General features: G+C 38.9%; 2 protein-coding genes and 1 long non-coding RNA gene across 3 annotated transcripts in view; 1 reads left to right on the top strand and 2 right to left on the bottom strand.

Annotated features, from left to right (window-relative positions):
* Positions 1-895, top strand: part of LOC127493157 (uncharacterized) — a 2,743-nt gene extending 1,848 nt beyond the window's left edge. The window contains exon 2 of the long non-coding RNA XR_007923201.3: positions 1-895. This exon is cut by the window's left edge and continues 125 nt beyond it. This is a non-coding gene — a long non-coding RNA (uncharacterized LOC127493157).
* Positions 896-14,240: 13,345 nt separating this feature from the next.
* On the bottom strand, positions 14,241-104,399 carry LOC138849860 (amine sulfotransferase-like). Its single transcript, XM_070074918.2, has 10 exons — positions 104,240-104,399; positions 96,534-96,667; positions 75,325-75,475; positions 53,785-53,883; positions 39,384-39,488; positions 37,064-37,272; positions 26,983-27,109; positions 26,018-26,112; positions 17,694-17,880; positions 14,241-14,498 (listed from the first exon to the last, which is right to left on the bottom strand). The coding sequence occupies exons 1-10, from the start codon at positions 104,397-104,399 to the stop codon at positions 14,353-14,355; spliced, it is 1,413 nt and encodes a 470-aa protein (XP_069931019.2). The 3' UTR covers positions 14,241-14,352.
* Positions 104,400-109,058: 4,659 nt separating this feature from the next.
* On the bottom strand, positions 109,059-137,225 carry LOC100338493 (amine sulfotransferase-like). Its single transcript, XM_089333754.1, has 6 exons — positions 137,078-137,225; positions 127,570-127,778; positions 123,384-123,510; positions 122,419-122,513; positions 112,473-112,659; positions 109,059-109,246 (listed from the first exon to the last, which is right to left on the bottom strand). The coding sequence occupies exons 1-6, from the start codon at positions 137,217-137,219 to the stop codon at positions 109,101-109,103; spliced, it is 906 nt and encodes a 301-aa protein (XP_089189880.1). The 5' UTR covers positions 137,220-137,225; the 3' UTR covers positions 109,059-109,100.
* Between the last annotated feature and the right edge of the window lie 6,954 nt (positions 137,226-144,179).

Raw genomic sequence — 144,179 nt, forward strand, 5'->3', positions numbered from 1 at the left:
GATACCTTCTCCTGTCCTACTAATTAGCCATGTTACAGATGAATTTGACAGTAATTGGATAAAATGTAACTACTCACACAGGGAGTAAAAAATATAAATAAGTGTACACTGAACACCTCCCACCCTGCATTTGAATATTTCATCTGAAGTAAATGTTACCTGTTGTAAAGTTAATATTACTATGTAAAATGAAAAATTGTGGTGACAAAGTGTCCAGACTACGGTAAAACAATGTAATTCTTCCATCACTGAATTCAATATTACCCATTCTGTTTTTGTATTATGTTCTAACTCTACTCCTATTACTGATAGGAATGCTTGGACAGCTAATGCTTGGTTTGCTTTACAAAAAAATTATAAATCAAAATACTCCACAAATAGTTAGGATTCCACAAACCTGCAAAAATGTAACAATTACAGATAATAGGAGGCTACTACTATTATGGCTAAATGGTTACCCTCAGTGTTCCATCCACAGGAAAATTTGTTGTTTTATCAAAGGAAATGTTGCAAATATTTAATGAAACCCAAATCACTAATTTTAGAGTAATACAAAATGTTAGCACATTTGTTAATTGGACTGTGTGCACCTTACTATATATTCTAACTCAAAGGAAAAAAGCTCAATGACAAATAAGCCTCTGCTGCTGCTCTTCCATCCTGGGGGAACACACAGTCATGCTGAATGATGAACGTGCCCGTGGTGATTACTGATGATGTTTGGTTCTCAGTATGGATACTTTTCCGGTGCTGTGTGAAGATTGCCTAGTGGTAAATTCCCGGGTTGAGTCCCTACTCTTGGGGACTCCCCCCCACCCCCGTTCTTTCTCCTTCTCTCTCTCTCTGCCCTGCTTCTTAAAATTTGCTACTTAAATAAACTACTTGTTTCTTTATACTACAAGGCTTGCAGAGTATTTCTTGTGGATCGAACTTAAAGTAACTAAGTCTTTGCACAGCAGACAGCTAAGAAATAATTTGCTGTCACACTAGGTCAGGCCAAAGCTAGGAGGCCAGGAGTCACTCTGGTTCTCTGACATGGGCAGCAGGGTTCTAAGATGTGTGCCCTCATCTGCCACTCGCAGTATCTCCATTAGCTGGATGGTGGATCAGTTGTGGAGAAAATAGGACTAAACACAACAGTCTAATAGGGAACATGGACAACCCAAGTTTGCAACACAACATCTTAATTGTTGTGTCAAATGCCTGCCCCATGCAGGATGCTAGTTTAATAAAAGATATAATCACAAATGTGCGTGGTTAGTTCACTCCTCTCAGAAGTTCAGGATAGATCATGAAAATGTGAAAGTGGGGTATAAGAGCCAACAGAACTCTTACTGCTTCCATCAGCAGATATGATTGGCACATTTATGAGATGAAAGCATTTAACAATAAAGGACATCAATTTTGTAGCATACACTGTGCCAATTATTTCAAAAAATAAAATAAATCTTTTTTTAAAAAATCTACAAGATAAGGCTTAAGTGCTGAAACTTAACTGAAAAGTGATCACTGTTAAATATAAGAGTGGGAATAAGAGAGGGAAGAGATGTGCAATTCGGGACATGCTCAAGCTGACTTACCTCAAACGGTAGAGTTAGAAACATACCAGGGGATTCCAATTCAATCCCATCAAAGTGGCATGTACCAATGCCATCTCACTAGTTCCAGTGATCAATTTCTGTTCACAATTGATCGTAATGATAGGACTAAGAACCAAAGGGATCACATAAACAAGAATAGTGTCTGCAAATACTAGCTGATAGAATAAAAAAGAGAGAACGATCCAACATGGGAAGCAGAACCATAGGATGGCAGATGTCCTAAACAGCACTCTGGCCTCAGAATCAGCCCTTAAGTCATGCAGATCCAGCTGAAAAGCCCATGAGAGTATTTCAGGCATGGAAAGCCAAGACACTCGGGGGGGGGGGGAACCTAAATGAAAGATCTCCGCGAGTGAGATCCCAGTGGAAAGAATGGGTCATCAAAGAAGGAGGTACCTTTCTCTGAAGGGAGGAGAGAACTTCCACTTTGATCATGGCCTTGTCTAAATATGATCAGAGTCGGTGAACTCAGGGGGCTTCCATAGCCTTGGCAGCTCATGACAAGAGCCTAGGGTGATTACTGATGCCAGAAACAAGAGTGTCAATTTGTTAAGTTAACCACAGGAGTCACTGTGCACTTACTCCTCATGTAGGATCTCTGTCCTTAGTGTGCTGTATATTGTGATTTAATGCTATAACTAGTACTCAAACAGTATTTTTCGCTTTATGTTTCTGTGTGGGAGCAAACTATTGAAATCTTTACTTAATGTATGCTAAACTGATCTTCTGTATATAAAGAGAATCGAAAATGAATCTTGATATGAATGGAAAGGGGGAAGGGAGTAGGAAAGGGGAGGGTTGCAGGTGGGAGGGACGTTATGGGGGGGAAGCCATTGTAATCCATAAGCTGTACTTTGGAAATTTATATTCATTAAATAAAAGTTAAAAAAATCATCAAGATAAGGTTTTAGATATTTTCACTATAACAACATGTAAATGTTTAAAGAGAGAGATATATTTAACCTGATTAGACATTGCATAACAAAACATGTATTGAAGCATCACATGGTACTCAATAAATATGTTAATATGTCTGTGAAATTGGTTTTAGAAAAAATAAAATTTGAGGCCGGCACTGCAGCACAGTGGATTAATCCTCCACCTGTAGCACCAGCATTCCACATGGGCACCAGTTCTAGTCCCAGCTGCCCCTCTTCAGATCCAGTTCTCTGGCCTGAGAAAGCAGTAGAAGATGGCCCAAGCCCTGGGGCCCTGCACCTACATGGGAGATCCAGAATAACTCCTGGCTCCTGGCTTCGGATCAGTGAAGCTCAGGCCATTGAACCAACTGGGGAATGAACCAGTGTATGAAAGACCTCTCTCTCGCTCGCTCTCGCTCTTTCTCTCTGCATCTCCTTCTCTCCCTGTGTAACTCTGAGTTTCAAATAAATAAATAAATATTTTTATAAAATGAAATAAATAAATGTAGAGTTGAAGTATTCCTGAATTTTTCTTCTATAACATTTTTATTTATTTGAGAGGCAGATACAACTCCCTAAACGTCCACAAGAGGGGGCCAAAGCTAGGAGACAAATGTCAATCCCCTCATAGAAGGCAGTAAATGATTTATTTCAGGCATCAAATCATTTGCTGTCAAATGTGACACAGGTGTCTCAACATGTTTTAACCCCAAGTAAAGCAACCACTACCTTCTCAGTAACTCTTATACCACATGGAAATATTTTGATCCAAACTGTTTAAGATGGTTAAGGAAAACAAAGGAACACACCTTGTAAAATGTTCCCTATACCTAGGCCTTTGATCATCCAATTCTTTTTAGGGAAAAAATGGCTTCCATGTTCCACAATATTAGAAAGATTTTAAAAGTTGCTAGTGAAGCAGGCAGCTGGGTGAGGAGTTGAGCTGGTGGTTAGAATACATGTTATTTTTCAGGCCTGACCACATAGTATTATGTAGGCTTTACCTGGAAGGCCTCACAGAAAACTGCCCTTCCCACCTCACACGTGGTTCACAATCCAAGCGCTGTCACGTTTAAGGTCTCTAAATATTAGTGCTGCTGTCATGTACCTTGATTTTTCTGGCTGCCCATGCACTTCATATATTTACATTGCTATCTCAGGTGGTTCACTGCTGGGTTTCTTTATCTGAGGAATTTTGCAAAGACTTTCAGGAATCTTCTTATCCCACCCTGATTATGTACTCACTACTTTTCCATCCAACCCACCAACTCCACACCCCAACCCTCTCCCCTTCCACACATACACACTTCCTGGGGCCACTAGGTCCATAAAACAAAACAGCCTTTGTTGGAAAACTCCCTGGTCAACAAAAGGAACCCATGACCCCCACATCTATGATACCCATATTTGTGCGGATGCACCTGAACGTCCTCTGGAGGACCATTTGGGAAAAGGAACAGGAAAAGTCACTGCTTTCTCTTATTGCACTATCAGTAAATTATTAAAGGCTTAACTCATTTTTGGCTTTCCTTTAATGGCCTGATATCCGGCAGCTCATCTATCCAGCTCAGCTGAGCTGCTGACAACAAATTATTAGGAAATAAATGGGAGAAAAAGGAAAATTGAGAGCCTCATGCTGTGGTGTGTCTGGTTAAGGCACTGCCTGCAGCACTGCCATTCCATGCGGTGGCCAGTTTGAGTTGCACCTAACCCACTTCCAATCCAGCTCCCTGCTAGTGTGCCTGGTAAAGCAGTAGAGGAGGGTCCAAGTCCTTGAGCCCCTGTGTGGGGAGCAACTCGGACTAGACTAAGTTACTGGAATTATGACTTATTCTATGCATCTGCTTTCCCACAATATGGCACTGAGAAGGGAAACAGCTTCTACACAGCTGCCTCCAGTTCAACCAATAAACTGTAGGACTTGCTCCTGATTGGAGGAGAGCAGCGTACTCAGCGTGTGGGTAGCAGAGTTGGGATTGGCGGAGGAGGACTATAAAGGAGGAGAGAGACGGCATGCACCAGGAACATCTAAGGGGAACACCTGTGCAGTCCCCGAGAGAGCCGGCCGGCGGTGTGCCGCTCCCCTGCAGAAGTGGGGAATGTGGCAGGGGGAACCGCCCTTCCACGGAGGTGGAAGGGACGGTAGCCAACCCGGGAAGGACCAGCAGCCAACCCGGGAAGGACCAGTAGCCAACCCGGGAAGAACCAGCAGCAAACCCGGGGAGGGCCGAGCAGACGAAAGAACAGCGCAGGGTCCTGTGTCGTTCCTCCACGAAGACGGGGAGCGACACCCCTGCACCCACATGTGAGACTTGGAAGAGGCTTTTCCAGATGGAGGATCTCTCTCTCTCTCTCTCTCTCTCTAGCTCTGCCTTTCAAAATAAATAAATAAAATTGTTGTATAAAATGAAAAATCGAAAGGTTTGTTCTAGATAAGGAATAAAATGATTTTTATTGTCCTGTTGATTCTAAGTCCATTGAAACTGATAGCTTAAATAAAACATATTTTAACTATGTTTTATCAAGATGATAAATTATTATCTGAGATTAAACTAATTCAAGCGCTGCTCTGAATTACCTTTATTAATTTATTAAGTAAACTAATAAATCAGTAACAAATAATCATAGATTAAAAGCCAAATTTTATACCATTAACTGAATAATTAAGATGCAAAGGGAGAAGTCAAACTGTTATAATGTTCTGAATGGGATGCTGTACTGTATAATACAGATACTATTTTAATAGATCTTATGCCATACAACCTTAACATAATTTATAATAATACAGATTAACTTTTGAGTGAAAATTTTAATTTCCAAAGCTTAAATAATCAAGATAACTACTCTGAAAGTCATCAGATACTTACTTGCCATTGCAAAAAGCATATACTCCTGCCCAAAAGTTGAATAGAAGGACTTAAGTCACACATTGCAGACTCGGATTTGAGGATAACTGTGTTGATCACAGGGTTATATTCTAAAATGTAGGAGCTCACAGAGAAATTCAAATGCTTAACTCCTAAATAGACAAGAATTCACTGTGTATAAAGCAGGTATTGCTGGGGCCAGTGCTGTGGCACAGTAGGTTAATCGTCCACCTGCGGTGCTGGCATCCCATATGGGCGCTGGGTCTAGTCCTGACTGATCCTCTTTCAATCCAACTCTCTACTGTGGCTTGGGAAAGCAGTAGAAGATGACCCAAGTGCTTGGATCCCTGCACCCACGTAGAAGACTGGGAAGAAGTTCCTGGCACCTTGCTTGGGATCCGCACAGTTCTGACCATAGCTGCTATTTGGGGAGTAAACCAATGGAAGGAAGACCTTTCTCTCTGATGATCCTCTCACTGTCTGTAACTCTAACTCTCAAATAAATAAATGAAAAATCTTTAAAAAAAATAAGGTATTGTTAATCTTACAGACACAAACACATGCACACACATACACACACACACTTTATTGATAGAGAAGAAAAACTTGAACCTGAATTTAACCTAGCTGTTAGGATGGTTTCACACAAGAGTCAAGTCCCTTTGTTCAATTCCCAGCTCTGACTCCTGACTCAAGCTTTCTGCCTATGAGACCCTGGAAGCTGCAGTGATGGCTCCAGTAATTCAGCTCCTGGAAACCACCTGAGAGAACTGGATTGTATTCCGGGCTCCTGACATTGATCTGCTCAAGAAGGCCCATATTAAGTTCCAGGCTCCTGGCTTGGCCCTGACCACGAAGCATTTGGGACATTTACGAATGGATAAGAAGACATCTCTCTATGTCTTTATCTCTTTCTCTCTCTGCCTTTCCAACGGGTTTTAAAAAATCACGAACTGCTAGGGGTGGGAGGGTGTGTAAGGAAGGGAGAACCACCATAATCCAAAAGTTGTACTTACAAAATTTATATTTATTAAATAAAAACTTCATATAAATAAATAAATAATAAATTAACAAATAAACAAACCACAAAAATCAGGAACTAAACATTAAAATTGAAGATTATTTTATGACTATTGTGGCACCATGAAATATAAGAATATACGTCCATTTGTGCAATAATGACTTAAGTTTTATTAAGGCTAAAAAACCTTCAAGGGAGAGGAAATAATATGTGGTGACCAAATAAAAGAACAAATCACTACTGTGAAAGAGATCGAGGGTTACAAGCACAAAGTTTACACCAAAAAATAATAGAGCACACTGAGAGTTTTCAAGATGGCAGAAGAGGGAGGTAACTTGCTGCTCTAGTATAGCAGAACATAGTTTTTTTTAAAAAGTGGAGAGAGAGCAAACTCAAGGAAGAGTTAGGGAGAAAACGGCAGAGGAAACTCCACACAAATTACAGGGATACTGTGGGCCTATGTGGAAGGTGTGGATGCCCACAACTCAGGATCCAGCAGCTGAGAGCCTCAGCACCAGCTTTGGAGGGAGGTGAGACCAGACTGCAGCAGCTCAAGCCACTGGTGATAAAGCTGCAGGAAGAACCTCACAGGAGTCTGGCCTGGAGCCCTGTGGGGGACAGTGTACCCGCCAACCTAGAGGAATAAAGGGGAGGGCACATTTCTTGCTCTCCAACCACCCGGCACCAGCTTACTGCAACCAACCAAGAGAGGGCTGGCACAACTTTGGACATACAAACCAGCAGGGCCAGCTCATTCTGGCATGCCTAGCAAAAAGCTGAGAGGAGATGCATGAGTCTGGCTGGGAGATTTGAAGAGGGCTGAGAGCTCAAGACTGTGGGAACCTTGCATGCAGGGACTGAAAATACTGTAGCTGAGTGGGAGGACACAGGGTGAATTCTTCATTTCTAATATTTCATTCTCACTTCTCTTTAATATCTCAATTTCTTAGGAGCACTTTTCATTTAGATCTTGAATTTGCTTCTGATTGTTTCCAAGTAATATGACGATTAATTTTCTGAATTCTGTTTCTGGCACGTCCTCGATCTCTACATCTTCACTTTCTGTTATTGAAGAGTTGTGTTCCTTTGTGGGGATCATAGTGTCTTCCTTATTCTTATTGAGGATTTTCCCTTTTTCAGCATTGGTGCATATTTTTGTCTGTAGAGATTCTCTCCTAACGTTTCTCTCTGTTATGAGCTGCTGTGTTTATGCATTGCAAGTGGAAGCACAGAGTGCCATCTACTAGAGCCCTGCTCACTTCTCAATTGTGGTGGAAGTGGGTATTAGCTTCAGGGCACGTAGCCCCGCCTACCGGGAGCCGGCTTGCCTCTCAAGGGTTGATGGAAGGGGCTCAAGTTTTCCTTATTCGGGACCTCTCCTTGTTCTGTGGCTTGTGTGGTGGAGAAGACATTCTTCTGAAATGTTTGGACCTCGTTCCTGAGTGGCAGGTGTGATGAGATGGCCCCAGCCATCGATGGCCTTGTGCTCCGGAGGCTAAAGCTCCTGACCCCGCTTCTGTTAGAAAAAGTTAACAGACAAGATGGCTTCTCTTGGCCAGCTGCAGGTCCAGGTTGGGGGTGGGGGGAAGGGTGGAGGACGGAGATGGGCCAGGCAGTGCCTGACTGTTTGCTTTTCTATACCTTCTCTTTATTTATCCTGTGTGGCTCTTCATAAGCAGTTCACCACTCTCCCCGTCCTGCTGTTACTGGCTGCTCTGTGGACTCACTGTTCCCTGACTAACCTGGTCTCTGGGGCTGGTGCCAGCCACTCTGATCTGCACCTCCGCCACGCCTCCGCCACACTTCTGCTGCTTCCTTTCTTGTTTTCTCTTTCACTGTGGACCTGCACAGTCTGTGTTGGCCTCCTGGGTTTCCAACATGATTTTCCCAATGCTCTATCTCCTTATCCAATATAATACCTTTTAATTCATCCAAGAACATTTCAGCCATGACAGAAATATTTTTCCTAAAGCATTATAAATTTATCTTTTATATTTCAGTCAACAAGACATTTTGTCTTAATTTTTATAAAGTATCTAATTTAGGTTAATTTTTTGTGGTTTTTGTTTATGTCCATCCCTGCTGTTGTGGTTCTAATTTTAATTTGATTGCTCATTGCTGGTATATTAAAATATGACTGAATGGTTTCTATTCACAATATGCAGCATGCAGTATTTCCAAATTCATTTATTAGCTTTAGGAGATTTTTAATACCTTGGGATTATCTACACAGATGATCATGTTATTTGCAATCATGGTTGGTTTTGTTTTTACTTTTTAATCCTTTTTTTTTTTATCTCTCCCTGTGTTACTGCATTGTTGACACTTTTCCATTACCATGATGAATAGAAGTGTTGAGAATGGATTTAAATCTCTAATTGTTATTCCAATAATAACTCATGGATTGGATATTTATTTCATGCACCAGTGGTGGTCAGCACTACATGGACTCTCTTGGTTTTCCTTCAGAACCTTTTTTAAAAGCAATGGATTAGACTAGCAAATTATTTAATTGAGTTGGAAAGCATTGTGATTTTATCATAGGCTGCAATAAAACTATTATTTTTTAACCTGGTGTTTTAAAATAACAAAAATTTATTGTATCACAGTTCTGAAGGCTGGAATTCAAAAATAGACACATCAGGATCCATGCCTCTGAAATCTGTAGGAGAGAAACTGCCTCTTGCAGGTTCTTATGTTTGTTGGCAAAATTCAATATTCTCTGGTTTCTCGGCATCACTCAAGACTCAGTCCCTATCACCACAAGGCCAACTTCTTCCTTTGTCTCTTTCCTTCATTTATTAGCACATCAGTATCATAGTGACAAGGATCCACCCAACTTCAGTAGGATTATATCTTAACTAATTACATCTTCAATGATACTATTTTCAAGTAATGCCACATGGTGAGATACTGGAGGTTAGGACTTCAATATGTGCTTCTGAGGGACAAAATTCAAACATTAAAAGCCTACTTTCTCATTCACAAAATGCATATTTTTCCAGTACAAAAAATATTCAGTTCATCGAAGCATCTCTAACAGTCTTAACTCACTACAGCAGCACCTATAAAAACCAACAACAACAACAACAACAACAACACCTTGGCTGGCGCTGCAGCTCAATAGGCTAATCCTCCGCCAGCGGTGCCAAAACACTGGGTTCTAGTCCCCGTTAGGGCGCCGGATTCTGTCACGGTTGCTCCTCTTCCAGGCCAGCTCTCTGCTGTGGCCCGGGAGGGCAGTGGAGGATGGCCCAAGTGGTTGGGGCCTGCACCATCATAGGAGACCAGGAGAAGCACATGGCTCCTGGCTTCAGATCAGCACAGTGCGCTGGCCACAGCTCCCTGGCCGCAGTGTCCATTGGGAGGTGACCAACGGAAAAAGGAAGGCTTTTCTCTCTGTCTCTCTATCTCTCTCTCACTGTCCACTCTGCCTGTCAAAAAAAAAAAAAAAAAGAAAAGAAAAGAAAAAAAAAAAACCTCATCCACATGTAGTCAAACTAAGAAGTCCCAAATAATGTCTAAAATCACCTAAACCACATATAAATGAAACTCTAGGTGTGGTACAATTTTTTCATCTCTTCACCTGAGAAATCTGAAAAAACAAATTATCTGCTTTTAAAATCCAGTAGCGGGATAAGCATAGGATAAAAATTCTCATTCCAAAGTGCAAAAATTTGAAATAAAAAAGAGATACGTTAGTCTAAAACTAGTTTTAAAGCTCAGCAGAAGACATTCCATTAGGTGACAAGGCCTGAAAACAATTTTCTGTAACATGATCTTTCTGTTCTCTAGGGCCCTAACCCTATCCACCTTAGCCCTGGGTAATGACTCTGCCATCCTGTCCTGTGTGGGTTGATGCCTTAACTGCAAGGCCTAAAGGAAAGGAAGTTTCCTTGCCTCTTCTAGCTTCTGGTGTTTACTAGAAACCTTTGGTGCTACTTGGCTTTCAGATGAATCCTTTCAGTCTCTGTCTCTGTCAACATATGGCCATCCTTTCCTTGTCTCTTCCCTCTTACGAAGGATACTAGTTTTAATGAATTCAGTGCCTACCCTACTCCAGTGTGACTGTATATAGATCTAATTAAATCCAAACAATACTATTTCCAAGCATGAATTCTAATGTATTGATGTTTGAAGACTTCAATAAATTTGGTGGGGGGGTGAGGCGGAGTTCAAGCCATAACACGCACAGTAAATTCTTTTGTGCTGTCTACCTTGTCCTCCTAAGGATGCCACAGGGTTCTATTTGTGTTTGTACTTCAGGTATGTTCTGATTTTACCATAGGTTAACTCTCTTTGGAAGCCAAGTGACCTAACTTATACCATTAAGTTCCTTTCCCAAAAATCTCAACTGAGTTCAACACCGCCTGGGCTCTGTTTATTGCTTAAGCAATTTGGGTGTAGCATATGCCTGCCATCATACTTGAGCAAAGCCACTCTCCAGAGATACGTGAGAGAAGGATATATTTAACAGGTTCTTGAATTGACTTAAGTCAGGCAGGTGAACCGTATTCTAGGTCCGTTTGTGTAAGTCCTTGTAAAACCTAGTTTTAGCAAAGAACTGACACATCAGTTTAGCAAGAACCTTCCACACTCAATATCTTATCAGTTTTGATTATCTCCTTGGATTTCTCCTCTTTGATCATCTCCCAGGTGATGTTGATCACACTGATGAATTTTCAGCAAAAACTTTATTAAATCATTTTAGCAAGAATATCTCTACCCTTGATATGTTCTTGGAAGTTTTCCATCCACTGACCCTTGAAACCTGGTTATAAATTCCCAGATATTCATGATATATTCTTGAGTTTAGCCCAATCTCTTTCTGCAATGAAAAGCCCCATTGCAGTGATTACTATACCTATTAATAGTATCCTAAATTGAGTCTTCTTTACCATGCTTTAACAAGTGTTCTGAAATAATAAATTCTAGAACAGTATTTTTCACATAAAGAACAAACGTGATACAACACAAGCCACAAAACATAAGAGAAGAAAGTTGAAAATGATATAAGTCTTTGGCAGCTTTATGTTTCTTGGTTAGATCTTCATGAGTCCAAGACAATTCCTTTTCTGCTATTACATGAATCTTTTAATTAACCCTACTTTTCACATAAACTGGTTAAAAATAGATTGCTTTGTTTGCAACCAAGGATTTGACTTAGATATGCATAAAAAGAATTGGAAAATTGAAAAAAGAGGTGCAATTCATATTCTCCACACATATTTAAGTGGATGTTCTAGATATGTAATAAAATAAGAAAGTTGCACGGACTTGGAAAAATATGATACAGGTGAAACGAGAAATGAAGTGAAAGTTAAGATTATCACCAAAAATTTAGGTAAGTAAATAGGCATCCTGAAGTTTCCTAGAAATGAAATTACAAATCATAGGACATGCTGGCATTTAAGATTATTGATTCTGTTCCAAAATTGCTGGATAGAAAATTTAAAATGATTTCTATTTCCAAGAAGATGCAAGACAATATTTATTTCACTCTACTCTCTTTAACATTGGACATTCCTCAGTCAAAAGTGGGAATTCAAGTTTGTCCATTCAATAAGTCCAAATGTTTTTATGTTTCTGGGCTTACAAATTGTCTTCATGTTTAGGAATTGTTTCATGTTTCTGAATTGTAAAGAAGTACTATAAAAGCACAGAGAAATGCCAAAATCATATGTATGCAGTCAGATGACTACTCCCAAAATGACTATCCCAGTGATCACTGCGATTATTAAACACACACACACACACACACACACACACAGAGAACAGAACATTACTAACACCCCAAGAACTGTCTCACTTAGCAGTCCAATTACTACATCATTCCCTCTAGGTAACCACTCTTCTAATTTCTCAACTCATACATTAGTCTCCCCTGTTTGTCAATCTGTGTAACAAACTAAGCAATAAGTGTCTGGCTTCATTTCACCAAATGTTACGTTTCTGAGATTTATACATGTTTTCCATGCAGTTGTAATTCATGCATCCTTACTGCTATTTAGCACTTCATCATATAAAATCTCACAATTTACTTATTTACGTTAATATATATGGAAATCACATGTTTTTCCCATTGATGGAAATGGTGCTATCGTTCAATGTTTATAATGTTAAGTTTAGTAAAATTTCCCTTTAATTTTCTTCCACTGCTATTATGCTTCAAAAGTGTTTGCGCATGTGGAAATAATAAATTCACCTATATTTTCTAGCTATTTAAAATGATGCCACTTTATTTAGCTATTAAATTAATATGAAATTAGTTTAATGAGTGACATTATGGATAGAACTTTTTAGATGGCTAAATGATTAAACCAGTAGATAATTAAGCCCTTTTTCAGTTCTTTGATTTTGGTACAAACTTTAAATTTGTTTAATTATTAAAATATTTTAAATTATTAATTATTATTAAGTTACTAAAGATGTATATGTACATGTGATGTTATTAATAAGAGGTATATATGCGCCATGGCTCAATAGGCTAATCTCCACCTGCGGCGCCGTCACACCGGGTTCTAATCCCGGTCGGGGAACCGGATTCTGTCCTGGTTGCCCCTCTTCCAGGCCAGCTCTCTGCTGTGGCCCAGGAGTGCAGTGGAGGATGGCCCAAGCGCTTGGGCCCTGCACCCCTTGGGAGACCAGGAGAAGCACCTGGCTTCTGCCTTAGGATCAGCGCAGTGCGCCGGCCACAGCGCGCCGGCCGCAGCAGCCATTGGAGGGTGAACCAATGGCGAAAGGAAGACCTTTTTCTCTGTTTCTCTCTCTCACTGTCCACGCTGCCTGTCAAAAAAAAAAAATAATAATAAAGAGGTATATATGTACATATTATATCTCTAATCTACTGACTATACTTTTCATCATTAACATTTTTGTTTTGTTTTTTATTTTTTTAACTTTTTTTAATAAATGCAAATTTACAAAGTACAGTTTATGGATTAAAATGGCTTTTTCCCCCACATAAATTCCCTCCCATCTCCCGCTCCCTCTCCCATTCCATTCACATCAAGATTCATTTTCAATTACCTTTATATACAAAAGAACAATTTAGTATAAATTAAGTAAAGATTTCAACAGTTTACACCTACATAGAACATAAAGTGTAAAATACTGTTTGAGTACTAGTTATAGCATTAATTCACATTGAGCAACACATTAAGAACAGAGATCCTACATGAGGGATAAGTGCACAGTGACTCCTGTTGTTGACTTAACAAACTGACCGCCTTGTTTAAGGTGTCAGCAATCTTCCCAGGCCCTAGAAGTCTATGGAAGCATTCTGAGTTCGCCAACTCTGATCTTATTTAAATGAGGTCATAGTCAAAGGGGAAGTTCTCTTCTCCCTTCAGAGAAAGTTACCACCTTCTTTGATGGTCTGTTCTTTCCATTGAGATATCACTTGCAGAGATCTTTCATTTAGGTTTTTTATTTTTTATTTTTATTTTTTTTGCCAAAGTCTTGGCTTTCCATGCCAGAAAATACTGTCATGGGATCTTCAGCCAGATACTAATGCCTTAAGGGCTAATTCTGAGGCCAGAGTGCTGTTTAGGGCATCTGCCATTCTATGAGTCTGCTGTGTATCCCACTTCCCAAGTCCATATTTATTTTGAAATCAGATAATGAAAATTTAATTATAAGACTAAAAGGAGTTCTAATGCTGTATTGACCCTAAATTTAATGTAGAAAAAGAAAAAATACAAAACAAAAGCTCTGTGCAGATTTTTGGAATTCAGATTTTATGATTTCTCTCATTCCCAATATCATGCAGAGTGATAATACTATTTAATTTAATTTTTGAAATTTGAAAGTATTCATCAGACATTACAACTAAGCAGTTAATTATTTTATTTATTAATAATGTTGTATAATTAACAATTGAATTATAGTCACAAGTAAATATCTTATATTAAAATATGAACTTTGGCTAAGATTTTATGTGACTATTTTGCACTGTGATTAGAATTCGCCTCATCATTTAGATCCCAGATGAACTTCAAGGGAAAATCTTTCATCTCCTCCTGGAATATCCTGTCAAATCTCTCACTCTGCTCTACAGTCATGTGGTGTTTCCAGTCTCCAACAGCACCTGTATGAGCAACACATGAATAACACACAAGTGAGGAGGCAGTATTGAGAGGGCAAAAGCTACCCAATCCCATTATAATCATTTCTCTGTGCCACACTAAATACTCTCTAGTGGTATGACATATTACCTCCCATTAGGCAAAGAAGAGTTACAAAAGGACCCTAGGAATACCGTAACTGTAAATATGAGGGCTCTTCAAAATGTTTGTGGAAAACACATATTATTTAAAAACTATACGTGGAGCTAATTTTTTTTACACAAAATGAACTTATTTTGCAATTCTGTTTCTCATTTTTGAAGTTTCTTCATAGGTTTATAGTCCATTACCCTGTGAGTTAGAGTTTTACTAACTGCTGTCATTGAGTCATAACCATTTGTTAGGAAAAAAAGACCTGGAAAGTTATGAATATTTGGGATTTTTAATTAGAATTTTATTAATTTATTTTAGAAGCCCAAAGACAAAAAAACAGAGACAACAATACAGGGAAAGAGATAGCTCCTTCTCACTGGTAAACTCCACAAATGCTCACAATGGCTGGAACTGAGAATTCAAACGAGTCACCCACATGTGCAGCAAAAGCTGAAATTACTTCAGCCATCACCAGGGCCTCCCAGCCCTTCCATTAACAGTAAGCTGGGATTGAGGGCCTGAACTATGAATTTACCCAGGGGTCTCTGATTTGGGACATGGGGGTCCTAACCACTAGGACAAAACCTTCTCCTAAAGTAAAAGAATAATATATTTTACCATATGGTAGGCATCGTACCACACATATCATTTTTATCACATCGTGTAATTCTTAACAGCCCTACAAGGTAAGTATTTCTTCACTTGTTAATTACAAAATGAGCTGCAAAGGTTTTCAGCTAGTGATGTTAAGGTCACATTGGGTGCCAGAGCTGCTATTGCTAAGTTTTATTGGACAGAAGTTTGAAATTATCCTTATGCTATTTTTAAAATTATAACTAATTGTTGGGGCCAGTGCATAGCACAGCAGATTAAAGCCATGATGCAGCATTGGCAACCCATATAGGCACCATTTTGAGTCCCAGAGGCTCCAATTCTTGCTTTTTTATAGCTTTTATTTAATGAATGCAAATTTCATAACACAACTCTAGAAATATAGTGGTTCTTCCCCCTAAACCCACCTCCCACCCCTACTCCTGTCCTACCTCCTACTCCTTTTCCTATCCCATTCTTTATTAGGATTCATTTTTAATTAACTTCATATACAGAAGACCAACTCTATACTAAGTAAAGATTTCAACAGTTTGCACCCGCCCCACCACACACACACACAACATATAAAGTACTGCTTGAGAACAAGTTTTGCAGTGAATTCTCATAGTACAACTCATTAGGGACAGAGGTTCTACTTGAGTAGTAAGTGCACAGTGACTCCTGTTGTTAATGTAACAATTAACACTCTTATTTATGATGTCAGTGATCACATGAGGCTCTTGCCAGGAGCTTCCAAGGCTATGGAAGTCTTTTGTGACGACAAACTCTGTCAGTGTTTAGACAAGGCCATAAGTAAAGTGGAAATTCTCTCTTCCCTTCAGAGAAAAGTACATCCTTCTTTGATGGCCCCTTCTTTCCACTGGGGTCTCACTCACAGAGATCCTTCGTGTAGAATATTTTTTTTGCCACAACGTGTTGGCTTTCCATGCCTGCATTACTCTCATAGGCTTTTCAGCCACATCTGAATGAGGCTCCCTGTTAATGCACCTGGGAAAGCAATGGAGGATGGTCCAAGTGCTTGGGCCCTTGCACCCACATGGGAGATCCAGAAGAAGCTCCTGGCTCCTGGCTTTGGATCAGCTCAGCTCCAACAATTACAGACATTTGGGGAGTGAAACAGTGGATGGGAGACCTCTCTCTGTGTGTCTCTACCTCTCTCTGTAACTTTGTCTTTCAAATAAATAAAATAAATCATAAAAATACTAACTGTTCACACCTTCAGCAGTCAAATTTTCTGTATAACATTATTGGAATTAGGATCAGATATCAAACTATTATATATAGGAGAATTGTATTCTATGTGATTTAATTGAAGTATAAGGAAAAGTGATAATAAATGGCACAAAAATAATAATATTAAAGCAACACTATCTAGGTGAATGTCAGTAGATATTTACATAAATTTTTATAAATCAATATCCATTATCATAATGGTGTGTTATAAATAAACTGCAGTGTAAAATATAGAAGTTCAAATAAATTTTAAGGATGGTATACATTAAAACAACTAAATTTAAGTAGAAAAATTTTGAGTGGAAAAATATATTAATTTTTAAAACATTTGGCACATAATCAGAACACAATAAAAATTTACTGCATTTTTGAATACCTTAATTTATAGTAGAAGGGGCTAATAAGATATCACTGTGCTTTCTGTGAAGAAGAAATCTCATACAAGAAGAAATAATAACTCAAATTTTCTCCCCCACAAGAACAATACAAAGATATACTAAGTAGATTTCCTAGGAAAAAAAATTAAAGACATTGCAGTATAAAATATCCACAACTTTCAGATAGGACTTAACAAATTTTAAAAAGAAAAAACATGCTTTCCAGAAGGAAGGAATATGGCACTTTCTTCTTTATATTTATTTTATTGCTTTTTTTTTGGAAGCACATAGAAATATATATATAGAGAGAGACACAGATATAAAGAGGTCTTCTATATGCTGATTCATTTCTCAAATTCCTGCAACACTGGCTGGGCCAGGATTAAGTCAGGAGGCTGGAATTCTATCTGGTCTCCTGTGTGGGTGGTAGGGACGCAAGTTCTGGAGCCATCACTTGCTACCTCCCAGAGTGTGTATTAACAGGGAGCTGGAACTGGAAGCACAGCCAGGACTCAAAGCCAGGCACTGCAGTATCAGGTGCAAGTATCCCATGCAGTATCAGATGCAGGAATCCCATGCAGCATCAAGACTTCTAGGCCAAACACTTGCCCCAGAATGTAGTGTTTATTAAGAAAGTTCAGTGATGTTATTAGGTACAAAAACATTGTTAGAGTCCCTAGGAACTCTTCCCAGCAATTTTCAGCTGTAATATTTGATAAGCAGTAGGTCCCTAACCACAGTACAATATGAAAACATATGCTGGAAGCACTGATGATTCTTTCTTAGGTGCCAAGGACTCATGAGAACTAGATAATTTTGGTAGTATAAATCACTTAATGTCACCTTTGCGCAAGAAAGCTCCCTCATTATTTCGTGTGCCAAATTCATTTTTTAGAATACTATTATAATTTGCTTGTGGAATAAACTTCATGTTTTCAAATGTAGCCTGCCTCACAATGGCATCCACCTCCTCTTCACTCAGGTCCTTCTCAAGAAAACTGCTGATTTTCAGTATTGAACTTCTGAGATCCTGAAAGAGTCATAAATGTGAGAAGTTACTAAGTTTATGAACAATGAAGGGGTTATAGCCCAATATGCAGGATGGTCATGTAAATGATAAATAAATTAAGAGAGAAATAGAAGGAAACTACTTCAACATAAAAAAAAACCCTAATGTACAGAATGCCTATATCTTACATCATATCCAATGGAGACAGACTGGAAGATTTTCACCTAAGATGTGGAAAAAGTCCAATTTCTTCACTTCTATTTTTCATAAAATTAGGAATACTAGCCAAAGCAATTAGGCAGCAAAAAGAAACAAAGGCCTCCAAATGGAAAAGAAAAGAGTAAAAAATATCTCTGCTATAGATGACATGATCTTATATGTAGAAAATCCAAATGATACCATATCACACACATACACATCCCAAAACATGTGTTAGAATAAAAAATAAATTTATCAAAGTTTCTGGATACAAAATCAGCTCAAAAACTGGATGAATTGCTATCAACCATCAATGATCAATCCTAAGAAATGATTAAGAAAACAATTACATTGAAAATAACACCCAAAAGTTTAAAATTAGAATAAACTTCACCAGGCAGTTGAAAGACTTGTATATTCAAAACAAAAAAAGGAAAAAAAAAAAAACAACCAAAAAAGCTGAAAGAAAGGAAAGTCTACACATATAAGTGGACAATATTCCATGTTCCTGAACAGAAGATAATAATTCTAATACTACCTAAAGTTATCCATAGAATCAATGCAATCTCCATCAAAATTCCAATGATTATCTTTGTAGAAACAAAAATCCATCTTAAAATTCATATGGAGGTGCTGGCACAGTGGCATAGAAGGCTAAGCCTCCACTTGATTGCCAGTGTCCCGTATGGGTGTCAGTTCGAGTCCTGGATGCTCCACTGTGGTTCCAGCTCCCTGATGATCGGCACCTGGAAAAGTAGCAGAGATGGCCCAGGCCCTTGGGATCCTCCACCCACATGGGAGACCCGGAGGAGGCTGCTGGCTGCTGGCTGCTGGCTCCTGGCTCCTGGCTTCGGCTTAACCCAGTCCCAGCATTGGAGAATGAATCAGTAGATGGAGACTCTCTCTCTCTCTCTCTCTCTCTCTCTCTCTCCCCCCCTTCCATCTCTCTCTGTACCTCTGCCTTCCAAATATAAATAAATAAATCTTTTAAAAAATTCATATGGGGCAGGCACTATGTGGTATAGTGAGCCAAACCTCTGCCTGCAGAGCCAGCATCCCATGTGGGCACCGGTTCTAGTCCCAGCTGCTCCTCTTCTGATGCAGCTCTCTGTGGCCTAGGAAAGCAGTAGAATATGGCCCAAGTGCTTGGACCCCTGCATCCACATGGGAAACCTGAAGAGGCTCCTAAATCCTCACTTCTGATGAACCCAGATCTGGCCATTGCAACCATGGAATTAACCAGCAGATGGAAGACCTTTTTCTCTGTCCTTCTATCTGTAACTCTATCTCTCAAATAAATACATAAATAAAATCTTTTTTAAAAAATTCTTATGGGGGCCAGCACTTGGCATAGCAGGTTAACACCCTATCCTGAAGCACCAGCATCCCATATGGGCACCATTTCGAGACCTGGCTGCTCCTTTTCCAATCCAACTCTCTGCTGAGGCCTAGGAAAGCAGTAGAAAATGGCCAAGTCCTGGGGCCCCTGTACCCCAATGCAAGACCCAGAGGAAGCTCCTGTGTGGTGGAATGAGGTGAAAAGGTCATATCAAGATGGTCACTAAGGTGAAAAGTTCATGCCAAGATGGCCGCTGAGGTGAAAAGTTCATGCCAAGATGGCCGCTGAGGTGAAAAGGTCATGCCAAGATGGCCACTGACAACAGAAACTGCCTTGCAACAGGCCATGATTGGATGGCTTCGGAAACCACATGACAACAGAGGAAACCACATGACAACAGAGCCTGACTGATGGCAGGCAGTGATTGGATGGTTTCAGAAACTGCTTGCAACAAGATCCTGACTCGCAACAGGCTGTGATTGGATGGCTTTGGAAACTGACTGGAAACAGGCTGTGATTGGTTGGGGCATAGACGGCCCCTTGACTGGATTGGCTGGTCTTGGCTATATAAGCTGTTGTAGCAACTGAAATAAACAAGTCTGCGGGCTACTCGCCTCAGGCCTGCTTTCACCCGACTCCCGGGGTCTGTGTGGTGACTCCGTGCCTCTTGCCCCCACCACGCTCCTCCTCTCAGAAAGGAATCCACTGCAACATTGTGGAGAAATCAATTGCAACATCTGGCGCGCCAATGTGACTGAGAGAGAGACAGCGTGTCGGACTCGGCGAGGTCCCCCCTGGATTTCAGCAAGAAGGCCCCTCAGTGTTTTGTGTGCTGTTCAGTTCTGTGAGGATGAGCACAGAACCCCCTCTTATGCCCCTTTCTTTGTCCTTGTCCTCAGTCTAACTGACCCCAGGTTAGGCACACACCGCCCAGAAGTGTATGTCGCTTCTCAGCTCCTCCTTTTACTTTCGGTTAGCCCGGCGAATTCACATAAGGGACTGATCATCCCAGAATTCGGAACCAAGTCATCTTCCCTCAATTGAGAGAAGTGACGCTCCAGAGACACCATGTGGGCATAGAGAAGTGATGCTCCAGAGACACCATGTGGGCATATGGTCTTTACCTAACGAATCAAGGAAGTCCCCCACTAAGCACAGGACATACTTACAATCTGATACACCACTATCTGTTTGTCTAACATAGGGAAACCTCCTGCAAAATGCCATCAACAGCTGAGGTGCTAGGAATTTGCTTTGCTATGGCAGCAGTGCTGTGTGTTTCTTTCCTTTGGCTAGAGTTGGCGTGCTGTGCTGCTCTTAAACACTCAGACATGGGAAAGATACCCCCCTCAGAATCCCACACAGATTACCAAACATAGTGAATCTGTGAGCGATCAGAGCCTGTTACTCCAAGCGTCTGTCTCACAACCACAGTTGATGACTTAGAGAGAGGGAGCTCTGACAGTGAAAATGACAATGTAGCATACAAGGTAGTAAACAAGGTAGCAATACCTAGTCAGCCACCCCCCAGATACCCGTGGGATGAACTAAGAGGACCTCTAGACAATAACTCATGTGAGGTCATCCCATCTGCACCCAGTGAGGATCCCCACATTTGTGGCAGTACTTGGACACCCCAAGCTCTTAGGGCAGCCACTAGACCCCATCCCACCTGCACATTTGCTGTTATTGTAGGAGTGGATGCAGAATTCAGGCCCTGGATTCCAACGCCCATAAAAGATCTTACTATGCTAAAAAAGGCTTCTCAAGAGTCAGGTCCTGACTCTCCCTACTTTGAACAAGTGCTTACACCATGGGCAGCGAACCTTCAAACTCATTTTGACTGGGTTGCACAAAAGCATGTTTGTCGAGACCACAGTTTTTACAGTGGAAAGCCTCCTATCAGGAAGAGGCTGAAACTGTGGCAAGAAATAATGCTGCCTATGGAATAGCAGTAACCTTTGATATGCTTACAAGCTGTGGCACCTACATATATCCTCAAGAACAGGCCCGCATTGGAGTAGTTGCCTATTTTGATCAGGTCAGAGATTTGGCAATTAAATCCTTAAAAAATATAAATCCTCCTGATTATAGTCAGCTCTTTAGAAATCTAGTTCAAGGCCCAGGTGAATGGTTCCCCGATTTCCTTGCCAGAGTCTTGGAGGCAGTAGAGAAAAGATTACTGCCTGGCCCCGATCAAGACAATTTGGTCAAATAATTAGCTTGGGAAGGTGCTACCAAAGAGGCAAAAGCAGCAATCACCCCCAGTCCATAATGAAGACATTTCTAAATGGATAGTAGCCACAAAGGAGGTAAACCCTGCCGATAGACCGATACAGGTCCTAACTGCAGCCATTAACAAATTGAACACAAAGAAGTCTAATGACCTGAATAAACAGAAACACAATATGCAATAGTACTTTACAAGGAAGAGAGATTAAATTTAATTATGGAGGTTAGAACAATTTTCATGAGGAAGAAATAATTCTTTCAATTTTAGAAAAGATAAACAGCTCTGAAAAATATGGAATTCCTTTCTGAGTGTAAAAGTAGTCTCAAATTGCAAAAATTTTAAATCCCTTTCATATATAGTGAAATTTTAACTTCAGTTCTTGGTACTTGATAGATTTGCAAGAAACAGAACTGGCTGGCAGATGGGGGCAGAGAATTAAGGGCCATGCCAACTTTGATGAGTTCTTTATTTTTTTAAGATTTATTTATTTATTTGAAAGTCAGAACTACAGAGAGAGGAAGAAACAGAAATAGAGAGATCTTCCATCTGCCTGTTCACTCCCCAAATGACTGCAATGGCCAGGGTCGGCCCAGGCTGAAGCCAGGAGCCAGGAGTTCACCTGGGTCTCTCACATGGGAGCAAGGGCCCATGCACTTAGGCAATTCTTGGCCTCTTTGCCAAGAACATTAGCAGAAAGCTGAATTGGAAGTGGAGCAGCCAGGACTCAAACTGGCACCCTCATGGGATCCCGGCACTGCAGAAGGTGTCTTAATCCACTATGCCACAGGGCCAGCCCCCTTGCTGAGATCCTCCCCCCCCACAAAAAAAAAAAAAAACATAAAAATATAGCTTAGTGAAAGTTACAAATTGAACATTCATGAACTCATTCACATCAAGCAACTGAACAACACAAGTATTCTAGAATCCTACAAGACACCTCTTTCCTAATTTCAAACTTTATTCTTTCCCCAAAAGACAACCACTTTTCATCTTATAGTAATAACATCTCAGCTTACTTACAATTTAATCATCTAATAGAAATATCTGAACACCATAACTGACTCCAGTCCTATTACATACATAGACACCTGAGACAAAGTAGTGGAAAATAACTCTGCATAGTCAATATGGTCCTCAGTACATCATCTCCAAATCAGTGGGACTGTTCAAAATACCCTGAGATATACTGCTATGCATTTCGGCATCCTGATGATATTGTAATTGGGGTAGGGAATAGACAATTTTGAGTAAAATCATCAAGAAATTTCCAAGAGAAAATTAAGAATATTTTTAGAAAGAACTTTTAGAGCTAGAACACTTGAGCTAACCAATATCCGTCTTCCCCAGACAGTTGAAAGAGATCCTGATCTTATTATATGGTTAAAAAAAGTCTTTTTTTTTTCTACTAAGCTGGAAAACATTTATATCAAAAATATATAAACAATTGGCTATGATGTAGAAGGACAGACAAAAGTCAGATCTGGTGACAGATTGTAGAACAGAGAAATATTACAGAGGTTTTGCATAGTCTACTCTGGTCTCCATTCAAATGTTTGTTAAAAATCTACTGACCTACTATGTTTCAACACTTTTTGTGAGCACATTCCCATTAATTCAAGTATAAAAATAGGGAAGGAATCAGATTTTGTTATGAGACAATAACTGTGGTTGAACAATAAATAATAAAGAGAAACAAGGAAAGATTGAAGGCAGGTAGAGCAAAATGAGGAAAGTTGATCTAAAAACTAACTACAAGTTCTGAATGACCTGGACTGCAGCAAATGCCACATGGACTGAGACAAGGTTCTGTCTTCCACAAGGGATACAGAGCCAGAATTCACATGACCCATTAATTGAGTAAGTGAAGGTTTAAGAGCAATGGAATAAATTAAGTATGTCATCTCATTTCTGATTAATGCCACGTGAATTCTTGTGCAATTATTAGGAAGACAAGCATCTAGGGCTAAATTACACTTTGATCAGGATTTTTGGAAGTTTGACTATTAGATATAGAAGCTTTAGGAAGTGCCTTCTTAGCGCAGTAGGCAGTGCGTCAGTCTCATAATCTGAAGGTCCTGAATAGATATAGAAGCTAAACATGAAGGATACAATTATAATATAGGTGTTCCTCGGTTGGTGCTATATACTTCAAAATTCACCAATTTATGCACCAATATGTTGCAATCTGCTGTAACCTACTTTGTACACATGTTACAACACAAAATTCAGTGGATATTTTAAACTCTCATTTTTAGTTGATTTCTTTGATATCGTAAAGATTTTTAATGTATCTTAAAGAACTTTGTTGACATATCTGCTTGACCACTGTCATCACACACTTTATATTGTTTCTCTCTGACTGTTCATTTTCTGTTTCTTTTTAGTGCTCATCCCTCTCTAACCAAACTTCCCTGTTAGTCTTATTTCCTTTTTGCTCATTCCTTCCTCTCTCTCCCACTTCCCTCCTTTCAGGCTTTCTTCTTGGCTTTTATCCCCTTGGTTTTAATCCCCTGCTGCATCCCTCCCCTGTCTATTTTTTCTACATTCATTGTATCTCTTATATTCATACAAGTTAGTGTCACTAATTTCCTCAGCCCAGACCACTTTTCGGAGATTTTTTATTTGCATTTTATATTTATTTCTCGGTATATCCATTTCAGCACATGTAAGACACCTTAAACTTCATATGTCAAAACCAATATCATAAGCAATCTTCTTCCTTTAAACTGATTCTGTTTCAGTGTTCCCTAAACACCTCCATGAATATCACTAACTACATAGGTATGTAAACTAGAGATATAGGAAACATCCTAGACAGCTGTCACTATTTCATTTCATAGCTCCTTTCCAGTTTATACCCCAAATATGTATTAAAATTCTACATTCTCTCCATTCCCAGATATCACTATAATGCAAGGTACCATTGGCATTCAACGGATTAATACACTCATCTCTAATTGTGCTTCTCGACTTTTATTCACTATTTTCACTTTTCAACCCACCAAGGGAAATGATATTCCAGAAACACTGATTCTATCTCATTATCTTCTTATAACTAATAGTCTAATTGCTACTTTTAGGATTCAAGATATCACCATCGGTAGCATACTCTATAGACCTTGCCCAGTCTGGCAGTTACAACTCATCTATCTGGGTCTTTCGTCACTTGCTCCTTAATCCTCAAGTCCTTCTTCAGTTCTTAAAGGTGCTGTATACTTTATCATCTAAAGAATTGGCACCTTCTTTTTCATTAATTTATAGTTCTTTTTCACCTGTTTTTTATTAGTTTTATTCACTATCTGTCTGCTCCCATGTTACTTAATGATAACTATCACCTTTATATAGATAGATATCTTTAGTAAATACACATGTTGAGACTGTCTGGACTTTTCCTTAATAGCCATACTTATCACGTTTTCAATTATATGTAATGGCTCACTGAGTATCTGTGTTCCTCCTTATTGGATTATGGCCTCTTTTCATCATAATTTTGCATATTCCACAGTTATCACTCATTAGTTTCTGAATTAATGAATAAATAGATTGTGAATTTCTGAATCATCATACCAATTAGAGATCCATAAGATCCCAAACTGTGTTCTGTTCATTTGCACATCTTCTTCAGACAATATTGTTGGTTGCCTCCATGTAACCATTCTGTGATTTCACATAAAAACTACATTTCAAAATTATCTTTGGGGGCCAGCACTGTGGTGCAGTGGGTTAAAGCCCTGGCCTGAAGTGCCAGCATCCCATATGGTCACTTGTTCTAGTCTCAGCTGCTTCTCTTCCGATACAGCTCTCTGCTATGGCCTTGGAAAGCAGTGGAGGATGGCCTGAGTCCTTGAGCCCCTGCTCCCACGTGGGAGACCCAGAGAAAACTCCTGGCTCCTGGCTTCGGAATGGTACAGCTCCGGCCATTGGAGTCATCTGGGGAGTGAACCAGCAGATGGAAGACCTCTCTCTGTATCTCTACCTCTCTCTGTAACTCTTTCAAAAAAATAAAATAAATCTTTAAAAAAAATTATCTTTAAAGATACAAAGAACTTGCATCACAGGGCACAGACTCACCTTTGGAAATATTAATCGTATGTTAATAGCAGCTTCTTACTTCCGTGTTTCATGTTGCCCCTTTTTTAAGAATAGTTGTCCTAAATTTAGCATTTATTGCTAAAGGCAGCTACATGAGAAGGAACCACAAAAGATGGCTGTGTAGTGACAAAAATGACCTTGAGAAGACTGGTAACACAAGCACAGATGGAATTAGAAACATAAAATGAAGCCTGAGAAAGTGTGGTTAGATATCAAGAGATGTGGGAGAATGTGATTTGCTGAAACCAACAGAGGAAAGTGTTTAGTAAATATTTTTCTTAGCTCTCTCATCTTACCTTCTTCATATCTTCATACATCATGAACAGAATATTGAAGTCATTTTTGTGTTCATACCAGCCTCTGATGTGATCAAACCATAGGCTTCCCACCACTGTGAGGAAAATTAAATAAAGTCACATTGTTGTCTTCATTTTCAGGAAATTATTCTTTTGCTTCTGTTTTGGAATGTTCAGAAACAAGTAAATCTCCCATCACTGGACATCTATATCACACTTTTTAAATACTTAGTACTCTCAGGAACATTAAATTATTTCCATAAAAACCTGTCTCAGAAAAACTACTCTGTGTGTAGAAAGTGTCACTGCAAAAATACATCATCATCTGAGCCTGAAGATTTCTTTATGGTAAGTCACTTCATTTTCCTACCTACACCACCTGAAAATTCTATTTCTGTATTACTTAACATCTTGCATAGAGATATCTAAGATCTCTATTCTTCTATTCTCTAAGATCTTGCATGACAACATTCACTCCCTCTCATGGGCCAGAACCTAAATTTAATCAACTAAATGACTGACAGCCATATCCACAATTCACAAAACTTTTGCATCAATCCTCCTAAGTAGTGAAATGAAAAAGCCCACAGTGGTCATGTAAGACCTACCACAGGCTCACAATAGCTCATAAAGTCTCTCATCAGCTAGTCTGGAATATTTAACTCTAGGTATGGATTTAGCGAGTTTGCTTTGTTAGAACATTTGGGAATCTCTCATATATGGTCAAAATACCTCCTAAAAATATGCCTTTGCAACCTTGACAATCCCTACAGGGTCCTGGCCAGGACAAAGAGCAATGAAGTGGAAGACTAAATTGCTGTACAATTGTAACCACTTCCCTGAACTCCATTGTCTGTCATTGCCCTTCCCCTTTTCTCTGTAGTATGTTCCCTAAGGCCAAGAACTTGGCTAAATGGCAGCATTTTCTCATCAGTATATGGCTTAATAAATAAATTCATAGTTACCTTTTCCATCTAGAAACTTTTCCATGAAATTTTCTAAGGTATTTGAAGCTTCTAATCTAACCATCAAATTTGAAAAATGGAAAAATGAAATTAAAACATCCTTAGGATTTCTGTAGACATAAATAATCTGCAGAGAAAATTATGAAATAATTTTATCAGTTTTTGCATCTCTTTACAGAGTTTATAACAGCTGTGCAATCTTTCATTACATGAATTCTTTAATTCTTCTCATTCTGTCTATCCATCATAGAAGTTTAGGTTGTATTCAAATTTTTGTTATAACAAAGAGTATTAGAAAATTTTTATTCATGTGTGCAAACATATAGGATACATTTCTAAAAGTGATATTGATGATTGGTAGAGTTTATAAATATAGAACCTGTATTAATTAACTTCTATAAGCATTATATTTGATGTTCAGCCAAGCTAGCATTGGAAATAAGAAAGACAAACAACTACTTATGAGGCTGGAGCAAATACCTATTTACAAAGAAAAACAATGAATTTTTTATCTCACATCATATACAAAAAATAGTTCCAAATGGACCTATTTAAATATGGAATAAAATTTTGACATCTAAATCAAGAAAGGGTTTCTGTGTTTGGAATAAGGAAGGATTTATTTAACACAATCCTTTTTTAAATAAAAACTGACCAGTTTTGCTCCATTAAAGTTATGAGTGTTGATAATTACAATACAATGTAAAGTGATGAAAAATCACAAAATATGAGAGAAGCAACACTTGCCAATTTCTGCTTAATATCCAGGGTATGTATAAAGCAAAGGAATAAGAAAGAAATCATGATTAATACAACATGAGCAAAAGATACATTCACTTCACAGAATAAAAACTAGGTATGGCCATAAACATATCAAGAAGTACTTCATATTACTGATTATTAATATGCAAATTAATATCAGTTTAGGGACATTTTTATAAGTACTAGAATGAAAAATTAAAAGTCTGTTGTGAAAAGTTTCTGGAGAAATATTATTAGGAGAAAAATAAGAACTCATCCATTAACAGGGTATACCTGCTTGCTTAGGAAAATATAACACTATCTTATCAAGTTTATTATTATTGTATTTGTGGCTTTCTAATTCTTTTTTTTTTTTTTTTGACATGCAGAGTGGACAGTGAGAGAGAGAGAGAGAGAGAGAAAGGTCTTCCTATGCCGTTGGTTCACCCTCCAATGGCCACCGCGGCTGGCACACAGCACTGATCCGATGGCAGGAGCCAGGTACTTATCCTGGTCTCCCATGGGGTGCATGGCCCAAGGACTTGGGCCATCCTCCGCTGCACTCCTGGGCCACAGCAGAGAGTTGGCCTGGAAGAGGGGCAACCGGGACAGAATCCGACGCCCTTACCGGGACTAGAACCCGGAGTGCTGGCGCCGCAAAGCGGAGGAATAGCCTAGTGAACCGCGGCGCTGGCTGTGGCTTTGTAATTCTAATCCTGGAAATAGGCCACTTGGAAATTGATACAGATGTGTGAGAGTACCTAGTGAAGATTGTTCATCGAAGAACTTATTAAAACACCAAAACATTGGAATAGTCCAGTTATTAAACAAAGGAAATATAAAGCCAGCCTTGATATAATTATTTAACAAAGTTTGTGAAATTAGATGACAGTAAATATAGTACTGAAAAAAAAAAACAAAAGCAAATGGCAAATTCCATCATGAAGAATCATGTGACAATATAAATATAAGTTTAGATAAAATTTAAAGCCAAGGGATTTAACAAAACAACATATAATTTGCTCAACAAAAAAGTAATCTCCAAATATTGAAAAAGTTAAACAGAAAAAATTCTATCAAGTGTAAAACATTTTGACTTAGCAACAATCATGGTGGCAGACTAATATATATTTATTTTTTGACATAAATAAAAAAAGAACAAAATTAATTTAATTTTAAAACTTTGCTTGATGTGTTAATGCCTGACACAGAAAAAAGTACATTATTTTCTTAGGTTTGTTGGATATACTGAAACAATAAAAATGTAATTGTTGGTAAAACTCTATAAAAAATTCCAAAAATTCAATCTTTACCCAATACCACCATTACCCAATGATAGCACAATAAGACTAATAATCATAACTTTAAAATATCTTTGAACATTATATACTCAGAAGTAAAAAAAAATCTAAAAATATCTGACACCTATTAGAAGAGTAAAACTGAAATAAATTACTCAGATAGTCAAAATTATTTTCCATATCTATATTAAAAACAGCATCCATTATTTGAAATACTAACATTTTGGAAACAAATATGAGAAATAGACTATTTGGGCCGGTGCCGTGGCTCACTTGGTTAATCCTCTGCCTCCGGCACCGGCATCCCAGATGGGCGAGGGTTGTAGTCCTGGTTGCTCCTCTTCCAGTCCAGCTCTCTGCTGCAGTCCGGGAAGGCAGTGGAGGATGGCCCAAGTGTTTGGGCCCCTGCACCCGCATGGGAGACCAGGAGGAAGCTCCTGGCTCCTGGCTTTAGATCGCCGTAGCTGCGGCCATAGTGGCCATTTGGGGAGTGAACCAATGGAAGGAAGACCTTTCTCTCTGTCTCTCGCTCTCTCTCTCACTGTCTAACTATATCTGTCAAAAAATTTTAAAAAAGATATAGACTATTTAATTAAAGAAGATAGAAACATATGTGTAAACAAAATAGGAAATAAATAAAATAAAAATTTTTAAAGAAGAAAATATTTTTTTAACTTTTATTTAATGAATATAAATTTCCAAAGTACGGCTTATGGATTACAATGGCTTCCCCCCCATATCGTCTCTCCCACCCGCATCCCTCCCCTTTAACACTCCCTCTCCCCTTCCATTCACATCAAGATTCATTTTCAATTCTCTTTATATACAGAAGATCAGTTTAGCATACATTAAGTAAAGATTTCAACAGTTTGCTACCACACAAACATAAAGTGAAAAATAATAGATGATTTTTTAAATGGTGATGAAATCAGATCAGACCTATTGTCATGTTTAATCCCAGTGAGAGTCAAGTTGGGAATTGATAATTTCTTCTTCTTCTTTTTTTTTTTTTACAGAAGATCAGTTTAGTATACATTAAGTAAAGATTTCAACAGTTTGCACCCCCATAGAAACACAAAGCGAAATATACTATTTGAGTACTCATTATAGCATTAAATCTCAATGTACAGCACATTAAGGACAGAGATCCTACATGAGGAGTAAGTGCACCATGACTCCTGTTGTTGACATTACAAATTGACACTCCTGTTTATGGCATCACTAATCTCCCTATGCACCAGTCATGAGTTTCCAAGTCTATGGAAGCCTTTTGAGTTCACCGACTCTTATCTTGTTTAGACAAGGTCATATTCAAAGTGGAGGTTCTCTCCTCCCTTCAGAGAAAGGTACCTCCTTCTTTGAAGACCTGTTCTTTCCACTGGGATCTCACTCACAGAGATCTTTCATTTAGGGTGTTTTGTTTTGTTTTGTTTTGTTTTGTTTTGTTTTGTTTTTGCCACAGTGTCTTGGCTTTCCAGGCCTGAAATACTCTCATGGGATTTTCAGCCAGATCGGAATGGCTTTAGGGCTGATTCTGAGGCCAGAGTGCTGTTTAGGACATCCACCATTCTATGAGTCTGCTGAGTATCTCGCTTCCCATGTTGGATCACTCTCCCCTTTATTTAATCTATCAGTTGGTATTAGCAGGTACTAGACTTGTTTATGTGCTTCCTTTGACTCTTAGTCCTTTCATTATGATCAATTGTGAACTGAAATTGATCACTTGGACTGGTGAGATGGCATTGGTACATGCCACCTTGATAGTATTAAATTGGAGTCCCCTGGTATGTTTCTAACTCTACCATTTGGGGCAAGTCAGCTCGAGCATGTCCCAAATTGTACATCTCTTCCCTCTCTTATTCCTACTCTTACGTTTAACAGGGATCACATTTCAGTTAAATTTCAACACTTAAGAATAACTGTGTATTAATTACAGAATTAAACCAGTCATATTAAGTAGAACAGACAAAAAAACTACTAAGAGGGAAAATGTATTAAGTTGTTCATTAACAGTCAGGGCTATGCTGATCAAGTCACCGTTTCCCATAGTGTCTATTTCACTTCAACAAGTTTCCTTTTTGGTGTTCAGTCAGTTGTCACCGATCAGGGAGAACATATGGTATTTGTCCCTTTGGGACTGGCTTATTTCACTCAGCATGATGTGTTCCAGATTCCTCCATTTTGTTGCAAATGACTGGATTTCATTGTTTCTTACTGCGGTATAGTATTCTGAAGAATACATATCCCATAATTTCTTTATCCAGTCTACCGTTGATGGGCATTTAGGTTGGTTCCAGGTCTTAGCTATTGTGAATTGAGCTGCAATAAACATTAGGGTGCAGACCGCTTTTTTGTTTGTCAATTTAAATTCCTTTGGGTAAATTCCAAGGAGTGGGATGGCTGGGTTGAACGGTAGGGTTATCTTCAGGTTTCTGAGGAATCTCCAGACTGACTTCCATAGTGGCTTGACCAGTTTGCATTCCCACCAACAGTGGGTTAGTGTCCCCTTTTCCCCACATCCTCGCCAGCATCTGTTGTTGGTAGATTTCTGCATGTGAGCCATTCTAACCGGGGTGAGCTGAAACCTCATTGTGGTTTTGATTTGCATTTCCCTGATTGCTAATGACCTTGAACATGTTTTCATGTGCCTGTTGGCCATTTGGATTTCCTCTTTTGAAAAATGTCTATTGAGGTCCTTGGCCCATCTCTTAAGTGGGTTGTTTGTTTTGTTTTTGTGGAGTTTCTTGATCTCTTTGTAGATTCTGGTTATTAACCCTTTATCTGTTGCATAGTTTGCAAATATTATTTCCCATTCTGTCGGTTGTCTCTTCACTCTTTACTCTATGTTGAGTGAATTTTTGTGTAAGGTGAAAGGTAGGGGTCTTGCTTCATGCTTCTGCACGTGGAAATAAAATTTTTCCAGCTCCATTTATTGAATAGACTGTCCTTACTCCAGGGATTGGTTTTAGATCCTTGATCAAATATAAGTTGGCTGTAGATGTTTGGATTGATTTCTGGTGTTTCAATGCTGTTCCATTGGTCTATCCATCTGTTTCTGTACCAGTAACATGCTGTTTTGATTACAACTGCTCTGTAGTATGTCTTGAAATCTGGTATTGTGATGCCTCTGGCTTTGTTTTTGTTGTACAAGATTGCTTTAGCTATTCGAGGTCTCTTGTGCCTCCATATAAATTTCAGCACCATTTTTTCCAGATCTGAGAAGAAGGTCTTCTGTATCTTGATTGGAATTGCATTGAATCTATAAATTGCTTGTGGGAGAATGGACATTTTGATGATGTTGATTCTTCCGATCCATGAGCATGGAAGATTTTTCCATTTCTTGATATCCTCTTCTATTTCTTTCTTTAAGGTTTTGTAATTCTCATCGTAATCGTAGAGATCTTTAACGTCCTTGGTTAAGTTTATTCCAAGGTATTTGATTGTTTTTGTAGCTATTGTGAATGGGATTGATCTTAGATGTTCTTCCTCAGCCATGGCATTGCCTGTGTATACAAAGGCTCTTGATTTTTGTGCATTGATTTTATACCCTGCTACTTTGCCAAACTCTTCTATGTGTTCCAATAGTCTCTTAGTAGAGTTCTTTGGATCCCTTAAATAAAGAATCATGTCATCTGCAAAGAGGGATAGTTTGAGTTCTTCCTTCCCAATTTGTATCCCTTTAATTTCTTTTTCTTGCCTAATAGCTCTGGCTAGAACCTCCAGAACTATATTGAATAGCAGTGGTGAGAGTGGGCATCCCTGTCTGGTACCAGATCTCAGTGGAAATGCTTCCAACTTTTCCCCATTCAATAGGATGTTGGCTGTGGGTTTTTCATAGATTGCTTTGATTGTATTGAGGAATGTTCCTTCCAAACCCAGTTGGCTTAGAGTTTTCATCATGAAAGGGTGTTGTATTTTATCAAATGCTTTCTCAGCATCTATTGAGATAATCATATGTTTTTTCTTCTGCAGTCTGTTAATGTGGTGTATCACATTGATTGTCTTGCGCACATTAAACCATCCCTGCATACCAGGGATAAATCCCACTTGATCTGGGTGGATGATCTTTCTGATGTGTTGTTGCATTCTATTGGCGAGAATTTTATTGAGGATTTTTGCATCTATGTTCATCAGGGATATTGGTCTGTAATTCTCTTTCAGTGCTGCATCTTTTTCTGGCTTAGGAATTAAGGTGATGCTGGCTTCATAGAAAGAATTTGGGAGGATTCCCTCTTCTTCGATTGTTCTGAATAGTTTGAGAAGAATTGGAGTTAGTTCTTCTTTAAATGTCTGGTAGAATTCAGCAGTGAATCCATCTGGTCCATGGCTTTTCTTTGTTGGGAGGGCCTTTATTACTGTTTCAATTTCTGTCTCAGTTATGGGTCTGTTTAAGTTTTCGATGTCTTCCTGGTTCAATTTAGGTAGGTTGCATGTGTCCAGGAATCTATCCATTTCTGATGGGTTTCCCTGTTTGCTGGCATACAAGTCCTTGTGGTAATTTCTGATGATTCTTTTTATTTTGTGGTGTCTGTTGTTACGTTTCTTTTTTCATCTCTGATTTTATTGATTTGGGTCTTTTCTCTTCTTTTTTTAGTTAGTTGGGCCAATGGGGTGTCAATTTTGTTTATTTTTTCAAAAAACCAGCTCCTCCTTTGGCTGATTTTTTGGAATGTTTTTCTTGATTCAATCCTGTTGATTTCTTCTCTGATTTTAATTATTTCTCTTCTCCTACTAGATTTGGGTCTGGTTTGCTGTAGGTTTTCTAGATCCTTGAGGTGAATTCAAAGCTCATCTATTTGGTGCCTTTCCAATTTCTTGATGTAGGCACCTATTGATATAAACTTTCCTCGTAACACTGCTTTTGCTGCGTCCCATAAGTTTTGGTATGTTGTGCTGTTATCCTCATTTACTTCCAGAAAATTGTTCATTTCTCTTTTAATTTATTCTATGACCCATTGTTCATTCAGGAGCATGTTGTTCAATCTCCATGTGTTTGCGTATACTCTAGGGATTCCTGAGTTGCTAATTTCCAACTTCATTCCTCTGTGGTGTGAGAAGCTGCATGGTATGATTCTAATTCTTTTGAATTTGCTGAGACTTGCTTTATGGCCTAGTATGTGGTCAATCCTAGAGAAGGTTCCATGTACTGCTGAGAAGAATGTAAAATCTTTAGCTGTAGGATTGAAAGTTCTGTATATATCTGTTAGATCCATTTGGGCTATAGTGTAGTTTAAATCTACTTTATCCTTGTTGATCTTCTGTCCTATTGATCTGTCTATTTCTGAGAGTGGAGTATTGAAGTCCCCCAGTACTATTGTATTGGGGTCTAAGTCTGCCTTTAAGTCCGTTAACAAATCTTTTAGATAAACTGGTGCCCTGTAGTTAGGTGCATATACATTGATAATTGTTATATCTTCCTGTTGAATTGATCCCTTAATCATTATATAGTGCCCGTCTTTCTCTCTTAACAGTTTTTGTGGTAAAATTTATGTTCTCCGATATTAAGATGGCTACACCCGCTCTTTTTTCATTTCTGTTGGCATGGTATATCTTTTTCCAGCCTTTCACTTTCAGTCTGTATGGATCTTTGTTGGAAAGATGTGTTTCTTGTAAGCAGCAAATAGATGGGTTTTGTTCCTTAACCCAATCAGCCAATCGGTGTTTTTTAACTGGACAGTTCAGGCCATTAACGTTCAATGTGACTAATGAAAAGTGGTAACTTTGCCCTGCCATTTGCCAAAGATAAGTTCTAATATATGCTTTGAATTCCCTGTGATCTTTTGCTGTGAGGTTTCCTTCCTTTATCTTCTTTCATATTGATGACCGTGTTTCTGTGTTTCTGTGTGTAACACATCTTTAAGCATCTGTTGCAGGGCTGGACGAGTGGCAACAGATTCTTTCAATTTCTGTTTGCTATGAAAAGTCTTTATTTCACCTTCATTCACAAATGAAAGCTTAGCAGGATATAATATTCTGGGCTGGCAGTTGTTCTCTCTTAGTACCTGGGCTATATCTCGCCATTCCCTCCTAGCTTGTAGAGTTTCTGATGAGAAGTCAGCTGTGAGTCTGATTGGAGATCCTCTGAGAGTAATCTGACGTTTCTCTCTTGCACATTTTAGGATCTTTTCTTTATGCTTCACTGTGGTGAGTTTAATTACAACGTGTCGTGGTGAGGATCTCTTTTGGTCGTGTTTATTAGGGGTTCTGTGAGCTTCCTGTACTAGGATGTCTCTGTCCTTCTCCAAACCTGGGAAATTTTCTGCTAATATCTCACTAAAAAGGCCTTCTAATCCTTTCTCCCTCTCCATGCCTTCAGGAACTCCTAGAACCCGAATGTTGGGTTTTTTAATAGTATCCTGAAGATTCCTGACAATATGTTTTAGATTTCTAATTTCCTCTTCTTTTCTTTGGTCTGACTGTATCCTTTCCTGTTCTCTGTCTTCTAAGTCTGATATTCTCTCTTCTGCTTCACCCATTCTGTTTGTAAGGCTCTCTAATGTGTTTTTCATTTGATGTATTGAATTCTTCACTTCAGTCACTATCACAGTTTCCTGTTGTACTAGTTGTTTCGTTTCATTTTGATTCCTCCTTAATATTTCATTTTCACGAGAGAGATTTTCTATCTTGTCCATTAAGGATTTCTGTAGTTCAAGAATTTGTTTTTGAGAACTTCTTAATGTTCTTATCAATTTTTTGAGATCTGCTTCTTGCATTTCTTCGATCTCATCATCTTCATAATCTTGAATTGGGGTGTCTTTTTCATTTGAGGGCGTCATGGTGACTTCCTTGTTTTTATTACCTTGGTTTTTGCGTTTGTTATTTGGCATATTGGAGATATTTGGTTTCTTCACTGTGGTGCTTTTTCTTGTTATACTATGACTCTAGATTTAGTGGACTATCTGTTTTTGATGGAACCTTAGAGGCTTGAGATGGGTGTTGCCTGAGAGCTCTGTTTGGTGTGCCAAAGGTGACACTCACTGGTTAGGCATGGTAAATCTCTCTCTCTCTCTCTCTCTCTCTCTCTCTCTTTCTTTTTTTGATTCAAAAGGGAAGTAATTCAGCACAGCTGAATGAAGTTGGAGGTAGTTAGCAGGCAAATGATATACCCACAGGAGCCAGAGATGGGATGCTCCTTCCCAAGGACCACACAGGGAATCTGTTCGGCCCTCAGAATGGGATCAAATTGTCCTTCAGTCTCCCACTGGGTTGCCAAAGTTTAGGAATTGTAGCGTCTCTGGAGAGTACTCACGTGAATTCCGTGAGTTCTCTCCCCCACCGTCTCTTTTTTCACAGTCTCAGTTCAGTAGCACCACAAATTTACTAGGTCCTAATCTCCTGTTAATTCGCCCTGCCTAGAGTCAGGTTTTTCTGCTAGGCTCAGGGCCGGTGCAGACCTGAGGTTGCTCTGCTTATGACGCATGTCCAAGATGGCGCCTGCTCTTTGTCTTGCTCGCCCTTGAGAGGTGTGCGGAGAGAGAGAAACCCGTGTCCGTACCAGTCACCTTTTTTTTTCTCTCTCTCTCTCTCTTCCAGTTAGCCTGGTGAACTTCCCCCCGCCCGGGGGTCGTTCCCTCTAGTCTCCTCTTTCCGCTTGCCTGCCGATGTCTCGTGCTATTGAGGTTCGGCTCACCTCGCGTTCCAGCGCTGGTGTGTTGAGTCTGCCGCTGGTGTCCCGAACTGTGGGCTCCCACACTCTCCACGCAGGTCCGCTGTGAATCACGCATTCCGGAAGAGTTTCTTCTGGTGTTTCCTCCCCTACTCTTCCTTGAACCTGCAGTATCTCCACTTTTATTAAACTATCTCTCCCCGGACTATCAATGGGCTCCCTTCCTATTCCGCCATCTTGCCTCCTCCTAAAGAAGAAAATATTAAGAGATGTTTCCTAAAACAAATCTATTTCCTTGGTGCAAGAAAACTGGGAAGTTATTATTTAATAATCACAACATTTGAAAGAATATGAGTGAGTGGGGCTGGAGAACAATTCTTAGGGAAGGTGTGCTGCCAGTGCAAAAAGTGCATAAGATATTTCTGTGACTTACTTTAGCTTTGTTGTTCTTGAGACTTTTGGGTGCTAAATAATATGGAAGGTGGGAAGAAAAGAGGCGAGGGGATGGTCTGTTCTCAATGTCCACTTTGCGAATATTGTATTCCAAGAAGGGCACTCTATCAAGCGTGTCCCACTTCTCAGTTCTGTTTCGGTGGCCCTCAAAATAAATCAAGCTTAGTATCTGCTGAGTCCAGATAGTACCTATAAACACAGATAATCTTGTTTTCATACCTAATATAGCTTTGAATAATAACTGTGAATAGTAATGGTCAAACCACGTATAACAAACTTGTTTCAGGTGTTCTGACATTATTACACAATAAATACGAAAACAAATTCTATAGAAAATCTTAACTCCAACTTTACCTTTTAGTCTGTAAACCACAAATAAATTCAATGCAGTTTCTCCAGGTTCCACCCACCATTCACTGCTAAGGTAGGGATCATGTTGACAAAGAAAAAAAAAAAAAGCACCCTTTCAAGAATGGGCATGTAGACTAGTGGTTTAGGTTCATCCCACATTGGGGTTTATAGGTTTGATCCCAAGCTCTGGTTCCTGACTTTAGCTTCCTGCTAGTGTATACACTGAGAAGAAGCAGTGGCTCAAGTAACTGGATTCCTACCACCCATATGGAAGACCATCACTCCTTCCTCCTGGGGTCTTCATTAACAGGACACTGGGGCCAAGAGGCAGAGCCAGGAATCAAACCCATATGCACTAATGTAGAAATTTCTAATTGCTCACCCTGGATTCTGATTTTAAATGGTATTTATTGGGGTTTGAGGTAAGTTCTATTAGCCAGGTGAAGGATGTTCCATTTTCTCCCTATTTTGTTATAGTTTCTGCATTTATTGACATGATAAAATGCACTTTCTCCTTTTCTCTTGGTATATGTTATAATGTTTTAAGTAGAAAGCATTTAGCCTAGCAGTAATACATCCTTGCCCCACCTCAGATTCCTTGAGTTAGATCTAATGTAGATCCTGGTAGGCAGTGACGTGACTCAAGTAATTGGTATTCTGCCACTCGTATGGGAGACTTGGCTGGACTTTATATCTATGAAGTTGGATTCCTCATTCAAGATATTTGAGGAGGTAGCCAGAGGATGAAATACCACTCTCTCTCTCCCTCCCTCTGTCTCTCTCTGTCTCTCTCTCTCTCTCCCCCTCTTCCCCTCCTTTCCTCCCTCTTCCTCTCCCTCTCCCTAATACATAAATAAAATTATCCTTTAAAGTTCTTAACATATATTGATTTCTGCAAAAAATCCCTGTTAATCATGGTATATATTTCCTTAACTTGATGGAATTGATTTTTTTTTTATATTTGGTTAAGGATTTTTGCATCTGTGATTGTGAATGTTCCAAAAGAATGTGATGTACCAAAAGTCTTGTAAATGCTACTGCCTAAGTGATTTATCTACAAGATAGATTTAATACAATTTATAGTCAATCCCAGAGACAGCAAAGCCACCTTAGGATGGGATAGGCACTGATGTGTGGCTTTCCAAAATCTTGGTCAGGATAAAGAGAACTGGAAGGACATTTTTTGTTACTGAGATGCTTGACCTTAAACCAAGAAAACTGAAATGACAGCAATATCTATGGAAGAAAATGAAGAAACCATTTCATTTGTTACTGAACCATCCAACGGACAATTTTCACAGGATGGAGGAATCCAGAGGCAAGGCAAATAGTTACTAATTTGGAAAAAAGATATTAAGGTCAAGAAACTCAAAGCAGAGTGTGAAAGGAAGGGCTAGAGCATTTTTGTAAAAATTAGGAAGAGGTTTTTTCATTATTATTATTGCATTGACTTAGACACCAGAAAGTCTAAGAAGCTTAAACAACTCTTTACATCATTGTTTCAATGGCAAAATTATCCTATGTTCTAAAAAGGACAATTTAAAAATAATATTTTGGAAAACATAAATTTACATGCACTTATTTTAGCTGAAAATGATTTTGTAAGAAAATACAAAGCAATTACAGTACTTAAAATCATCTTAGGAACAAAATCCATCTGGGTTTTTTAATTTATATTTCCCTCATTTTCTTCCTGATCAAACAAGTCAGCATTTAACAAGTACCTGTTCTTACCTCAATATTTGAGTTCTTCTTATTTACTATCAGATAGTACAATGTTTACACTGAAAATGCCTTATACCATAGGGATTTGAGCTTTTTAACTTCTTTTCTGACTAAATTGTAGTGGCTTCTGTTACTGTTGATATCCAGAAAAAGGCTTATTGATACACATTTTTTACGAAGCCTAAATGAAAACTGATCCCAGATGGTTTGCTCGTTAAACTTACCAGATTTGGGATATGTGACTACGAAGACATCATCATCTCTGAATTCAAAATCATCTAACTTTTCCAGTACTTTCATATCAACAAGTGTACGTACAAAATTATAGCCTTTGAAGTTCAATAAATATTTATGTGAATTGTCCATAACTTTTCACCTACAAGTAAAAAACACATAAATATCTCTTCAATTGCTTAAATTACTGAAACTTAGTGAGTGCTGCAATGTGCCACGCATCAATTAAATGTCTTATATAAACCAACTCACATAACACAACAAGCATGTTATATATTCATTATTTAAACCACAGTAATCGAATACTGCTGTTGTTATCATTATTTTAAAGAAGAGGAAACTAAGACACTAAGAGGTTAAATTGCTTTTCCTAAAACTTCATGAGGGAACATGATTGTGATTTCAAAGATACAGATGAGGGCAGTAAGGCACAGTGAAGTCAATCCTATTACTCAAGTTTGTCCAGCTATTACAAGTAGAATGAGAATGATTTGATACCAGAAAATTTGGCCAAAGGACCCATGCTTTTAATACACAATTTCTGGTTATTTTATCTCTTTTTTCTGATATTTCCCTTGGAAAGAATAGGAAATTCTGGGGCCGGCGCTGGGATGCAGAGGGTTAACACCCTGGCCTGAAGCACAGGCATCCCTTATGGGAGCCTTTTCGAGACCCAGCTGCTCCGCTTCCAATCCAGCTCTCTTCTATGGCCTGGGAAAGCAGAAGATGGCCCAAGTCCTTGGCCCTTGCACCTGCGTGGGAGACCCAGAAGAAACTCCTGGCTCCTGGCTTTGGATCAGCGCAGCTCCAGTGCTTGCAGCAAGTTGGGGAGTGAACCATCAGACAAAAGACCTCTCTCTCTCTCTGCCTCTCCATCTCTCTCTGTGTAACTCTGCCTTACAAATAAATAAATAAATCTTTATAAAAAAGAATAGGAAATTCTTTGATGAATACATTTTATTAATTTAAGGAATATATTTTGTTTCTGGCTTAGTTTTGCTTGTTTGTTTTCCCTAGAGTGTAAATAACCAGTGACCCAGGAAGAAATTTCTGCCTGTGGAATCTGATACAGTGTTTTAAATGAATCATTGAGAATACTCTGCAGGAGTAGAAACCTGGGAAATATGGATCCTCTATAGTTGCAGAATGCTGTGTGGTAATTGTAATTTCCAGCAGAAATCAGAAATCTAGCAAAGGAAAATAATAAAATTAAAAATAAACAGTCTAAGAACAAATATTTTAAAACTTTTGGCTAGTCAAACATTGCTATTAGCTCTGCATGAGACTGAGAGTTATTTTGACATTGATATCACAATTTCTTTTTTTTAAGGATTTATTTTCTTTATTTGAAAGACAGAGTTACAGAGAGAGGTATGTATGATTATTTTCAAAACCATACATACATAGCTTGTATACTTTGCTAGATATAACATATTTTAAAAGAAATTATATATAAGGTTATGCAATACATTCATTCATCAACAAAGAAGAAACATCTGACATTTCAGCCACTGTTGTGTTAGTCTAACTACCAATTATTAAAATACAGAATAAAAATAAAAATTAAAAATTAAATTAAAATTAAAATACAGAATAATACATGATAATATGAAAATAGAAACAATATGGACTATTCCTCACAGAATAGTAGATTTCTATAGGATGAAGATCCAACAAGATGGTGCTATTATAGTATATGCTCTTCCAAATTGGCTCAGTCACTTACATGACTCCAGCTAACTGGTTACTTTGTTCATAGGGTATGATTATTTGTACATAGTAGATAGTAGAATGACAAGGACACCATCTCTTCATTAAATTCTGTTGACTTCTGAAAAGTATAAATTTCCTCTGGCACATTCTTCCTATAATGCATTTATGAGTTAAGTATTCCAGAAACATGGAAAGTGCATGGCAGCTGTTCAGACTGTTCTCCACATTGATAACAGGTGCCTTACTGGCCACACAGATGTTAACAATTTTGCAATTTTCTCTTTGTCAAGGTTATCACCATCACAATTTCCCAGGACAACTTAGAACTCAGCTTTTGGATTGTGGTGATAAATGTTTTGCATTGTATAACATGAACAAATGGAGAAGTCCATGAGTAGAAACTTTAATTGAAGGAAAACACAAAGATGAAGCATGGCTCATTATCACAATCTTCCTCATAGCCCACAATGCCACTCACACACTCTCCAGAAAACCAGCACAGATTCTAGAGACCCTGGATGCATGCAATAGAGGAAGGAATGCCAGACAGTCCACATCATTCTGAATGAATCATTCATAGCTTTTAAATATGGAAGAAATTGTTGTATAAATAGAAACAGCATCTGTATCTCCCTCTCATTCTTACATTGAGGTCCCAAAGAAAACAGGAAAAATCAAAAATTTGGGAGAAAAAGGTAAATGCACCTGTTATGCAGAAAAGAGGCAGAGATTTTAAAGAGACCCTCCGTCTCTCCTTTTCCTACTCACTGTTGTAGATCAGCTGAGGAAGCAAAATCACCACTGATAGCATATCAGGGATGAGAGGAACTGAGGTGTTGCTGCGAAATAAATATTCCCTACAGAGTTCGTTTTGGCCAATGAGTACTGTTCTAGAAAACAAACCAGTAGCTCAGCTTGGATTAGTTGAGTAAGATTTTGTTGACATTAGGGAAAGCATATCAGATTATTCTAGAAATATCATAGGAGTCAAACCATTTGGAAATATTAAAGAAGACTGCCCTACTAATTTCAATAATTGTGAAACAGTCAAGGAGTATTGAAAACTATAGTAATGACATCCGTGGGCATGAGTTACAGGGAGTTGCATCCTTTAGATATATGTAAGGAGCCTGATTTCCATTCTCAGATCTTTGTTGACACCTACCTCTCTTTTGTTTTTCTCTTAATCTCCTCTGGTTTGTTTTTTCTATTGAAAAGCTGGCTGTGGTTGTGGAAGTTTCCAGAAATCTTATCAATCCTGTTAGTATATAAATTAATTTTCCAGAATCCAGAATTGTCTTTTTTAAAAAAGCTTTATTCATTTATTTGAGAGACAGAGTTACAGACACAAAGAGAGAGGTCTTCCATTCACTGGTTCACTCTCCAGATGGCTGCTAAGGCCAGAGTTGGGCCAATCCGAAGCCAGGAGACAGGAGCTTCCTCAGGGCCTTCCACATTGGTGCAGGAGCCCAAGCACTTGGGCCAATATCCACTGATTTCCCAGGTCATTAGCAGAGAGCTGAATTGGAGACACAAAGCAGCACCCATATGGGATGCCAGCGCCACAATGAGGCTTAGCCTACTATACCATAGCACCGACCCCCAGAATTGACCTAAGTGATGCCCTTTCAGTATACTCAGTTTTTAAAGGCAATTATTACAAATGATTTGTGTGCCTTTTTGTGTTTTAATAACCGATATCTGCCTCAGGCCTGCCCTAACATCTCTTACTGGCTATTCACCTATTTGTTAGTCTGCTGTTTTCCACATAAACTGATCTTTGATAATAATTCCCAGGTTTTCACTAAATATAGAATTTGATCGTAGGGAAGATTTTAATCTTTTCGATATGAAAATATTTACTGATATGGGAATAGAATTTAATCTAAGGATAATTTATGCTTATAAATATTGAGCCTGTCTCATTTCTCACAAGGCCTGTAAATTAAGACAATACTAGTAAAACAATCCACTTTGTGTGGTTGGCACAGCTGTGAAGACCAATTGGGGAAGACTGCTTGCTAACACAAACAGCTCAGGCACAAAGTTCTGATTTTATAACAAATTGTACGAAATCTGTAAATTAAATTGAACTGGATGGTTTAGCATTTTTTGAGGTACTTGGGATCATTTCTCTGCTTTCTTGATCTTGGTCTCAGCGTCTCTCTCTCTCTGTCTCTCCCTCTTGCTCTCTCTCACTAGCTCTCTCATTCTCTTGCTATCACTCACACTCTTGCTCTCTCACTTTCTCTCCCTTCCTCCCTCCCTCCCTCTGCTTTCACTGCCCTCCTTTCTCTTTCTTTTGTCATTATCAACTATGAGACTTCTAAAGCAGTCAGTGATAACACTCCCCACCCCTGAGTGATTAAGACAACACCCCAAAGCCATTGTTGTAGATTTCTCCTTTGAATGCTAAACAATGACAGTTGTATTTAACCACTGAGAGGAATCAAGATAAATGGCTGATTGCAGCCATGGCTCAAGAAAAGTACAAGAATGGGAGTAGGCAGAGGCAGGGGAAGCTGCTCAGCATGCTACAGAAACATACAGGACAGGCCCCATCACAAAGAATTATCCAGCCTCAGATGCCCAGTGGTGGCCCTTTTGAGAAGCCCTGCTCTATGGCAGACAGTTATGTAAACATACTCGCATTGGGAAAGACAGAAAGACATCCTGCTCTTTTCATTTAGGCGAATAATACTACTTCCTAAATGTTTGACCCAATTCTAATCTGAATCTATTTATTTTAATCTTTAATTATAATATTTCAAATGTTTCAAAAACATGCAATTACTAAAAGGCAATAAAATACATTTCCCATTATAGATCCCCTGCACCTACTAGATTTCGCCTTGCAGATGGCCTGTGCACATACATATGGACAGCATCCCCCAACCCTGGGATTCTTTCTCGAAGAAGTGGCCACAGTACTACCTGGGATGAGGCCAGGAGACACCAGCAAATGACACAGAAGGAAGAGTCACAAGTGGTCCCCTTTCACCCTGCAGTAACCACAAGTGAAAACCCTCTGGGTAAGATTTCATTGTAAATCTCCCTAGCTTCCCACTTGGTTAATGATAGTGTACTTTTTTCTTAAAGCAACTTTGTCCCACCACTGGTTCCCATATGCAAAAGCTTCTTTCATCATCGTGAAAACCTTGTGATGCTCATTTTAAGAAAAGTTAAAAACAAGATTAGACAGGCAAAGTGACTGCATAAGATCATACAACAAACAAGGTACAGAAGGTATCTGCTGGTTCACTACCCAAATGCCTGAACAGCTGGGCTGGGCCAAGACAAAGCTAGGAGCCTATAACTAAATTGGGGCCTCAAACATGATCACAGGGACCCATCCCCTGATCCATCACCTACAACCACCAGCAGGAAGCTGGAAGCAGAGTGGAGCTGGGACCAGGCACTCCAATATGGAATGTGTCATTAAGGCTGTCACAGAACTTTAGAAGCAAACTAATTCTGGAAAATCCCCGCTCTCCTGCGTAGGGGATTAAACAGTATCTAAAAGGCCCTTAGCACAGAATTAGGAGGTGACAGATCCAGGGAAGCCAACCAAGGTGGGTGGCACAGACCGTGGCTCCCAGAGGGTCTTATCTCCACACAAATGTCTCCCAGCAGTGGCTGTGCCTGCTTTCTCTAGCTGCACACCATCCTGGGCACACTGGCAGGAGCACAAGGCCCTCAGCCAGTCCTGTGGGGACACTTCACATCACGCCTGTATGTCAATGGCAGGGAGCCCAGAAGGATGCTGGGGCTCCACGACATTTCCAAAGGAGTTGACATTGGGGCCTAATGTGAATGTACACCAATATTTGTAAAGCAAGGTCCTCAGGACTCTGGGTAAATGTAATCATATTCAGGCTAATAAGTCCAGTCTCATAGAGTGTGGAAGCTAACAAAGAATTAAGGTGAGAGTTCATAGCTGACCTCAGAGTGTGCGTCCCCAGAGATCAAGAAGGAAATGAAGACACAAAGTACTCCACTGAATCGGCTGCCCCATTTTTCATAAGGAACATTTGACTTAATGAAAAATAGCCAGGTCTTACTGACAATAATAGCTACTCTTTATTTCCTTTCTGTAATCAGAAAACTGCACACACTTGTTTCTTGTTCCTCCCGGTAACCCTGCAAGGCGGGAGCTATCATTTGCATCTTACAAGTGAGGAGCATGAGGCTCAGGAAGGTCATGTACTTAGCCTAGATCACACAGCTAGTGTTACTCAGGATTCCAACCTGGGTCTGCTTTTTCCACCATGACATCCTCCTGTCCACACTGTTCTGGGACACTAGGGTGGAAAAAGAAATACATACTTGGTTTTCATGCCCAGTTCCTTGCACAGAGCCCCTGAGATCTTTCTGATTCTCTGGGTGCCACAAGTGAGAGGAACACTTTTAGGTGTATTTCATCTTAATACCCACTTTCCTGACACAAGAGCTTCTAGGAATCCTGTGTATTCTGTGTGGAGTGTCTTTTTGTACGCTAATGAGATGACTGGTGGTTGGGGACTTTCAGAACAGGGACTGGTTACCAGAAACACCAAGACATGATTAGAGGATGAAACTTTCAGTCCCACCTGATAGGATGTGGAGACTGAGTTAACTGTCAGTGGTTCAATCGATCATGTCTATGTTGACCTCCAACAAGACCCTGGACAGCACAACCTGGAGCCATTATAGGCTGGTGAGCACACCCACATGCTGGGTGTGAGGAATTCTCACTCTATGGAGACAGAAACTCCTGCACTCAGGACCCTTCCAGACTTTGCCATGTGCACCCCTGGCTGGTCATTTGTATCCTTTCTATTTTCCCCTAAAATAAAAAGTTGAGTGTCCCAAAAAAAGTTAAGAGAGCAGATTGGAATATCTTCTTGAACCTGATAAACTAGGGTCTTTTTGCTTTCTACTTGTTAAACTTCTTATTCCCACTGGTGAGGATGTGGGGAAAAAGGTAGCTTAATCTACCTTTGGTGGGAATACAAACTGATAAAGTCACTGTCAAAGACAGTTTGAAGATAACTCAGAAATCTGAGTCTACTCCTACCATACGACCCAGCCACCCCACTCCTCAGAGTTTACCCAAAGGAAATGAAATCAACAAATAAAAGGGTCATCTGCACCTCCATGTTTATTGCAGCTCAATTCATAGTAGCCAAGATACGGAATCAACCTAAATGCCCATCAACATGAGAATGGATAAAGAAACTATGGGATATGTACTCAATGGAATACTACACAGCAGTTTAAAAAAACTACAAAACCTGGTCATTTACAGCTAAATGAATGAATCTGGAAAATATCACACTTAGTGAAACAAGCCAGAACCAAAGGACAAATACCATATGTTCTCCCTGACCTGTGAGAACTAACAGATCACCTTAAAGGAGACCTGTAGAAGTGAAACTGACACTATGAGAAGCAATTACTTGTCTTGACTGTGGAGGAACAGTTTATTATTTCATTTTATTTATTTATTATTCTTTTTTTCTCTACGTAACACCATTGGTTGAACTCCTTACTTAACATAGAATTAAGCATAGATGCATTAAGTCATTTGAAAATAGATTCCAGTTAAAAATAAGAGTGGGAAAGAGAGAGGGAGGAGCTGTACAGATCAGCACACTTTCCCACAGACTTATCCCTAAGGGTGAAGCTAAAAACTTGCCATGGGACTCCAAATACCATTTAACTGTGTGCACTAATCCGATCTTACGTGATAGAGTGACCATATTAAGTATGGAATTCATCATATAGATAGGACCATAAGTCAAAGGGATCACATAAAGAAGACCAAGCACCTGGTAGTAACAATAGATAGAATTACAAAGGAGAGAAAGTTCCAACATGGGAAGCAGTCCACACAGCCGACGGAGTTTGTGAACTCAAAGGGCTTCTATACCCTTGGCAGCTCATGACAAGAGCCTTGGGTGATCACTGACATCATAAATAAGAGTGTCAGTTGTTAAATCAACAACAGGAGTCCTTGTGCACTTACTCCCAATGTTGGACCTCTGTCATTTATGAAGTGTACTATGAGAATTAACAGTCAAACTTTTCTTCAAACTGTACTTTATATCATGTGTCTGTAGGGGTGCAAATAGTTGGAATCTCTACTTAGTATAGAGTTGGTCTTCTGTATATAAAGTCAATTAAAAACGAATCTTAATGGAAAATGGAATGGGAGAAGGAGTGGGAGGTGGGATGGGAGTGGGGCTGAGAAGGCAGGAATGGGGGGAAGAAACACTATATCTCTAAAAGCTGTACATATGAAATTTGTATTCATTACAAAAAAACCTTAAAAGTAAAATAAAGTAAAATTTAAAAAATAAACTTCTTATTCCATGAAGTATTATGCCTTTTTACTGTAATGTAAATTTAAAATGTGTTTTATTGAAAACTAAAAGAAAGAAAAAAAGGGATAGGAAGGAAAGTGGGAGGGACAGAGAGAGAGGAAGGGAATATTGTTATATTCTTGGAACTGTATTTACAGAGCACACTGAATCCGTTAAAAACTAATTTTAAAATTTTTGCATCCATGTTTATCAAGGATATATGTCTATAGATTCTTCATATGTCATATTTTTGTTTTGGTATTGGAGTCATTATTGTCTTGTAAAAGCTCTGGAAGGTTACATCCTGTTCAATATTTTGGTATAGTTTGAAAAGTATTGGAGTTAGCTCCTCTTTAACTGTATTGTAGAATTCAGTGTAAAGCCATTAGGTCCTGTACTTTTCCTTGATTGAAGACCTCTAAATACTGCTTCAATCTCACTGCATGTTTCAGGTATGTTTAGATTTTCTAAATCTTCTTGATTAAATCTTCATAGATTATATGTATCTAGGAACTTATCCATCCCTTTGAGGCTCTTGAAGCTTGTTAGCATATAGTTTTTCATAGTAGTTTCTTATGAACCTTTTTATTTCAGTGCTGTTGGTTGTAAAGTTTTCTTTTTCCATCTCTAATTTTATTCATATAAGTTGTTTTCTCTTTTTAGTCTTTATAAGTCTGGCTAAAGTTTCATCTATTCTGTTTATCTTACCAAAAAATTCAAATTCATGCTTCGTTTATCTTTTGTAGTTATTTTTTCAGTCTACCTTTCAAATAAATATATCTTAGAACAATTTTCATGAGTAGGAAATACTTCCTTCTAAGAGAAACAGAAATTTTCTGTAAGACTACTGAATCATTTTCTGAATATAAGCATAAGTTCTAAGTTACAGAAACGTGAAATCCAGCCTATATTTAATGAAAATCAAATTTCATTGTGCTCATAAGAAATGGAGCAGTATGGATCGATTGGGGAAAGAGAATAAAGAGCCTTGAAAAGACTGCAAAGTGGCTTTATTTTTACTCTTGTAGATGACGGGAGAAGAGACTGAATGTGATGAGGTAAGTAAAATAACAATACCTTAGTTCTGAAATTATTTCTACCAATATGAACACATAATTTCATGTTAAATTTTATGTAACTAATATTTTTATAACCAAAACTAATACATGGCAGAACAATAGGTGATAAGACATTGAGGACCAGGATAGTGGTTGAGTAAGACATTCTGGTGAACACCTTCCCACAGAAATACCAATTTGAGAAGTTAGTAACACATCAAGTCACATTTACTAGAGAAATGAATATCAGGTAAGAAACCATTTGGAATAAGAATAAGAAAAGTCACATGGAAGGTAACAGAAATTAAAGAGTTTCCAGCATCACTCCTTCCCTAACTCCAAGGAAAGTGATGTGGAGAAAGACATCTCAGGTTTGGAACAGGGAGAGCTAACTGAATCCCAGTGCCCAGCCCACAGTCAGAAACTTCAGTCAGACTGAGTTCCCTGCCCCTTTCCCCAAGGTCCATACATTTATATTATTTAGAGTCTTCATAGCAAGACTGCTTATATTACCCCTCCCTCACCTGCAAGAAGAAAGCTAAACTGCCAACATGTAGAATGGCCAGATGAGGGTGGTTATGACTATACTATAAAGTATAGAGCCAAGAATGCTGAGCCGAGACACACCATTTGATAATGCACATAGGCTTCTACCGCCAGGGCAGTGTTAGCAGATTTAGCCCCTAGACTTGCCCAGCAAAAGGCAAAGACCTACACTCAGGAGGGAAAAACTCACTTTGGTGTATGTCACTGAAGTGGGCCTTGTGGTCACTTCATACTGAATAATACATCAACTGAAGGTTAGAGACAGACTTGAGGAGATATCATAGAACTGAATCAATAAAAATATATCAAAAGTGGACCTAGGATAAGCCTCAGCTTAAAATATTATCTAGTCCTGAAAGAGCAGAAGCATTTATACTTGGAGAAAATAGACCGTTGAGAATTTCTAGAAGGGTAACCACAAGTAAAGTCATACTACTGGCCGGCGCTGCAGCTCACTAGGCTAATCCTCCACCTTGTGGTGCCAGCACACCGGGTTCTAGTCCCAGTCGGGGCGCCGGATTTTGTCCCGGTTGCCCCTTTTCCAGGCCAGCTCTCTGTTGTGGCCAGGGAGTGCAGTGGAGGATGGCCCAAGTGCTTGGGCCCTGCACCCCATGGGAGACCAGGATAAGTACCTGGCTCCTGCCATCGGATCAGTGCAATGCGCAGGCTATAGCGCACCGGCTGCGCCGGCCATTGGAGGGTGAACCAACAGCAAAAGGAAGACCTTTCTATCTCTTTCTCTCTCACTGTCCACTCTGCCTGTCAAAAAAAAAAGTCATACTACTATAATTAATCCTTCAGTGTGAAGATGATGTTGTTCACCAACATATACCAAGATCTTCAGTGGAACCGTGATCTCACCTAAAGACCAAATTAAGGTGCTAGAAACCAATCATCTAAGAACTAAACTTTTCAAATACTCAGAAAAATAAAATATAGAAAAAAACTATATATGTTCCTCTTAAAAAACTAAAAATATAATTAGGTATGGTCCAGAAATTTTACTTCTGGGTATATATCCAATGGAAATAAAATCTGCCTGTTGGAAGACAAATCAGAACTTCTATGTTTACTATAGCACTAATCACAAGAGTCAGGAAAAGGAAACAAACTAAGTTCTACTCACTAAGTTCCAGTATAAAGAAAATGTTGTGCATACACACAATGGAATATTTCTTAATCATAAAAAGATGATACCCTATGATTTGCAATAACATACATGAATTTGGAGGCATTATATTAAGTGAAATAAAGAAAACACTAACAGAGAAGTATTAAACGATCTGATTCGAAGGTGAGGCATACAAGCATGCATGAGTTTATTCACTGAAGGCTTCAGCTATTTATAACATACAAAGGGAAAGATTATAGGAAGAGAAGAATTAAATCTCTCACTATATCAGATTTGATATGTTACTAGGTTCCCATTATTCTTCTTAAAAATATTTAGTTAGTTTCATCTACTTGAACTATTGAACAACAGAAAAACAGGGAGAGAGAGAGAGAGAGAGAGAGAGAGATTGCCCCACTTGCCCATGCCCCAAATGCTCTCATCATCCAGGGAATGAGTCAGGCTAAAGCCAGGAGCCCAGAATTCCATCTGGGTCTCCCAAACTTGAGCCATCATCTGCTGCGTCCCAGGATGCCAGTAGCAGGAAGCTGAATCAGAAGTGGAAGTGCTGGGACTCAAACCTGCATTCATATATGCGATATGGACTTCCCAAGCAACAGTTTACCCACTCTGCCACAATGTCCACTCTTCATTGTTCTTAAGACTACTGAAAACCTGGGAAGACTTTTGTTACATTTTAAAATAAAACACACAGGCATTCATAATTTCAGCATGAATCTCAAAAAACTCAACAAGTGTTCTAGAATCCCACCAGAGTCAACCCTTTTCTAATCATAAATTTTTGCCCTCCCCCTAAAAAATAACCAATATTTTCATTTTGTGTTAAGGATGCCCTTGCATTGTTTATAGTGTAAATGACTAAGTGTGAATAGTTAAACACCGAAGTTACCACTAACTCCATTCTGACTCTATCCTGGTGGATACTTGAGACAGGAAACCTCAAAATGTTTCTGCTCAAGTCACTGTAGTCATCAGAATACCACCTCCAAGTCACTGGTAAATGTGCAAATCCTCTAAGATAAACGGCTTCGCTTTGGGTGCCCTGATGAGATTATCATAGGAGAAGAAGGAAGAGGAAGTATTGGCTAAATTTACTGAGAAATTCCCAGGGAGAAGCAGCAGAAGAGGGAAGAACCTTCCATTTACTCCAAGTTGGATGACTACCCGATTACTTGAGAAAATTTGAAGCATTTTTTAGAAAGAGTTAAAAGCCAAAACACTTGAGCTAGTCAAGTTCTGTATCTCATACTCAGTTGAAATAAGATTCTCACCCTGTTATATGGTAAACTGTATTTTACAAAGCTTATAATACGCCTCAATCAAAAATATATGAACAGTCTATGTAGCAGAAGATTGGAGAAGAGCAGTATCTGCTGCTGGCATATTGAAGATGGAACACAAATGTTTAAGCATAGTTGCATGGTTTACAGTGTAATCTCTTTGCTCAAATTTTAAGTAAAATCTGTGTACAAATGTGTGTGTGTGTGAGCACATTCTTATAAAAGAATTCAAGTATAAAATACGGTGAGGTTAGTTTGCATTTTTGAGACAACAACTGTGGTTGAAGGATGGAGATTAAATAGAAATAAAGTTGAACTGGAGGAAGGGAGTTGAAGTAGGAAAGTGCCATAGGAACTAAGCAAGATATGTGGGTGACTTGGTATACAGGAAAGGTAACATGCAATGAGACTAGATTGCATCTTCCAAAAGAGATTCGGAGAATTAATGTGACCCACTGATTATCTGATTAGTTGAAAGCTGTGAGTGAAGCAGAAAATTAACAGTGGAAGCAGGTTTCTGATTTGACCATTTGGATTATGCCACCTCTCAAAGGTACTATATTTTGTGGGCAGAGTGATAAATTCTACTTTTGACATGATTTGTTTGAAATTCTACTAGATATAAAAGTCAAAATATAGAAGAGAATTGTAGTTGTTGACACACATGCTTGTCCTCTTTGTTACCACACACTCCATATTTTGTTTTACCACTCTAATTGCTACGTTTTTTTTATTGGACAGAGAGAGACAGAGAGAAAGGTCTTCCTTTTTGCCGTTGGTTCACCCTCCAATGGCCGCGCGGCCGGCGCATCGCACTGATCCAAAGCCTGGAGCCAGGTGCTTCTTCTGGTCTCCCATGTGGGTGCAGGACCCAAGCACTTGGGCCATCCTCCACTGCACTCCTGGGCCACAGCAGAGAGCTGGCCTGGAAGAAGGGCAGCCAGGACAGAATCCGGCGCCCCGACCGGGACTAGAACCCAGTGTGCCGGCGCAGCAAGGCAGAGGATTAGCCTGTTGAGCCATGGCACCAGCTTCTAATTGCTACTTTTCTATTTTCTTGGCAGGCTCATCCTTCTCTCACAAACTTCCATGTGAAGGTCTCTCAGTAATTGTTCTTGTTCCCCTTTTCTCCTCTCTCCTTCCTTCCCTACTCTGTTTCTCTTCTTCCTTTCTTTCTTCCAATTACTCCTACTTTGCCTCCCACCAATCCTTCCCCCTCTCTATTTCATCTACATTAATTTCTGTTATATTCTATACAATGACTAAGTCCAATTTATTACCTTTAATATATTCATCACATAAATTTTGAGCTTTTGATTTTTATTTTCTATTTATTTCCCATTCTGTTCATTATGCTAATTCTAATTCACTTTAACATCACATTTCAAAACCAAGATCTGCTTCTTCTAACACGATCCTGCTAAAAGGTTCCCTAAATATTTATTTTATTCATTTATACACTGTCTGATTAGGTATGCAAACCAAAAACTTAGCAAGCATCCTAGGTACCATTCTCTTTTTAGAATTTTTATATAAACAGTCCCTTAACTTTTTATATCCTAAATGCTATCATTCTCTTCATTCCAAATGAAACCATTTTAGTCCAAGGTACTGTTGATATATTCAGTGGATTAATAAATTCATTTGATTGTCCTGACTGAGTGTATTCATTTTTCAAACCAATATTGGGAATCGCACTCATAATAATAACTTAATCTATTGTTATCCTTATGACTCTTAAAGGACTGTTTTCTATTTTTAAAATTAAAGAAGTGAATATCACTAACATAATCTAGAGATCATGTATGCTCTGGCTCCTACACACCTCTCTATTTCTTGGTCTTTCATCACAGTTTCCTTCCTCTTTTAAATTCTCATTCAGTTCTTAAAGTTGTCATATGATTTATTGTGTCTGAGAATTTACATATTCTCTTCTTAGATTATAATTCTAATTCACCTCTTTTCTTTTTGTTAAATCATATTATTAGCTCTCTGTTCTCATGTGACTTCTTCCAAATATGACACCATCACAATTGAATATGTCAGATACTCTTACTACATAGATGTGCTGACATTGTACTAGTGTTTTCATTAATGAACACATTTATCACAGTTTTGAATGCTGTATACTAGCTCAGTAAATGCTTTCCTTCCTCATTAGATTATGGGCTCTATGAATAAGGATACAATTATCTTTTCCTCACAATCCAGTGACTTTTACATACTATCATTCGCTGATTTCTAAATAAATGAATAGAGTATGTATTAAAGAATCAGCATATCAATCAGACAGTATAAAACAATGAACTCTAACTCACCTGTAGCAATTATCAACCATATATTAGTAGTGGCTTCTTGCCGCAGTCCTCTTTCTTGCACTTTGTTAATTATGACTACTCTAACAGTTACCTCCAGTGCTACATTTAATTAAATAGAAGGGATCACAAAAAATCATTACACATGAGGAGAAGTAAGCCCTTAGCAAGAGCAGTAATGATGGGACTACCAAAAAATCTGAAGCCTGAATTTGAGCACTGAAGAAATCTGTCCCAGGATCGGAGTTTGAAGATTCCTGTAGGGTAAATCCCTTCATTTTCCTACTTCTCCAGGTGGAAACACACATCTCTATTTCTTCTCTTATTCTCTAAGCTCTCAAATTTCATTATTCATTATCTACCAAGGAGTAGAACCTAAATATAATCTTCTAAATGAGTGAATATCTGATTCCACACTCCACTAGCCCCCTGCATCAATCAATACTCATCAGTAGTGAAGTGAAAAATTCCACAGCTGAGCCCGGCATTGTGGTATAGCAGGTAAAGCTACCACCCGTGTCAACAACATCCCATACAGTTGGCAGATCGAGTCCTGGCTGTTCCACTTCCAGTCGAGCTCCCTGGTGATGTGGCTGGGAAAGCAGAGCAATAATGCCCAAGTACTTGCATCGCCAGACCCACAGGAGAGTCCCAGAAGAAGCTCCTGGCTTCTGGCTTTGGACCAGTCCAGCTCTGACCTTTGTGGCCATTTGGGGAGTGAACCAGAGGATGGAAGATCTCAATCTTTCTCCATCTCTCACCAACTCTGCCTTTCAAATAAATAAATAAATAAATCATTTTTAAAAAATTGTGCAACTATTGGTCAGCGCCGCGGCTCACTAGGCTAATCCTCAGCCTGTGGTGCCTACACACTGGGTTCTAGTCCCTGTCAGGGTGCCGGATTCTGTCCCGGTTGCTCCTCTTCCAGTCCAGCTCTCTGCTGTGGCCCGGGAGTGTAGTGGAGGATGGCCCAGGTCCTTGGGCCCTGCACCCGCATGGGAGACCAAGACAAGCGCCTAGCTCCTGGCTTCAGATCTACACAGTGCACTGGCCATAGCGGCACTTGGGGGGGGGGGGTGAATCAATGGAAAAAGGAAGAACTTTCTCTCTGTCTCTGTCTCTGTCTCTCTCTCTCTCTCTCTCTCACTATCTAACTCTGCCTGTAAAAAAAAAATAAAAAATAAATTGTGCAGCTATGATATGAAGACCATGATTGAGAATACAAACTCACTCATTAGCTGTAGTGAAAAAATTACTCTAGTTAGGAATCTGGCTATGAATACAGCCAATTCAAATTATTAGAACATTTTTGATTTATTATGGTCTCATCAAAATATCTTCTAAATATCTATCAAAATCTCTTCTAAATAATAAACCTTTAAATTTGACAAAATCCTGACAAGGATGTAAAAGCATTTGGGCTACAGATCAAGCCACTTAATGTGGACCACATGATCTATTATTGTCTTTCTTCATCTCTCTACAATATGTTACATAAGTTCAATAAGATGATTAAAATGAATGTTATCTTATAAATACATTGCCTTATAAACAATTCATTACCTTTCCCTTTAGAAATTTTCCCATGAAATGTTCTATGGTATGTGTGGGTTAAAATGTCATCACCCAATTTGCAAAATAAAAATATGAGACCAAAATATCCTTAGGATTTCTGTAGACATAAATATTCTGCATGAAGAAGTATAGAATAAGTTTCACAATTTTTTTTAACTTTTATTTAATAAATATAAATTTCCAAAGAACAGATTTTGGATTATAATGGCTTTTTCCCCCACATAACTTCCCTCCCACCTGCAACACTCCACTTTCCCGCTCCCTCTCTAATTCCATTTACATCAAGATTCATTTTCAAATATCTTTATATACAGAAGATCAATTTTAGCAGATATTAAGTAAAGATTTCAACAGTTTGCACCCACACAGAAACACAGAGTGTAAAATACTGTTTCAGTACTAGTTATAGCATTACTTCACATTGGACAACACATTAAGGACAGAGATCCTACATGAGGAGTAAGTGCACAGTGACTCCTGTTGTTGAATTAACAAATTGACACTCTTGTTTAGGGCGTCAGTAATCACCCTAGGCTCTTGTCATGAGTTGCCAAGGCCATGAAGCCTTTTGAGTTCACTGACTTCGATCTTATTCCGACAGGGTCATAGTCAAAGTGGAAGTTCTCTCCTCCCTTCAGAGACAGGTACCTCCTTCTTTGATGGCCCCATTCTTTCCACTGGGATCTCACTCACAGAGATCTTTCATTTAGGTCTTCTTTTTTTTTTCTCCCAGAGTTTCTTGTCTTTCCATGCCTAAAATACTCTCATGGGCTCTCCATCCAAATCCGAATGCCTTAAGGACTGATTCTGAGCCAGAGTGCTGTTTAGGGCATCTGTCATTCTATGAGACTGCTGTGTATCCCGCTTCCCATGTTGGATCATTCTCTCCCTTTTCGATTCTATCAGTTAGTATTAGCAGACACTAGTCTTGTTTGTATGATCCCTTTGACTCTTAGACCTATCAGCGTGATCAATTGTGAACTGAAGTTGATCACTTGGACTAGTGAGATGGCATTGGTACATGCTACCTTGATGGGATTGTATTCGAATCCCCTGGCACGTTTCTAACTCCACCATTTGGGGCAAGTCTGATTGAGCATGTCCCAAATTGTACATCTCCTCCCTCTCTTATTCCTACTCTTATATTTAACAGGGATAACTTTTCAGTTAAACTTAAACAACTAAGAATAATTGTGTGTTAATTAAGAGTTCAACCAATAGTACTAGAACAAAAAAATACTAAAATAGATAAAGTATTAAATTGTACATCAACAGTCAGGCCAAGAGCTGATCAAGTCACTGTTTCTCATAAGGTCCATTTCACGTCAACAGGTTTCCACTTTAAGTGCTCCGTTAGTTGTCGCCAATCAGGGAGAACATGATACTTGTCCCTTTGGAACTGGCTTAATTCACTCAGCATGATGTTTTCCAAATTCCTCCATTTTGTTGCAAATGACCTTATTTCATTGTTTTTGACAACTGTATAGTATTCTATAGAGTACATGTCCCATAATGTCTTTATCCAGTCCACTCTTCATGGGCATTTAGTTGATTCCAGGTCTTAGCTATTGTGAATTGAGCTGCAATAAACATTAATGTGCAGACAGCTTGTTTGTTTGCCAATTTCATTTCCTTTGGGTAAATTCCAAGGAGTGAGATGGCTGGGTTGTATGGTAGGGTTATATTCAGGTTTCTGAGGAATCTCCAATTTGACTTTTGTAGTGGCTTTATCAGTTTGCATTCCCACCAACAGTGGGTTAGTGTCCCTTTTTCCCCACATCCTCGCCAGCTGCTGTTGTTGGTAGATTTCTGAATGTGAGCCATTCTAACCGGGGTGAGGTGAAACTGTATTGTGGTTTTGATTTGCATTTCCCTGATTGCTAGTGATCTTGAGCATTTTTTCATGTTTGTGTTGGCCCTTTGGGTTTCCTCTTTTGAAAAATGTCTATTGAGGTCCTTGGCCCATGTCTTAAGTGGGTTGTTTGTTTTGTTGTTGTGGAGATTCTTAATCTCTTTGTAGATTCAGGTTATCAACCCTTTATCTGTTGCATAGTTGGCAAATATTTTTTCCCATTCTGTCGGTTGCCTCTTCACATTCCTGACGGTTTCTTTTGCAGTACGTTACTTCTCAACTTGATGCAATGCCAAATGTTATTTTTGGCTTTGACTGCCTGTGCCTCTGGGGTCTTTTCCAAGAAGTCTTTGCCTGTGCCTATATCTTACAGGGTTTCTCCAATGTTCTCTAATAATTTGATGGTGTCAGGTCATACATTTAGATCTTTAATCCATGTTGAGTGTGTTTTTGTGGAAGGCGTAAGGTAGGGGTTTTGCTTCATTTTTCTGCACGTGGAAATCCAGTTTTCCCAGCACCATTTGTTGAATAGACTGTCCTTGCTCCAGGAATTGGTTTTAGATCCTTGATCATATATAAGTTGGCTGTAGATGTTTGGATTGATTTCTGGTTTTGTATTCTGTTTCATTCGTAGATCCATCTGTTTCTGTACCAGTTTAACAAATTTTGATTATTCTTATAGATTGTTAATGACAATATTTCAATACATGAATGTATCATTACTTATTTCAGTCACTCTACTATCATGGAAATTCTGTTTTCATCCATATAACGCTATTACACAGTCTATTGCAAAAATATTTTTATTCTCATGACTTTGCACGTGTGTGCAAACACATAAAATATAATTCTAAAATAAAATTCATTATTGGTAGGGTTCATAAATATTGCTAATTGGTTTATGTAAAGGCTTTCTCAATCTACAATACATAAGCATTATTTGGTATTTGATGCATTGCCAAAGCAACATTGGAGATAAGTGAAAAAATGAACTATTTAAAATACAAAGAGTTGTCCATATGGAAAAATAATTTGTGTGGTGGCTAAATATATGCACATAATTATAATTCCATATATATCTTAATATGAAAGACAATAAAATAAAGATAAAATACAATGTATTAAAGAGTATGGGTGAGTGGGAATAGTGAACAATAAGTAAGAGGGTGTGTTTCCTGTGAAAAAACTCTATAAGCTATTGCCATGACTTACTTTAGCTTTCTTGTTCTTCAACCCTTTGGGAACTAAATAATATGGGAGGTGGGAAGCGAGGGGACTGTCTTTTGTCAAAGCCCACATTGAAAGCACTGTATTGAAGAATGGGGGCTCTTTCAATTGTGTTTATATTTTCAGTTCTATTGCAATGCCCCACATAATAAATCAAGCTTAGTATTTGCTGAGTCCAGATGGTACCTGTAAAAACTTAATCTCATTTTTATCCATGCTGAATAATAAATTTCTATAGTAATATCATCTGTCTTAAAATCACTTGGAGAGTCTTTTCTTTTAAATACACCAAATATGCTTATTTTTCCATTATTTGTTTGGTTGGTAAAATTAACAAAGTTATAATCAAGGGCTTTTAGTTACTTTTTCACATCAAGACTTGTGGTTGTTCTGATTTCACAATAAAAGTGAGTCAGGTCATTTCAGCAGATCCTCCTCCCTGTTCCCTACCCTTTGTCTAAGTTTCCTTACTACTAGCTTTTGTGAGTTTTTTTGTTCCTTCCTCCATAGATTCCTTTATTAGACATTCATCTTAAAGAATTCTGTGCAAATTAATACCGTAAGGCCCAGATGTCCATTCAAAGCAAAGTAAGAATATGTTCAGTTACCACCCTCTTCCTACTTTCCATGAATTAGATCTCCACATCATGAAATATATTTATGCCCCATTTTCAGGGTTATTCCATAGTACAAATCATGAGGAAATAGAAGATCCACAATTTAAGAGTTGTTATTGATTCTTGATTTCTTAATTAGTAAAATTTGGTCACTGTCTAAGGAACAATACAGAAATTCGTGTAAATATATTAAATAATTCCATTTCAATTCAGAACATACCTGACTGTAATCAAATATAATTCTATGAAGATTTGACCTTCTTTTCTAATGGCTACTTGAATGATTTATAAGTGGCAATATGGACTTGTGCACTCCACTCCCATGATTTCAAGAAAGATTCAGTGATGGTTTTTATGGAGGTTAATCTGACACTTTTTTAAGAGTTGTTTCTTTATTTGTAATGTAGAGTTAGGGAGGTGGGGAGGGAGAGAGGGAGAGAGAGAGAATAAGAGAGAGAGGGAGGGAGATCTTTTAAAAACTGGTTTACTCCCCAGGAACTTCTTTCCACATCTCTGACGTGGATGGAAGGGGCCCAAGTGCTTGGGTTATCTTCTACTGCTTTCCCCAGCAGGCCTATCAGCAGGGAGCTGGATCAGAAGTGGGGCAGCTCAAGCATGAACCACTGTCCATATTGGATGCTGGCAGCACAGGCGGTGGCTTAACCCACTGAGCCACAACACTGGCCCCAAGCCTGACATTTTGAAAGAATTCCACATGTCAAGAAATTGCAGGCTCCAGGGAGTGGCTTCTGTGGCATAGTGGGTTAAGCCACAGCCTAAGATGCAAGCCTCCCCTGTGGGTGCTGGGTCATGTCCTGACTGTTCCTCTTGCAATCCAGCTTTCTGCTAATGTGATTGTTTAACCAGCATAAGATGTCCCAAGTTCATTGGTCCCTGCTTTCAGGTGGGAGACCCAGATGGATTTCTAGGCTCCTGGCTTTGGCCTGAACTACTAGATGAGAGCTCTTTTTCTCTATCTGTCTCTGTGTCTGTCTCTCAAGTAAGTAAAAATATGGATGAATATTTTAATAAAGGCTTTCCATGACCTCTAGTGACTTCCTCCAAGAATTCATCTAACTACATTTTTTGTACTGATGATGCTAGAGAGTAGGGGAGGGTGAGAGAGTAGAGAGATCTCATCGCTGGTTCAATTCAAAATGCCTACAATAGGTGCTGGCTGGTGCTAAAACTAGGAGCCTAGAACCAACCCCAGATTTCTCACAAGAGTGAGGGTTCCCAATAACTTGAGCCATTGTCATTGACTTTCAGGGTCTTTATTAACAGGAAGCTGTAGTAAGGAGCTAAAGCCAGAGCCAGGTATCAAACCCAGGTACCCAATGTGGGACATAGGCATCTTAAACACTAACCTAATTATACATCCATTGTAACTGAATTTTTATAATTGTTCCTAATTTTATTATTTCAGTTTCAATTTTATTTGAAAGGTAGGGTAACAGAGAGATAGGGAGAGTCAGACAGATAGAAAGAAGTTGCATCCACTGATTCATATCCCAGCAACCAGTCTGGGCAGGCGGAATACAGGAGCCAGGATTTACTCAGGGTCTCCCATGTGGTTGGAAAGAAGCTATGTATTTGGGACATCGTACGAACATACGAATTCCTGATGAGACCTCCTTGTTTCTCTCTCTCTCTCTCTCTCTCTCTCTCTCTCAACTCCCATTCTCTCTCCCCCTTCAAGTAAATAAATAGAACTTCTAAAAGGCTTTAAATCCATCTTGAATGCATAAATAAGCCTACATCAGTCTTAGTGCGTTCCTTTCTTACTTTATGTAGAATTTATGTATGCCAAGCTGATGGGGAAATATAAACAACTTTTTCAATGTTTTATCACACAAAATCAATATGATCAATATTATTTTACTTTATACAGGTGGCTAGTTTTGAGTGACATTGATATTGCAAATAAAGTTAAACATACTTGGTTAAAACTATCAGATAAAACTAAAAAGTTATCACGTATCCTAAATACATGGATTTCAACTTTAGAATTTAATTCAGACTCATGTTTCCATCATTATTGTTTTCTTTTCTTTAAGAATACTGAATTCATACTTTAATAAGTCACTGGGTGGTTACATTGAAAAAAATCTATCAATTATCTGAAAAGTCAACATAATTTCTACACAATCTGTTCTGAAAAATAAAAAGAATGAACATTTCCTGACACATTACATGAAACCAAAATTACTCTGATAACAAAATCAAATAAGGGTAAATTTAAAAGAAAGAAGGAAAGAAAAAATAAGAAAACTACAGCCCAATTTCTAATATATCTATGGAATATAGAAACAAATGCCCTTATTAAAATATCAAAAAAAAGGAATTAAACAATATGTTAGACAACTGTAAACCATGTCCAAGAGAGAAATATTCCAGAGATGCAAAACTAGATTAGGTTTGCTTATAGGTATTTACAATTTTTTGAAAGATTTATTTATTTATTTGAAAGGCAGAGTTAAAGAGTGGAAGAGGCAGAGAGAGAGCAATGGAGAGAGACAGAGAAGTCTTCTATCCTCTGGTTCACTCCCTAAATGGCCTCAGCAGCCGGAGTTGGGCCAATCGGAGCATCTTCCTGGCCTCCCATGTGGGAATCTATGGACTTTGGATATCTTCCACTGCTTTCCCAGGCACATTAGCAGGGAGTTGGATCAGAAGTGAAGCAGCCAGGACACGAACTGGCACCCAAATGGGATGCTGGTGGCTTTATGAATTATGTCACAGTACTGACCCCTGCTTTAGAATTTTTTGCATCAATGTGCTTGAATGTTCTAAAATCATGTGATGTGTCAAAAATCTTATACATGTTACTGCCTAACCAATTTAAATGTATGATAAATCTTATACAATTTATAGTTAATCCTGGGGAGATTCACTGACATCCCTTCTAAAATAGGAAGGTACCCTGCAGGTTGGACAGAGCACTGGTATGTGATATACTGAAGACTTCAAACTGGGTAAAGATAAGAGAAAGACCTTTTAAATGGACTGAGGTGCTTGAACTAAAACATAGCAAACTGGTATTACCAATATCTATGTAAGAAAACTGAAGAAAGAGGGCAGAGCCAAGATGGCGGAATAGTGAGGGCGCACACTGATAGTCCGGGAAAAGATAGTTTAATAAAAGTGGAGTTACCGTAGTCTCAGGAAAAGGCTCAGGAAAAAATTGCAGAGGAAACTCTCCCGGATCTAGTGGATGTGACACGGAGGACCTATGGGGAGAGCAAGGACGCCCACAGTGCGGAGGACAGCTGCAGAGTCTGCGTGCCAGCGCTGGAAGGGGAGGTGAGACAAAAAGCTTGGTAACCTGAGACATTGGCAGGGAAAGGCAGAAAGAGCCTAGAGGGAAAGAAAGCCCCACTGGGGAAAGTTCACCAGGCTGACTGGAAGAGAAAAAAACGAATAAATAAGGGGAACCGGCATGGACACAAGCCTCTTTCTCCACTCACCTTACAAAGCCGAGCAAGACAAAGAGCAGGTGCCATTTTGAACATATGTAAAGCGGTGCCCACCATCAGCCAAGCAGAAAAACCTGACTCTTGTGGGGAGAAATAACAGGAGGTTAGGACCTAGTGAAAGTGTGGAGCTAACAAACTGAGATTGTGAAAATCTAAGGGTGGGCAAGAGAACTCATCGAGTACACAAACTCGGTACCCTTGGCAACCCGGTGAGAGACTGCAGAGAAATTTGAGACCACACTGAGGGCTGAAGAAACCCTTTGTGTGGTCTCTGGGGTAGAGAGAGCAGACGAATACCCACAGGGGCCAGATTTCATACATCAACTGCCCTCAATTCCACTCAGCTGTGAGGAATTACTTCTCTTCTGAGTCAAAAAAGAGAAAGAGCAAGCGAGCGAGAGAGAGAACAACCTGGGTGAGTCACCTTTGACACACCCTTAACCCTGAAGAACCAAACAGAGCTCTCTGGCCACACCCATCGCATCCTCTAAGGAAACATCAAAAGCAGGCAGTCCACTTAATCTAGAGTCATAGTATAACACGAAAAAAACACCACAGCAAAGAAACCAAAGAATATCTCCAATATGCCAAACAACAAATGAAAAAACTGAGGTAACAAGAACAAGAAAGACACTATGACACCCCCAAATGTAAAAGAAACCCCAATTCAAGATTATGAAGATGATGAAATCGAAGAAATGCAAGAATTGGATCTCAAAAAATTGATAAGAACATTAACAAGTTCTCAAAAACAAATTTTGAACTACAGAAATCCTTAATGGACAAGATAGAAAATCTCTCTCATGAAAATGAAATAGTAAGGAGGAATCAAAATGAAATGAAACAACTAGTAGAACATGAAACTGTGATAGTGATGAGAAATCCTAGTGAAATGAAGAATTCAGTAGATCAAATGACAAACACATTAGAGAGCCTTAAAAACAGAATGGGTGAAGCAGAAGAGAGAATATCAGACTTAGAAGACAGAGCACAGGAACGTATACAACCAAACCAAAGAAAAGAAGAGGAAATTAGATATCTAAAAAATATTGTTGGGAATCTACAGGAAACTATTAAAAAAACCAACATTCGAGTTCGAGGAGTTCCTGAAGGCATGGAGAGAGAGAAAAGAATAGAAGGCCTTTTTAGTGAGATACTAGGAGAAAATTTCCCAGGTTTGGAGAAGGACAGAGACATCCTAGTACAGGAAGCTCATAGAACCCCCAATAAACATGACCAAAAGAGATCCACACCACGACACGTTTTAATTAAACTCACCGCAGTGAAACAGAAAGAAAAGATCCTAAAATGTGTAAGAGAGAAACGTCAGATTACTCTCAGAAGATCTCCAATTAGACTCACAGCTGACTTCTCATCAGAAACCCTACAAGCTAGGAGGGAATGGCGAGATATAGCCCAGGTACGAAGACAGAAAAACTGCCAGCCCAGAATATTATATCCTGCAAAGCTCTCATTTGAGAATGAAGGAGAAATAAAGACCTTTCATAGCAAACAGAAATTGAAAGAATTTGTTGCCACTCATCCAACCCTGCAAAAAATGCTTAAAGATGTGTTACACACAGAAACACAGAAACACGGTCATCAATATGAAAGAAGATAAAGGGAGGAAACCTCACAGCAAAAGATCACAGGAAGTTCAAAACATACATTAGAAAATATCTTTGTCGGAGCCAAGATGGCGGAATAGTGAGGGCACGCACCGATAGTCCGGGAAAATTTAGTTTAATAAAAGTGGAGTTACGGTAGCCTCAGAAAAATGGTCAGGAAAAAATTGCAGAGGAAACTCTTCTGGATCTAGTGGCTGTGACTCGGAGGACCTACTGGGAGAACAAGGTCGCCCACTGCGTGGAAGCCGAGCCGGGGGAGCCACAGGGTCTGCGAGCCAGTGCAGGAAGGGAGTGCATGTCACACAGACAACAGCGGGGAGAGTTGGGAAGCCCAGGGCTCTGAGTCCACACATCGGCGCTGGAAGGGGAGGTGAGCTCAGTAACCTGAGACATTGGCGGGGAAACGGCGGTCAGAATCTAGAGGGGAGCGGGAAAGTGCACCAGACTGACTACAGGAGAGAAGGAAAAAAGGTAGGGGGTTTCTCTCTCCACCAACCTTGCAAAGGTTGCAATGCTGCAAGGTTTGCAAGAGTTTGCAAGGTTTCCAAGAAACAAAGAGCAGGCACCCACTCTGGATTTACATAACAACAGGGAAGAGCTAAGGAACTGAGTCACTACAATTCAGTAGCCTAGGCAACCCAGTAGGAGTCCAGAGGAGAAACAGAGCCTACACAGACTCTTTGGGTAGAAGCCAGATACCAGAAACTAAATACCATCAATTCTGCACAGCCATGTGGTGCGGTATTACTTACCTCCTGAATAAATAAAATAAATAAATAAATAAAGAGAGAGATTTACCATGCATAACCTGAGGGTGTCACCTTTGCACACCCGTAACCTGGAAGAACCAAGCAGAGCTCTCAGGCCACACCGATCTCAAGCCTCCAAGGCTCCTCCAACAGCAGGCAGTCCACTTAACACAGACATAGTATAAAATAAAGTAAAAAAAAAAAAAGCACAGTGACAAAAGAAGAATTAACTATGCCAAGCAACAAACACAGAAATCAAGGGAACAAGATCAACAATGACACTATGATGCCTCCAAATAAACAAAACACGCCAAGTCAAGATTATGAAGATGATGAGATAGAAGAAATGCAAGATACGGATTTCAAAAAATTTATGATAAGAACATTTAGAAGTTTTCAATAGCAAATCCTTGAACTACAGAAATCCTTACTGGACAGGATTGAAAATCTCTCTAGTGAAAATGAAATTTTAAGGAAGAATCAAAATGAAACGCAGAAACTAGTAGAACAGGAAAGTGTGATAGTGAAGAGAAATCAAAATGAAATGAAGAGCTCAATAGATCAAATGACCAACACATTAGAGAGCCTTAAAAACAGAATAGGTGAAGCAGAAGAGAGAATATCGGACTTAGAAGACAGAGCACAGGAAAACATACAGTCAAACCAAAAAAAAAAGAGGATATTAGAAATCTAAAAAATATTGTTGGGAATCTACAGGAAACTATTAAAAAAACCAACATTTGGGTTCGAGGAGTTCCTGAAGGCATGGAGAGAGAGAAAGGATTAGAAGGCCTTTTTAGTGAGATACTAGAAGAGAACTTTCCAGGTTTGGAGAAGGACAGAGACATCCTAGTACAGGAAGCTCATAGAACACCCAATAAACATGACCAAAAGAGATCCTCACCACTACACGTTGTAATTAAACTTACCACAGTGAAACAGAAAGAAAAGATCCTAAAATGTACAAGAGAGAAACGTCAGATTACTCTCAGAGGATCTCCAATCAGAATCACAGCTGACTTCTCATCAGAAACCCTACAAGCTAGGAGGGAATGGCGAGATATAGCCCAGGTACGAAGACAGAAAAACTGCCAGCCCAGAATATTATACCCTGCAAAGCTCTTATTTGTGAATGAAGATGAAATAAAGACCTTTCATAGAAAACAGAAATTGAAAGACTTTGTGGCCACTCGTCCGGCCCTGCAAAAGATTCTTAAAGATGTGCTACACTAAGAAACACAGAAACACGGCCATCAATATGAAAGAAGGTAAAGGAAGAAAAACAACCAGTAAAAGAGCATGGGAAGCTCAAAGCATATACTAGAAAATATCTCCGGGAAAATGGCAGGGCAAAGTCACTACATATCAATAATCACATTAAACATTAATGGTCTTAACTCTTCAGTTAAAAGACACCGATTGGCTGATTGGCTCAAGGAACAAAACCCAACTATTTGTTGCCTACAAGAAACACATCTCTCTAACAAAGATGCATGCAGACTGAAAGTGAAAGGTTGGAAAAAGATATTCCATGCCAACAGAAACCAAAAAAAAGCAGGTGTAGCCATAGTAATAGATATGGATAGATTCCTGGACACATGCAACCTACCTAAATTGAACCAGGAAGACAAAGAAAACCTAAATAGACCCATAACTGAAACATAAATTGAAACAGTAATAAAGGCACTCCCAACAAAGAAAAGCCCAGGACCAGATGGATTCACTGTTGAATTCTACCAGACATTTAAAGAAGAACTAACTCCAATTCTTCTCAAACTATTCAGAACAATCGAAAAAGAGGGAATCCTCCCAAATTCTTTCTATGAAGCCAGCATCACCTTAATCCCTAAGCCAGAAAAAGATGCAGCATTGAAAGAGAATTACAGACCAATATACCTGATGAACATAGACGCAAAAATCCTCAATAAAATTCTCGCCAATAGAATACAACAACACAACAGAAAAAACATCCACCGAGACCAAGTGGGATTCATCCCTGGTATGCAGGGATGGTTCAACATTCGCAAATCAATCAATGTGATTCACCACATTAACAGACTGCAAAAGAAAAACCATATGATTATCTCAATTGATGCAGAGAAAGCATTCGATAAAATTCAACACCCTTTCATGATGAAAACTCTAAGCAAATTGGGTATAGAAGGAACATTCCTCAATATAATCAATGCACAAAAATCAACAGCCTTTGTATAAACAGACAATGCAACGGCTGAGGAAGAACATCTAAGATCAATCCCATTCACAATAGCTACAAAAACAATCAAATACCTTGCAATAAACTTAACTAAGGATGTTAAAGATCTCTACGATGAGAATTACAAAATCTTAAAGAAAGAAATAGAAGAGGATACCAAGAAATGGAAAAATCTTCCATGCTCATGGATTGGAAGAATCAACATCATCAAAATGTCCATTCTCCCAAAAGCAATTTATGGATTCAATGCAATTCCAATCAGGATACCAAAGACATTCTTCTCAGATCTAGAAAAAATGATGCTGAAATTCATATGGAGGCACAAGAGACCTCGAATAGCTAAAGCAATCTTGTACAACAAAAACAAAGCCAGAGGCATCACAATACCAGATTTCAGGATATACTACAGGGCAGTTGTAATCAAAACAGCATGGTACTGGTACAGAAACAGATGGATAGACCAATGGAACAGCATTGAAACACCAGAAATCAATCCAAACATCTACAGCCAACTCATATTTGATCAAGGATCCAAAACCAATCCCTGGAGTAATGACACTCTATTCAATAAATGGTGCTGGGAAAACTGGATTTCCACGTGCAGAAGCATGAAGCAAGACCCCTACTTTTCACCTTACAAAAAATTCACTCAACACGGATTAAAGACTTAAATCTACGACCTGACACCATCAAATTATTAGAGAGCATTGGAAAAACCCTGCAAGATATAGGTACTGGCAATGACTTCTTGGAAAACACCCCAGAAGCACAGGCAGTCAAAGCCAAAATCAACTATTGGGATTGCATCAAATTGAGAAGTTTCTGTACTGCAAAAGAAACAGTCAGGAGAGTGAAGAGACAATCGACAGAATGGGAAAAATATTTGCAAACTATGCAACCAATAAAGGATCAATAACCAGAATATGCAAAGAGATCAAGAAACTACACAACAACAAAACAAACAACCCACTTAAGACATGGGCCAAGGACCTCAATAGACATTTTTCAAAAGAGGAAATCCAAATGGCCAACAGACACATGAAAAAAAAATGTTCAAGGTCATTAGCAATCATGGAAATGCAAATCAAAACCACAATGAGGTTTCACCTCACCCCGGTTAGAATGGCTCACATGCAGAAATCTACCAACAACAGATGCTGGCGAGGATGTGGGGAAAAAGGGACACTAACCCACTGTTGGTGGGAATGCAAACTGGTCAAGCCACTGTGTAAGTCAGTCTGGAGATTCCTCAGAAACCTGAATATAGCACTACCGTTCAACCCAGCCATCCCAATCCTTGGAATTTACCCAAAGGAATTTAAATTGGCAAACAAAAAAGCGGTCTGCACACTAATGTTTATTGCAGCACAATTCACAATAGCCAAGACCTGGAACCAACCTAAATGCCCATCAACGGTAGACTGGATAAAAAAATTATGGGATATGTACTCTTTAGAATACTATACTGCAGTAAGAAACAACGAAATCCTGTCATTTGCAACAAAATGGAGGAATCTGGAACACATCATGCTGAGTGAAATAAGCCAGTCCCAAAGGGACAAATACCATATGTTCTCCCTGATGGGTGACAACTGACTGAACACCAGAAAGGAAACCTGTTGAAGTGAAATGGACACTATGGGAAATGGTGACTTGATCAGCATAGCCCTGACTGTTAACGAACAACTTAATACATTATCCCTCTTAGTAGTTTTTTTATCTGTTCTACTTAATATGACTGGTTTAATTCTGTAATTAATACACAGTTATTCTTAAGTGTTGAAATTTAACTGAAATGTGATCCCTGTTAAACATAAGAGTGGGAATAAGAGAGGGAAGAGATGTACAATTTGGGACATGCTCAAGCTGACTTGCCCCAAATGGTAGAGTTAGAAACATACCAGAGGAATCCAATTCAATCCCATCGAGGTGGCATGTACCAATGCCATCTCACTAGTCCAAGTGATCAATTTCAGTTCACAATTGATCATAATGAAAGGACTAAGAGTCAAAGGGAGCACATAAACAAGTCTAGTAACTGCTAATACTAACCAATAGAATAAAAAAGTGGGGAGTGATCCAACAAGGGAAGCGAGATACTCACCAGACTCATGGAATGGCAGATGTCCTAAACAGCACTCTGGCCTCAGAATCAGCCATAAAAGCATTCGGATCTGGCTGAAAAGCTCATGAGAGTATTTCAGCCATGGAAAGCCAAGACACTCTGGCAAAAAAAAAAAAAAAACCTAAATGAAAGATCTCTGTGAGTGAGATCCCAGTGGAAAGAATAGGTCTTCAAAGAAGGAAGTACCTTTCTCTGAAGGGAGGAGAGAACCTCCATTTTGACTATGACCTTGTCTAAACAAGATAATAGTTGGAGAACTCAAAAGGCTTCCATAGCCTTGGAAATTCATGACTGGAGCATAGGGAGATTACTGATGCCATAAACAGGAGTGTCAATTTGTAAAGTCAACAACAGGAGTCACCGTGCTCTTACTCCTCATGTAGGATCTCTGTCCTAAATGTGCTGTACATTGAGATTTAATGCTATAACGAGTACTCAAACAGTATATTTCACTTTGTGTTTCTATGTGGGTGCAAACTGTCGAAATCTTTACTTAATGTATACTAAATTGATCTTCTGTAAAACAAAAAAAAAAAAGAAATTATCAATTCCCAACTTGACTCTCACTGGGATTAAACATGACAATAGGTCTGATCTGATTTCATCATCATTTAAAAAATCATCTATTATTTTTCACTTTATGTTTCTGTGTGGGAGCAAACTCTTGAAATCCTTACTTAATGTATACTAAGCTGATCTTCTGTGTATGAAGAGAATCAAAAATGAATCTTGATGTGAATGGAAGGGGAGAGGGAGTGGAAAAGGGGAGGGTTGCGGGTGGGAGGGACGTTATGGGGGGGAAGCCATTATAATCCATATGCCATACTTTGGAAATTTATATTCATTAAGTAAAAGTTAAAAAAAAAGAAAATATCTTTGGAAAATGGTAGGGCAAATTTATTACTTATCAATAGTCACACTGAAAGTTAATAGCCTGAACTGTCCTGTTAAAAGACACAGATTCGCTGATTGGCTTAAGGAAAAAAACCCTTCTATTTGCTGCTTACAAGAAACACATCTTTCCAAACAAAGATACATACAGACTGAAAGTGAAAGGCTGGAAAAAGACATACCAGGCCAACAGAAATGAAAAAAGAGTGGGTGTAGCCATCTTAATATCAGACAACTTAAAGTTTACCACAAAAACTGTTAGGAGTGACAAAGAAGGGCACTATATAATGATTAAGGGATCAATTCAACAGGAAGATATAACGATTATCAATATATATGCACCTAATTACAGGGCACTGGTTTATGTAAAACATTTGTTAAGAGACTTAAAGGGAGACTTAGACCCCAATACAATAGTACTGGAGGACTTCAATACTCCACTCTCAGAAACAGACAGATCAACAGGATAGAAGATCAACAAGGAGACAGTAGATTTAAATGATACAAATTGGGAAGGAAGAACTCAAACTATCCCTCTTTACAGATGATATGATTCTTTATTTAAGGGACCCAAAGAACTCTACTAAGAGACTATTGGAACTCATAGAAGATTTGGCAAAGTAGCAGGGTATAAAATCAATGCACAAAAATCAAGAGCCTTTGTATACACAGGCAATGCCATGGCTGAGGAAGAACTTCTAAGATCAATCCCATTCACAATAGCTACAAAAACAATCAAATACCTTGGAATAAACTTAACCAAGGACGTTAAAGATCTCTACGATGAAAATTAAAAAACCTTAAAGAAAGAAATAGAAGAGGATACCAAGAAATGGAAAAATCTTCCATGCTCATGGATTGGAAGAATCAATACCATCAAAATGTCAATACTCCCAAAAGCAATTTATACACTCAATGGAATACCAATCAGGATACAGAAGACCCTTTTCTCAGATCTGGAAAAAAATGATGCTGAAATTCATATGGAGACACAGGAGACCTCGAATAGCTAAAGCAATCTTGTACAACAAAAACAAAGCCAGAGGCATCACAATACCAGATTTCAGGATGTACTACAGGGCAGTTGTAATCAAAACAGCATGGTACTGGTACAGAAACTGATGGATAGACCAATGGAACAGCATTGAAACACCAGAAATCAATCCAAACATCTACAGCCAACTTATATTTGATCAAGGATCTAAAACCAATCCGTGGAGTAAGGACAGCCTATTCAATAAATGGAGCTGGAAAAATTTTATTTCCACGTGCAGAAGCATGAAGCAAGACCCCTACCTTTCACCTTACACAAAAATTCACTCAACATAGATTAAAGACTTAAATCTATGACCCAACACCATCAAATTATTAGAGAGCATTGGAAAAACCCTGCAAGATATAGGTACTGGCAAATACTCCTTGGAAAAGACCCCAGAAGCACAGGCAGTCAAAGCCAAAATTAACATTTGGCATTGCATCAAATTGAGAAGTATCTGTACTGCAAAAGACACAGTCAAGAAAGTGAAGAGGCAACTGACAGAATGGGAAAAAAATATTTGCAAACTATGCAACAGATAAAGGGTTGATAACCTGAATCTACAAAGAAATCAAGAAACTGCACAACAACAAAACAAACAACCCACTTAAGACATGGGCCAAGGACCTCAATAGACATTTTTCAAAAGAGGAAACCCAAAGGGCCAACACAAACATGAAAAAATGCTCAAGATCACTAGCAATCAGGGAAATGCAAATCAAAACCACAATACAGTTTCACCTCACCCCGGTTAGAATGGCTCACATTCAGAAATCTACCAACAACAGCAGCTGGCGAGGATGTGGGGAAAAAGGGACACTAACCCACTGTTGGTGGGAATGCAAACTCATTAAACCACTACGGAAGTCAATTTACAGATTCCTCAGAAACCTGAATATATAACCTTACCATACAAACCCCGCCATTTCATTCTATGGAATTTACCCAAGGTAAATTAAAGAGGCAAATAAAAGAGCTGTCTGCAGCTTAATATTTATTGCAGCTCAATTCACAATAGCTAAGACCTGGAATCAATTAAATGCCCATGAAGAGTGGACTGGATAAAGACATTATGGGACATGTACTCTATAGAATACTAGACAGCAGTCAAAAACAATGAAACCCAGTCATTTGCAACAAAATGGAGGAATATGGAAAACATCATGCTGAGTGAATTAAGCCAGTCCCAAAGGGACAAATATCATATGTTCTCCCTGATTGGCGACAACTAACTGAGCACCAAAGAGGAAACCTATTGAAGTGAAAGGGACACTATGAGAAACAGTGACTTGAGCAGCCCTTGTCCTGACTGTTTATGTACAATTTAACAGTATCCATTTTAGTATTTTTTTCTTCTAGTACTATTGGTTGAACTCAGTAATTAACACACAATTATTCTTAGGTGTTTAAATTTTAACTGGAAAGTGATCCTGGTTAAATATAAGAGTGGGAATAAGAGAGGGAGGAGATGTACAGTTTGGCACATGCTCAATCAGACTTGCCCCAAATGGTGGAGTTAGAAACGTGCCAGGGGATTCCAATACAATCCTATCAAGGTAGCATATACCAATGCCATCTCGCTAGTCCAAGTGATCAACTTCAGTTTACAATTGATCACACTGATAGGTCTAAGAGTCAAAGGGATCATACAAACAAGACTAGTGTCTGCTAATACTAACTGATAGAATCGAAAAGGGAGAGAATGATCCAACATGGGAAGCTGGATGCACAGCAGTCTCATAGAATGACAGATGCCCTAAACAGCACTCTGGCTCAGAATCAGTCCTTAAGGCATTCGGATTTGGATGGAGAGCCCATGAGAGTACTTTAGGCATGGAAAGACAAGAAACTCTGGGAGAAAAAAAAAAGAAGACCTAAATGAAAGATCTCTGTGAGTGAGATCCCAGTGGAAAGAACGGGGCCATCAAAGAAGGAGGTACCTTTCTCTGAAGGGAGGAGAGAATTCCACTTTGTATGACCCTGTTGGAATAAGATCGAAGACTGAATACGATCGAACTCAAAAGGCATCCATAGCCTTGGCAACTCATGACTAGAGCCTAGGGAGATTTCTGACACCATAAACAAGAGTTTCCAATTGTTAAGTCAACAACAGGAGTCACTGTGTACTTCCTCCTCATGTGGGATCTGTCCTTAATGTGTTGTCCAATGTGAAGTAATGCTACAACTAGTACTGAAACAGTATTTTACACTCTGTGTTTCTGTGTGGGTGCAACGTGATGAAATCTTTACTTAATATATACTGAATCGATCTTCTGTATATAAAGAGAATTGAAAATGAATCTTGATGTGAATGGAATGGGAGAGGGAGCGTGAGATGGAAGGGGTGCGAGTGGGAGGGAAGTTATGGGGGGAAGCCATTCTAATCCATAAACTGTACTTTGGAAATTAATATTTACTAAATAAAAGTTAAAAAAAGAAAGAAAACTGAAGAAAAATCTATTTCCATTTTTGCTGTATCATCTACTAGGCAAAGTTTCACATGATGGATGAATCCAGAAATAAGGTAATGAGTTACTAATTTGAGAAAAGTTAACAAGGTCATCAATTTCAAAGTCAAGATTAAAACAAAGGGGAAAAATTTTTATGAAAATCAAGAATAGTATTTTTATCATATTTCCTTAAACTCCAGTGAATCTTTGAGAGAAACATTAATTACTCTGTACAACATATCTTCTTTTTTTTTTTTTTTTTTTTGACAGGCAGAGTGGATTGTGAGAGAGAGAAATAGAGAGAAAAGTCTTCCTTTTGCAATTGGTTCACCCTCCAATGGCCACCACTGTGGCCGGCACACCACGCTGATTCGAAGGCAGGAGCCAGGTGCTCCTCCTGGTCTCCCATGGGGTGCATGGCCCAAGCACTTGGGCCATCCTCCACTACACTCCCGGGCCACAGCAAAGAGCTGGCCTGGAAGAGGGGCAACAGGGACAGAATCCGGCACCCCAACCGGGACTAGAACCCAGTGTGCTAGCGCCGCAAGGTGGAGGATTAGCCTATTGAGCCACGGAGCTGGCCTACAACATATCTTCTTTTCTTTTTTTTTTTTTTAACATTTATTTAATGAACATACATTTCCAAAGTACAGCATATAGAATACAATGCCTTCCTTCCCCCATAACTTCCCCCCCACACACAACCCTCCCCTTTCCCACTCCCTCTCCCCTTCAACTCACATCAAGATTCATTTTCAATTCTCTTTATATACCGAAGATCAGTTTAGTATATATTGAGTAAAGATTTCAACAGTTTGCACCCACATAGAAACAGAAAGTGAAAAATACTGTATGAGTACTAGTTATAGCGTTAAATCACAATTGTACAACATATCTTCTTTGGCAGCATCCAACTCCTATTGTTAAAGGCACAATTTGAAAATAATGTTTTTCAGGCGGGCACCTCAGCTCAATAGGCTATTCCTCCACCTAGCGGTGCTGGCACACCAGGTTCTAGTCCTGGTTGGGGCACCGGATTCTGTCTCGGTTGCCCCTCTTCCAGGCCAGCTCTCTGCTGTGGCCAGGGAGTGCAGTGGAGGATGGCCCAAGTGCTTGGGCCCTCTACCCCATGGGAGACCAGGTGGAGCACCTGGCTCCTGCCATCTAATCAGTACGGTGCGCCGACCGCAGCACGCCGGCCACGGCGGCCATTGAGAGTGAAACAACAGCAAAGGAAGACCTTTCTCTCTGTCTCTCTCTCTCTCGCTGTCCACTCTTACTGTCAAAAAATAAATAAATAATGTTTTTCAAAGTATAAGATTTTAGTTTATATTAGTTGAAAGTTATTTTGATATTATGGAGAAGCACAAAGTAACTAGAGTTAATTGAAAAGCACTCTAGGAAACAAAATCAAGGTGGTGTTTTGAGTATATATTTCTTTCATTTTGTTTCAGACCATGTGAAGAGGTCCACATTTAAAGAGTAACTGCCCTTGGGTAATTATTTGATTTCTACGTATTTGCAATCAGAAATTACAATATATGCATTACATAAGGACTTAATTACAGCTATTTGAGTTTAACTTTTTTGTGATCTTAAATGAGAATGGGTTGCTGTTGGTGTCTGGAAGAAAACCTTAGCACACATGCTTTACAAAACCAATAAAGACAGTTATCTGATCAGCTATCTCTTATAAACTTACCAGATTTGGGATATGTTATGATGAAGACATCATCATCCCTAATTGCAAAATCATCTAGATTTTTTATGAAGTCCGTATTTACTGCCATACACTGAAAATTATAGTCTTTAAAATTCCATAAATATGAATCAGTATTGTCTACAATTTTCACCTACAAGTAAAAGACACATAAATGTCTCTATAATTTCTTAAGATTTTTATAACAGTTACTAACACTTGTTAAGTGCTCAATAAGTTTAAATATCATATCAAATCCTATTATATGTATACCAACTTCTTTGCTATTCCAACCATGCCACAATTTCAAAAGTCTTTAAACATCACAGTAATTTAATGTTGCATCATTAATATCACCTATTAAAGAAGAGGAAGCTAATAAAAATTGTCCTCTCTGTCTCTCCATTTCTCTGTCTGTAACTGTACCTCCCAAATGAATAGATAAAAATCTTTTAAAAAGAAAGAAAATTTAAAAAAAAACTAAGGAACTAGGCAGGAGGGAGGAATAAAGGGAGAGTAGGGTGGAAAGTATCTTTATGCCTTTAAAACTGTATATGTGAAATACATGAAATTTGTTCCCTTTATATAAATGAAAAAAATTTAAAGTACTTTTGACTTATAAAACAATGGAGCCAGCACTGCGGCATAGTAGATAAGTCTTCAACGGCAATGCTGGCATTTCAGTATGGGCACTAGTTCAAGCCCCAGCTGCTCCACTCCCTACCCAGCTCCCTGTTAATGTGCCTGGGGAAACAGCAAAAAATGGCCCAAGTCCTTGATCCCCTAAACCTAGGTGGTAGACTCAGAAGAAACTCCTGGAATCTGACTTTGGCCTGGCCCAGCCTCAGTTGTTTGGCCACAGCAGGTAGAAGATTCCACCCCCGCCCCCCAAAAAAAGAAATGTAAAACAATACTTAACAAAATTCCAACAAGATCCTTTACAATATTTCATGTATGTCTTTTAGAAATTAAAATTTTGGGGAGGAGGCAAGATGGCGGAATAGGAAGGGAGCACATTGATAGTCCGCGGAGAGACAGTTTAATAAAAGTGCAGATACTGCAGGTTCAAGGAAGAGTAGGGGAAGAAACAGCAGAAGAAACTCTTCCAGAACGCGTGATTCACAGTGGACCTGCGTGGAGAGCGTGGGAGCCCACAGTTCGGGACACCAGCGGCAGACTCAACACACCAGCGCTGGAACGCGAGGTGAGCCGAACCTCAATAGCCCGAGACACCGGCAGGCAAGTCGAAAGAGGAGACTAGAGGGAACGAACACCAGGGGGGAAAAGTTCACCAGGCTAACTACAAGAGAGAGAGAGAGAGAAAAAAAAAAGTGACTGGTACGGACACGGGTTTCTCTCTCTCCGCTCACCTCTCAAGGGCGAGCAAGACAAAGAGCAGGCGCCATCTTGGACATATGTCATAAGCAGAGCGACCTCAGGTCTGCACCAGCCCTGAGCCTAGCAGAAAAACCTGACTCTAGGCAGGGCAAATTAACAGATTAGGACCTAGTAAATTTGTGGTGCTACTGAACTGAGACTGTGAAAAAAGAGACGGTGGGGGAGAGAACTCACGGAATTCACGTGAGTACTCTCCAGAGACGCTACAATTCCTAAACTTTGGCAACCCAGTGGGAGACTGAAGGACAATTTGAGCCCACTCTGAGGGCTGAACAGATTCCCTGTGTGGTCCTTGGGAAGGAGCATCCGATCTCTGGCTCCTGTGGGTATATCATTTGCCTGCTAACTACTTCCAATTTCGTTCAGCTGTGTGGAATTACTCTCCCTTTGAATCAAAAAAAGAAAAAGAGAGAGAGAGAGAGATATCTACTGCACCTAACCTGGGAGTGTCACCTTTGGCACACCAAACAGAGCTCTCAGGCCACACCCATCTCAAGCCTCTAAGGCTCCATCAAAAACAGACAGTCCACTTAATCTAGAGTCATAGTATGACAAGAAAAAGCACCACAGTGAAGAAACCAAATATCTCCAATATGCCAAATAACAAACGCAAAAACTGAGGTAATAAAAACAAGGAAGTCACCATGACGTCCCCAAAGGAAAAAGACACCCCAATTCAAGATTATGAAGATGATGAGATCGAAGAAATGCAAGAAGCAGATCTCAAAAAATTGATAAGAACATTAACAAGTTCTCAAAAACAAATTCTTGAAGTATAGAAATCCTTAATGGATAAGATAGAAAATCTCTCTTGTGAAAATGAAATACTAAGGAGGAATCAAAATGAAACGACACAACTAGTACAACAGGAAACAGTGATAGTGATGAGAAATCATAATGAAGTGAAGAATTCAATAGATCAAATGAAAAACACATTAGAGAGCCTTACAAACAGAATGGGTGAAGCAGAAGAGAGAATATCAGACTTAGAAGACAGAGAACAGGAAAACATACAGTCAAACCAAAAAAAAGAAGAGGAAATTAGAAATCTAAAACATATTGTCAGGAATCTTCAGGATACTATTAAAAAACCCAACATTCGGGTTCTAGGAGTTCCTGAAGGCATGGAGAGGGAGAAAGGATTAGAAGGCCTTTTTAGTGAGATATTAGCAGAAAATTTCCCAGGTTTGGAGAAGGACAGAGACATCCTAGTACAGGAAGCTCACAGAACCCCTAATAAACATGACCAAAAGAGATCCTCACCACGACACGTTGTAATTAAACTTACCACAGTGAAACATAAAGAAAAGATCCTAAAATGTGCAAGAGAGAAACGTCAGATTACTCTCAGAGGATCTCCAATCAGACTCACAGCTGACTTCTCATCAGAAACCCTACAAGCTAGGAGGGAATGGTGAGATATAGCCCAGGTACTAAGACAGAAAAATTTTCTGGAAGTAAATGAGGATAACAGCACAACATACCAAAACTTATGGGACGTAGCAAAAGCAATGTTAAGAGGAAAGTTTATATCAATAGGTGCCTACATCAAGAAATTGTAAAGGCACCAAATAGATGAGCTTTCAATTCACCTCAAGGATCTAAAAACCTACAGCAAACCAGACCCAAATCTAGTAGGAGAAGAGAAATAATTAAAATCAGAGAAGAAATCAACAGGATTGAATCAAGAAAAACATTCCAAAAAATCAGCCAAACGAGGAGCTGGTTTTTTGAAAAAATAAACAAAATTGACACCCCATTGGCCCAACTAACTAAAAAAAGAAAAGATCCAAATCAATAAAATCAGAGATGAAAAAGGAAACGTAACAACAGACACCACAAAATAAAAAGAATCATCAGAAATTACCACAAGGACTTGTATGCCAGCAAACAGGGAAACCTATCAGAAATAGATAGATTCCTGGACACATGCAACCTACCTAAATTGAACCAGGAAGACATCGAAAACTTAAACAGACCCATAACTGAGACAGAAATTGAATCAGTAATAAAGGCCCTCCCAACAAAGAAAAGCCCAGGACCAGATGGATTCACTGCTGAATTCTACCAGACATTTAAAGAAGAACTAACTCCAATTCTTCTCAAACTATTCAGAACAATCGAAGAAGAGGGAATCCTCCCAAATTCTTTCTATGAAGCCAGCATCACCTTAATTCCTAAGCCGGAAAAAGATGCAGCATTGAAAGAGAATTACAGACCAATATCCCTGATGAACATAGATGCGAAAATCCTCAATAAAATTCTGGCCAATAGAATGCAACAACACATCAGAAAGGTCATCCACCCAGACCAAGTGGGATTTATCCCTGGTATGCAGGGATGGTTTAATGTGTGTAAAACAATCAATGTGATGCACCACATTAACAGACTGCAAAAGAAAAACCATATAATTATCTCAATTGATGCAGAGAAAGTATTTGATAAAATACAACACCTTTTCATGATGAAAACTCTAAGCAAACTGGGTTTGGAAGGAACATTCCTCAATACAATCAAAGCAATCTATGAAAAACCCACAGCCAACATCCTATTGAATGGGGAAAAGCTGGAAGCATTTCCACTGAGATCTGGTACCAGACAGGGATGCCCACTCTCACCACTGCTATTCAATATAGTTCTGGAAGTTCTAGCCAGAGCTATTAGGCAAGAAAAAGAAATTAAAGGGATACAAATTGGGAAGGAAGAACTCAAACTATCCCTCTTTGCAGATGATATGATTCTTTATTTAAGGGACCCAAAGAACTCTACTAAGAGACTATTGGAACTCATAGAAGATTTGGCAAAGTAGCAGGGTATAAAATCAATGCACAAAAATCAAGAGCCTTTGTATACACAGGCAATGCCATGGCTGAGGAAGAACTTCTAAGATCAGTCCCATTCACAATAGCTACAAAAACAATCAAATACCTTGGAATAAACTTAACCAAGGACGTCAAAGATCTCTACGATGAGAATTACAAAACCTTAAAGAAAGAAATAGAAGAGGATACCAAAAAATGGAAAAATCTTCCATGCTCATGGATCGGAAGAATCAACATCATCAAAATGTCCATTCTCCCAAAAGCAATTTATAGATTCAATGCAATTCCAATCAGGATACCAAAGACATTCTTCTCAGATCTAGAAAAAATGATGCTGAAATTCAAATGGAGGCACAAGAGACCTCGAATAGCTAAAGCAATCTTGTACAACAAAAACAAAGCCAGAGGCATCACAATACCAGATTTCAGGATATACTACAGGGCAGTTGTAATCAAAACAGCATGGTACTGGTACAGAAACAGATGGATAGACCAATGGAACAGCATTGAAACACCAGAAATCAATCCAAGCATCTACAGCCAACTCATATTTGATCAAGGATCCAAAACCAATCCCTGGAGTAATGACACTCTATTCAATAAATGGTGCTGGGAAAACTGGATTTCCACGTGCAGAAGCATGAAGCAAGACCCCTACCTTTCACCTTACAAAAAATTCACTCAACACGGATTAAAGACTTAAATCTACGACCTGACACCATCAAATTGTTAGAGAGCACTGGAAAAACCCTGCAAGATATAGGTACCACAATGACTTCTTGGAAAACACCCCAGAAGCACAGGCAGTCAAAGCCAAAATCAACTATTGGGATTGCATCAAATTGAGAAGTTTCTGTACTGCAAAAGAAACAGTCAGGAGAGTGAAGAGACAACCGACAGAATGGGAAAAAATATTTGCAAACTATGCAACTGATAAAGGGTTAATACGAGAATCTACAAAGAAATCAAGAAACTCCACAAGATCAAAACAAACAACCCTCTTAAGAGATGGGCCAAGGACCTCAATAGACATTTTTCAAAAGAGGAAATCCAAAGGGCCAACACAAACATGAAAAAATGTTCAAGATCACTAGCAATCAGGGAAATGCAAATCAAAACCACAATGAGGTTTCACCTCACCCCGGTTAGAATGGCTCACATTCAGAAATCTACCAACAATAGATGCTGGCGAGGATGTGGGGAAAAAGGGACACTAACCCACTGTTGGTGGGAATGCAAACTGGTCAAGCCACTATGGAAGTCAGTCTGGAGATTCCTCAGAAACCTGAAGATAACCCTACCATTCAACCCAGCCATCCTACTCCTTGGAATTTACCCAAAGGAAATTAAATTGGCAAAGAAAAAAGCTATCTGCACATTAATGGTTATGGCAGCTCAATTCACAATAGTTAAGACCTGGAACCAACCCAAATGCCCATCAACAGTAGACTGGATAAAGAAATTATGGGACATGTACTCTATCGAATACTATACAGCAGTCAAAACCAATGAAACCCAGTCATTTGCAACAAGATGGAGGAATTTGGAAAACATCATGCTGAGTGAATTAAGCCAGTCCCAAAGGGACAAATATCATATGTTCTCCCTGATCGGCGACAACTAACTGAGCACCAAAGGGGAAACTTTTTGAAGTGAAATGGACACTGTGAGAAACAGTGACTTGATCAGCTCTTGTCCTGAAGGTTGATGCACAATGTAATACTTTATCCATTTTAGTATTTTTTTTGTTCTAGTACCATTGGTTGAACTCTGTAATTAACACACAATTGTTCTTAGGTGTTTAAATTTTAACTGAAAAGTGATCCCTGTTAAGAATTTGGAAAACATTATGTTGAGTGAAATAAGCCAATCCCAAAGGGACAAATACCACTTGTTCTCCTTGATAGGTGACAACTAACTGAGCACCAAAAAGGAAACCTGTTAAAGTGAAATGAACACTATGAGAAACGGTGACTTGATCAGCCCTCACCCTGACTGGTGATGAGCAGCTTAATATGTTATCCCTCTTAGTATTTTTTTGTTTGTTCTACCTATACTTTTGGTTGAATACTGTAATCAATACACAATTCTTCTTAAGTGCTGAAACTTAACTGAAAAGTGATTGCTGTTAATATAAGAGTGGGAATAATAGAGGGAAGAGATGTGCAGTTCGGGACATGCTCAAGCTGACTTGCCTCAAACGGTAGAGTTAGAAACATACCAGGGGATTCCAATTCAATCCCATCGAGGTGGCATGTACCAATGCCATCTCACTAGTCCCAGTGATCAATTTCTGTTCACAATTGATCGTAATGATAAGACTAAGAACCAAAGGGATCACATAAACAGGAATAGTGTTTGCAAATACTAGCTGATAGAATCAAAAAGGAAGAGAATCATCCAACATGGGAAGGTGGATACACAGCCGACCCATAGAATGGCAAATGTCCTAACAGCACTCTAGCCTCATAATCAGCCCTTAAGGTATGCGGATCTGGCTGAAATGCCCATGAGAGTATTTCAGGCATGGAAAGCCAAGACACTCTGGCAAAAAAAAAAAAAACCCTAAATGAAAGATCTCCGCGAGTGAGATCCCAGTGGAAAGAACGGGTCATCAAAGAAGGAGGTACCTTTCTCTGAAGGGAGGAAAGAACTTCCATTTTGACCATGGCCTTGTCTAAATATGATCAGAGTTGGTGAACTCAGGGGGCTTCCATTGCCTTGGCATCTCATGACAAGAGCCAAGGGTGATTACTGATGCCATAAACAAGAGTGCCAATTTGTTAAGTCAACAACAGGAGTCATTGTGCACTTACTCCTCATGTAGGATCTTTGTCCTTAGTGTGCTGTACATTGAGATTTAATGCTATAACTAGTACTCAAACAGTATTTTTCGATTTATGTTTCTGTGTGGGAGCAAACTGTTGAAATCTTTGCTTAATGTATGCTAAACTGATCTTCTGTATATAAATAGAAACGAAAATGAATCTTGATGCGAATGGAAGGGGAGAGGGAGTGGATAAGGGGAGGGTTGCAGGTGGGAGGGACGTTATGGGGGGGAAGCCATTGTAATCCATATTCTGTACTTTGAAAATTTATATTCATTAAATAAAAGTTAAAAAAAGAAATTAAAATTTTATTATTTTGAAAAATAAATGATAGAGTAATAGAATCATGGCTGAATGTTCAACTTATATACCTACAGTTATTTAAATATGATAATACCTGTTTTGGACAAGAAGAACTCGATTCACTATAAAAATAAACCATGTTGGGTCCATGTGTTACATATGATGGTATTTTAAAATGACCTCCCTGAAGTTGTAATACAAGAAATTTGAACAATTACAAATTAGAATTAGAACAATCAGGAGGACAAGACACAAAGGTTGGTTTCAATAGAGTAGATTACAGCTACTTTGATAATAACATATGGGCACCGGTTCAAGTCCCAGCTGCTCCTCTTCTGATCCAGCTCTCTGCTGTGGTCTAGGAAAGAAGTGGAGGATTACCCAAGTCCTTGAGGCCCTGTGTCCTCGTGGGAAATCCAGAAGAAGCTCCTGGCTCCTGGCTTCAGATAAGCTCAGCTCTGACCATTGTGGTCATTTGGGGGCTGAAACAACGGAATGGAAGACCTCACTCTCTCTCTCTCTCTCTCTCTCTGACTCTACCTCTTTCTCTGTAACTCTGTCTTTCAGATAAATAAAATATTTTAATAAAAAGCGGTGAAAGTAAAGGATTAGTTAACTCATGGATTCAAATTCCCAGCTTACAACATTGCATAAATATCCTATGACCTTCTAAGTATGCCCAAAGGATACGCTTGTTTCCTGTAGCTGCAGGAAAGAAATGGGTGAATATTTTGTCCAATACATTCTTCTTATTGGCTGAATTATAGCACAAACTGAATTCCAAGCCTCATGTGGAGTGGAGGACACTTAGTGGGAAAGAATGGGACTCAGTAAGTTGGGTAGGGAGGCATAGAAAGACCTTGATGAAAGACCATGAAGGTTCTAAATTCTGATGATTCTCTTTGCATTGGAAGCTGTTTTCCTACTTCAAGCAATGGTGACCTCCAAAACCCCAGCAGATATCACTTCCTTACTCCCAATGGTATCAGTATCTACAAACCCAGTATCAGTAGTATCAGTCTTTCCATTTTATCCAAGAAGATTGATCTTGCATAACCAGAGGAGACATTGATGACTCTATTGTATGATTCACCATTCAAGGCAATTCTGATTCTCCTGAAGACCCAACCCATCAGTCCTCTCTGCTTCTAGACATAGCAATTCACTGAAGTATCATTAGGCCTCTGATGCTGAGGTCAAAATTGTTAAGCAGGTGGGCATTGTGGTGCAGGGGATTAGGCTGCTTCCTGTGATGCCAAATCCGTACTGAAGCACAACTTTGAGTCCCATTGCTCTGCTTCTGACCCAGCTTGCTGCTCATTCACATGGGAAAGCAGGTGAAGATTTCTCAAGTAATAAGATTCCTGCTCCTATGTGGGAGAACTGGATAGAATATGTGGGAGAACTGGATAGAATTTCTGACTCTTGCCTTTGGCCTAGCCCATCCCCTACAGTCACAGCCATTTTGGAAGAGAACAAACAGATGGATGATCTCTTTCTCTCTTCTTCTGTCTTTCTCTGTTTCTCTGCCTTTCACTTCTAAAAGTGTGAAGCATAAGGCAATGCACCATAGTATTTGAGTTTTTAAAAAATTAATGCCAGAAAAAGTATAGTATATACGTGTGAGTTATTTTTATCGATATTAATTGTTTAGACAACAAATTTCCTGTCTTGAGCCACTTTAAGATTCTTATCCCTTGAAGCACAGGCGTCTGAATCCCCTTTGGGAAGTATCTTGAATCACTACCAAAAATTTATAGTGATAATCTTTTTCCAGCCTTCCTAAATGGAAATACTGCTTTTTGTCAGGATAACTTTGCATTAAGGAAAGAAATAATTAGACCTGTAGGAACTACCGAACTTCTATTGATTTAGTAAGCAAAAATGCAACTGTGTTCCTACAGTTAACATAGGGACTTATGGATGCCAGGTGATCAATCATGGTTTAGTTCAGATTCATATCCCAAAGGTCTGACATGCCTTGCAACCAATTCTGTGATAATTTCTCAAGTTCCTGAGTACATAATTAGAATACACATATGTAGCAACTGACAAAATCCCCACATTTATTCCTTGGACTGTAAAAGGAGGATACAATGATGATAAAAGTCAACTGAAAGCCTTTAGAGCTGCTATTTCCTGGAAAAATATTAACTCAACAGCAGTAATGCATACAGAGAGGGATTGAACTGATTGATGCCACAATTAGTAAATTAAAAGCCTAAATGTGGATGGGCATTGTGACACATTGGGTTAAAGCCCCAGCCTGCAGTGCCAGCATCTCATATGGGTGCCAGTATGAGTCCCGGATTGCCCCACTTCCCATTCAGCTCTTTGCTATGGCCTGAGAAGGCAGTAGAAGATGGCCCAAGTGCTTGGGCCCCTGCACCCATGTGGGAGACCCTGATGAAGATCCTGGCTCCTGGCTTCGAATCAGCACCTCCTTCTTGGCTTTGTGATAGACATAGCTTGAATCTTGTCTAGAACAAAAAAAAATAAAGGAAAAAGGCAACTCTAAAGAGCTTGTGTTTTGTGTTGCTCTACATACTGGGGGTCTCTTTTCCTCATCTCTGGTGCCTGACTGGTGGATCTTTACTGAGAAATGAGTATGGCAGATTCCATGACAGTGCTCCCTGGCCCCTCCAGGTCCCTAGTGTTCCCAGCTCAGATTTAAAAATCCCTGGGCTGGGGGTATTGCAATAGGCCCAGAAAGGTGTCCCTGGCAGAAAATTTGCACAAGCTGCAGCACACACACCAGCTTGAAATAAAGGGGAAAACAGGAGAAGAGGGTATATCTGCCTTCTAGGCCCAAGCAGACCAGATTATAAATCAAAAGTGGGAGTCCAGGCAAATGAGAGGAAAGGCATCAAAAAGAAGGGACATAGATCCTCACTCACGATAGAGAACTTGGTGCCAAAGGGTAGATTTCTAGGTCAGGCTAACCCTAATATTAAAACGAAGCTTCAAAACTATGAGGGGTACCAGCACCCCCTTGGTTGATGTCCTAAAAGCTGCCTCCATGGTCTATTTTAGTAGAAACTAAGAGGAAGAAGAAATAGTTAGGCAGAAGGAGCAATGAAAGGATAGGTGGCAGGCCCAGCTGACAGCTGCTTTATGCAGAGGTTAGCCATCAGAAAAAACCTGGCCGGGCCAGTCCATGCCTGAATACTACCTGTTATTGACGTGGAAAACCAGAGCATGGAGCAGGCAGTTATCCTGACAAAAGTCAGCTTCCACAAAAGCCTTACCTATGGTGGGACTTATAATTTAAGGAAAGGAGGGTATTGGAATTTAATAAGCAAATAAATAAAAGAGGACCTAGAATGAGTAAGTTATATTAATTTAGTAGAACCAGAGGGGAAAATTAACAACAATATATTAGCACCTTATTCAAAAATGGATAAAAAGTATTTTAAAAAATTCAGGAAGTAGAGGGAAGAAAAACAGAAAAGTGAAAGACAGAGAGAAGAAGAAATAAAGCTACTTTTGCATGTGAACAATGTTTTTCAAGTTCTCATGTTCTTGAACCTCTGAAAACCTCCAGTTCCCTCATGTCACCAGTGGTAACCTTTCAGGAACCAGTGCTGATGACCTGGAAGGTACAATATGCTTGCTACGGAACAAGTAACTATCTGTTACCTGCAAAACTTGATGGGATATGAAAGATCTCCTTAGAGTTTCATAGCAATGAGTTTCACTGAAACTTTATCACAGCTGTGATAAGAGGTGGAAATGTAACATCATAGTCTCCTCTAGGCAACACTGGAAGATTACATCCACAAATATTAATGTACTGAGTGGACCTGATAATGGGTACATCACTATCATTTGTCACAAACCATGTATGCTCAACAATGACCTAGCTCACCAGGTATAATTGCTCAGTATGAGTTTTTGGGGAAACTTTGCAACAAAAGCTAGGATTAGAATAGATGCAGGGCTTCATTTTTCTCTTTCCGATGACATGCAGCATCCATCAGGGAAAAGGAGACCCTAATGAGCACTCTGCATCCATCAACTCATCTCCCACATTTCTTTAACTATTTTTTATTTATTTGAAAGTCAGTTAGAGAGAGAGACATAAACAAAGACAGAGACAAAGACAAGCACACACACAGAAACACACACACACAGACTTTCCATCTGTCCATCTGCTGGTTCACTCCCCAAATGGCCACAACAGCTGCGCTTGGGCCAAGCCAAAGCCAGGAACCAGGAACTCCATCTGATTCTCCCAGATGTGTGTAGAAGCCCCTGCACTTGGACCATGTTCTACACACTTTTCCCAGCCCATTGGCAAAAAGGGAAAGTGACGTAGCCTGGACTCAAGCTGGTGCCAATTTAGAATGCTATCTTACCAGTATACAGCTCAACCCACTGAGCCGCAATGCTGGCCTGTCAGCTTCCACATTAAAGATTGGATCCAGACAGTGGCCAACAATGAAACAAGTACAGGAAGGACTCTCTGAGCCTAACTTGGATCTTTTCTGAGGAAATTAAACTTAGATACGTCTGTCATTTCACAACAAACATGCAAGGAACTTATATTTATCCAAAGCTATTTCATATTCTAGGCAGACATTGAATGAGTCACTAAGAAATGAATTTGGATAAATATTGATCATCTTTTCCATTTTAGGATGATGAGGTTCTTTAGTTGTTACTATGAGCTTATTTCTTTTCGTTGGCTCTAATGAAAAAAGAACTAATAAACCCCTATGTTTCTTGATGACTTTAAAGCAGAAGTAACTTCTTAGGGTCAAGCCCTTGTGCTTTCTCCTATATGAGAATATAAAAGGAGAGAATGCCTAAACTTTATGCTGAAGAATGAGAAAGCATACCCTAAATTTAATGATAATCAAGATGAGAAGCATTTCTTGAGAAACCTAAACCTTGTCTCTATTAACCTTAAAGAAGTATAACATGATCAATTAAATGAAACACGTGCATTGTTAGGAAGAATCCAATACTCAGAAACACTGAACTTGAATTTATTTAAACCATAAGAACATGTACTGTTTATTAAATAAAATCCAGAACAGGCTATCATGAGGCTTGAGTACTCAACTCAAGGATGTTTTAAATATCCAATCATTTTCTGTTTTTCCACATTCTCACATCTGACATGTTAGTGACATCATTCCTCATGGCACATATAAATCAGAATGATAGAGTAGCAGTGAGAAAGAGAGCTTTATATTTTTCTATCATTTATTGATTTATTATTTTTATTCTTTTTGCACACATTTTGAAACAACCTTTTAATTATCTGAGAATTAAACAAGGTAATTCATAAATTCCGAATGGAGACATAAGCACAGCATATTTATCTATGTTTCATACAGCAATATTTTATGAATATATATTTTATTATTTTTACAAGCACCTGTTTCTTCATGACATATTCATGAAGACATCTGAATATATTTTGTCTATTTGCAAAATTTAAGAAGCCAAAATTAAATGTATTTGAATTTATGGATAATACTTAATATTGAATATTGTCTTATTTAGAACAAACATAAATATTTCATGAATTTTTAACATATAATTTAATTTAATATAACTAACTGAATGTAGTTACCCAAGAGGTTGGAAACCTTTAAAAAGATATTATAAGAAATAATTACTGCTTTAAAATTTATAAATGTTTATTCCATTTATCTCTGATGGATCTCTTTGTTCCTGAGTCAAGTCCATACTTTCACGATTTCAAATGCCTAAAAAAGACAGAATTCTATTTCTTAGTTAGTTTACAAAGAACAAATCAAATTATACTTTTTGATTGAAAGAAACAGTCAATCTGTGTCGGTCAGTGGTAGCTCCACACTTTGTTCTATATCATTGCAGGATTTATGGGGTTTTGAATTTCAGGTTTGTTTTGTTTTATTTCTTTTTTGATCACCATGTTCCATGTACTTGCTTGACTTTTACAAATGGACGTCGAGGTATAAGTGTGAATAGCTTGGCTCCTGAAATCATAAAAAATGTGATTCCAATCAATACCAATGAAATTCTTTTCAGAACTAGAAACAAAGACACTTTCAATCTCAACTTTTTGGCTAAGATCAAGTGTAGAACACAAGATACTAAAATTCATAAGGAAACACAATAGACTCCCAGATAGCTAAAGCAATCTAATACAACAAAAACAAAGACAGAGCCATCACAATACCAGATTTGAAGACATGCTACAGGACAGTTATAATGAAAACTGACTGGTGCTGGCAAAAAAAAAAAAAAAGAAAAGAAAAGAAAAAAAGAAAAAAAATACATGTAGAGCAAAGGAACAGAATAGAAACTCTAGAAAGCATTCCATGCATCTAAAACCAGCTAATATTTGACAAAGAAGCTAAAATCAATTCTTGTTGCAAGGACAATCTCTTCAACAAATGCTGTTAAGAAAACTGGATCTCTGCATGCAAAAGTATTTACCAAGACCCCGCCTTACACATTACACAATAATTCACACAAAATGAATCAAGGACCTAAATCTAGGATATGATACCATCAAATCATTAGAGAACATTGGGGAAATTCTGCAAGACATTGCCATATGCACAAAGACTCTTCAAGAAGACCCCAGAAGCACAGGCAATCAGAGCCAAAATCAACAAATGGGATTACAGCAAGTTGAGAACCCTCTGCACTACAAAAGAAACACTCAGTAAAGTGAAGAAGCTACCAACAGAATGGTAGAAAATATTTTCAAGCTATGAAACTGATAAAGGTTTAACATCCAGAATCTATAAAGAGCTCAAGAAACTCCACAACAGCAAAATAATCCAGTTAAGAAATGGGCAAAGGACTTGAACAGGCATTTTTTAAGAGAGAAAACTCAAAGGATCAACAGACCCATGAAAAAATGCTCAGGATCACTCCCCATGAGGAAATGCAAATCAGAACCACAATGAGGTTTTCCCTTCACTAGGATTAGAATTGTACTCATACAGAAATCAATAAACAAACTCTGGTGAGGAAGTGGGGACAAAGGAACCCTAATCCACTCTTGGTGGGAATGTAAATCAGTACAGCCACTGTGCAAAACAGAATGCAGATAAGAAAGAAACTTGAATAAGGATTTATGATATTACCCAACCATCCCACTCCTAGAAGTTTACCAAAACAAAATGAAATCTGCATATGAAAGAGTAACCTGAACTCCCATGTTTATAGTAGCTCAATTCACAATAACTAAGATATAGAATCAACCCAGGTGTACATCAACTGACTACAGGATAAAGAAATCATGGTATATTTATATTATGCACTACTACCTACTACTCAAAAGTAAAAAAAAAAAAAAAAGAAAGAAAGAAAAAGAAACTTTGTATTCTGCAACAAAATGGATGTAACTGGATATTGTTAAACTTAGTGGAATAAGCCAGTCCCAAAAAGATAAATACTAGGAAAGCAGTAGAAAATGGCCCAAGTCCTTAGGCCTCTGCTCCTGCATGGAAGACCAGGAGGAAGCTCCTGGCTCCTGGCTCCTGGCTTCAGATCAGCTCAGTTCTGGCCTTTGTGGTTATCTGGGAGTGAAGCATCGATGGAATACCTCTCTCTCTCTCTCTCTCTCTCTCTCACTCACATCTGGGGAATGAAGCATCAATGGAATACTTCTCTCTCTCTCTCTCACTCTCTCCCTCTCTCTATTTGGCTCCTCCTCTCTCTGTAACTCTGTATTTCAAATAAATTAAATAAATCTTTAAAAATATGAATACCATATGTTTTCTCGGATGTGATAACTAATAGAGTACCTAAAAAGGATTGTGTAGGACTGAAATTTACATTTTAAGATTCAATGATTGTTTACGGCCTTTGTCTTGACTGTTGAGTGTTTTTTCTTCATACTATTTGTTAAACTCTTTGCTTAGTTTAGGGTTAATCTTATGGGTGAAAAGTAAACTGAAAATAGATCTTTGTCAAAAATAAGAATGGAAATAAGAGAGGAAATGGGGAAGTAAAGGCTAGAGGGCGGTTAGGGCAGAAAGTATCACTAGGTTCCCAAATCTGTATATATGAAATCTGTACACTTAAACAAATTTTTTTAAAAAAACTAGAAACCTAGGTTAAAAAAAGAAAGAAACCCTAATGATTTAGTCAATTCGTTTTACAAAACCACTGTGTCTTGTACAGGATCTGGAAAGTCTTTTGTTAAAGCTTAATTTAGTGAATCCAAAAGACATAGTTGATGATTAATCTGTTTTCCCTGTAAGTTTCTCTTTGATAGGAAAACAATTAAAATTAGCTTCAAGATGAAATGACTTTGAACAGCTCTTGTCTGGACTGTTGAGGAACAGGTTTTGTGTGTGTGTGTGTGTGTGTGTGCAAATTGTTGAACACTTTATTTAGTATAGAGTTGGACTTCTCTGTATAAAATTAATTGAAAATGGATCTTAGTGCAGAGTGGAACTAGGAATGGGAGAGGAAGGGAGAGGAGGGGTAGAAGTTTATGTGGGAGGGTGAGTATGGTGGGAAGAATCACTATATTCCTAAAGTTGTACTCACGAAATGCATGAAATTTGTACTCCGTAAATAAAAGTTTTCTTTGGGAAGAAATAAATAATGAAAGAAACAAAGGAGCTATTATAGTTGTATGCTCTGAATTTTTCCAAAGTTTTAGATTCAAGAGTGGGAGCAAGGTTTGAAGTAGAGACAGAAACACAGAATCTGGCCCTGAAAGTGCAAGAGCAGAGGACAGGACGAGCAGGGAGTGAGGGCTAAAATGGAGGACCCACCATTCAAGCTGCTGCTAGCAGCGTCAGCTGCTATGGTTGCCATTTGTTTAAGAGCATTTATTCAATCTTTAGACAAGTTTCCCTTTAGGGATAATTAAGTTATTTACTATATTTTAATTTTGAATCTAAAAAGTTAGAAAAATCATAAGGGAGCTACTTGAAAAAATTGGAGTTGGCAACAGTTTATATGACATTGATATTGCAAAAAATATATATAAGAGGAGCTCTATAAATTAAAACATTTTGTACATCAATCACAATGCAAAGACAATACATTTGACAGAGAATATACTTGTGGATCATATTTCATAAGAGATTAAAAGTGAATAAATATTGTTTTTAAAGAAATCTTTCTAAAATTTTTATGAAATTTTGAGATAACATATTTTCATTGTACATTATTATCAAAGGCTTAATATTCCACTAAATAAAGAGTTCAACAAACAAAAAACAAAACCAGCATAGCTCAGCAGGTACGCACATACATTCCATAAACCACAATAAAATGAGAAGACATCAACATCACCCATACACAGTAAACTTCAAGATAGTCACATATCATTGAAACCATATTGGTATGTACTTGACTGACAATGATTGAAAACCAAGTTTGACAAAACAATATATTTGAAAGAAACTGAGACACAGAGGCATTTCTTATTTTTGTTCTTGTATTTTGATTTTTTTTAATTTTAGTTCCCACATAAAAAGGAAAACATGAGGAATTTGTCTTTATGTGTCTGACTTACTGAACTCAACAGGATTTCCTCCAGTTGCAACCATTTTGATGCAAATTATAGAATCTCATTCTTTTTTAAAACTAAATAATACTCCATTGTGTTTATTTATATATATATAATGCATACACACACAATATCACATTTTCTTTTTTTAAATAGATTTATTTATTTAAAAAGCAGAGTTACAAAGAGAGAGGGTAAGACAGAGTGAGAGAGGTCTGCTACCCACTGGTTCACTCCCCAAATGGCCAAAGAGCTGGGGCTTGGCCAGTCTGAAGCCAGAAACCAGGAGCTTTTTCCTGGTCTCCCATGTGGGTGCAGGGATGCAAGCACTTACGTCATCTTCAGCTGCTTTCCTAGGCACATTAGTAGGGAGCTGGATTGGAAGTGAAGCAGCCAGGACCCAAACAGGGGTCTATATGGGATACTGGCTCTGCAGTTAGCACCTTAACATGCTTGGCCACAACACCAACCCCACACTTTCTTTATCCATTCATCTGGATAAAGAAAAGCATACCTTGGTGATTACACATTTTGCCCATTGTGAACAGTGCTGCTATAAACACATTGGTGCAACTATTTCCTTGCTAGAATGTGTTTGTGTATTTTGTTCATGTATTTTTGTCCCAGTATTTTGAATTGTTGAGTCAAATGGCAAGCCTATTTCTAAATTTTTAACAATCTCCATACTGTTTTCCATAGAAGCTGTACGAACAGTTCTCACCAGGGCCGGCATTATGCACAAAGGGTTAAGTTACCACCTGTGGTGCCAGCCAGCAGCCTATATGGCCAGTGGTTCAAGCCCCAGATGCCCCACTTCTCATCCAGCTCCCTGCTAATGTGCCTGGGAAAGCTAAAGAAGATGGCCCAAGTCCTTGGGCCCTTGCAGCCACATGGGCAACCCAGATGAAGTCCGTGGTGAAGTGGATTAAGGCACCACCTGCTGCACCAGATTCCCATATGGGTCCCCGTTTGAACCACGGCTTCTCTACTTCCCATGCAGCTCTCTGCTAATGTGCCTGGGGCCCTGGAGAAATGTCCAGTAGAATCCAGCAGTGAGACCCAGAAATCACTCTTTTTTAAGTTCGCCTTTCTCCCCATCATTGCCAGCACTCGTTACTCTCTGTCTTTTGGATAAAAGACGTACTGACAGGCTGAGGCTATATGTCATTGTGGCTCTGAGTTGCACTTCCTTGATGGCTAGTGGTGTTGATTATTTTTTCAGATATTTCTTAACCATTTATATTTCTTCTTTTGAGAGCTCTCTATGCCCATTTCTTAACTGTATTGGTTGTTTCTGTGCAGTTGAGGTTTTTTGAGTTACTGCTCCATTTTCAAGTTTTGTTAAAGACATAGGAGTATGGATAATGTCTTTTTTTTCAAAGTCAAACAAGTGTAATGGCAGTTGACAATAACTTTAGCATCTAGAAGACAACAAGATGCACTGAGGTTAATGGTAGAGAGTGTGTTCTTTCCTCAGGTTGTCTCAGTGCTGCCAGTGTCAGATGTTTCAAAGGAAGGGGGAAATATGCCTACATGAAGAAGGAAAAGAAATAATACCTTCAAGAAATACAAAGATAAAGTATTGCTTCATGACATTATGTATATAGCCCCATAACAGAGTTAAGTGCAAACTTTGTCTATAATTCTCAATGTGATTCCTCATTTTTCATGATACTAAATTGGGAAATCATATAATAAGACTGATTGTATAAAATATTTAATGTGTTCAAATTTATCAATCATGTGAATTAATCATCTATTGCAAAAATTACACACCTTCAAGCACTAGGGCCATCCTCCACTGCTTTCTCAGGCACATTAACAGGGAGCTGTATTGGAAATGAAAACGGATACCCAAACGGTACCCATGTGGGATGCCGGCATTGCAGATTGCAGTTTTACCTGTGGCACCACACCATCAGCCCCTAAATATCCTTTCTTTTTATATATTCCCATTTGGAAAAGCACAAGTGCTTGACACAAAGAAGTTACTTATTAAGAATAATCAACCTGGAATATAAAAGATGACCAGGGGCCGGTGCTGTGGTATAGAAGGTAAGGCTGCCACCTGCAGTGCCAGCATCCCATATGGGAAGTAGTTTGAGTCCCAGCTGCTCCACTTCTGATCCAGCTCTCTGGCCTGGGAGAGCAGTGGAGGATGGCCAGGGCCTTGGTCCCCTGAACCCATGTGGGAGACCTGGAAGAAGCTCCTAGCTCCTGGCTTCGGACCAGCACAGCTACAGCCTATGCGGCCATCTGGGGAGTGAACCAGCAGATGCAAGGCCTCTCTCTCTCTCTTTCTCTCTGCCTCTCCTTCTCTCTCTGTTTAACTCTGACTTTCAAGTAAATAAATCAATCTTTAAAAATAAATAAATAAATTTAAAAGACTAAAAAAGATGATCAATGTTTATTTATTTAATTTATTTGAAAGACTCAGTTGCAGCTCTCCCATGTGAGTACAGAGGCCCAAAGACTTGGGCCATCTTCTGCTGATTTCCCAGGTGCATTAGCAGGAAACTGGATCAGAAGTGGAGGACCTTAGACTCAGACCAGCACCAATATGGGATGCTGGCAACTGGAGGCAGCAATTTGACCCATTGTGACACAATGGAGGCCTCATCCCAATTCATGTTTGGAATTCATTCAGTCTCTTCACCGATGCTGAATAGCTCTGGATAAAATACAATTTTCTGGGGGCCAGTATTGTGGCATAGCTAGTAAGGCCACCACCTGAGATGTCTGCATCCCATATGGACACCAGTTCATATCCCAGCTGCTCCTCTTCTGATGCCGCTCTCTGGTAAGAACTTGGGAAAGCAACAAAAGATGGCCCAAGAACTTGGGCCCTGCTGTCTGTGTGGGAAACCCAAACGAAGGTCCTGGCTCCTGGATTTGGCCTGGCTACTTGTGGGCACCTGGGGAGTGGGAACCAGTGGATGGAAAATCTTTCTCTTTGTCTCTCCCTCTCTCTGGGTAACTTTGACTTTCAAATAATTAAATATCTTTCTTAAAAAATGGAAAAAATGTCAAGCTATCTTTAAAAATATACAAGTTCCTGCATGTTTCTTGTGAAATGACGTGTTTTTCTCTGGTTAACTCCCTTGGGAAACATCCAAGTTAAGTGCAGCAGAGAATCCTTTTCACACTTGTAGTCTCCTTGGAGCAAACCTTCAATGTGAAAGGTGCGTAGATGGATGTAGAGTGTTTGTTAGGGTTGCCAATTCCCTGATGGATGCCTCCACTGCATTAGAAAGAAACAAATCTAAGTCCTTCATCAACCCCAGTCCTAGCCTAGGTTCCAAAGTTCTTCCAATCACTCATGCTGGGCAGTTCCACCTGGTGAGCTAGGTCATTGTTGAGCATACATGCCTTGAGACAATTGACAATGATTTACCATGATCAGGTCCACTCAGTACATTAAAATTTGTGGATACAGTTTTCTAGCACTGCCTTCAGGAGACTGACTTCATGCTCCTGTTATCACAACAGAGATAAAGTTTCAGTCAAACTCGTTTTTCTGAAATTCTAGGAAGCTGTTTCATAACCTACCCTATTTTCCAGATAACACACATTCAGGACCACCAGCTCTGGTCCCTGAGAGGTTACCATTCATGACGTCAAGAGAACTCAGAGATTCAAAAATATGAGAACTGGAAAAGTGCTTTCCCCATGCAAAATTGCCTATATTTCTTCTTCCTCAATTTTTCTTTTTGTCTTCTTTTTCTCCTCCTATCCATATCCATTCTCATATTTCTTTGCCTACTATTTATCTCTTTTTAAGATGCTAGTATGCTGGTTTTAATGTTGTCAATTTTTCTGTAAAGATCTTCCAAAGTGATAATACTTATTTGACACCCTTCCTTATTTATTTTTAATTCTTTTCTTCCAGTTTCCTACTTTCATTATTACCTTACATAGTAATATGTACTTCTTTCCTCATTTCAAAATCTTTGCTGTAAGTGATACTGATATATCCACTCTAGCATTTAAAAACGGATGCATGTATTTATACATAATGGTTTCATATGAAGTGAATAAGAAATTATTTAAAATTTGTTGTCTGGAGTCCTGAAAAAATGTTTCCAATAGCTATAAACTACTCAAAAATTCTCAAAAAATTAATTTTAGAACTTTTTACAAATCACAGAGTAAATTTTAAAACTGAAATTCTGAAATGGTTTTATAGCATGATAGAGAAACTGATGCACATACACCTCAGAAAACTGCTATAATAGGATTAACACCATTCAAAGTGTCTGAAGAATATCTGCAAATCTTAAACTTGTGAACCTTACTAAAAGTTTGTGAAATTCACATATCCACATCCAGTAAGCCTTAAAATCTGAGTTTTAACACAGATAGCAGAAGTTTTTTATATACAGAAAAGTTATTGCAGTCACAGTAAATGTACATCTTGGTCAAAATGAAGCCTGTGCCACAGCTCAGGGAAAGCCATGTGGAGAAAGCAAATGTGAGGACCACAAACCACACAATCCCTAATCGGTTACTAAAAGCTAAGAGAAGAGGAAAAGTATATTTTAGTTCTAGAGTTAAACAGAGCAAACTTTGATTATGCCACTAATGTTTATTAAATATTTACCCTTGGGAAATTTAGTTTACTTTTCTAACACTCTGTCTTCTCATCTAAAATATATCACCTACCTCATAATGTTATTGTTGACATTAAAGCAGATAACTCAGATAAAATTCTAAACTCAATATTTAGGGTTCAGATGGAGCTCGTATTTGCTGTGTAAATCACAAGGTTTCCTTTGCTCTCCCAACTCAGCCCTTGTTTGTAACAAAATGTGATCTAGGAGGAGAAATAGAACCCTCTGAAAATGGTTGTCCTCTTTCAATCTCACACAAGAGGAAGTGTGAGCCCCTGGAGCAAAGGCACACATAAGTGCTGGTGGTGGTTACCAAGGAGTGCACGTGGGAATGAGAAATCCTCTCACAATGCAAGTTTCAGGACACTCCAGATTCTTATTTAAAGAAGCAGCTTATGAAGAAATTCTGTATATTTATGAAGAATAATGAATAGCATGGTGGTGCACATTGGAGCAAAAGCAGGATTGGCAGGCAGCAGCCCTAGCTGGATCTAAATGAGCAGACATAGCAGTGAAACCGCAGAGTCCACTGGCTGCTGGCATCACCATTTCACTACTGCTGGCCTCAGAATTAGGGCATTGCTTCACGCTCAACTAGACCCAGTACCAGAAGCCTGATTTTGATGAGCTGGTGTTCTGCACAATCAACAACGGTAAGCAGTTAGTAAAAAAAAAATAATCCTCCTTGAGGTCAGTCACTTGGCCTACTGGTTAAGACGCCTAAGTCCCTCATTCAAGTCCTTGCACTCCATGTTTGCTCCAGCTCCTGATTCCAGATTCCTACACTTGCAGTTCCTGGGAGATATCAGGTGATCAAATTACTGCATTTCTGCCACCCACTTTGGAGATCTAGATTGAGGTCTTGGTCCCTGACTTTGGATCCAGCACAGTCCCTGTTTTGGCAGGCATCTGGGCCAGTAAATGGGAGAGTCTCTCTCTCACTCTCTCTCTTTCTCTATCTCTTTCTCTCCTTTTCAAATAAATAAATATTTTAAAATACTCTCTCACATTAGTTACTAATTCTGTACACATTTAGGAAACATTTAAAAATTAAGCAGTTTTATAAGGACCATATAAGAAAACAGAATAAATAGGATGCATTCCAGAGAAGTATTTCTGAATGGCAAGAGTCATCTTGAAATGATGTCAGTTATTAAATTACTTTTAAAGTATATTTTTATATTACTTTTAAATCTAAGAATTACTTAAATTCCAACAAGATTCTTATGCAAGTTCATGAGCTTATTCTAAAATAAAACTGTTTCACTCTTGACAATAACATTACCAAGACCTGATGACAGAATCAACTTATGCACACACAGTTATCCTTAATATGATAATATCTATATTTTTAAATTATTTTTTGAGGAATACCAATTTCATAAGTACAATTTTAGGAATATAGTTATTCTTCCCACCATATCAGCCCTCCCACTCACACTCCCACCCCTTCTCCTCCTCTCTCTCCCCTTTTCAGTCCCATTCTCCATTAAGATTCATTTTCTTGTTTTTTTTTAATGATTTATTTATTTGAAAGTCAGAGTTATACAGAGAGAGGAGAGACAGAGAGAGATAAAGAGAGGTCTTCCATCTGCTGCTTCACTCCCCACTTGGCCACACCTGCTAGAGCTGCGCCTATCTGAAGCCAGGAACCAGGAACTTCTTCTGGGTCTCCACATGGGTGCAAGGGCCCAAGAACTTGGGCTATCTTGTACTTCTTTCCCAGGCCACAGCAGAGAGCTGGATCAGAGTGGAGCAGTCAGGACTTGAACCAGCACCCATTTGGGATGCTGGCACTGCAGGCGACGGCTTTACCTGCTACGCCACAGTGCCTGCTTCAAGATTCATTTTCAATTAACTTTATGCACAGAGGACAAATTCTATATTAAGGAAAGATTTCAACAATTTGCACACACACAAAAAAACCTGGTTTTACAGTTAACTCTCAATATAACTCATTGAGGACAGAGATCCTAGATGGGGAGTTTGTGCACAGTGACTCTAGTTGTTAACAAATAACACTTATGTATGATGTCACTGACCACCAGAGGCTCTTGTCATGAGTTTCCTGGGCTATGAAAGCCTTTTGAGTCCAAAAACTCCATGAGTATTTGGACAAGGCCATAAGCAAAGTGGAAGTATATCCTTCTTTGAGGGCCACTTCTTTACACATGGGTCTCACTAACAGAGATCCTTCATGTAGAACATTTTTTGCCACAGTGTCTCGCTGTCCAACCCTGAAATGCTGTCATGGTCTTTTCAGCCAGACCAGGAAGCCTTAAAGTCTGAGGTCACAGTCTTAATTAAAGTGATTGTCATTCTCTGAGTCAGCTGTGTGGCCTGCTTCCCGTGTTGGACAGTCTCTTCTTTTTAATTCTATTATTATTACTAGGCACTTGATGTCAGTTATATGATCTATTTAACAATCCTATCTATATGTTCACTTTAACACTTAATATGATCACTTTAACAATTAAGATGCCACATTTACCACCAAGTTTATTGTAGTTGGAGTTCCATGACAATTTTTTAACTGTACCCTTAGAAGTAAGTCTGTAGGAATTTGTGCAGAACTATATAGTTTTACAGTTACTAATTTCCTTCTTTATATTTTTCCCACTCTTATTTTTTACTGGGCTCCATTTTCAATTGACTTTATACACATATGATTAACTCCGTTAAATTAAGAGTTCAACACATAGTATGAAGGGAAAAAAAGACAAAGAAAACAAAACTGTTCCTTGAAAATCAAAGACAAGGGTAGCTCAAGTCATCCCTTCTTGAAGTGTCAGTTTCACTTCTACAAATTTCATTTTAGGTGCTGTTAGTTCTCACAGATCAGAGAGAACATACAGTATTTGTCTCTTTTGGACTGGCTTCTTTCACAGGTTGATCCATTTTGTTGCAAATGACGCAATTTCATTTTTTATGCTATGTAGTATTCCATAGTGCACATATCCCATAATATCTTTATGCAGTCTTCCATTGAAAGGCCTTAGGTTGATTACATGTGTTAGATAATTATGAATTGAGCTGCAAGAAACATGCAGGTGCAGTTAACTCTTTTATTTGCTGATTTAATTTCCTTTGGGTAAATCCCCAGGAGTGGGATGGCTGGGTCATATGGTAGCACTAAATTCAGATTTATGAGGTATCAGCAAAATGTCTTCCATGGTGGTTTCAGCAGTTGGCATTCCCACCAACAGTGGATTAGGATACATTTTCCCCACATCCTCACCAGCATTTCTTGTTTGTTGAATTCTGTTTGAAAGCCATTCTAATGCAGTGAGGTGAAACCTCATTGTGGTTTTGATTTGCATTTCCCTGACAGCTAGTGATCTTGAACATTTTTTCATGTGTCTGTTGGCCATTTGGATTTCCTCCCTTGAAAAATGTCTGTTTAAGTCCTTGGCCCATATCTTCACTGTGTTGTTTGTTTAGTTATTGTTGAGTATCTTTTCTTTTATTTGACAGATAGAGTTAGACAGTGAGAGAGAGAGAGACAGAGAGAAAGTCTTCCTTCCATTGGTTCACTCCCCAAATGGCTGCTATGGCTGGCGATGCTCTGATCTGAAGCAAGGAGACAGGAGCTTCTTCCAAGTATTCCACATGGGTGCAGGGGCCCAAGCACTTGGGCCACTCTCCACTGCCTTCTTGGGCCACAGCAGAGAGCTAGAGTGGAAGAGGAGCAACCAGGACTAGAACCCGGTGCCCATACAGGATGCCGGCACCGCAGGCAGAGGATTAACCAAGTGAGCCATGGCACCAGCCCCAATTGTTGAGTTTCTTGATCTCTTTGTAGATTCTGGCTATTAATCTGTTATCAGTTGCATAGTTGGCAAATAATTTCCCCATCCTGTCAGTTGCCTCTTCACTTTTCTAACTGTTTCATTTGCAGTACAGAAACTTCTCAATTTAATGCAATTCCATTTGTTAATTTTGACTTTGGCTACCTGTGCCTCTAGGGACTTTTCCAAGAAGTCTTTCTCTGTGCCAATGTCTTGCAGAGTTTCTCCAATGTTTTCTAATTATTTGATGGTATCAGGTTAAAGATTTAGGTCTTTAATCCATGTTGAGTGGATTTTTGTCTAAGGTGTAATAGAGGGGTCTTGCTTCATACTTCTGCTTGTGGAAATCCAATTTTCCCAGCACCATTTTTTGAAGAGACTGTCCTTGCTCCAGGGATTGATTTTAGTTCCTTGTTCAAATATAAGTTTGTTGTTTATGTTTTGATTGATTTCTGGTGTTTCTATTCTGTTCCATTGGTCTATACATCTATTTTTGTACCAGTATCAGGCAGTTTTGATTATAACTTCCTTGTACTATATCTTTAAAAAAGAGATTTATTTATTTATTTGAAAGTAAGAGTTACACAGAGAGAGGAGAGGCAGAGAGAGAGAGGTCTTCCATCCACCAGTTTTCTCCCCTATTGGCCACATGGTAAGAGCTGCACTGATCTGAAGCCAGGAGCCAGGAGCTTCTTCTGGGTCTCCCACATGGGTGCAGAGGCCCAAGGACTTGGGCCTTCTTATACTGCTTTCCTAGGCCATAGCAGAGAGATGGATTGGAAGTGGAGCAGCTGGGACTAGAACTGGCATCCGTATGGGATGCCAGCGCTTCAGGCCAAGGCATTAACCCACTGCACCACAGTGCTGACCCCTGTACTATGTCTTGAAGTCTGGTATTGTGATGTCTCCAGGTTTGTTTTTGTTGTGTAAGATTACTTTAGCTATTCGAGGTCTCCTGTACCTCCCTATGAATTTCAGCATCATTTTCTCCAGGTTTGAGAAGATTGTCTTTGGTACTTTGATTGGTATTGCATTGAATCTGCAAATTGCTTTTGGAAGAATGGATGTTTTGATGATATTGATTCTTCTAATCCATGAACATGAAAAAAAATACCTTGGAATAAATTTAACCAAGTATATCAAAGATCTCATGATGAGGATTACAGAACATTAAAGAAAGAAATATAAGAAGGTACAAAAAAAATATTTCATGTTCACACACTGCAAACTCAGATTTGAGGATAACTGTGTAGATCATAGGGTTATATTCTAAAATGTAGGAGCTCATAGAGAAATTCAAATGCTTAACTCCTAAACAGACAAGAATTCACTGTGTATAAAGCAGGTATTGCTGGGGACAGCGCTAAGGCACAGTAGGTTAATCATCCACCAGCGGTGCCGGCATCCCATATGGGTGCCGGGTTCTATTCCCGGCTGCTCCTCTTTCAATCCAACTCTCTGTTATGGCTTGGGAAAGCAGTAGAAGATGGCCCAAGTGCTTGGACCCCTAAGCCACCTGGAAGACTGGGAAGACGCTCCTGGCTCCTGGCTTCGGATCAGCACAGTTCCAACCACAGCTGCTATTTGGGGAGTGAGCCAACGGAAGGAAGACCTTTCTCTGATCTTCCTCTCAGTGTCTTTAACTCTACCTCTCAAATAAATAACTAAATAATCTTAAAAAAAGAAGGTATTGTTAATCTTATAAACACACATGCACACTTTATTGATAGACTGCGAAGAAGTTCCTGGCACCTGGCTTCGGATCGGCACAGTTCTGACCATTGCTGCTATTTGGGGAATGAACCAACGGACGGAAGACCTTTCTCTCTGATGTTCCTCCGACTGTCTGTAACTCTACCACTCAAATAAATAAATAAAAAATCTTTAAAAAAAATAAGGTATTCTTAATCTTACCCACACACACATGCACACACACACTTTATTGATAGAGAAGAAAAACTTGAACCTGAATTTAACCTAGCTGTTAGGATGGTTTCACATAAGAGTAGAGTCCCTTGTTCAATTCCCAGCTCTGGCTCCTGACTCAAGGTTTCTACCAATGAGACCCTGGAAGCTGCAGTGACGGCACCAGTAATTCAGCTACTGGAAACCACCTGAGAGAACTGGATTGTATTCCGGGCTCCTGACATTGATCTGCTCAGGAAGGCCCATATTGAGTTCCAGGCTCCTGGCTTGGCCCTGACCACGAAGCATTTGGGACATTTACGAATGGATAAGAAAACATCTCTCTATCTTCATCGCTTTCTCTCTCTTTCTGCCTTTCCAATGGGTTTTTAAAAATCAAGAACTACTGGGGGTGGGAGGGTCGGTATGGAAGGGAGAACCACTATAATCCAAAAGTTGTACTTACAAAATTTATATTTATTAAATAAAAGCTTCCTATAAACAAACAAACCACAAAAATCAGGAACTAAACATTAAAATTGAAGATTATTTTATGACTATTGTGGCACCATGAAATATAAGAATATATGTCCATTTGTGCAATAATGACTTAAGTTTTATTAAGGCTAAAAAACCTTCAAGGGAGAGGAAATAATATGTGGTGACCAAATAAAAGAACAAATCACTACTGTGAAAGAGATCAAGGGTTACAAGCACAAAGTTTACACCAAAAAATAATAGAGCACACTGAGAGTTTTCAGGATGGCAGAAGAGGGAGGTAGCTTGCTGCTCTAGTCTAGGGGAACATAGTATTTTAAAAAGTGGAGAGAGAGCAAACTCAAGGAAGAGTTAGGGAGAAAACGGCAGAGGAAACTCCACACAAATTACAGGGATACTGTGGGCCTGTGTGGAGGGTGTGAATGCCCACAACTCAGGATCCAGCAGCTGAGAGCCTCAGCACCAGCTTTGGAGGGAGGTGAGACCAGACTGCAGCAGCTCAAGCCACTGGTGATAAAGCTGCAGGAAGAACCTCACAGGAGTCTGGCCTGGAGCCCTGTGGGGGACAGTGTACCTGCCAACCTAGAGGAATAAAGGGGAGGGCACATTTCTTGCTCACCAAACCACCCAGCACCAGCTTACTGCAACCAACCAAGAGAGGGCTGGCACAACTTTGGACATACAAACCAGCAGGGCCAGCTCATTCTGGCATGCCTAGCAAAAAGCTGAGAGGAGACGCCTGAGTCTGGCTGGGAGATTTGACAGAGGGCTGAGAGCTCAAGACTGTGGGAACCTTGTATGCAGGGACTGAAAATACTGTAGCTGAGTGGGAGGACACAGGGTGAATTCTTCATTTCTAATATTTCATTCTCACTTCTCTTTAATATCTCAATTTCTTAGGAGCACTTTTCACTTAGATCTTGAATTTGCTTCTGATTGTTTCCAAGTAATATGACGATTAATTTTCTGAATTCTGTTTCTGGCACATCCTCGATCTCTACATCTTCACCTTCTGTTATTGAAGAGGTGTAGTGTTCCTTTGTGGGTATCATAGTGTCTTCCTTATTCTTATTGAGGATTTTCCCTTTGTTTTTCAGCATTGGTCTATTTTTTTTTTTTTTTTTTTTTTGTCTGTAGAGATTCTCTCCTAACGTTTCTCTCTGTTATGAGCTGCTGTGTTTATGCATTGCAAGTGGAAGCACAGAGTGCCATCTACTGGAGCCCTGCTCACTTCTCAACTGTGGTGGAAGTGGGTATTAGCTTCAGTGCACGTAGCCCCGCCTACCGGGAGCCGGCTTGCCTCTCAAGGGTTGATGGAAGGGGCTCAAGTTTTCCTTATTCGGGACCTCTCCTTGTTCTATGGCTTGTGTGGTGAAGAAGACATTCTTCTGAAATGTTTGGACCTCGTTCTTGAGTGGCAGGTGTGATGAGATGGCCCCAGCCATCGATGGGCTTGTGCTCCGGAGGCTAAAGCTGCTGTCCCCCGCTTCTGTTAGAAAAGGTTAACAGACAAGATGGCTTCTCTTGGCCAGCTGCAGGTCCAGGTTGGGGGTGGGGGGAAGGGTGGAGGACGGAGATGGGCCAGGGAGTGCCTGACTGTTTGCTTTTCTTTTTTTTCCTGTGTGGATCTTCATAAGGAGTTCACCACGCTCCCTGTCCTGCTGCTACTCGCTGCTCCGTGGACTCACTGTTCCCTGGCTAACCTGGTCTGCTGGGGCTGGTGCCAGCCACTCTGATCTGCACCTCCGCCTCGCCTCCGCCACACCTCTGCTGCTTCCTTTCTTGTTTGCTCTTTCAGTGTGGACCTGCACAGTCTGTGTTGGCCTCCTGGGTTTCCAACATGAATTTCCCAAGGCTCTATCTCCTTATCCAATATAATACCTTTTAATTCATCCAGGAACATTTCAGCCACGACAGAAATATTTTTCCTAAAGCATTATAAATTTATCTTTTATATTTCAGTCAACAAGACATTTTGTCTTAATTTTTATAAAGTATCTAATTTAGGTTAATTTTTTGTGGTTTTTGTTTATGCCCATCCCTGCTGTTGTGGTTCTAATTTTAATTTGATTGCTCATTGCGGGTATATTAAAATATGACTGAATGGTTTCTATTCACAATATGCAGCATGCAGTATTTCCAAATTCATTTATTAGCTTTAGGAGATTTTTAATACCTTGGGATTATCTACACGGATGATCATGTTATTTGTAATGATGGTTGGTTTTGTTTCTACCATTTAATCCTTTTTTTTTATCTCACCCTGTGTTATTGCATTGGTGACACTTTTCCATTACCATGATGAATAGAAGTGTTGAGAATGGAATTAAATCTTTAATTGTTATTCCAGTGATAACTCATGGATTGGGTATTTAGTTCATGCACCACCGGCGGTCAGCACTACATTGACTCTCTTGGTTTTCCTTCAGAACCTTTTTTAAAAGGAATGGATTAGCCAGTGCCGCGGCTCACTAGGATAATCCTCTGCCTTGCAGTGCCGACACCCCGGGTTCTAGTCCGGTCAGGGCGCCGGATTCTGTCCCAGTTGCACCTCTTCCAGTCTAGCTCTCTGCTGTGGCCCCGGAGGGTAGTGGAGGATGGCCCAAGTGGTTGGGGCCTGCACCATCATAGGAGACCAGGAGAAGCACATGGATCCTGGCTTCAGATCAGCGCTTGCGCCGGCCACAGCTCACTGGCCACAGCTTCCATTGGGAGGTGACCAACGGAAAAAGGAAGGCTTTTCTCTCTCTCTCTCTCTCTCTCTCACTGTCCACTCTGCCTGTCAAAAAAAAAAAACTCATTTACATGTAGTCAAACTAAGAAGTCCCAAATAATGTCTAAAATCACCTAAACCACATATAAATGAGACTCTAGGTGTGGTACAATTTTTTCATCTCTTCACCTGAGAAATCTGTAAAAACAAATTATCTGCTTTTAAAAAACAGTAGTGGGACAGGCATAGGATAAAAATTCTCATTCCAAAGTGCAAAAATTTGAAATAAAAAAGAGACACGTTAGCCTAAAACTAGTTTTAAAACTCAGCAGAAGACATTCCATTAGGTGACAAGGCCTGAAAACAATTTTCTGTAACATGATGTTTCTGTTCTCTAGGGCCCTAACCCTATCCACCTTAGCCCTGGGCAATGACTCTGCCATCCGTTCCCGTGTGGGTTGATGTCTTAACTGCAAGGCCTAAAGGAAAGGAAGTTTCCTTGCCTCTTCTAGCTTCTGGTGTTTACTAGAAACCTTTGGTGCTACTTGGCTTTCAGATGAATCCTTTCAGTCTCTGTCTCTGTCAACATATGGCCATCCTTTCCTTGTCTCTTCCCTCTTACGAAGGATACTAGTTTTAATGAATTCAGTGCCTACCCTACTCCAGTGTGACTGTATGTAGAGCTAATTAAATCTAAACAATACTATTTGCAAGCATGAATTCTAATGTATTGATGTTGAAGACTTCAATAAATTTGGTGGGGGGGTGAGGCGGAGTTCAAGCCATAACAAGCACAGTAAATTCTTTTGTGCTCTCTACCTTGTAATCCTTCTAAGGATACCACAGTGTTCTATTTGTGTTTGTACTTCAGATATGTTCTGATTTTACCATAGGTTAACTCTCTTTGGAAGCCAAGTGACCTAACTTATACCATTAAGTTCCTTTCCCAAAAATCTCAACAGAGTTCAACACCACCTGGGCTCTGTTTATTGCTTAAGCAATTTGGGTGTAGCATATGCCTGCCATCATACTTGAGCAAAGCCACTCTCCAGAGATACGTGAGAGAAGGATATATTTAACAGGTTCTTGAATTGACTTAAGTCAGGCAGGTGAACCGTATTCTAGGTCCGTTTGTGTAAGTCCTTGTAAAACCTAGTTTTAGCAAAGAACTGACACATCAGTTTAGCAAGAACCTTCCACACTCAATATCTTATCACTTTTGATTATCTCCTTGGATTTCTCCTCTTTGATCATCTCCCAGGTGATGTTGATCACACTGATGAATTTTCAGCAAGAACTTTATTAAATCATTTTAGCAAGAATATCTCTTACCCTTGATATGTTCTTGGAAGTTTTCCATCCACTGACCCTTGAAACCTGGTTATAAATTCCCAGATATTCATGATATATTCTTGAGTTTAGCCCAATCTCTTTCTGCAATGAAAAGCCCCATTGCAGTGATTACTATACCTATTAATAGTATCCTAAATTGAGTCTTCTTTACCATGCTTTAACAAGTGTTCTGAAATAATAAATTCTAGAACAGTATTTTTCACATAAAGAACAAACGTGATACAACACAAGCCACAAAACATAAGAGAAGAAAGTTGAAAATGATATAAGTCTTTGCTGGCTTTATGTTTCTTGGTTAGATCTTCATGAGTCCAAGACAATTCCTTTTCTGCTATTACATGAATCTTTTAATTAACCCTACTTTTCACATAAACTGGTTAAAAATAGATTGCTTTGCTTGCAACCAAGGATTTGACTAAATATGCATAAAAAATTGGAAAATTGAAAAAAGAGGTGCAATTCATATTCTCCACACATATTTAAGTGGATGTTCTAGATATGTAATAAAATAAGAAAGTTGCACGGACTTGGAAAAATATGATACAGGTGAAACGAGAAATGAATTGAAAGATTATCACCAAAAATTTAGGTAAGTAAATAGGCATCCTGAAGTTTCCTAGAAATGAAATTACAAATCATAGGACATGCTGGCATTTAAGATTATTGATTCTGTTCCAAAATTGCTGGATAGAAAATTTAAAATGATTTCTATTTCCAAGAAGATGGATGATAATATTTATTTCACTCTACTCTCTTTAACATTGGACATTCCTCAGTCAAAAGTGGGAATTCAAGTTTGTCCATTCAATAAGTCCAAAAGTTTTCATGTTTCTGGGCTTACAAATTGTCTTCATGTTTAGGAACTGTTTCATGTTTCTGAATTGTAAAGAAGTACTATAAAAGCACAGAAAAATGCCAAAATCATATGTATGCAGTCAGATGACTATTCCTAAAATGACTGTCCCAGTGATCACTGCGATTATTATTAAACACACACACACACACACACACACACACAGAACAGAACATTACTAACACCCCAAGAACTGTCTCACTTAGCAGCCCAATTACTACATCATTCCCTCTAGGTAACCACTCTTCTAATTTCTCAACTCATACATTAGTCTCCCCTGTTTGTCAATCTTGTGTAACAAACCATGCAATAAGTGTCTGGCTTCCTTTCACCAAATGTTATGTTTCTGAGATTTATACATGTTTTCCATGCAGTTGTAATTCATGCATCCTTACTGCTATTTAGCACTTCATCATATAAAATCTCACAATTTACTTATTTACATTAATGTTTTTCCCATTGATGGAAATGGTGCTATCCTTCAGTGTTTATGATGCTTTTAGTAAAGTTTTCCTTTAATTTTCTTCCACTGCTATTATGCTTCAAAAGTGTTTGCGCATGTCGCAATAACAAATTCACCTATATTTTTCTAGCTATTTAAAATGATGCTATTTTATTTAGCTATTAAATTAAGATGAAATTAGTTTAAAGAGTGACATTAGCCATTTAGATGGCTAAATGATTAAGTAGATAATTAAGCCCTTTTTCGGTTCTTTGATTTTTGGTGCAAACTTTGTTTAAATTATTAAATTATTTTTAAGTTATTTAATTAATAAATATTAAAATAATGAAATATAAAATATTAAAGATGTATATGTACATGTGCTATTATTAATAAGAGGTATATATTTACATATTATATCTCTACTCCACTTACTATACTTTTCTACATCTACATTTATTTTGAAATCAGAGAATGAAAATTTAATTATAAGACTAAAAGGAATACTAATGTTGTATGGATCCTAAATTTAAATGTAGAAAATGAAAAAATACAAAAACAATGCTCTGTGCAGATTTTTGGAATTCAGAATTTATGCTTTCTCTCCTTACCAATATCATGCAGAGTGATAATACTATTTAATTTAATTTTTGAAATTTGAAAGTATTCATCAGACATGACACTAAGCAGTTAATTATTTATTAATAATGTTGTTTAATTAACAATTGAATTATAGTCACAAGTTAATATATTAAAATGAAACCTTTGACTAAGATTTTATGTGACTATTTTGCACTGTGATTAGAATTCGCCTCATCATTTAGATCCCAGATGAACTTCAAGGGAAAATCTTTCATCTCCTCCTGGAATATCCTGTCAAATCTCTCACTCTGCTCCACAGTCATGTGGTGTTTCCAGTCTCCAACAGCACCTAGTATGAGCAACACATGAATAACACACAAGTGAGGAAGCAGTATTGACAGGGCAAAAGCTACCCAATCCCATTATAATCATTTCTCTGAGCCACACTAAATACTCTCTAGTGGTATGACATATCACTTCCCATTAGGCAAAAAAGAGTTATAAAAGGACCCTAGGAATACAGTACCTATAAATACGAGGGCTCTTCAAAATGTTTGTGAAAATACAAATTAAAAAACTATTCATGGAGCTAAAATTTTTTTCACAAAATGAACTTATTTTGCAATTCTGTTTCTCATTTTTGAAGTTTCTTCATAGGTTTATAGTTCATTACCCTATCAGTTAGAGTTTTACTAACTGCTGTCATAGAATCATAACTATTTGTTAGGGAAAAAACCTGGAAAATTGTGAATATTTGGGATTTTTAATTAGAGTTTTATTAATTTATTTTAGAAGCCAAAAGACAAAAAAACAGAGACAACAATACAGGGAAAGAGATAGCTCCTTCTCAATGGTAAATTCCTCCCATACTCACAATGGCTGGAACTGAGAATTCAAAAAAGTCACCCGCATGTGCAGCAAAAGCCCAATTACTTCAGCCATCACCAGGGCTTCCCAACCCTTCCATTAACAGGAAGCTGGGATTGAGGGCCTGAACTATGAATTTACCCAAGGGTCTCTCATTTGGGACACGGGGGTCCTAACCACTAGGACAAAACCTTCTCCTAAAGTAAAAGAATAATATATTTTACCATATGGTAGGCATCGTACTACACATATCGTTTTTATGACATCGTATAATTCTTAACAGCCCTACAAGGTAAGTATTTCTTCACTTGTTAATTAAAAAATGAGCTGCAAAGTTTTTCAGCTAGTGATGTTAAGGTCACATTGGGTGCCAGAGCTGCTATTGCTAAGTTTTATTGGACAGAAGTTTGAAATTATCCTTATGCTATTTTTTAAATTATAACTAATTGTTGGGGCCAGTGCATAGCACAGCAGACTAAAGCCATGATGCAGCATTGGCAACCCATATAGGCACCATTTTGAGTCCCAGAGGCTCCAATTCTTGCTTTTTTATAGCTTTTATTTAATGAATGCAAATTTCGTAATACAACTGTAGAAATATAGTGGTTCTTCCCCCTATACTCACCTCCCATCCCCACTCCTGTCCTACCTCCTACTCCTTTTCCTATCCCATTCTTTATTAGGATTCCTTTTTAATTAACTTCATATACAGAAGACCAACTCTATACTAAGTAAAGATTTCAACAGTTTGCACCCGCCCCACCACACACACACACACAACATATAAAGTACTGCTTGAGAACAAGTTTTGCAGTGAATTCTCATAGTACAACTCATTAGGGACAGAGGTTCTACTTGAGTAGTAAGTGCACAGTGACTCCTGTTGTTAATGTAACAATTAACACTCTTATTTATGATGTCAGTGATCACATGAGGCTCTTGCCAGGAGCTTCCAAGGCTATGGAAGTCTTTTGTGACCACAAACTCTGTCAGTATTTAGACAAGACTATAAGCAAAGTGGAAGTTCTCTCCTCCCTTCAGAGAAAAGTACATCCTTCTTTGATGGCCCCTTATTTCCACTGAGGTCTCACTCACAGAGATCCTTCATGTAGAATATTTTTTGCCATACTGTCTCGGCTTTCCATGCCTGCATTGCTCCCATAGGCTTTTCAGCCACATCTGAATGAGGCTCCACTCTGACCCAACTCCTTGATAATGCACCTGGGAAAGCAATGGAGGATGGTCCAAGTGCTTGGGCCCTTGCACCCACATGGGAGACCCAGAAGAAGCTCCTGGCTCCTGGCTTTGGATCAGCTCAGCTCCAACAATTACAGACATTTGGGAAGTGAAACAGTGGATGGGAGACCTCTCTCTGTGTGTCTCTACCTCTCTCTGTAACTCTGTCTTTCAAATAAATAAAATAAATCATAAAAATACTAATTGTTCAGCACCTTCAGCAGTCAAATTTTCTGTAGAACATTATTGGAATTAGTATCAGATAGTACACTATTATGTATATGGGAATTTTATTCTATGTAATTTAACTGAAATACAAGGAAAAGAGATAATAAATGGCACAAGAATAATAATTTTAAAGCAACACTAGGTGAATTTCAGTAAGATATTTACATAAATATTTATAAATCAATATCTATTACCATAATGGTGTGTTATAAATAAAGTGCAATGTAAAATACAGAAGTCCAAATAAATATTTAGGATGATATACATTAAAACAATTGAATTTTAAAATGTGACCTTCCAAGGTATAATTGAGTAGAAAAATATATGCATTTTTAAAATATTTGGCACATAATCAGAATACAATAAATTTTTACTGCATTTTTGAATACCTTAATTTATAGTAGAAGGGGCTAATAAGATATCACTGTGCTTTCTGTGAAGAAGAAATCTCATACAAGTAGAAATAATAACACAAGTTTTCTCCCCCGCAATAACAACAAAAAATATATACTAAGTAGATTTCCTAGGAAAAAAGAATTAAAGACATTGTTGTTCAAAAATATCTACAACTTTCAGACAGGATTTGTTAACAAATTTTAAAAAGAAAAAAAAAAAAACATGCTTTCCAGAAGGAAGGAATATGGCACTTGCTTCTTATATTTATTTTATTGCTTTTTTTTGAAAGCACATAGAAATATATATGTAGAGAGAGACACAGATATAAAGAGGTCTTCTATATGCTGATTCATTTCTCAAATTCCTGCAACACTGGCTGGGCCAGGATTAAGTCAGGAGACTGGAATTCTATCTGGTCTCCTGTGTGGGTGGTAGGGACACAAGTTCTGGAGCCATCACTTGCTACCTCCCAGAGTGTGTATTAACAGGGAGCTGGAACTGGAAGCACAGCCAGGACTCAAAGCCAGGCACTGCAGTATCAGATGCAAGTAGCCCATGCAGTATCAGATGCAGGTATACCATGCAGCATCAAAACCTCTGTGCCAAGCACTTGCCCCAGAATGTAGTGTTTATTAAGAAAGTTCAGTGATGTTATTAGGTACAAAAACATTGTTAGAGTCCCTAGAAACTCTTCCCAGCAATTTTCAGCTGTAATATTTGATAAGTAGTAGGTCCCTAACCACAGTACAATATGAAAACATACGCTAGAAGCACTGATGATTCTTTCTTAGGTGCCAAGGACTCATGAGAACTAGATAATTTTGGTAGTATAAATCACTTAATGTCACCTTTGCGCAAGAAAGCTCCCTCATTATGTCGTGTGCCAATTTCATTGCTTAGAATACTATTATAATTTGCTTGTGGAATAAACTTCATGTTTTCAAATGTAGCCTGCCTCACAATGGCGTCCACCTCCTCTTCACTCAGGTCCTTCTCAAGAAAACTGCTGATTTTCAGTATTGAACTTCTGAGATCCTGAAAGAGTCATAAATGTGAGAAGTTACTAAGCTTATGAACAATGAAAGAGATACAGCCCAATATGCAGGATGGTCAAGTAAATGATAAATAAATTAAGTGAGAAATAGAAGGAAACTACTTCAACATCAAAAAAACTAATGTACAAAATGCCTATATCTTATGTCATATCCGATGGAGACAGACTGGAAGATTTTCACCTAAGATGTGGAAAACGTCCAATTTCTTCACTTCTATTTACAATAAAACTTAGGAATACTAGCCAAAGCAATTAGGCAACAAAAAGAAACAAAGGCCTCCAAATGGAAAAGAAAAGAGTAAAAAATATCTCTGCTATCAGATGACATGATCTTCTATGTAGAAAATACGAATGATATCATATCACAAACACACACGCATACACACAACAAAACACGTGCTAGAATTAAAAAATAAATTTATCAAAGTTTCTGGATACAAAGCTCAAAAACTGGATGAATTGCTATCAACCATCAATGATCAAGTCTACGAAACAATTAAAAAAACAATTACATTGAAAATAACATCCAAAAGTTTAAAATTATATAGAATAAACTTCACCAGGCAGTTGAAAGACTTGTATATTCAAAACAAAAAAATGAAAAAAACAACCAAAAAAGCTGAAAGAAAGGAAAGTCTACACATATAAGTGGACAATATTCCATGTTCCTGAATCATAAGATAATAATTTTTTTCAGTCATATCAATTTTAACAAATTCCGCCATATAGTACTAAATCTTCACACACACACACACACACACACACAGTCTTCAGAAATGTCTTAGATAATACATATTATGAACAAAACTATGCATGGGCCTCAAAATATTTACATCAAAATAAATTTTTCTTTTAATTTCATTTTCTTCTATGAACTTGTTGAATTTGCATGTAAACCTGTGACTGTGTTTGTGTGTGTGAATGTGTGTAGTAATAGCATGAAACATCAATGGAAGTTACAAGCATGAAAATTTTTAAATTATTTCTTTGAGGACATAACACAGAATAGGATTGGTAAAAATACCTATTGTTTTTTTTAAAACTTTTATTTAATGAATATAAATTTCCAAAGTACTGAATATGGATTACAATGGCTTCCCCCCCATAACGTCCCTCCCACCCGCAACCCTCCCCTTTCCTACTCCCTCTCCCCTTCCATTCACATCAAGATTCATTTTCGTTTCTCTTTATATACAGAAGATCAGTTTAGCATACATTAAGTAAAGATTTCAACAGTTTGCTCCCACACAGAAACATAAAGTGAAAAATACTGTTTGAGTACTAGTTTTTTTTTTTTATTTAATGAATATAAATTTCCAAAGTACGACTTCTGGATTACAATGGCTTCCCCCCATACCGTCCCTCCCACCCACAACCCTCCCCTTTCCCACTCCCTCTCCCCTTCCATTCACATCAAGATTCATTTTCGATGATCTTAATGTACAGAAGATCAGCTTAGTATACATTAAGTAAGGATTTCAACAGTTTGCTACCACACAGAAACATAAAGTGAAAAATAATAGATGATTTTTTTAAAATGATGATGAAATCAGATCAGACCTATTTTCATGTTTAATCCCAGTGAGAGTCAAGTTGGGAATTGATAATTTCTTTTTTTTTCAGAAGATCAGTTTAGTATACATTAAGTAAAGATTTCAACAGTTTGCACCCACATAGAAACACAAAGTGAAATATACTGTTTGAGTACTCGTTATAGCATTAAATCTCAATGTACAGCACATTTAGGACAGAGATCCTACATGAGGAGTAAGTGCACGGTGACTCCTATTGTTGACTTTACAAATTGACACTCCTGTTTATGGCATCAGTAATCTCCCTATGCACCAGTCATGAGTTTCCAAGGCTATGGAAGCCCCTTGAGTTCTCCGACTCTTATCTTGTTTAGACAAGGTCATAGTCAAAGTGGAGGTTCTCTCCTCCCTTCAGAGAAAGCTACCACCTTCTTTGAAGACCTGTTCTTCCCACTGGGATCTACACACAGAGATCTTTTTGCCAGAGTGTCTTGGCTTTCTATGCCTGAAATACTGTCATGGGCTTTTCAGCCAGATCCGAATGCCTTTAGGGCTGATTCTGAGGCCAGAGTGCTATTTAGTACATCCGCCATTCTATGAGTTTGCTGAGTATCTCACTTCCCATGTTGGATCACTCTCCCCTTTATTTATGCTATCGGTTAGTTTTAGCAGGTACTAGACTTGTTTATGTGCTCCCTTTGACTCTTAGTCCTTTCATTATGATCGATTGTGAACTGAAATTGATCACTTGGGATAGTGAGATGGCATTGGTACATGCCACCTTGATGGGATTGAATTGGAATCCCCTGGTATGTTTCTAACTCTACCATTTGGGGCAAGTCAGCTTGAGCATGTCCCAAATTATACATCTCTTCCCTCTCTTATTCCCACTCTTATGTTTAACAGGGATCACATTTCAGTTAATTTTCAACACTTAAGAATAACTGTGTGATAATTACAGAATTAAACCAGTCATATTAAGTAGAACAGACAAAAAAAACTACTAAGGGGATAATGAATTAAGTTGTTCATTAACAGTCAGGGCTATGCTGATCAAGTCACCGTTTCTCATAGTGTCCATTTCACTTCAGCAGGTTTCCTTTTTGATGTTCAGTCAGTTGTCACCGATCAGGGAGAACATATGGTATTTGTCCCTTTGGGACTGGCTTACTTGATTGAGTACTAGTTATAGCATTAAATCTCAATGTACAGCACACTAAGGACAAAGATCCTACATGAGGAGTAAGTGCACAGTGACTCCTGTTGTTGACTTAACAAATTGACACTCTTGTTTATGGCATCAGTAATCACCCTAGGCTCTTATCATGAGCTGCCAAGGCTACGGAAGCCCCCTGAGTTCACTTACTCTGATAATTTTTAGACAAGGCCATGGTCAAAGTGGAAGTCTTTTCTCCCTTCAGAGAAAGGTACCTCCTTCTTTGATGACCCATTCTTTCCACTGGGATCTCACTCACGGAGATCTTACATTTAGGTTTTTTTTTTTTTTTTCCCCCGAGTGTCTTGGCTTTCCATGCCTGAAATACTCTCATGGGCTTTTCAGCTGGATCTGCATGCCTTAAGGGCTGATTCTGAGGCCAGAGTGCTGTTTAGGACATCTGCCATTCTATGAGACTGCTGTGTATCTCACTTCCCATGTTGGATCATTCTCTCCCTTTTTTATTCTATCAGCTAGTATTTGCAGACACTATTCTTGTTTATGTGATCCCTTTGGTTCTTAGTCCTATCATTATGATCAATTGTGAACAGAAATTGATCACTGGGACTAGTGAGATGGCATTGGTACATGCCACCTTGATGGGATTGAATTGGAATCCCCTGGTATGTTTCTAACTCTACCAATTGGGGCAAGTCAGCTTGAGCATGTCCCGAATTGCACATCAGAAGATAATAATTCTAATACTACCTAAAGTTATCCATAGAATCAATGCAATCTCAATCAAAATACCAATGACTATTTTTGTAGAAACAAAAATTCATCTTAAAATTTATATGGAGGTGCTGGCACAGTGACATAGAAGGCTAAGCCTCCACCTGCATTGCCAGTGTCCCATATGGGTGTCAGTTCGAGTCCTGGATGCTCCACTATGGTTCCAGCTCCCTGATGATGCACCTGGAAAAGCAGCAGAGATGGACCAGGCCCTTGGGATCCTCCACCCACACGGGAGACCCACAGGAGGCTCCTGGCTCCTGGCTCCTGGCTCCTGGTTCCTGGCTTCAGCTTGGCAGAGCCCAAGCATTGGGAGTGAATCAGTGGATGGAGGTGTGCTCTCTCTCTCTCTCTCTCTCTCTCTCTCTCTCTTTCTCTCTCCTTCTAACTCACTCTGTATCTCTGCCTTCCAAATATAAATAAATAAATCTTTAAAGAAATTCATATGGGGCAGGCACTGTGGTATAGTGACATAAGCCTCCACCTGCAGAGCCAGCATCCCATGTGGGCACCGGTTCTAGTCCCAGCTGCTCCTCCTCTGATACAGCTCTCTATGGCCTAGGAAAGCAGTAGAAAATGGCCCAAGTACTGAGGCCCCTGGACCCCAATGGGAGACCCAGAGAAATTTCCTGGCTCCTGGCTTCAGATCAGCATAACTCTGGCCATTCCAACCAATTGGGGAGTGAACAATCGGATGGAGGACCTTTCTTTCTTTCTCTCCCTCTCTCTCTCCCTCTCTGCCCCTTCTCTCCATGTATCTCTTTCAAATAAATAAATAAATCTTTAAAAAATTCTTATGAACTCTCAAGGTAATAAACCTCCTAGTCTTGACAAAGAATAAATTTGGAGGTTTCACAATTCTTGATTTCAAAACTTAATGCAGGTCACACTAATTAAAACACAGTGATAGTGACATAAGTGAATGTATTAGAAACTTGGATGAATCAAATAGAATAGGGATCACAGAAATCAATTCTCATCTATGTGGTCAAATGATTTTTTCATACAAGTTTCAATAATATTCAGTAGGGAAGTGGCAGTCTTTTCAACGAAGATTCTACTGTAAAATTGGAAGTCCATAGGAAAAATAATAAACAGAAACACAATATGCAATAGTACTTCACAAGGAAGAGAGATTAAATTTAATTCTGGAGGTTAGAACATTTTCAAGAGGAAGAAATATTTCTTTCAATTTTAGAAAAAAGAAACAGCTCTGAAAAATATGGAATTCCTTTCTGAGCATAAAAGTAGCCTCAAATTGGCCAGCGCCGTGGCTCACTAGGCTAATCCTCCACCTGCAGTGCCAGCACCTCAGGTTCTAGTCCTGGTTGAGGCGCCGTATACTAGTCCCTGTTGCTGCTCTTCTAGTCCAGCTCTTTGCTTTGGCCCAGGAGGGCAGTGGAAGATGGCCCAAGTGCTTCCATCCCTGCACCTGCATGGGAGACCGGGGGGGAAGCACCCAGCTCCTGGCTTCGGATCAGCGCAGCGCCACTTGCGGAGTGAACCAACAGAAGGAAGACCTTTCTCTCTGTCTCTCTCTCTGTCTATAACTCTCTCTCTGTCTCTCTCTCTCACACTGTCTAACTCTGCCTGGCAAAAAAAATTTCAAAAAAAAAAAACACAAAAATGTTAAATCCCTTTCATATGTAGTGGAATGTTAACTTCCGTGTTCTTGGTACTTGATGGATTTGCGAGAAATGGAACTGGCTGGCAGATGGGGGTAGAGAATTAAGGGCCATGCCAACTTTGCTGAGTGTTTTATTTTTTTTTTAAGATTTATTTATTTATTTGAAAGTCAGAACTACAGAGAGAGGAAGAAACAGAAACAGAGAGATCTTCTATCTGTCTGTTCACTCCCCAAATGACTGCAATGGCCAGGGCTGGCCCGGGCTGAAGCCAGGAGCCAGGAGTTCAACTGGGTCTCTCACATGGGAGCAAGGGCCCATGCACTTAGGCCATTCTTGGCCTCTTTTTCAAGAACATTAGCAGAAAGCTGAATTGGAAGTGGAGCAGCCAGGACTCAAACCGGCACCCTTATGGCATCCCAGTACTGCAGAAGGTGGCTTAATCCACTGTGCCACAGGGCCAGCCACCTTGCTGAGTTCCCCCCAAAAAATAAATAAATATAAATATAGATTAATGAATGTTACTACAAATTGAACATTTATGAAGTCATTCACATCAAGCAACTGAACAACACAAGTATTCTAGAATCCTACAAGACACCTCTTTCCTAATTTCAAACTTTATTCTTTCCCCAAAAGACAACCACTTTTCATCTTATAGTAATAACATCTCAGCTTACTTACAATTTAATCATCTAATAGAAATATATGAACATTATAATTGACCTCGTTCCTATTACATACATAGACACCTGAGACAGAGTAGTAGAAAACAACTCTGCATAGTCAATATGGTCCTCAGTATATCACCTCCAAATCTGCGGGACTGCTCAAAATACTCTGAGATAAACTGCTATGCCTTTGGGCATCCTGATGGTATTATAATTGGGATAGGAAATAGACAATTTTGAGTAAAATCATCAAGAAATTTCCAAGAGAAAATTAAGAATATTTTTAGAAAGAAACTCTTAGAGCTAAAACACTTGAGCTAACCAATATCCGTCTTCCCCAGAGAGTTGAAAGAGATCCTGATCTTATTATATGGTTAAAAAGTCTTTTTTTTTTTTGCTAAGCTGGAAAACATTTATATCAAATATACATAAACAATTGGCTACGTTGTAGAAGGTCAGACAAAATTCAGGTGTGGTGACAGATTGAAGATAGAACAGAGAAATATTACAGGGGTTTTGCATAGTCTACTCTGGTCTCCATTCAAATGTTTGTTAAAAATCTACTGACCTACTATGTTTCAACACTTTTTGTGATCACATTCTCATTAATTCACGTATAAAAATAGGGAAGGAATCAGATTTTGTTATGAGACAATAACTGTGGTTGAACAATAAATAATAAAGAGAAACAAGGAAAGATTGAAGGCAGGTAGAGCAAAATGAGGAAAGTTGATCTAAAAACTAACTACAAGTTCTGAATGACCTGGACTGCAGCAAATGCCACATGGACTGAGACAAGGTTCTGTCTTCCACAAGGGATACAGAGCCAGAATTCACATGACCCATTAATTGAGTAAGTGAAGGTTTAAGAGCAAAAGAATAAATTAAGTATGTCATCTCATTTCTGATTAATGCCACGTGAATTCTTGAGCAATTATTAGGAAGACAAGCATCTAGTGCTAAATTACACTTTGATCAGGATTTTTAGAAGTTTAACTATTAGATATAGAAGCTTTAGGAAGTGCCTTCTTAGCGCAGTAGGCAGCGCGTCAGTCTCATAATCTGAAGGTCCTGAATAGATATAGAAGCTAAGCATGAAGGATACAATTATAATATAGGTGTTCCTCGGTTGGTGTTATATACTCAAAATTCACCAATTTATGCCCCCAATATGTTGCAATCTGCTGTAACCTACTTTGCACACATGTTACAACACAAAATTCAGTGGATTTTTTTTTCTTTTTTTCTTTTTGACAGGCAGAGTGGACAGTGAGAGAGAAATACAGAGAGAAAGGTCTTCCTTTACCGTTGGGTCACCCTCCAATGGCTGCTGCGGCCGGCGCACCGCGCTGATCCGATGGCAGGAGCCAGGTGCTTCTCCTCATCTCCCATAGGGTGTGCAGGGCCCAAGCACTTGGACCATCCTCCACGGCACTCCCGGGCCACAGCAGACAGCTGGCCTGGAAGAGGGGCAACTGGGACAGAATCCGGCACCCTGACTGGGACTCATTTTTAGTTGATTTCTTTGATATCGTAAAGATTTTTAATGTATCTTAAAGAACTTTGTTGACATATCTTCTTGGCCACTGTCATCACACACTTTATTTTCTTTCTCTCTGACTGCTCATTTTCTGTTTCTTTTTAGTGTTCATCCCTCTCTAACCAAACTTCCCTGTTAGTCTTATTTCCTTTTTGCTCATTCCTTCCTCTCTCTCTCCCACTTCCCCTCCTTTCATGCTTTCTTCTTGGCTTTTATTCCCTTGGTTTTAATCCCCAGACCATTTTTCAGAGATTTTTTATTTGCATTTTTCATTTATTTCTCAGTATATCCATTTCAGCACATGTAAGACACCTTAAACTTCATATGTCAAAACCAGTATCATAAACAATCTTCTTCCTTTAACCTGATTCTGCTTCAGTGATCCCTAAACACCTCAATGACTAATATCACTAACTACATGAATATGTAAACTAGAGATATAGGAAGCATCCTAGACAGCTGTCACTATTTCATTTCATAGTTCCTGTCCTGTTTATATCCCAAATATGTATTGAAATTCTACATTCTCTCCATTCCCAGATATCACTATAGTTCAAAGTAACATGGGCATTCAACAGATTAATACACTCATCTCTAATTGCTCTTCTCTACTTTTATTCACTATTTTCACTTTCAACCCACCAAGGGAAATGATATTCCAGAAACACTGATTCTATCTCATTATTATCTTCTTAGAACTCATAAAGTCTCATTGCTACTTTTAAGATTAAAGAAATCACCATCGTTAACATAGTCTACAGACCTTGCCCAGTCTAGCTGTTACAACTCATCTATCTGGGCTGGCACCATGGCTCAATAGGCTAATCCTCCACTTGCGGTGCTGGCACACTGGGTTCTAGCCCCAGTCAGGGCGCCGGATTCTGTCCCGGTTGCCCCTCTTTCAGGCCAGCTCTCTGCTGTGGCCCGGGAGTGCAGTGGAGGACGGCCCAAGTGCTTGGGCCCTGCACCCCATGGGAGACGAGGAGAAGCACCTGGCTCCTGCCTTCGGATCAGCACGGTGCACCGGCCGTAGTGGCCAATTGGGGGGTGAACCAACAGTAAAGGAAGACCTTTCTCTCTGTCTCTGTTTCTCACTGTCCACTCTGCCTGTCAAATAAATAAATAAATAAATAAAATAAAAATAAATAAAAATTAAAAAACCTCATCTATCTGAGTCTTTCATCTCTTGCTCCTTAATCTTTTAAGTCCTTCCTTCTTTAAGTCCTTCCTTCAATTATTAAAGGTGCTGTATACTTCACCACTTAAAGAATTGTCACTTTCTTCTTCATTAATTTATAGCTCTTTTTCATGTGTTTTTTTATTAGTTTTATTCACTATCTGTCTGCTCCCATGTTACTTAATGATAACTATCACCTTTATATAGATAGATATCTTTAGTAAAAACACATGTTGAGACTGTCTGGACTTTTCCTTAATAGCCATACTTATCACGTTTTCAATTATATGTAATGGCTCACTGAGTATCTATGTTCCTCCTTATTGGATTATGGCCTTTTCTCATCATAATACTGCATATTACACAGTTATCACTCATTAGTTTCTGAATTAATGAATAAATAGATTGTGAATTTCTGAATCATCATACCAATTAGAGATCCATAAAATCCCAAACTGTTCTGTTCGTTTGCACATCGTCTTCAGACAATATTGTTGGTTGCCTCCATGTAACCATTCTGTGATTTCACATAAAAACTACATTTCAAAATTATCTTTGGGGGCCGGCACTGTGGCGCAGCAGGTTAAAGCCCTGGCCTGAAGTGCCAGCATCCTATATGGTCACTTGTTCTAGTCCCAGCTGCTACTCTTCCAATCCAGCTCTCTGCTATGCCCGGGAAAGCAGTGGAGGACGTCCTGAGTCCTTGAGCCCCTGCTCCCACGTGGGAGACCCAGAGGAAATTCCTGGCTCCTGGCTTCAGATTGGCGCAGCTCCGGCCACTGGCGTCATCTGGGGAGTGAACCAGCAGATGGAAGACCTCTCTCTGTGTCTCTACCTCTCTCTGTAACACTTTCAAATAAATAAAATAAATCTTTAAAAAAATTATCTTTAAAAATACAAAGAACTTGCATCACAGGGCACAGACTCACATTTGGAAATATTAATCATATGTTAATAGTAACTTCTTGTTTCCGTGTTCCATGTTGCCCCTTTTTTAAGAATAGTTGTCCTGAATTTAGCATTTATTGCTAAAGGCAACTACATGAGAAGGAACCACAAAAGATGGCTGTGTAGTGACAAATGTGACCTTGAGAAGACTGGTAACACAAGCACAGATGGAATTAGAAACATAACATGAAGCCTGAGAAAGTGTGGTTAGATATCAAGAGATGTGGGAGAATATGATTTGCTGAAACCAACAGAGGAAAGTGCTTTGGTAAATATTTTTCTTAGCTCTGTCATCTTACCTTCTTCATATCTTCATACATCATGAACAGAATATTGAAGTCATTTTTGTGTTCATACCAGCCTCTGATGTGATCAAACCATAGGCTTCCCATCACTATGAGGAAAATTAAATAAAGTCACATTGTTGTCTTCATTTTCAGGAAATTATTCTTTTGCTTCTGTTTTGGAATGTTCAGAAACACATATAAATCTCCCATCACTGAACATCTAGATCACAGTTTTTAAATACTTACTACTCTCAGGAACATTAAATTATTTCCATAAAAACCTGTCTCAGAAAAACTACTCTGTGTGTAGAAAGTGTCACTGCAAAAATACATCATCATCTGAGCCTGAAGATTTCTTTATGGTAAGTCACTTCATTTTCCTACCTACACCACCTGAAAATTCTATTTCTGTATTACTTAACATCTTGCATAGAGATATCTAAGATCTCTATTCTTCTATTCTCTAAGATCTTGCAGACAACATTCACTCCCTCTCATGGTCCAGAACCTAATTTAATCAACTAAATGACTGACAGCCATATCCCACAATTCACAAAACTTTTGCATCAATCCTCCTAAGTAGTGAAATGAAGAAGCCCACAGTGGTCATGTAAGACCTACCACAGGCTCACAATAGCTCATAAAGTCTCTCATCAGCTAGTCTGGAATATGTAACTCTGGGTATGGATTTAGCTAGTTTGAACTGTTAGAACATTTGGGGATCTCTCATATGTGGTCAAAATACCTCCTAAAATATGCCTTTGCAGTCTTGACAATCCCCACAGGGTCCTGGCCAGGACAAAGAGCAACAAAGTGGCAGACTAAATTGCTGTACAATTGTAACCACTTCCCTGAACTCCATTGTCTATCATTGCCCTTCTCCTTTTCTCTGTAGTATGTTCCCTAAGGCCAAGAACTTGGCTAAATGGCAGCATTTTCTCATCAGTATATGGCTTAATAAATAAATTCATAGTTACCTTTTCCATCTAGAAACTTTTCCATGAAATTTTCTAAGGTATTTGAAGCTTCAAATCTAACCACCATATTTGAAAAATGGAAAAATGAAATTAAAACATCCTTAGGATTTCTGTAGACATAAATAATCTGCAGAGAAAATTATGAAATAATTTTAACAGTTTTTGCATCTCTTTACAGAGTTTATAACAGCTGTGCAATCATTCATTACATGAATTCTTTAATTCTTCTCATTCTTTCTTTCCATCATAGAACTTTAGGTTGTATCCAATTTTTTGTTATAATAAACAGTATTACAGGCTGGCGCCATGGCTCAATAGGCTAATCCTCCACCTAGCGGCGCCGGCACACTGGGTTCTAGTCCCGTTCAGGGCGCCGGATTCTGTCCCGGTTGCCCCTCTTTCAGGCCAGCTCTCTGCTGTGGCCCGGGAGTGCAGTGGAGGACGGCCCAAGTGCTTGGGCCCTGCACCCCACGGGAGACCAGGAGAAGCACCTGGCTCCTGCCTTCGGATCAGCGCGGTGTGCTGGCCACAGAAGCGCCAGCCTTGGAAGCCATTGCAGGGTGAACCAACAGTAAAGGAAGACCTTTCTCTCTGTCTGTCTCTCTCACTATCCACTCTGCCTGTATTCATGTATGCAAACATAGGATACATTTCTAAAAGTGACATTGATTATTGGTAGAGTTTATAAATATAGAATCTGTATTAATTAACTTCTATAAACATTATATTTGCCGTACAGCCAAGCTAGAACTGGAGATAAGAAAGAAAAAGAACTACTTATGAGGTTGGAGCAAATAGCTATTTACAAAGAATAACAATGAATTTTTTTATTTCACATCATATACAAAAAATAGTTCCAAATGGACCTATTTAAATATGGAATAAAATTTTGACATCTAAGTCAAGAATGGGTTTCTGTGTTTGGAATAAGGAAGGATTTATTTAAAACAATACTTTTTAAAATAAAAACTGATCAGTTTTGCTCCATTAAAGTTAAGAGTGTTAGTAATTACAATACAATATAAAGGGATGAAAAATCACAAAATATGAAAGAAGCAACACTTGCAAATTGCTGCTTAATATCAAGGGTATGTATAAAGCAAAGGAATAAGAAAAAAATCATGATTAATACAACATAGGCAAAAGATATATTCACTTCACAGAATAAAAACTAGGTATGGCCATAAAAACATCAAGAAGTACTTCATATCATTACTGATTATTAATATGCAAATTAATATCAGTTTAGGGACATTTTTATAAGTACTAGAATTAAAAATTAAAAGTCTGGTGTGAAAAGTTGCTGGAGAAATTATTAGGAGAAAAATAAGAACTCATCCATTAACAGGGTACACCTGCTTGCTTAGGAAAATATAACACTACCTTATCAAGTTTATTATTATTGTATTTCCATCATGAAGAATCATGTGACAATATAAATATAAATTTAAGTAAAATTTAAAGCCAAGGGATTTAACAAAACAACATATAATTTGCTCAACAAAAAAGTAATCTCCAAATATTGAAAAAGTTAAACAGCAAAAATTCTATCAAGTGCACTACATTTTGACTTAGCAACAATCATGGTGGCAGACTTATATATATTTATTTTTTGACATAAATATAAAAAAACACAAATTAATTTAATTTTTAAACTTTGCTTGATGCGGGTTTGTATTAATACCTCAAACAGAAAAAAGTACATTATTTTCTTATGTTGTTGTGGGACATACTGAAACAATAATCATGTAATTTTTGGTAAAACTCCCTAAAAAATTCCAAAAATTCAATTTTTACCCAATACCACCATTACCCAATGATAGCTCAGTAAGACTAATAATCATAACTTTAAAATATCTTTGAACATTATATAAATACTCAGAAGTAAAAAATTCTAAAAATAACTGACACCTATTAAGAGAGTAAAACTGAAATAAATTACTCAGCTACTCAAAATTCTTTTCCATATCTATATTAAAATAGCATCCATTATTTGAAAATATCAACATTTTAGAAACAAATATTAGAAATAGACTATTTGGGCCAGTGCCATGGCTCACTTGGTTAATCCTCCACCTGTGGCACTGGCATCCCATATGGGCGCTGGTTCTAGTCCTGGTTGCTCCTCTTCCAGTCCGGCTCTCTGCTGTGGCTCAGGAAGGCAGTGGAGGATGGCCCAAGTGCTTGGATCCCTGCACCTGCATAGGAGACCAGGAGGAAGCTCCTGGCTCCTGGCTTTGGATGGGCGTAGCTCTAGCCATAGTGGCCATTTGGGGAGAGAACCAATGGAAGGAAGACCTTGCTCTGTGTCTCTCTTTCTCTCTCACTGTCTAACTCTGTCAATAATATTAAAATAAAAAAAGAAATAGACTATTTAGTTAAAGAAGACAGAAACATATGTGTAAACAAAATAGAAAATAATTAATAAAAATTTTTAAAGTAGAAAATATTAAGTGATGTTTCCTAAAACAAATCTATTTCCTTGGTGAAAGAAAACTGGGTTGTTATGTGATTTTCTTTTAAAGTTTTATTTATTTATTTGAAAGGCAGAGTTACAGAGAGGCAGAAGCGGAGAGAGAAAAAGAGAAACAGAGAGAGAGAGAGAGGGAGGTCTTCCATCTGCTAATTTCTCCCCAGTAGCTGCTAGTGCTGGAGCTGCGCCAATCCAAAGCCAGGAGCCAAGAGCTTCTTCTGAATCTCCCTTGTAGATGCAGGCTGGGGCCATCTTGTATTGCTTTCACAGGCCACACAGCAGAGAGCTGGATCGGAAGTAGAGCAGCCAGGACTTGAACCAGCGCCAATACGGGAAGCCAGCACCACAGAAAGGGCTTCAACCTGCTGCACCACACGCCAGCCCCACAGTTATGTGATTTTTAAAAATCCACCCCACTTTCAAAAAACAGCATTGTGTGTGTGCATATGTATACACATTATGCCTATACATGAAGTGAATATGGCAAAATGGTAAAAGTTATTAAATCTATGTGTATTCATTGAACTCTAGTTTATACTTTTTTGTGTTATTTGAAATAGTTTAAAATAAAACACAGAAAAAGAAACCACTGGATATAGTAATATGACATAACAACCCCTATACAAAATTCCTCATATTCTAAAACATTTAAAAAGAATTAAATTACAAATGAATGAAAAATATAACCACATATTTAGAATAAATGAATAAGATCCTGAAAAAAAAAAGATTTCTTTAGTGTATTGAGACCAAAATAAAATAGGTAAGAAGGATGCTAGGAAAAATGTAAAATACACAAAGAGCCAAAGTAGGATATGGGAGGAGCATTGGAATATTGCAGCTAGGTTAGCAATTCTTGGCAATGAAACATTAAGTCTTTGACAATAATGCAAATTGAAAATATACTATGAAAGTCAACATATAGTGAGAGTATAATTATTGTGTGGTGTCATATCATTTGGTATTTAGCTGTAAACATTGCTTCACTGACCTACCATGTAAATGACAATGTAGCCTTTCTTCCCCGAATTATCTCCAAATTATCATTTTGCTACCTAGACATCAGCAAAAATTAATGATTCTCTTCATTGGTGAGCACATGAGGAAAGAGGCATTCTTACACACTATTTGATGGAAAAACAATATATTATAGAAAGCAAAAAGTAATATTTGCCAACACTTAAAATGTTTGGGCAATTCAACCTTAAGTTCATTTTTATTTCTTTATATTTGAAAGGGAAACAGATAGAGATAGAAACACAGATAGAGAACTTCCAACTGCCAGTTCACTCACCAAATTCCCAAAATAGCCAGGAGTGGGTTAGGCAAAAGCCAGGAAACGGAAAATCTGCCTATGCCTCTTACAGAAGTGGCAGGGACCCAAGTACTTGAGCCATCAACTTCTTCCTCCCAACGTGAGCGTTAACAGGAAGCTGAACCAAAAGTGCAGTTGGGATGCAAACCCAGGAATTTTGTGTGCTGATGCACAAGAACTTCTGCCATATGCTACATGGTAACATCACAAAGTGTGTTGTGGCTCAGAAAATGTACATATTTTCAATTATCACACATATGTTAAATTTGCAAAATATTGTCATAATTATTTAATAATCACAACATTTGAAAGTATATGGGTGAGTGGGGCTGGAGAACAATTCTTAGGGAAGGTGTGCCGCCAGTGCAAAAAGTGTGTAAGATATTTCTGTGACTTACTTTAGCTTTGTTGTTCTTGAGACTTTTGGGTGCTAAATAATATGGAAGGTGGGAAGAAAAGAGGCGAGGGGATGGTCTGTTCTCAATGTCCACTTTGCGAATATTGTATTCCAAGAAGGGCACTCTATCAAGCGTGTCCCACTTTTCAGTTCTGTTTCGGTGGCCCTCAAAATAAATCAAGCTTAGTATCTGCTGAGTCCAGATAGTACCTATAAACACAGATAATCTTGTTTTCATACATAATAGAGCTTTGAATAATAACTGTGAATAGTAATGGTCAAACCACGTATAACAAACTTGTTTGAGGTGTTCTGACATTGCTACACCATAAATATGAAAACAAATACTATAGAAAATCTTAACTCCAACTTTACCTTTTAGTCTGTATCAACCACAAATAAATTCAAAGCAGTTTCTCCAGGTTCCACCCTCCATTCACTGCTAAAGTAAGGATCATGTTGACAAAGAAAAAAAAAAAAAAGCATCCTTTCAAGGATGGACATATAGACTAGTGGTTTAGGTTCATCCCACAATGGGATTTCTAGGTTTGATCCCAGGCTCTAGTTCATGACTTTAGCTTCCTGCTAGTGTATACACTGAGAAGAAGCAGTGGTTCAAGTAATCGGACTCCTACCACCCATATGGAAGACCTGGATTGGGTCTTTAGTATGTGGCTCTGGTTCTGACACAGTCCTGGCTGCTAAGGTTATTTGGAGAGTGAATCAGTGGATGGGAACTCTCATTCTCAGTCTCTCTTTGTCATTCTAAAATAAGTAAAAATATGAGGTTTTGTAAAATGTTTCTGTGGCCAGCGCCATGGCTCACTAGGCTAATCCTCCACCTAGCGGCGCCAGTACACCGGGTTCTAGTCCTGGTCGGGGCGCCGGATTCTGTCCCGATTGTGCCTCTTCCAGGCCAGCTCTCTGCTGTGGCCAGGGAGTGCAGTGGAGGATGGCCCAAGAACTTGGGCCCCGCACCCCATGGGAGACCAGGATAAGTACCTGGCTCCTGCCATCGGATCTGTGTAGTGCACTGGCCACAGCGCACCGGCCCCAGCGGCCATTGGAGGGTGAACCAACAGCAAAAGGAAGACCTTTCTCTCTGTCTCTCTCTCTCTCACTGTCCACTCTGCCTGTCAAAAAATTTTAAAAAAATAAATAAGATAAAATAAAATGTTTCTGCATGGTGTCCTATGGCCCATTAAAATTATATTTTACCGCATCTTTGTAGTGATGGTCTTTAGAAAGAGAGATTACACTATTAGATACCATTGACCAAGGACTTTTGCTGACTGGAATATAGCTGTCATAGAATACTTCTCAAGAAAAGGAAATGTGTTGGAAAATTAACCTTTATGGAAAGTATATTCTTTAACTAACGAGGCATTTACATTTCGGGGAAAGGAAAATTTTGTATTGTCTCAGATCTGTCATGAGGTAAACAAAATCTTTTTGGAGCAAGAACAAAAGACAGATCTGTCAGACTCAAAATGGTTTTTCCCATGTCAAATGAATGATTTTAGTGTATTCTGTTCACAGAATTTATTATGTGTCTGTCACATTCCAAAACTGATACCATCCATAAGAAAGCTTCTCTCCATTTAAACTCCTTTAGTACTTAAACACTTTCTGCAAAATACCTCTGGTGCCTAATCTTTCCAGGTCAGTGATCAGAGTATGAGTTAGCACTTGTTTCTTAAGGGCTGTCCTCCAGGTTCTGCCTGTCCCAAGCACATGTGTCTCCAAATTAATCACCAACTCTGACACAGCAAAAAGCCTGCAGAAGTAACAACTGCCACCTGCTGCACACTACTGATCACTGCCGTTCTCTGCTATATACACTAAAATGTACATGCACTAAAATGACACTACTTACGGTTTAGCAAACATAGATTCTTCTCCTGGCCTTTCCCACCGCCTACTTAAAAATGTCTTTAATTTTCTTTTAAATTACAAACAATATGTTTTCTTGATAAAGAAACTTTATGAAACTGAAGTATGTGCCAAACATGCAGAAGAAGATAGCAGAATGAAGGGCTGTTCACCTGGCTTCATTGGTTTATGCTGTCTCTTATGGGGTGGCACTGGATTCCATGAAAATGTACAAATATTACGTTAATCAAAATTTTACAGGAATTCCAAGATGGCTAAATAAATAAAAAAAAAGGTGTGGTGATTCTTGCCAAGGGAAGACAGAAGAATAAAGTGGAGAAAGTATATTCCCACAGGAAAGTTGTAGAGAATTTTGCAAGCAATAAGAATATTTACAGAAAAATTCCAGAGCCAAATCATTCCATATCAATAGCAACCATGAAATAACTGGCCTAAGTTCTCCAATTAAAATTCCACAGGAAGAAGAGTAACGCAATGGAGCAGAGTGGAAAGTTCAGACACTCAGCAGTGAACAGGGACACCACCTAGGACCACAGCAGAGGGCTAGAGAAGATGCCAGGTTCTGAGAGCAAGGTAAGGACAGACTGAAGTAGCCCAAGCCAATGATGATATTGCATGAGGGAGGATGGAGAGACATAGTCCACATCTTTAAAGAAAAAAACTGCCAACTTGGAATATTATATCCTGCAAAGCTTTCATTTATGAGTAGAGGTGAAATGAAACCTTTCATAACAAACAGAAATGGAAAGGATTTGTCACCGCTTGTCAAACCTTACAAATGATGCTTAAGGATATGCTACACACAGAAGTACAGAAAGATATTCATCATTATGAAAGAATGTAGAGGCAGAGAAAGTCAAGTAAAAGTACAAAAGAAATTCAAAGTAAACATTAAGAATATTTACAGAAAAATTGCAGAGTCAAATCATTCCATATCAATAGTAACCATGAAACAACTGGCCTAAGTTCTCCAATTAAAAGATATAGACAGGCCCATCTATTTGTTGCCTACAACAAACACACCTCACCAACAAAGGTACATGCAGACTGAAAGTGAAAGGATGGAAAAAGTTACTCCATGCTGATGGAAAGCAAAAATAAGCAGGTATAGCCATCCTAGTATCAAACAAAATAGGCTTTAACATGAAAACTGTTTAAAGAGACAGAGAAAAGCATTAGGTAATGATGAAGGGATCAATTCTACAGCAAGATGGAGCTACAATAAATAAATAAATATGGACCCAGTGCCAGGGCACCTGGCTAATTAAAACCAATGTGAATGATCCTAAAGGGAGACATAGACTCCAGAACAATGGTAATGGGGGAATTTCATCATTAGACATTTCAGCTAGACAAAAATAAACAAAAAAACAACAGCACTAAACTACACTATTGACCAAATGGACCTAAGTGATAGCTACAGAACATTTCATCACACAGTTGAAGAACACATATTCTTTTCATCAGTGCATGGAACTTTCTCTAGCATACACCATATGCTAGGCCATAGATCAAACCTCAGAAAATTTAAAAAACTTGAAATCATACCATGTATCTTGTCTGACCACACCAGAATGAAGCTATAAATGGGGAAGAAACAGCAGAGGAAACTCTTCCAGAACTAGTGATTCATGGGGGACCTGCGTGGAGGGCGTGGGAACCCCCAGCTCGGGACACCAGCCGTGGAATCTACGCAACAACGCTGGAACACAAGGTGAGCCAAACCACAGTAGCCCGAGACACCGACGGGAATGCGGAAGGAGGAGTCTAGAGGGAATGAGGCTTGAAGCCCCATGGGGAAAAGTTCAAGAGGGTAACTAGAGGAAAGAAAAAAAAGACCAGTATGGACACGAGTCTCTCTCTCTCCGTTCACCTCTCAAAGGCAAGCAAGACAAAGAGCAGGTGCCATTTTGGACATATGTAAAAGCTGCATGACCTCAGGGTGGCACCCGCCCTCAGACAAGCAGAAAAACCTGACTGCGGAGGGTGGTGAAATAACAGGAGGTGAGGACCTAGTGAATGTGTGGAGCTAATGAACTGAGACTGTGAAAAAAGAGACAGTGTGTGAGAGAAATCACAGAGTTCATGTGAGTACTCTCCAGAGATGCTACAATTCGGTAACCTTAGCAACCAGGTGGGAGACTGCAGGAGAATTTCAGCCCACATGAGAGCAGAACAGATTCTTTGTGTGGTCCTTGGGAAAGAGCAGGTGAATGTTATACCCACAGGAGCCAGAGATTGGAAGCTGACTACCTTCAATTCTTCTCAGCTGATGGGAATCACTTCCCTTCTGAATCAAAAGAGAGAGAGAGAGATACCATGTCTAACCTGGGTGTGTCACCTTTGACACACTCTTAACCCTGAAGAACCAGAGCTCTCTGGCCACACCCATCTCAAGCCTCTAAGGCTCCATCAAAAGCAGACAGTCCACTTAATACAGTCACAGCGAGGGAAGAAGAATCCAAAGAATATCTCCACAATGCCAAACAACAAATGTACAAACTGAGGAAACAAGAACAAAGAAGAAAATATTAAGTCCCCAAATGAACAAGACACTCCAAGCCAAGATTATGAAGATGATGAGATAGAAATGCAAGATACGGACTTCAAAAAATTTATGATAAGAACATTTAGAAGTTTTCAAAAACAAATTCTTGAACTACAGAAATCCTTACTGGACAGGATAGAAAATCTCATGAAAATGAAATCTTAAGCAGGAATCAAAATGAAACGTAGAAATTTGTAGATCAGGAAAGTGTGATAGTGAAGAAAAATCAAAATGAAATGAGAACTCAATAGATAAAAGGAAAAACACATTAAAGAGCCTTAAAAACAGAGTCACTGAAGCAGAAGAGAGAATATCAGACTTAGAAGACAGAGCACAGAATGGCCGGCGCCAGGCTCACTAGGCTAATCCTCCGCCTGCAGCTCCAGCACCCTGGGTTCTAGTCCCGTTCAGGATGCTGGATTCTGTCCCTGTTGCTGCTCTCTTCCAGTCCAGCTTTCTGCTGTGGCCCGGGAGTGCAGTGGAGGATAGCCAAAGTGCTTGGGCTCTGCACCTGCATGGGAGACCAGGAGAAGCATCTGCCTCCTGGCTTCAGATCAGCATGATGTGCCGGCCACAGTGCACCAGCCACAGTGGCCATTGGGAGGTGAACCAATGGAAAAGGAAGACCTTTTTCTCTGTCTCTCTCTCTCACTTTCCACTCTGCCAGTCAAAAAAAAATTTTTTTTTAATAAATAAATAAAAGAAGACAGAGCACAGGAAAGTATACAGTCAAACCAAAGAAAAGAAGAGGAAATTAGAAATCTAAAAATATTGTTGGGAATCTAAAGGATACTATTTAAAAAAAAAAAAAAACAACATTTGGGTTCTAGGAGGTTGTGAAGGCATAAAGAGAGAGAAAGGATTAGAAGGCCTTTTTAGTGAGATACTAGCAGAGAACATCCCGGGTTTGGAAAAGGACAGAGACATCCTAGTACAGGAAGCTCATAGAACCCCTAGTAACATGACCAACAGAGATCCTCACCACAACACCTTGTAATTAAACTCACCACAGTGAAACATAAAGAAAAGATCCTAAAATGTACAAGAGAGAAACGTCAGATTACTCTCAGAGGATCTCCAATCAGACTCACAGCAGACTTCTCATCAGAAACCCTACAAGCTAGGAGGGAATGGAGAGACATAGTCCAGGTACTAAGAGATAAAAACTGCCAGCCCAGAATATTATATCCTGTAAAGCTCTAATTTGTGAATGAAAGTGAAAAAGACCTTTCACAGCAAACAGAAATTGAAAGAATTTGTCACCACACATCCAGCCCTGCAGAAGATGCTTAAAGATGTGTCACACACAGAAACACAGAACACGGTCATCAACATGAAAGAAGGTAAAGGAAGGAAACCTCAAAGCAAAAGATCACAGGAAGTTCAAACATATATTAGAAAATATATTTGGGAAAATGGCAGTGCAAAGTTACTACTTATCAATAGTCACATTGAATGTTAATGGCCTCAACTCTCCAGTTAAAAGACAAATGTCTTTAGACATGTCAATAGACACTTTTCAAAAGAGGAAATCCAAATGGCCAACACAAACATGAAAAAATGCTCAAGATCACTAGCAATCAGGGAAATGCAACTCAAACCCACAATGAGGTTTCACCTCACCCCGGTTAGAATGGCTCACATTCAGAAATCTACCGGAAACAGATACCGGCAAGGATGTGGGGAAAAAGGGACACTAACTCACTGTTGGTGGAAATGCAAACTGGTTAAGCCACTATGGAAGTCAGTCTGGAGATTCCTCAGAAACCTGAATATAACCCTACCATACAACCCAGCCACCCCCCTATTTGGAATGTACTCAAAGGAAATTAAAGAGGCAAATAAAAGAGCTGTCTGCACCTTAATGTTTATTGCAGCTCAATTCACAATAGTTAAGACATGGAATCAACCCAAATGCCCATCAACAGTAGACTGGATCAAGAAATTTTGGGACATGTACTCTATAGAATACTATACAGCAGTAAAAACAATGAAATTGGTCATTTGCAACAAAATGGAGGAATCTGGAAACATCATGCTGAGTGAATTAAGCCAATCCCAAAGGGACAAATATCATATGTTCTCCCTGATCGGTAACAACTAACCAAGCACCAAAAAGCAAACCTGTTGAAGTGAAAGGGACACTATGAGAAACAGTGACTTGATCAGGCCTTGTCCTGACTGTTGATGAACAACTTAACACTTTGTCCCTTTTAGTATTTTTTTTTGTTCTACTTAATACTATTGGTTGAACTCTGTAATTAGCACACAATTATTCTCAGGTGTTGAAATTTAACTGAAAAGTGATCCCTGTTAAATATAAGAGTGGGAATAAGAGAGGGAGGAGATGTACAATTTGGGACATGCTCAATGAGACTTGCCCAAAATGGTGGAGTTAGAAATATGCCAGGGGATTCCAATTCAATCCCATCAAGGTGGCATGTGCCAATGCCATCTCAATCGTCCAAGTGATCAATTTCAGTTCACAATTGATCATACTGATAGGTCAAAGAGTCAAAGGGATCACATAAACAAGACTAGTGTCTGCTAATACTGATAGAATAAAAAAGGGAGAGAACGATCCAGCATGGGAAGAGGGATACACAGCAGACTCATAGAATCGCAGATGTCCTAAACATCTGGCCTCAGAATCAGCCCTTAAGGCATTCAAATCTGGCTGAAGAGCACATGGAGTATTTTAGGCATGGAAAGCCAAAAACTCTGGCCAAAAAAAAAAAAAAAAACAGAGTACCTAAGTGAAAGATCTCTGTGAGTGAGATCCTAGTAGAAAGAACAGGGCCATCAAAGAAGTAGGTTCCTTTCTCTGAAGGGAGGTGAGAACTTCCACTTTGACTATGAGCTTGTCTAAATAAGATTGAAGTTGGCGAAATTAAAAGGCTTCCAAAGCCTTGGAAACTCATGACTAGAGCCTGGGGAGATTACTGACACCATAAACAAGAGTGTCAATTTGCTAAAGTCAACAACAGGAGTCATTGTGCACTTACTCCTCATGTAGGATCTCTGTCCTTAATGTGTTGTTCAATGTGATTTAATGCTATAACTACTACTCAAATAGTATTTTATGCTTTACGTTCTGTGTGGGTGCAAACTGATGAAATCTTTACTTAATTTATTAAATTTACTAAATTGATTTTCTATATATAAAGATAATTGAAAATGAATCTTGATGTGAATGGAATGGGAGAGGGAGCAGGAGATGGGAGGTGTGCGGGTGGGAGGGAAGTTATTGGGGGGGGAAGCTATTGTAATCCATAAGCTGTACCTTGGAAATTTATATGTACTAAATAAAAGTTTAAAAAAAGAAAAAATAGATCTCCCACATGGGTGGGAAGAACCCAATTATTTGAGCCATCACTCCTTCCTCCTGGGATCTTCATTAGAAGGACACTTGGCCAAGAGGTAGAGCCAGGAATCAACCCATATGCACTAACATGGAAATTGCTAATTGCTCACCCTAGATTCTGATTTTAAATGCAATATTTCAAATGTTTCATAACTGAATGGTATTTATTGGGGTTTGCGGTAAGTTCTATTAGCCAGGTGAAGGATGTTCCATTTTCTCCCTATTTCATTATAGTCTGCATTTATTGACATGATAAGATGCACTTTCTCCTTTTCTCTTGGTATAAGTTATAATTTTTTAAGTAGGAAGCATTTAGCCTAGCAGTAATACATCCTTGTCCCACCTCAGATTCCTTGAGTTAGATCTAATGTAGACCCTGGTAGGCAGTGATGTGACTCAAGTAATTGGCATTCTGCCACTCGAATGGGAGACTTGGCTGACATTTATATCTGTGAAGTTGGATTCCTCATTCAAGATATTTGAGGAGGTAGCCAGAGGATGAAATACCACTCTCTCCCTCCCTCTGTCTCTGTCTCTCTCTCTCTCTCTCTCTCTCTCTTTCCCTCCTTTCCTCCCTCTTCCTCTCCCTCTCCCTAATACATAAATAAAATTATCCTTTAAAGTTCTTAATATATATTGATTTCTGCAAAAAATCCCTGTTAATCATGGTATATATTTCCTTACCTTGCTGGAGTTGATTTTTTTTTTATATTTGGTTAAGGATTTTTGCTTCTGTGATTGTGAATGTTCCAAAAGAATGTGATGTACCAAAAATCTTGTAAATGCTACTGCCTAAGTGATTTATCTACAAGATAGATTTAATACAATTTATAGTCAATCCCAGAGACAGCAAGGCCACCTTAGGATGGCATAGGCACTGATGTGTGGCTTTCCAAAATCTTGGGCAGGATAAAGAGAACTGGAAGGTCATTTTTTGTTACTGAGATGCTTGACCTTAAACCAAGAAAACTGAAATGCCAGCAATATCTATGGAAGAAAAGGAAGAAACCATTTCAGTTGTTACTGAACCATCCAACGGACAATTTTCACAGGATGGAGGAATCCAGAGGCAAGGCAAATAGTTACTAATTTGGAAAAAGATATTAAAGTCAAGAAACTCAAAGCAGAGTGTGAAAAGGAAGGGCTAGAGCATTTTTGTAAAAATAAGAAGAGGTTATTTTTGTTATTATTAGTCCATTGACTTAGATTCCAGAAAGCCTAAGAAGCTTAAACAACCCTTTACCTCATTGTTTCAATGGCAAAAATAATTCTATGTTCTAAAAAGGACTATTTAAAAATAATATTTTGCAAAACAAAAATTAACATGTACTTATTTTAGCTGAACATGATTTTGTAAAGAAATACAAAGTAATTAGAGTACTGAAAATCATCATAGGAACAAAATCCATCTGGGTTTTTTTAATTTATATTTCCCTCATTTTCTTCCTGATCAAACAAGTCAGCATTTACCAAGTACCTGTTCTTGACTCAATATTTGAGTTTTTCATATTTACTATCAGAAATTACTATGTTTACACTGATAATTTCCTTATACCATAGGGATTTGAGCTTATTTAACTTCTTTTCTGACTAAATTGCAGTGGCTTCTGCTACTGTTGATATCCAGAAAAAGGCTTACTGATACACATTTTTTACCGAACCTAAATGAAAACTGATCCCAGATGGTTTGCTCGTTAAACTTACCAGATTTGGGATATGTGATTACGAAGACATCATCATCTCTGATTTCAAAGTCATCTAACTTTTCCAGTATTTTCATATCAACAAGTGTACGTTCAAAATTATAGCCTTTGAAGTTCAATAAATATTTACGTGAATTGTCCATAACTTTTCACCTACAAGTAAAAACAGATAAATATCTCTTCAATTTCTTCAATTACTGAAACTTAGTGAGTGCTGCAATGTGCCACACATCAATTAAATGTCTTATATAAACCAACTCACATAACACAACAAGCATGTTATATATTCATTATTTAAACCACAGTAATCGAATACTGCTGTTGTTATCATTATTTTAAAGAGGAAACTAAGACACTAAGAGGTTAAATTGCTTTTCCTAAAACTTCATGAGGGAACATGATTGTGATTTCAAAGATACAGATGAGGACAGTAAGGCAAAATGAAGTCAATCCTATTAATCAAGTTTGTCCATCTATTACAAGTAGAATGAGAATGATTTGATACCAGAAAATTTGGCCAAATGGCCCATGCTTTTAATACACAATTTCCTGTTATTTTATCTTTTTTCTGATATTTTCATTGAAAAGAATAGGAAATTCTGGGGCCAGTGCTATGGTGCAGCGGGTTAACACCCTGGCCTGAAGCACCAGAATCCCATAGGGGAGCTGGTTCGAGACCTGGCTGCTCTACTTCCTATCCAGCTCTCTGCTATGGCCTGGGAAAGCAATAGAAGGTGGCCCAAGTCCTTGGGCCCTGCACCCATGTGGGAACCCAGAAGAAGCTCCTGGCTCCTGGCTTTGGATCAGCGCAGCTCCAGCCTTTGCAGCCAATTGAGGAGTGAAACTTCGGATAGAAGATCTCTCTCTCTCTCTCTTTCTCTCTCTCTCTGCCTTTCATTTTCTCTCTGTGTAACTCTGTCTTTCATATAAATAAATAAATCTTTATAAAAAAAGAATAGGAATTCTTTGATGAACACATTTTATTGGTTTAACGAATATATTGTATTTCTGGCTTGGTTTTGCTTGTTTGTTTTCCCTAGAGTGTAAATAGCCAGTGACCCTGGAAGAAATTTCTGCCTGTGAAATCTGATACAGTGTTTTAAATGAATCATGGAGAATACTCTGCACAAGTAGAAATCTGGGAAATATGGATTCTCGATAGTTGCAGAATGCTGTGGGGCAATTGTAATTTCCAGCAGAAATAAGAAATCTAGCAAATGTAAATAATAAAATTAAAAATAAACAGTCTAAGAACAAATATTTTTAAACTTTTGGCTATTAGATCTGTTGAGACTGAGAGTTATTTTGACATCGATATCACAATTTCCCAGGACAACTTAGAACTTAGCTTTTAGATTGTGGTGATAAATGTTTTGCATTGTATAACATGAACAAATGGATAAGTCCATAAGTAGAAATTTTAATTGAAGGAAAACACAAAGATGAAGCATGGCTCATTATCACAATCTTCCTCATAGCCCACAATGCCACTCACACACTCTCCAAAACCCCAGCACAGATTCTAGAAACTCTGGATGCTGACAAAAGAGAAAGAAGTGTCAGAATCTCCACATCATTCTGAATGAATCATGCATTGCTGTCATAAATATGGAAGAAATTGATTGTATAAATAGAAACAGCATCTGTGTCTCCCTCTATTCTTACATTGAGGTCCAAAGGAAACAGGAAAAATTAAAAATTTGGGAGAAAAAGGTAAATGCACCTGTTATGCAGAAAAGAGGCAGAGATTTTAAAGAGACCCTCAGTCTCTCCTTTTCCTACTCACTGTTGTAGATCAGCTGAGGAAGCAAAATCACCACTGATAGAATATCAGGGATGAGAGGAACTGAGGTGTTGCTGCGAAATAAATATTCCCTACAGAGTTTGTTTTGGACAATGATTACTGTTCTAGAAAACAAACTGGTAGCTCAGCTTGCATTAGTTGAGTAAGATTTTGTAGACATTAGGGAAAGCATATCAGATTATTCTAGAAACATCAAAGGAGACAACCATTTGGAAATATTAAAGACGACTGCCCTACTAATTTCAATAATTGTGAAACAGTCAATGAGTATTGAAAACTATAGTAATGACATCCGTGGGCATGAGTTACAGGGAGTTGCATCCTTTAGATATATGTAAGGAGCCTGATTTCCATTCTCAGATCTTTGTTGACACCTACCTCTCTTTTGTTTTTCTCTTATTCTCCTCCGGTTTGTTTTTTCTATTGAAAAGCTGGTTATGGTTGTGGAAGTTTCCAGAGATCTTATCAATCCAGTTAGCATATAAATTAATTTTCCAGAATCCAGAATTGTCTTTTTTAAAAAAAATTTATTTATTTATTTGAGAGACAGTTACAGACACAAAGAGAGAGGTCCTCCATTCACTGGTTCACTCCCCACATGGCTGCTATCCCAGATTTTGGCCAATCTGAAGCCAGGAGACAGGAGCTTCCTCAGGGCCTTCAACGTTGGTGCTGGGGCCCAAGCACTTGGGCTATTACCAGCGCCGCTAGGCGGAGGATTAGCCTAGTGAGCCGCGGCGCCGGCCATATTATCTTCTGATTTCCCAAGCCATTAGCAGAGAGCTGAATTGGAAGACACAAAGCAGCACCCATATGGGGTGCCAACACCACACTGAGGCTTAGCCTATTATACCATAGCAACAACCCCCAGAATGACCTTTCTAAGTGATGCCCTTTCAGTGTAGTTAGTTTTTAAAGGCAAATATTACAAATGATTTGTCTACCTCTTTGTGTTTTAATACCCGATATTTGCCTCTGTCCTGTCCAAACATCTCTCCCGGGCTATTCACCTATTCGATGGTCTGTTGTTTTCCACATAAACTGATCTTTGATAATAATTCTCAGGTTACCACTAAATATAAAATTTGATCCTAGGGAAGATTTTAATCTTTTCAATAAGGAAGTATTTACTGATATGGGAATAGAATTTAATATAAGGATAATTTATGCTTGTAAATATTGAGCCTGTCTCATTTCTCACAAGGCCTGTAAATTAAGACAATGCTAGTAAAACAATCCACTTTGTGTGGTTGGCACAACTGTGAAGACCAATTGGGGAAGACTACTTGCTAACACAAACAGCTCAGGCACAAAGTTCTGATTTTATAACAAATTGTACGAAATCTTTGAATTGAACTGGATGGTTTAGCACTTTTTGAGGTACTTGGGATCATTTCTCTGCTTTCTTGATCTTGGTCTCAGCGTCTCTCTCTCTGTCTCTCCCTCTTGCTCTCTCTCACTCGCTCTCTCATTCTCTTGCTATCACTTACACTCTTGCTCTCTCACTTTCTCTTCCTTCCTCCCTCCCTCCCTCTGCTTTCACTGCCCTCCTTTCTCTTTCTGTTGTCATTATCAACTATGAGACTTCTAAAGCAGTCCGTGATAACACTCCCCACCCCTGAGTGATTAAGACAACACCCCAAAGCCATTGTTGTAGATTTCTCCTTTGAATGCTAAACAATGACAGTTGTATTTAACCACTGAGAGGAATCAAGATAAATGGCTGATTGCAGCCATGGCTCAAGAAAAGTACAAGAATGGGAGTAGGCAGAGGCAGGGGAAGCTGCTCAGCATGCTACAGAAACATACAGGACAGGCCCCATCACAAAGAATTATCCAGCCTCAGATGCTCAGTGGTGGCCCTTTTGAGAAGCCCTGCTCCATGGCAGACGGTTATGTAAACATACTCGCATTGGGAGAGAAAGACAGAAAGACATCCTAATCCTTTCATTTAGGCAAAAAATACTAGTTCATAAATGTTTGACCCAATTCCAATCTGAATCTATTTTTTATCTTTAATTATAATATTTCAAATGGATCAAAAACATGCAATTACTAAAAGCAATAAAATACATTTCTCATTATAGATGCCCTGCACCTCCTTTATTTTGCCTGAGCCAAACAAAGCTAGGAGCCTATAACTAAACTGGGGCCTCAAACATGATCACAGGGACCCATCCCCTGAGATGTCACCTGCCACCACCAGCAGGAAGCTGGAAGCAGAGTGGAGCTGGGACCAGGCACTCCAATATGGAATGTGTCGTTAAGGCTGTCACAGAACTTTAGAAGCAAACTAATTTTGGAAAATCCCCGCTCTCCTGCGTAGGAGATTAAACAGTATCTAAAAGGCCCTTAGCACAGAATTAGGAGGTGACAGATCCAGGGAGGCCAACCAAGGTGGGTGGCACAGACCGTGGCTCCCAGAGGGTCTTATCTCCACACAAATGTCTCCCAGCAGTGGCTGTGCCTGCTTTCTCTAACTGCACACCATCCTGGGCACACTGGCAGGAGCACAAGGCCCTCGGCCAGTCCTGTGGGGACACTTCACATCACGCCCATATGTCAATGGCAGGGAGCCCAGAAGGATGCTGGGGCTCCACGACATTTCCAAAGGAGTTGACATTGGGGCCTAATGTGAATGTACACCAATATTTGTAAAGCCAGGTCCTCAGGACTCTGGGTAAATGCAATCATATTCAGGCCCAAAAGTCTAGTCTCATAGAGTGTGGGAAATCAACGAAGAATTAAGCTGAGAGTTCATAGCTGACCTCAGAGTGTGCCTCCCCAGAGATCAAGAAGGAAATGAAGACACAAAGTACTCCACTGAGTTGGCTGCCACTTTTTTCATAAGGAACATTCAACTTAATGAAAAATAGCCAGGTTACTCACAATAATAGCTACCCTTTATTTCCTTTCTGTGAACCAATAAACTGCACACGCTTGTTTCTTGTTATTCCCAGTAACCCTGCAAGGCGGGAGCTATCATTTGCATCTTACAAGTGAGGAGCATGAGGCTCAGGAAGGTCATGTACTTAGCCAAGATCACACAGCTAGTGTTACTCAGGATTCCAACCTGGGTCTGCTTTTTCCACCATGACATCCTCCTGTCCACACTGCTCTGGGACACTAGGGTGGAAAAAGAAATACATACTTGGTTTTCATGCCCAGTTCCTTGCACAGAGCTCCTGAGACCTTTGTGATTCTCTGGGTGACACGACTGAGAGGAACACTTTTAGGTGTATTTCATCTTAATACCAGTTTCCTGACACAAGAGCTTCTAGGAATCCTGCTTATTCTGTGTGGAGTGTCTTTTTGTATGCTAATGAGATGACTGGTGGTTGAGGACTTTCAGAACAGGCACTGGTTACCAGAAACACCAAGACATGATTAGAGGATGAAACTTTCAGTCCCACCTGATAGGATGTGGAGACTGAGTTAACTGTCAGTGGTTCAATCGATCATGTCTATGTTGACCTCCAACAAGACCCTGGACAGCACAACCTGGAGCCATTATAGGCTGGTGAGCACACCCACATGCTGGGTGTGAGGAATTCTCACTCTATGGAGACAGAAACTCCTGCACTCAGGACCCTTCCAGACTTTGCCATGTGCACCCCTGGCTGGTCATTTGTATCCTTTCTATTTTCCCCTAAAATAAAAAGTTGAGTGTCCCAAAAAAAGTTAAGAGAGCAGATTGGAATATCTTCTTGAACCTGATAAACTAGGGTCTTTTTGCTTTCTACTTGTTAAACTTCTTATTCCCACTGGTGAGGATGTGGGGAAAAAGGTAGCTTAATCTACCTTTGGTGGGAATACAAACTGATAAAGTCACTGTCGAAGACAGTTTGAAAATAACTCAGAAATCTGAGTCTACTCCTACCATACGACCCAGCCACCCCACTCCTCAGAGTTTACCCAAAGGAAATGAAATCAACAAATAAAAGGGTCATCTGCACCTCCATGTTTATTGCAGCTCAATTCATAGTAGCCAAGATACGGAATCAACCTAAATGCCCATCAACATGAGAATGGATAAAGAAACTATGGGATATGTACTCAATGGAATACTACACCGCAGTTTAAAAAAACTACAAAACCTGGTCATTTACAGCTAAATGAATGAATCTGGAAAATATCACACTTAGTGAAACAAGCCAGAACCAAAGGACAAATACCATATGTTCTCCCTGACCTGTGAGAACTAACAGATCACCTTAAAGGAGACCTGTAGAAGTGAAGCTGACACTATGAGAAGCAATTACTTGTCTTGACTGTGGAGGAACAGTTTATTATTTCATTTTATTTATTTATTATTCTTTTTTTCTCTACGTAACACCATTGGTTGAACTCCTTACTTAACATAGAATTAAGCATAGATGCATTATGTCATTTGAAAATAGATTCCAGTTAAAAATAAGAGTGGGAAAGAGAGAGGGAGGAGCTGTACATATCATCACACTTTCCCACAGACTTATCCCTAAGGGTGAAGCTAAAAACTTGCCATGGGACTCCAAATCCCATTTAACTGGGTGGCACTAATCACATCTTATGTGATACAGTGACCATATTAAGTATGGAATTCATCATATAGATAGGACCATAAGTCAAAGGGATCACAAAAATAAGATCAAGTGCCTGGTAGTAACAATAGATAGAATTACAAAGGAGAGAAAGTTCCAACATGGGAAGCAGTCCGCACAGCACACTCAGAATTACAAACACTCTAAACAGCACTCTGACCACAGAATCAGCCCCCAAATTGTTCAGATCTGACTGAAAACACCATGAGAGCATTTCAGGCATGGAAAGCCAAGAAACTGTGGCAAAATCAGTTCTGCATGATATATCTCTGTGAGTGAGACCCTAGTGGAAAGAAGGGGCCATCAAAGAAGGAGGTACTTTTCTCTGAAGGGAGGAGAGAACTTTCATTTGCATATAATATGGTCCTGTCAAAATCGACAGAGTTTGTGAACTTAAAGGGCTTCTATACCCTTGGCAGCTCATGACAAGAGCCTTGGGTGATCACTGACATCATAAATAAGAGTTTCAGTTGTTAAATCAACAACAGGAGTCCTTGTGCACCAGCTCCCATTGTTGGACCTCTGTCCATTATGAAGTGTACTATGAGAATTAACGGTAAAACTTTTCTTCAAACTGTACTTTATATCATGTGTCTGTGGGGTTGCAAATTGTTGGAATATGTGTCACTACTCTGCGAGTGGAGGAACAGCACTGGACCGGGCGCTGTTATCCCCTTTCAGTCGGTTTTTTCTACAGTAAAGCAAGCACAAGCAAAGAG

Source organism: Oryctolagus cuniculus, chromosome 5, assembly GCF_051225735.1.
Source record: "Oryctolagus cuniculus isolate XC-2025 breed Fujian yellow rabbit chromosome 5, ASM5122573v1, whole genome shotgun sequence".
NCBI lineage: Eukaryota > Metazoa > Chordata > Mammalia > Lagomorpha > Leporidae > Oryctolagus > Oryctolagus cuniculus.

Bases quoted from the DNA above. Each gene is read 5' to 3' on its own strand.
- LOC100338493 (XM_089333754.1), bottom strand. From the start codon at position 137,219: ATGGACAATTCACGTAAATATTTATTGAACTTCAAAGGCTATAATTTT. The intron at 127,779-137,077 runs GTAAGTTTAACG...CTGTGTTTATAG, and splicing joins AATCACATATCCCAAATCTG to GTACTATCTGGACTCAGCAG. The intron at 122,514-123,383 runs GTAACTATGAAT...TTTTCCTCATAG, and splicing joins AAAGTTTCTAGATGGAAAAG to TGATGGGAAGCCTATGGTTT.
- LOC138849860 (XM_070074918.2), bottom strand. From the start codon at position 104,399: ATGGCTGGGGCCATCTCATCACACCTGCCACTCAAGAACGAGGTCCAA. The intron at 39,489-53,784 runs GTGAGTTAGAGT...TGAACTTCAAAG, and splicing joins ATGGTTGATAATTGCTACAG to GCTATAATTTTGTACGTACA. The intron at 26,113-26,982 runs GTAACTATGAAT...TTTTCCTCACAG, and splicing joins AAAGTTTCTAGATGGAAAAG to TGGTGGGAAGCCTATGGTTT.